This window comes from Sciurus carolinensis, chromosome 3 (assembly GCF_902686445.1).
Source record: "Sciurus carolinensis chromosome 3, mSciCar1.2, whole genome shotgun sequence".
NCBI lineage: Eukaryota > Metazoa > Chordata > Mammalia > Rodentia > Sciuridae > Sciurus > Sciurus carolinensis.
Window position 1 is genome coordinate 125484357 of NC_062215.1, and position 144179 is coordinate 125628535.

The 144179-nt window shown below is 38.4% G+C and overlaps 1 protein-coding gene, 2 long non-coding RNA genes and 1 other non-coding gene across 9 annotated transcripts in view; 1 reads left to right on the top strand and 3 right to left on the bottom strand.

The window, feature by feature from the left end:
* LOC124980935 (uncharacterized) overlaps window positions 1-2521 on the bottom strand; it is a 7144-nt gene extending 4623 nt beyond the window's left edge. Inside the window, exons 1-2 of the long non-coding RNA XR_007107893.1 lie at window positions 2144-2521; window positions 1713-1790 (exon numbers count right to left, since the gene is read on the bottom strand). This is a non-coding gene — a long non-coding RNA (uncharacterized LOC124980935). The remainder of the gene's footprint in view (window positions 1-1712; window positions 1791-2143) is intronic.
* A 42143-nt stretch (window positions 2522-44664) lies between these two features.
* LOC124980268 (uncharacterized) lies at window positions 44665-63677 on the bottom strand. Of its 6 annotated transcripts, none has more exons than XR_007107767.1 (2): window positions 48256-48462; window positions 44665-44807 (listed from the first exon to the last, which is right to left on the bottom strand). XR_007107767.1 is itself a non-coding variant. In XM_047545659.1 (2 exons), the coding sequence occupies exons 1-2, from the start codon at window positions 63509-63511 to the stop codon at window positions 44711-44713; spliced, it is 705 nt and encodes a 234-aa protein (XP_047401615.1). In that variant the 5' UTR covers window positions 63512-63677; the 3' UTR covers window positions 44665-44710. The 6 variants fall into 6 exon arrangements, 2 of the variants coding, with proteins under 2 accessions (XP_047401615.1, XP_047401616.1); XR_007107765.1 differs by having other exon boundaries at window positions 44665-44935; XR_007107766.1 differs by lacking the exon at window positions 48256-48462 and adding an exon at window positions 45860-45894 and having other exon boundaries at window positions 44665-44935.
* On the bottom strand, window positions 55644-55727 carry Trnav-cac (transfer RNA valine (anticodon CAC)). Its single transcript has one exon. It is a non-coding gene; the product is annotated as a tRNA-Val (tRNA).
* Window positions 63678-64451: 774 nt separating the features above from the next.
* Window positions 64452-119556, top strand: LOC124980269 (uncharacterized). The gene is made up of 3 exons (XR_007107769.1): window positions 64452-64744; window positions 64869-64936; window positions 119451-119556. It is a non-coding gene; the product is annotated as an uncharacterized LOC124980269 (long non-coding RNA).
* The last annotated feature ends 24623 nt before the right edge of the window (window positions 119557-144179 follow it).

Below are 144179 nucleotides of genomic sequence, written 5' to 3' on the forward strand. Positions count from 1 at the left end.
CACTACTCTACTCAAGGCCATAATTACTTCTACTCAGTTGCTCCCTAACTAGTTCCCTGTCGACATCCCCATGCCCCTTCCAATCTTGTATCCATCTCTTTATAATACACATTTGATTGTCCTACTTCCTGTTTATAAATTCAATGGCTCCCATTGCCCAAAGGATGGAATCTAATTCCTTGATGTGGTTTAAAATATTGACAGGCTTCCATGGCCTGGATCCTGGCAGCCTCTTCCTACACTGTCTTTTACTACCTTTCCTTTCCTCCCCATACTCCAGCTTATCCAGCTCCTGTAAGTTTCTCATACATACTCCACCCTCTCGATGTGGGGCCTTTGCCCCCCTTTGATGAGGATGGGAGCCTATCAGCAGTGTTTGCAGTTGTGTCCCTGGCCTGTGCTGGCATTCAGCAGGTGCTCCATGAGCATTTCTTGTTGGTGTGTCTTTGAATCCTGGCACTCCAAGTGATTATTTCTGATTGGGAGTCAGAAGTGAAAGACAAATATAAGAGTGGCATGGAGAAAGGAAGAGAGGGAGAACGTGAGGTGGAAGGGGACAGGGTGTATTGTTTGAGAAACTCATGGAGTGCACATGGACCCCCTGAAGGAAGAAAAAAGATCTTTGGACTTTGATTACAGAGAGAAATCTGCAGCCCCAGAGGGTGAACTGAGATCAAAGGACTTTGCTGAGGGATCCATCTCAAGGTCATCTAGCTATTAACAACAGCAGGATTTAGGCTCTGGATTAATTTCTTTAGCAGAGAGAGGTTAACTCTTTTCTAAAGCATATGGAATAGCTGTGGTACGTCTGATGGGATGTGAGCCCGGACACCTGTTTCTTGGGTTTCCTGGGACAGATTGCATTCCAAGGTGCAGCCTACAACTCCCTGTGTGTTTTCAGCATGCAGGGCTCTCCCCTGCTTCCTGATGGAGGTTCACAAAGACATGTGGAATAGTTTATTGCCCTTTAAGAAACTTGGCCGGTACTTTCCTCCTTGTGTCCTGCCCATACAACTCAGGGGAGAGAAAGGAGCTGGCAACCTTGCCACACCTCTGTGAGGGAGAGAGGCTCACCTCTACCTGACATTAGCCTCCTCTAGGAGGGTCCTGGAGGCAAGCAGCCATAATCATCATCTCTGCTCTACTGGGATTGGATAGAGAGCGAGTTTTCACAAAAGTTGCCTGAAGTATGCAAGTGACACCATTCCCCCGGTGTGTTAATGTGAGCAGAAATTTTTGAAGTGGTGAAATATGCTGGGATTCAAAAGGAGAACAGCCACCCTGGGGTGTTTAGCAAGTGGGAAACAGAGAAGGAAAGGGAGCTGGCAAAGGCAGTAAGTGGCATCCGAAACTCATTTCTTTAGGCCACAAGCTCTAATGGAACCTTTCCTACCAATGGCAGATGGTGACCACAGAACATAGTCTTGTGATATCCAGGGAGGAGATGGCTGCAAGAACTGGCATTCACCTTTTTTGATGGGGGTCACAGAAGGAAGGAATCTCCTGGAATCTCCTGGAATCTCTCATTGGTGCTTGTGGATCATACATACCCTACAATAGTGTCCTTCTTCACATACCTCCAAATGTCCTGCCATCCATGAGGCCTGGGGGAACCAGCCCTTGTACTCCCATCCAAAGGCAGTGTGCAGCCCATCAAAAAAGAAGTCATCTTAGTTATTAATTTTCTTGGTAGTTCAGTCTGGGATTCTCACCTCTGGCCATCCAATCTGAGACAGACACCAGTAACATTAGCTGCATTGTTCGAGTCTTCCTTTCTCCTTTTTTTCACTCTGCAACAAAATAAAATAAACAAATGCACACCAAGTAGATGGCCTATCTGAACCTACTTACTCATCTGCAAAATTAGGAGATTGGATTTGCTAAACATTCTCTGCTACTTCTACACATTCCTCGCAAAATATTTTCACACCCTATTTTCACCGATGGGCCAGCAAATAAAAAGAGTAATGGATGCAGGGCGCAGAACCAGCCTGACTTTTAGACTCAAAAGGCCTAATTAAATGGTGACCTCCCCAAGGTCACAGCCTCCTTCCTGTTGGTGGTGTTCCACCCCTCAGCGCCTGGTACACCGTAATGCCATGCAGACCCTGGGCTGCCCATCAGCTCTTGACGTAACTCTTACCAGACTTTGCTTATTCTTCTCCAAGGTGGCTCGTCAATTCACACCTCAGGCCCAGGCACGTGGAGGCACAACACTGGTTGAGATGGCTCTCATTCTTTCCTCCTCATCACTTTCTAAAATGCCCTGTCTGGTGAGGGCTGGATTTATGAAGAGCTGGTCTCCTTTGGGCTGCCTGGCTTCCCTGCACACAGTCAGGTTGCCTTGGGATGCTGATTTTTGTTCTTTTGCTATTGTTTCCCTGCTCCCTATTTCTAATTTCTTGTTTTCAGAGGCTGACACTGTTATTTCCACTCTGAGTGGTTGGCCCCACCATCAGGCTATGGGCTCTGTAACCCATGGCAACAAGAGAAGAGAAGCAGGTGATCATGCGCGCAAACACACACACACACACACACACACACACATACATGCACACACACAAATTCTCTCTCTCTCTCTTTCTCCTTCTTTCTCTCTCCTTCCCTGTGGCTCTGGCAGGGCTGCATCCAGAGCACAAAGGGAGGAGTCTGTCCTGGCTGCAGTGCCAATTAGAGACCAGGCCTCACAGTACAGAGCACTCAGGGCTTCCAGGTCACGATGCAGCAGCTGCTGAGAAGCAGGGCAGCTTCTTCTGCTTGCTCCAGCTCCTCATATTTCTCCAGGGCAGCAAAGTAAAATCTGACCTTGCACACACAGTTAGAAGCACCTTCCAGTAGTCCTTTCCCTGGGAGCTAGTAACCTTATTTAATGTCATCACAGGGATTGGCAGAATTACGCCTATTAGTAATAACTGAACTTACATGTATTTGTAGGAAGAAGAGGTTTCTTCCCACATGATTTTACAAATGGAAATCACAGTCAAGTCATTCAGAATTTCAACTCTCTCTCCTCTCCCCTCTTTGATACTTATAAGTTCTGGGAAGCTTCAACCAAGTTTGACAGTTGTTTTGTTCCTTGCCAGATTTTTTCTAGTTGGTTTGACCAGAGTGATTGACTTCTGCTCCAAGTGCTAAGAATCCCTTTTCTGTTCATGGACTAGAGATACATGGTAGGCACGTTCTGGTCTCTGTTGGTCAGGATTAGTGGCTATAGATTAACAAAGATGTCATTTACTGTGAAGCCATAAAAAGCAACACAGACAAATCCACATGACATTTTATTTTCACTTAAAACTTACAAGTAAATGTTCATCATAAATGTTACTCTCCCACTCTTTTGAGATAGGGCCGAGGTCTGATGCTTGGAGTCTTCATCAATGTTCTTGTATATACTGCATTCGTAATATTATATCGCCTACAACTTTTAGTTTGTTTCTTTGAATGGTAGGAATTTAAAGAAACTTGAAAAACAACTTGAGGCCCAAACTTGCCCAACTTTTATATTACCTTCTAATATGTTACCAAAGTTTCATTCCCACCTCATTGGAAAGCAAATGATTTGACTCTCCAAACAATTCAACTTATTTTTCATGGAAACAACCATTTTATTTCCTTTTGCATTCATATTACACTGGTTTACATATTATTCAATAAAATTATGAATTACAAAACCAAATGAAGCTGGCAACAACTGGCTTAGGAATAAACACGTGGTTTAATAGGGGACACACAACTGGTGGGTGCAGAGATGTGTGGACATCCAGCATCACAGTGCATTTAGGAACTTTCAATCATTTTATCACATGCCATTGAAATTTAATTATGGATGTTAGACATACGAGAATTAGGTTACTGAAACCAGAGAGCTAATACCAACAGGGAAGTAGGCATCCCCTTTCATTGATATCGTCCACATACATGCTGAACCTGTATCTTCACCCCAAGATCAGTTCCTCATATTTAGCATTTGGATACCTAAACTTGTCCTATTTATTCCCCAGATTCAGCATGTCTGAAGGCAGCCCCTTCTCAATTGAGGTAGAATAGAACTACTGATTTTGCTAGCAGGAGAACTCCTTCATTAAAGAAATTCTTAAGTCAGGTTGAAGCCAAGATGAGAGCCCAGGGATTTCCATCATGCACATTTAAATTACCCTCAGGCTTGTGAGGATCTCTAGAATTCTTCAGAATATGGCTGGTCTATACCTAGAATAGGTATAGGCCTTGGAGGCAGGTAATATTGTGTTCATAATTGTCAATATTTAAAGTGTTCTAAACATAGAACCTTTTCTTTCCCAGACTAATCTTCAACCACTTCCCCACTGACATTCTATGTCCAGCCAAAGTGACTTCTCTTGATTCTCTGAGCATATCAATCTCATTCTTTACCATATCTGTGCCCTTTTTGAGCCATATCCTCCATCTCAAAGGCTTCCCCTTCATACTTCTAAGCCCCACCAAATTTGAGGTTGAACTGGCACTCTTGAGGATGCTGTTTCATCTTTTCATGTTTTAAACACCCTCCCTAGTCCTCTTACCCAGTCTATGCCAATCTTCCTGTATAGTTTATATGAGATTATCTCCCTCATGAATCTGGCTCAGAAATTTGTCATAGTAAACTTCAGAAAATGTATCTTGGCTAAATACTTTGTGATACAAAAAAAATCCCAGGGTCACAGATAAGATTCAGATGAGGAAACAAATAGAAAGAGATGCCAAACCTTATGCCCTTATCTGGGCAGTGACCTCTCAACAGAGGGCATTGCTACCCTTAAAGTCTTGATTTTTCTCCCAGGAGGATCCATGTGTAGGGAAAGTGAGAGATCAGTCCAGAGGAAACTGTTTTCCTTGACTTTATGTTTTGTTATTCAATTCTTTTAGAGAAAGAGAGAGAAGAGAGAGAGCATTACTACAATGCTATAACAAAGGACAACTCGCATATTCTTTCTTGTTGCCATTCATTTTCTACCAAGTTTTTGGTGAGTTATATTGACCTGAAAAACATTCACACACACGCACGTGCATAAAATTTTGACTCCAATAACAATTTCTGATGTAATTTAGCAAAATTCTTTTCCCTTTCCACTATAACAAATCTAAACTGTCATATAATATTATTCTGATTATAATCATGAAAAACATGGAATGTTGCAATGAATGGTAGAAAAAGAATTCAATTGGCATCACCAACTGAACCAAACTAAATATCCCTTATCCTTTTTTATTAAGCTGGACATACCAGCTAATGGAGGGATGGAGCACTGGACTCTGACTACTCGAGAAAGCCACCATTAACAAACAAACATCTGCTTGCGTCCCTCTGCAGTCCCTGCCAGCTGCAGCTGAGGCACAGTAAATTACTCTGCTAATTCTATTGGCTCATTCCTGCATTTCTGTAATGCTGGATATTGATTTGTGCCGGGGAGCCTGGACTTGTCCAGGTTCTAAAGTTAAAAAAAATTTTTAACACCAAGAAACCCTGTGCTAGGGCGGACTGTTGCTGAAGTTGAAAGTTATTCAGACACAAGAGTTGGAAGGGAAAATGCTAAACTTGAAAACAATGCCATCAGTTCGTTCATTTCCTTTGAAAAGTAAAACAGTGGGACCCACATAAAAGAAAAGTCACCTGTTTAGGCATTAATGGTTGGCAGGTTGATTTTGGCCCATTTTGAAGGATGATGGAAATGAGCTGACAGATATCACGAGGAAATAGTCTCTCTTGGATTGATAATTCGATGTGGAAATTCTATTCAAAAGAAAATAAAAGCCCTCTATAATAGATACCTATTCTGCCATTTTTGATTTTCTGAAAGACAATAGTGTACTGGCACGAGCTCCAATTCTGTGAACTCAGATGCCCCTACTACTTACTATTTGACTGGTAAGGTTGAGCTTGTTTCCTTGTCTCTAAAAGGCAATAGTAACTCCCTTAGACTTGCAAGAATAGAATGAAATGTTACATGGAAACCACTTCCACAGCCCCCAGCATGTTGTTTGATCCACTTTCAGGTGTTCTTCATTCAGAAAGCTTATAGACAGTGAAGTGTATTGCTCTGCAGGCTTATTTGAGAAAAGCATTGTGGGATTTGAGATCAGCACTCCAATGAGAAGAAACCATCTGCCAGCACCCTCTAGAGTTTATTTAGCACCTACTTCTCTGATTGGTCTGGGTGTGAGAAAGTATACCATGAAGGAAATTAACCCACCTATGAAAAGCAAATGGGAATAATACCATGGGCTGTCAGAAGTGAGCAGGTTGCTTATGAAGTGGGAGGGACTTGATATAAGCTCCCCCCACACTCCAATTTAACAGTTATTGAATTTCCAAAGCATTATTTTCTGTGTCTTCCTTGGTATTTTAAATTCTAGGGTCCCTGCCAGACTGAGGTATAGAAACAAGATTCAGGATAGCTTTCAAAGATGAAGCTGATGTTAATTCAAAGGACAAGTTCTAGTATGCCCTCACCTATTCAGATAGCTGGCCTGTGTTAGGTGTGTTTTTCCTGGAAGGTGACAAGCCCAGAACACCTAAAAACATGCAGAATTTCAGAAGGTTTGGTAAAACTTCAGGGTCCTTCCTTTCTGAGTTCCAAAGTATTGACCTAAAATGAATGTTTGGGGAACTTCCCTTTTCTTCAGTGGGTACAAAGCCCTGTGTGCAGCACTTTACGTGGATTTCTCATCTGGTCCACACAACACTGTAATAGTAGATATTACAATATAGACATAATAGAGGACCCTAAAACTCAGAAAGATTAAAGCATGAAATTGCCTTAAGGTTTCAATGCCAGTAAGGTGGTTGAACTGAGATGGACTCCATATGTGTTCTTTGAACTTCAGAAGCCATTCTGAGTTGCCTACATTACAATACACATTTAAATAGATGAACCCCATGAAGTTGCTAAGTTTCAACCAACATTTCCTTACAAAATATTGGTTTTAAATACTTCATTTGACCCATAACATGTTTCAAAAATTCAGATCAAAAGTGAAGGTCAACCACAGTGTAAGTCAACTACACTGATGATCTAAACTTTTGTATAGATACTATAAATCTATCCAAAATAAATGTATTTGAAGACTTTAATTCAATTCCACTCATTTTTCTATAGCAAAATACCATGAAAACCAGATGGATCCTACCTCAATGATTTATGTATCATTTATGTTTTCTAATAATTTTTAAATCTTTGTACTCTTATCAGCTTTATTATGTTCTGACCTGCTGAGCTTATAAATGTGTTTTGCTCTCATTGGTTGCTGGACTTCGACACATTTTGCCACTGTAGCTTTATATTACTTCTTCGATCTTTCTACTCTCATCTCTGCAATATTGCTGGAGTAATTATTGCTTTTTATATTTTTAAAATATAATTTTGAAAAACATAAACTTTATGAATTTAATTATATTAAGTTCTCTGGGATCTATAAAATATTCTCATTGGGGATAAAAATCCACCAAAATTATATGTACCTAAGATGTACTTTAGTAGACATTTTATTAGAAAAACACAATTTGTTGGCATAAAATGGTAAAATTATCCCATGTAGCATATATACTATATAGATTAATGTTTGAATGTATGAAAATTTATATAGTAATATTTATTATCTATGTTTCAAATTTATAGATAATTAATGTGTGGGTTTTGTAAATTTTTCTCTCTAATTTCCCAATAACTGTCTTTTTCTATGTCTATGATCATATAGTCCCCTTGAAGGGAACTTCATCATTCCTCTGCCCCCAAGTCTTCACTTCCAGTTCTCTTATAGAACCCTTTTGCCATGTTTTTCTTTTGTTTGTTTTGTTTTGTTTTTCTTTCTGGAGATAGGGTCTTGCTCTGTTGCCCAGGCTGGCCTTGAACTCTTGAGTTCAAATGTCCTCCTGCCTCATACTCCTGAATAACTGGGACTACAAACACATGCCACCATACCCAGATGCCTTGTTTTTGCATCTTTTTCTGAAAGTCCTCTTTTCCCACTTCAGGTAGTGGGAATATTTATAAGATGAATCCAGTTATCTTTTGTCCAGCTCACCCAAAGAGAACATTAGTGAAATATCATTTTTCATTTGCTTGGCACTTTCTACTTTGGGAGAGAACTTTCACTTGACATGAATATTATATATGTGTAATACCCATATCTCTATAGTTATTTTTTGATTTTAAAAATTGCATAGGTGTTTTTGTTTGTATTTTGAGCAATGTCTAGACTGGACTGAATAGATTTCTAATTTTTCGGTAATTTTCCAGCATGGAGTTCTTACCTAGTTTTGTCTTTCAGCCTGCTCATAGGGACGGTCTCTGTCATGGTTTGTTTGTTACTAACAACACAATAAGATCCAGTATTCCTTTTAGCTGTGGTACTTTGGAACTAAGCTTCCTCTGACAAATGCAAATATTTTCCCATACTGACAAAGGCCTAAGCTGGTGGTGTGCAGCCTCGTTGTCAGGAAGGCTTGCATTAGGAGCCATAAATTTCTAAGAGGCCTTACAAAACCGAGCTGTTTTCAGGTGGTCTTCCCCATGTCATTTAGATTTAAATACCTGAAAAGAATCCTCTAGAGACAACCTTTTTTAAAAAAGCAAATTTCGCAAATGATGATGTAGCCAGAGAGCTCTCAAAGCCACCACCACTGCTGCAAAAATTCTAACATCCTGTTTTTGTCTTTCTCCTCCTCAGTCGTTCCAAGGCACGTTCCTGCACACTTATTGCAGGATGCCATGGCCATTTCCTCATTCTGTGCAGCTATTTTTATTAGGTGTGGACAACGTGGTGAGGAAAGGGTTAACACTCAGCTGTGCTGTTGATGTGCCCTTAGTCACAATATGTTTCCTTTGATGCAAGAGGACAGTGTTTCAAAAGACAATCACTATAATTCTATGCAGATTTTTCCTGATTAATGAATAGGAATTTTCAATTGAATCTTTAAATGCCTTAGAACAATGTGAGAGAGGGATATAATCCTTAAATTCTTTTATTAAGAGGCATTTCAAATTTGAGAAACTGAAGCATTGTATACATAACTGATTTATTACCATATGTGTTTTTTGAGTCATAAAGTTGTTGTAGAAGTTATATAATGCTTGCAAAAAAATGACATGGTCTCTTTGTGAAGCTAAATGAAATAAAATATAAAGTTTGTGATACATTAAATCACAAACATAAATATGTACTTTATGGCCAGCTGTGATTTTCTAAATGTGCACATTTTAAAATAGAAACATTTACCCAACATGCTGATTAGCAATTTCCCAGTTCCAAAGGCCCAATTGCATTTAAGATGCAAAAGATTAAAGTGCCTAAGTAGATAAAGTTAATAGTTCATCTTCCTAAATGCTTGTATATGCTTTAAGTCTTACAGTTCCTTTCAATCCTGTAGGCTCAAGAACTGGAGCTACTTTGATGTGGATTTGTGTTTTACACACACGCTTTCATTAGAACTAAATCTGACTGCCTCTCCCACACCCAGAGACATGTTCTGCACATGAAGGGAGGCCATGTGGCCCTGTGCTACTTCACACTGAGTGTGCAGGGTCTTGGAGAAAGTGGACTTTTTTTCTGTTATCATCACAAATAGACAACCTTCATTTTGGCTAAAAATCATCTCTGCTGTTAATATTCCATCTCCCAGTGATTTTACTCCTCCTCTGCATAAAAATTGGTCAAGGAGAACATGCAAGATTGCATTGACTGGAAAATACAATTCCCCAGGGATACCTTATTTGCTCGTCCATGCAGCATCTCTCTCTCCGTAGGTAGAGTTGAATTTGTAAATGCCTCTAGTCCTTTAGGATACATGGGCAATTGGCAGTTCAAAAGTTCATATGATGCCATATGTCCTAATAATTTTTATCTACATCTAAAACAATACAGGACTGTCAAATAAAATCCTGCATGCAAACAAATGATGGAATGCAGGGGAACCCTCTGCTCTAGCCTTTTCTTCTTTGTCCGACAAGCTAATGCAATAAGGCCAATAATAAAAGGTTGTGTACTAGGCCTAAAGCCTGTGACAGATAAAAAAGAAATGTTGGAAACCAATGAAGCTTTTGCACAATTAGATTTTTTGAGGCTGTGCTGTAAGGATTGCCCAGAGCCTGTTCAGTCCTGATTGATGGTAAAATCATAACTACATCATATTAGCTGTAGAGTTCACTGACAGGTTACTACAGATTAATATTGCCACTGCTGTTCACTTACCATCAAACCAGGGGAAATATGAATTGAGCTGTTCTTCTAACAAACCCCGCATATTAAAAGGTAAGGTGTTCTGTGGAACAATCTCCCCCTGTCACTGAGGAAAGACACAAACAATGTCTATTTGAGAGATATGCAGATACGGCACAGAATACTAATTAGTTCTCTGCTAGAGAGTCCCATCACATCCGGTTGGCTAACGACCCTTCATGTGAGCTTGTTCCTTCAGAGCTCTTGGCTACAGGATTGCAAACGACACCCTAAAACGTGGAGCTGCAATCTTGGTGATTTAAATGCCGGCTGCCAGGCAAATTGCAGTGACATAAATTTGGCCCATGTGTTTTGCATCGTGTGAATACGAAACAGGAGACGCCATGGAACTGAGTTTTGTTTGCTTTGGACTCTGGAGGTTTGACGTGGGCTATTTTCAGAGAAGGCTGTCCATGGTGGGAGGGTAAGGAGGGATTCATGCATCCTTTTCTTTGCTTTATGTTGAGAATGCAAGAAATAAACATGTTGTTCTCCTAATTCAACCACGTGGATAATAATGATATCCTAAAATGAAAGCATTTCATCTTTTCGTCATCCCAAGCCTTGGACAAAAAGTCAACTGTGAAATAAAACCAGGGCTCACTCCATTGCATATAAAATGGAAGGATCATTCCTGATTAGAAGCTGTCAATGAGTGAGAGAGGTCTTTTCCTGTCCTGCCTGGTGTGATAACAAGCATCTCCTGCTGGGAATTCAGCAGGAGTCCTGTGTCTTCCTACCCCGCCCCCGCCACGGGTCATGGTGCTTGTCCTCTTGTGACTTGAAATGTTATCTCTGTAGGTGTGGGAGTTGAATTAGGTGCTCCCCAGTATCCCTTATATCCTAGGCCCTGTTTCTGTACAGGTGGCACTTGGATTTCAGTATCAGCACTCATGAGGAGCTTGTTAAAGATGCTGAGTCTGAACCCCACACTGTGGTTCAAGAGCACACTGAAGTTTAAGAACCACCACCAGAAGGTATGGCAGTGGTTTGGCCAAAGTAACCATAGACTTTGTTTTGGGGAGAATATGCAAAGAGTTAGAGAGTCAGCTAGAGCCTGTGGAAGAAGATAATCATGTCTTTTGTTTGTTTGTTTAAGCAGAATTATTTACCTATTTTTAAAATTTGTCTTATTTATTTAAGGGAAAATGACAACCTTGACAACTTTAGAGTATAAACATCATAACATTAATTTACTGATGGAAGACTGGGAGGAGATATTTGCAGCTCTTAAAACTAAGTCTGGAAAAAGCAAAGAAACAAAACAAAAACCTGAGCCCAGATGAATATCTAGAATATATAAAGAATTCCTGAAAATGAACCAGAAAAACACAGGAAGCCCCGTTGGGGGTGGGGGAATACAAAGGATGTGAAGTCCAAATGATGAACTGGTATCTGAAGGGATGCTCAAACCCACTGGTAATCAGAGAAATGTAGACTACTTCAGCCACATCTGAATGCTGAAAATTTAGAAATATGGATTATGCCATGTGTTTGCAAGAATCATTTTTTTTCATCAATGGAAGTAGAGGAAATGAGTCTGATTGCTCTATATAGTAATCTGACAGTCTTAATAAAATTAAGTATGAGCATACCCTAAGACTAAGGTGACAGACCCTTCTTCCCAATGATAACAGGGGAGCCTAAAGTTCTGGTATAATTATGAATAGTGCTCCTTTCATGTCCCAAAAGGCCTTTGGGAGAATAAATTATTTAGTCACCCTACTTCTGCAATCCCACTTCTGAACACATACCAGGAGAAATTTTCACAAAGGAACTGTATATAAGAATGCCTTTTGAGCATTATTTATGATGATGGGGAATTGAAATCAATCCTTGATGACTTTCACTAGAGGAACTGATAAGTACATTGGGGGGGGGGTATTTTCTATGGCATACCACACAGTGGATGGAGGTAATACTTTAATATGTATATGTAGCAGTATGAATTAATTTCAAAGGCAAAGTTATGAGTTAAAAGTAAGAAAGAATGAGATTTAAAGCAAAATTTGTCCACATTTCAAACACAAATTCAAACTTGTTAAATACAAAATAACAGTGTATTTACAAGAATATATGCATGTTTAAAAAAATGTCAATATGTCTATGTAAGGGTGAGAAGAATGTGGGCCTGAAAGTGAGGAAGAAAAAAAAATGAAATTAGAAGTGTCATGTGTGGAGTTATGCGATGAAGTGCTAAAAAAAAGAGGTGTGGGATTATTATAGACTCTGACCCAGGGGTCAAAAATGAAGGAGTGACTATAATTTTAATTTCTGTCTCTGGGACAGTAATGAAAATTTTTTCTTCAAATCAAATATGACTGTTAGCAGGAAATGATAGTTCATAGATAGGAAGGCTTCCAGTCTATTTCTATTCACCAGGAAGAAAAATAGAAACTTTGGTTCAGATAATTTTACTGTCAATCATCTCCCGACTGACAGTAGAGCCTCTGGAATTATTATCAATGAGAGATTTGGATTTCACATCAAGGAGTATAACAAATGATATTTGTAAAGTAGATCTTTGTTAACTTTTGCCTACAACTTCCAATGACTCCCTTCTCCTTAGAAGATAAAGTCCAAACTCTAGATTGTGTCAGTGAGGATCCTCTGCCATTTGACTTCAAACACCTTCTCCCATCTACTTCCCTAATTTCTCTTCATAGATGCTATGCTCTCCAGGACTGATCCTTCTGTGTCCATCGCCATGTGTCCTGCCTGGCACGCCCATCCACTTCCTCTTCCCATCTAAGTCTTACTCACTTTCAGAAATAATTTGAGGTGTAGATCTTCTTTAGAGCCTTCATTTACCATAATGGACCCAGGTGACCTTGACTTTCTTCTTCATGCAGCTGTTACATTGCTGCTTGAAATTATAATTACTTTTTATGCATATGCTTTCTCTGCAGGGACTAGGTTTTGTACTCTGAATTTTCTCTTACAAATAGTCCTGCACCTTTTAAAAATATTGGTGAATAAACATTGATTGACTCTCTGCTTGGGAGAATACAATGATCTCTGGGAAACTGCCCTAGAGTTCACAGGACTTTATGGTCCAATGTTGATGCCCAGAGAGCATAAGTTAAAGATGTTGGAGGTATGCTAGGGCCTGGGCTAGGACTGAGAAAGTACTACATGGAGTGAAGCTAGGGGTGAATCTAAGGAGTCTCCACATTTCAGTTTGAACCTTGACCTTTTATGTATGTTACTTTAAATCCAGGTCTGGCATCTTACCTTGGGACTCAGAAGAGTCAGACATATAGACATCCTTTAGAAGTGTCTGCTGGTTGCTGTGATTACAGGGTTGTAAAACAATTTCTCTTTTCTGTCTGGTGTATTCCAGGGGCAAAATAATTGTTAAATAAATGTGAACTTTAGAGGAAAGTGTTAACTGACAATTGAAAACAGGGAGTGGTGTCCTTAACTGTTTGCGGACCACAGCCCTGATTCCCAGGGCAGACCGAGTGTGGACACTTGTCCCCAGGACTATCAGGAAGATTCAGGGCTCTCACCCCACTGTGTCACCAGGCTCCACAACGCTGTCCTATGGCTGATCCCTTGGTCCCTGGATTTTCCATTCAGGTGCTAGATCCATGCTTTAAATTTCCAGGGTTTCCTGGTCCCCTCTACCAACAACTCCCAGAGTTCACAAAAATATGGCTTGTGAGGTGCCTTGTACATGGACATATGTCTCTCTTTCAATGTTCATGGAATGAGATAAGAATGGATAAAGTGTCAAATGGGAACGGGAACCTGGATATTCCCTGAGAAGAGGAATTCGGTCTGTTAGGTGGTAGAGTTGAATGAGAGCTCAGAATGTGGTCAGGTGCACACTTTCTCCTCACTGAGGCCCATTTTGCAGTTGAAATGAGAGGGTTGACCTTGACTATGCCGACCATGGCCCGGATTAGGATTGTGGAAGTTAAGTTGCCTAACATCTTAACAGTTAGCATTTTTATCTCCTAAGATGGATGTTTTATACTGTATATCTTTGAAAGTTAACTATAAATTCTATGACTTTTGAATCATAACAGACTCCCTGTACATGAGTCTAATACTCACTAAAAATATTAAATGTACTTCTTACTTCTTTCTAAGAGAGATTGACATATAGCTGAAATTTTAAAATTGATCCATTTTTTTGTCATATGGACACTATTTTTTATGGTTACCCTGTGATTCATGAGCCAATTTGCTGCACAAATCTCAGATGATGGGAGTGAATTATTCACATTTCACAGTGGAAACATAGTAACTTTTCATTTCCCAAGTCAGTTAAAATATCTCCTAGATTCTATGTTCTGCATAAAAGATATTTTTAGTGAATATACACACATTTTATCCATTTTGGAGTACACTTGAGAACTTTGCATTGTTAATAATGTGTTTGTGAGAAAGTAACTGAACTGGGTAAAATTCCCATAACCTGGTGTTCTCTGTTCTAGGAGCTAAGAGATGTCATTCTGAGTGATAGGATAATCCTGATGCCAGTAACCTCCTGGTTTGGTTTAATCAGAGCCCCAGCTCATCAGTTAACTTCATTGTGTCTGATCTTTCATTCCTAAAATGAGAGATAACCTATTTGACAGATAAAGAGAATAAAGTTTGCAAAGCACTTAAGTCATGTACAGAATGATTTGAAGAGAAAAAGATAATAATCCCTTTGGATTATTCTTTGATGACATAGTGGATTGGCCTGGTGACATAATTTATAGGCCCCTTTCTTGGTCCACAATGGAATCACAGGATCCATGATTGTGTTTCCAGGGAACTGTACTAATTTTTGGCATGTATCAGGACCTGACCATGACCCAGATATTGAACACAAGATCAAGGGAAGCAGATCTCCTGCTTCATTTTTTCTTTTGATAAGTACCATAGCAAAGAAATGTTTAAGAAGAAAACAAAATATGAAAAGAGTGACTGCAAAGCATTACATTTTGAAATTTTTGTCCAAGAATCCTTGCAGATAGGCACTGAGAGTGAGGAAGCTGAGCGGTTCTTTTGCAGGACAGCTTAAAAAATATCAACAGGAAAAATGTATATGTTGTAATTACATGAGGAGAGATCTTATAGAGAAAGTTAGGCACGCAAGTACAGATTTCCAAAGTATGAGAGTCATTAAAAAAAAATGCAAAATTTCTAGAAGTTCCTAATTAGGTTTTTTTAAAAATTATTTTTATATATATTTTTGGTTGTTGATGGACCTTTATTTTATTCATTCATATGTGGTTCTGAGACTTGAACTCAGTGCCTCACATGTGCTAGGCAAGCACTCTACCATTAAACCACAACCCCAGCCCCCTAATTAGGTTTTTGACTGTGGAATTTTCTTAGAAACAAGAAGCTTCACTGTTTTACAATCAGGTCTTTTGCTTCCTAACAACACAGCAAACTATATGTGCCTTAAATAGTAAGTCTCTTTTCAAGGTCTACATTTCTTGATTGTCTGTAGTTTCAGTAAAATGTTTTTCTGGAGCTATAATTCACATTGCACAGCAATATTTCTTTTATTGTTTGTTTATTCAAAATTTTGACCTAGCATTAAATTCTTGTGCATTTTATTTTTTGATGCATTAAGTTTAATTGGAGCACAGGACTTCCACTTTGAGGCTTTGGTATTAAAAAATACCATTGGTCTTTAAACTGAAAGGTTTGATGGAATATTAAATTTGATGAATCATAGCAAGTGTCTGTGTTTGTTAGCTTTTATAGACCACATTAAAGCATTCATTAATAAAGTCACACTACATTGCCTTGAGTAGGTCCTAAAAGGTTAACGACTTGATGCAGGCTGGTGTTCTTTAAGCTTTACTATTTGAGGGTGGCTTGTGGCAAACCCAGTTCACTTTGGGATTGGAATACAAAAGAAATGATTTATTTTCTATCTCAAGGTCCAGGAATTTCTTGGCCTTTTTCCGTTTTTTTCTCTTCCTTTCTCTTCTCCAACTATCACCAAAAATCTTGCACACTGAGATGTACACAGTGTGACTCCAGTGGTTAATTAGCTGCAGGATAACCCTGGGGTGGGGACAGTGGTATCACCGGAGCATTCACCTCCCTGCTGGCAGCTCCAGCGATGACCATTCAGCAAGCAGAAGCTGACTCAACTATCAATTACCCATTTGGGGAACAAGAGTCAGTATTGGAGAAATATTGCTGTTTTTTTTTCCTCTTGCAGGCTGTTTTGGAAAACAAAATCTAAAAATATTTGCAATGATTAAATAAGAATAAATGATATATCTCTGATTACAATATCATTTATCCAGAGGACACTTGGGTTATGTATTTATTGACTAACTGGGTACCCACTGGGTGCATGACTCCAAGATACACATTGTTCCCTTCTGAGGCTAAGAGCATCTAGAGTAACTGTTACATTCAAATTGTTTCCCCCAGAGAATTTCGGTGTCAAACTTTTATTTTTATGAGTCAGAAACAGGATTTGATTAAACCAGACTGAAATTGGGTGGCTACTTTCTTAAAAATTGCTAACTCATGCAATTCTTCAATTTTACATAAAAGCTCTACAGACACTTTGCAAAAATTCGTGAGGTCTGAATCCTTCTTAGAAGACACTCTTTCTTGATGAAGTCAAGTTTGAGGGTCAGTTTTTCTGAAAAAGAGACTTGTCCAGTGCCTTGATTCTGTCAGGAATTATTAGTAAAATAAATGACTCATATTGGTTTATGTAGGAGACAAATCAAAGTATTTCCATGAGGTCATGGGGCTGACCTGCAGTACTTTAACCATTTCCTGAGCACCTAGAGAAGCTACTGGCTTGGATGGGTGTTAGTTCCTGGGTTAGTCATTGAAAAGTTCATATAAAAGAGGCCACTGAGGGTTATGTGGCTGCGATTGTTTCCAGGCTGAAACAACTTTGGATCTGTTTATTATTGTCAGTATCTTGTTATATTGGTCTTTCAGAATCAATAAAAGCTAACTTCCTTCCCTGGGTTTACTACTGAACCCTTCTGGAAGGATGTGTCAAACTGAAAACCAAGAATGACCAAACAGGGAGGAGACAGGCCCAACCATGACCAGTAAAAGTTCAACCCATTTAATTCAACAGCCTTCTCCTGAGAGGAAGTTGTTTGTTCATGTAAAACATACAGAAAAATCTTGGTGTCTGTTTTGTTTTTGTTTTCCTAATGTGTGAGGTAACTTTTTTCTTCTGAAGTTAAAAAAAGAACAAACCCATTTTGTGGGGATATTTTTCCTTCTATTAAGGAAGATTATTTTTAGAAGATTCCTTACTGTCAACTTTTTCAGTCTTAGGTGGTTCTAGGTATCTGTTGTCCTGTGACATTCAATTTATCCCATGTAATGATAATTTTTTTATGTTTAATGAAAAGGTCAATTATTAAAACTAGTTTAACAAGCACAATCATTTGCAATTTCCCCCTTCTCTGCATTGCATCATTCATTCATATCTATTTAAGGAATGAGCATGATAGTATTAAGTGCTTATGATTCTTGATGATTAGAATTCCAGAAATGGTCTTCACCAGCCTTGGGGTTCAGGGCTGGACCACAATTCTGCTATAGCTGTGGTGTGCTGGCAAATGTTCTACATCTATCTCCAGGGAGGTGGAGAGAGAGAGCACAAGCATTTGCCAATGTCTGAGGTGTAAATACTCTCCATTATGGCTAATTTAAAGTTTTCTATTGCTGAGAGATTGAGAGGGGATGTGTGCAATCGGCTTTTGTCAACCAGTTATGTGTTAGCTTTAGACCATCACCCAAAACCCCCTTTACCCCCAGTTGTGGATTATAATTCCATGATTATTTAACAAATTGGAAAAGGAGATCTCTTTTGGCTTGTGTGTTTATTTGTTTGCTTATTTTACTCCAAAGCTATGGAAACAATAGTATCTAAGTCTTACTAAAAATACTGTTCCTGGGTATCGATACATGTTCACCTTAGCCAAGCATTCCAAGAAACCAGTTCAGGTGCATTGGTTTTTCTAGAAACTCTTGGTTAAAAATCACCTTTTAAAAATAGAATATTTCAGGAAAAAAATTTCTCTGTATGCACACAAAAAGTAGAATAATAGATTATTCTCCCCTCAGCTTTTTTGAGATATAATTGACAAAAATTATACACATGATGCTCTGGTATTCACATAGTTATCCTTTGTGTGTGTGTGTGTGTGTGTGTGTGTGTGTGTGTGTGTAAAACACTTGAGATTCATTGTCTAGCAAATTTCAAGTATGTAATGGATTATACTCACCATGCTGTAGATCAGGCCTCCAGCTAAATGTTTCTTCCCTTTTACCAACATCTCCCCAACCTACTCCCCCACCCCACCCCTCAGCTCTTGGTAACCATCACTCTACTCCCTATTGTTATGAATTTGAGGATTCTTTTGATTCCACATATAAGTGAGATCCTGTGGTCTTTCCGTGTCTGGCTTATTTCATTTAGAAAAATATCCTCAAGTTTTATTCATGTTGTTACTAATGGCAGAATTGCCTCCTTTTTTTTTTTTTTTTTTTAAGCCTGAGAGTAAATGGTAAATAATAGTAGGCAGTCTAGTTTTATAATTCTACAATGTTTATATTTTAAGATATGGTCTTTATTGGAATCAGATCTTCTATAGAATAGGGCAGCTTGGAAAGACTCATTCACAGGGTCAATAAAAAATGATGGGCCCTGGAAATCTCTAGATCTTTTATAAAGAAATGAGAAAAGTAGAGTCCATCACATGTATGGTCACTGTCTGTGAGGTACTCTAGAGAAAGTTATGTGAAGTAAGGCTTATCATTTGCAGCTGTTTAGGAGGAATGCCTGCAATGTGAGCAGCCTGGTTTTGAAGATAATGGATTTATGAGTTGCAGGAAGCCAAATGTGCAATCACTTGGACCAGAATCTGTTAAGTATCATGTTGCTATTTCTTCCCTTTCTTCCCCATGTTAGCTCACATCTCAAATATGAACGTCACCTAGAGGTTACTCAGGTGATCCCGGGCCATCCCAAGTGTGCAGCTGTGCAGGACTTGACCTTGAAAGACAGATGGCATCAGGAGGAATTCTTTTATACCTTGTGTTAGCCAGGGCTCAGTTTCTGACATTTCTGTCTACAGAAAACAAAAGGCTTTCACTGTGAGCTGCTTTCTGATGCGTGCTTAAAACCAAGTTGGATGCATTAAAAGGGTGAAGAGGCAGAAATCTGTTCACTGTGCTCTGTGAAGAATTAAATAAAATTTGGAGTAGATACAAGGAGAAACAAATTTTAAAAAATCTTTATGCCTTCTTTCCTATTCAAAATTAGACATAATATTTATTTCAGATTAATTTTCCACGCATTTCAATACACATTTTTTTTTTTTTAACGGTGCTGGGGATTGAACCCAGGGCCTCGTGCTTGCAAGGCAAGCACTCTACCAACTGAGCTATCTCCCCAGCCCTCAATACACATTGTATGCTATATTTCCTTTTAAAAATAATTACTTTCAGTAAAAACTCTTACACAAGTTATATTTAGTTGATTTTCATCTCTCCTTCTGATTTGCATAATATGGTTCTTGAGAGTCCAGACCTTTCCTTGGTAAAACTTAGTATCACTAGGAAGAGGTATTCTTTCATGGAGTCTCTTCCAATTTTTTTTCCTTCAACTAGAATAGTTTTGCAGACCCCTTTCTAGAGTTACCAAGATTCTTTGAAGTATTATCTGATTACAGGACTAAGGCTTAACATGTCCTCTTCAGGAGATTTAAAATAACTTGTATAGCCTTCTAATTTAGTACTTCGCTCCACCATGTATCCACTTCAGTCCTCTTGACCCATCATACTTTGGAACAAAACAAGATTTCTGAGATTTAGCAGTTAATTGGATTACACAGGGGCTGTGTGCTTAGATTAAAAAAAAATTGTGATAGCTAACATTTCTTGAGTGTCAAGTCCTGTGTCCTATGAATTGTTCTAAATGCTTCCTGAGCATTCTTCATTTAATCTTCACAACAATCAGGAGGAGACAGGCCATTTTCTTGTTGATCATCCCTGTTTTGCAGATAAGGAAGCTGAGAAAGAGGGAGACTATGAAACTTTTGTAGGATCACAGAACAAGTCAATGAAGTCAGGCTTTGAACTCAGGCATTTTGAGTGGAAAGTCCATTTTTTTTTATTCACGATACCATGTTTTGCTGAGTAGTCTTGCCTTTCATTTTGAGCCTATATATTCAAGGCAGTGTGTGGAGGGGAAAGAACACTGGACTGGGCCAGACGATAGGCTCTTGACATGTTCTTTTCAGTAAATAATTCGAAGAACTTGGACAAGTTGATCTTTCTGGAGAAAGCTAAGCAAAAATTCATAATAGTAAGTCCTTTTATAAGCACCTTATTTATTTTACATAAATGCTATAGCTCTCAGGATGGGGCCATTGAGCAGAGCCATTGGGATCAGTATTGAGTCCTGGCACTGGATCAGACATGGTGGTGGACACAGGGCTCCATGCAGATCTCACTGGGTTGAGTAATTTTGCAGCTTCTTACCATAAGGCAGATGGGGCCAAGTTAGTCATTCTGCCAGAATCTCATTTCCTCATCTGTAAAAAGCAGACTACAAAAAGTCTCCCCCTCCGGGGGTTGTGGGGGTGGAGAAACAGTGCACTTAAAGTTATTTCATGCAGCATGTTTAAGTTTCTCTATGTGATCCTCTGAGGTCACTATCATTACCCTCATTCTACAAATGAATAAACTGAGGTCTAGTGAGGTTGAGTCATCTGCCCAAGGATAATCATCTTGTTTGTGGAGGAGTGTGCAGTCTAACCCAGGCAGATGCAATACACCATCTTTCTCCATGGACTAAGAGGACAGGCACTATATATTATCTATTACCTGAGCTTACAGTCCCTTTCTAGGATATCCTCCACCTTGGCACAGTTCAGCAGTCGTAGAATTAAACTGAATCTTCCCTTCCCTTGACCCATAATCCCTTGCAATTGGATAGGACCCACCTCTGTACACACACACACACACACACACACACACACACACACACATCACCAAATCTTGCTTTCCTTTATGGAAAACAAATGGGTATCCAGAAATGTCCTCCCAAGTCTCTAACTTCCAAGTTCCCCAGGCTTAGCAGGTATCCATTCTCCCAGCCCATATGCGCACGTACACAAACTTGCTTTATTAAAAGATCATTTCTGATTTAGCACAGAATATTGAGAATCAACGTCACACTACACAACTACTAGTAGAAATGGCCTCAGGACATATTGAAGTAGGTCATAAGTCAAGCAATTAAGAGAATAAAATGTTGCACCTAGGAAGTTGGAACAAAGACAGGAGTGATGTTGTGTGTCACTAGGATGTACATTGGAACACTAGAGTGGTGGCACCCATATTTTATCATATGTTGAATATGAATTTATTTCTATTAAAGTGTTTGGAAGTCTTTAGCCTTTTTGAATTATCATGTACTATGTAAAGAAGGATACAAAGCCGTATGTGACTTGTAGAGGTTGCATCAGATTCTCTGAAAATGCTTTTTCTTCCTAATCAATAGCTAGGATATTGAATTTTCAGAACAGCAGGATTTCTGTATTTTGATACTTCTCCATTTTCTCAAAGCTCCCAAAGTGCCTTATTACCTCCTAATCTATTTGGGTTCCTTTTGGCTAAGAATGCTGGCAATAAGCATTGCCAGTTGGCACCTCTGTGTAGTCACCTTCTACCCAAAGATTCTTTCTAGCTTTCAGGCTTCACAATGATGCTGATTTGAGTCAGAGTCCCTGAAAACACAGCTCTTTTGAAAAACGCTTCAAATTCCTAGTCATTTCCACTGTGGTCTTTTCAGCCCCGAACATTGCTGGGGTAAAGCCAGAGATCTGCACAATTTCTGTGTGAGGTGGACCTGCAAGCACAGAGGAGCGACACCCGGGCTCCCCTCTGGGACCTATGTAATTTATTTCTAACAGAAGCGCTATCCTTAACTCGCTGTTATCTTGTCATTCAGGCATCCTGCTCTTGCTTTTGTGCATTATGTGTTGGGTTGGTAGGGGGAGAGATTGGCCGGAAAGGGACACCTTTAGCATGGTAGGGTCTTTTGGATGAGCTAAAGATTCCCATCTTGACTGAAGTTTTCCAGCTTTAAACTTCATCTTTCATCTTGTGATGCCTGAGATAGCAAAATAATGTAAGTTGTTAAATAAAACTTAATACATGTGCTGAAATACAATGGGGTTTCTTTGGCCATTGATATAATGTAGGAAAATGTACAAATGCCACTTAATTTACACGAGTAGGTGTGAGCTCTGAAACCTTCATTACAATGCTAAATCTGATTTTTGTTTGTGACCAGCATGAATGCTGACCTCTGCCCTTCGAATGATCTTTCCGTCTCCCAGAAAGTTCATGAAAAGGTCATGGAGCTGCACTCACTTCCTGTGTGTGTGCATGGACGTGTCTTTGCTATTGATCTGGGAAAAGACCATTTGGTGGTTGTTCACTTTATTTTTAATGGAAACCTGATCAGTAATTATAGAATTTTTCTACAGGAATTCACACCTGAGTAAGTGCAAAAAAGCTAACCTTGTTTGACACTGGTTATTTAAACTTGGCCATAACTCCCAATTAGATACTTTTCTTGAACCCTTAACAAAGCAAAATACGGCACTTACTGGTCACAAGTTCAAAGCAGGAGAGCGGGGAAAAAATGGCCTAATAGCTGGAAATAAAAACATCAGTGAATTTTTCTTATGGATTCCTTCATGTCAAATTCATATCATGAGTGACTCTGAGTTTTCCCTTTAGATCATCTTGGCATGATCGAGGAGCAAAAATAAAAATGATTTCTAGTATATTCTTGAGGTGATTCCTTCTTTTGATGCCGCCTGTCACCGTAAAAGGGGTTATGAATCTCCAGAAACCTGCTTTCCTGTCAGCAGCGTAGGCACCGGTTTTCAAATCAGACTGCGGTAACTGGTACGGTTGGAGGGCTTTAAATCTCAACTAGAAAACTATTGCCATTTACAAACAACAAGGATTGTACGGAAATTGTGAAAAATGCACCAGCGTCATATTTAGAATGATTGTGTGGGGAGGATATAACAATACTTTTCAAGACTGTAAGCAATACGTATATTCATATCTCGTGCTATTTATCTTGTAGATATACAGCACTGGAAGTTCTCGGCTGCTGGCTGTTAGGCTCGTAGCACTGAGAAGGAAAGATCCTGAGGTTTGTCACTGCCGTATATCACTGCAGCTGTGCCCTTTGATTACACTGGGGCGCCACCAGTCATTAATAACAGCGAAAGCTTTTTGTCTGGCAAATGCATCGCAATACAATCCTCTCTTAACACCTAGGCATCTTGATTTGGTAGCAAAGGTAAATTAAAGAGGAAGCGTGTTTATTTTGCAGCCACACTTGTGAAAATAGAGGTGGCCTTTCCAGAGCTGTTCAAGAAAATGGATTTTTTTCCTTGCCTTATAAAACCTGAAACATTTTCATATTTTGCATTTGCTCAAGGGAATCCTGTCATTAAGTCTCACTTGAACAAACAATATGAGCACAATGTAATTAGGATCTCAGTTCCATCACTGTCACATTCATTTGGCTACCAGAGGGTTACGAAACAAGCTATCATCCAAGATGACAATTCCTATGTAGACTTAAAAATGCAGCAGGGCCATGGCTGAAGATTTCTTGAAGAGCATAATGTGACTGGAATTTGCACAGTAGAATGCTTTCCAGTGTGGAAAAAACATGGTAAAATGTGATGCTTCCTGAGTGCGTTGCTTTGAAAGGTTGATGCCAGCAAACTGTTTTTTCCAGGCAGTAGTGCTTTCCCATCAAAAGTCACCCCAAAGTTGACCAGTTGCTGGGAAGGTTGATTCACACTAAACATACTCATAGAAATGGATTCATGAATGCCACTTTTCTATGTCAAATGGCTTTCAGGATTTTAAATGTGAGGTGCAATGATCACACTGTCAATCTGACCTGTCTTTGATTTCTATTGCCAATAGAATCTGTTAGGAGTCTTCAGTTCTTGCCTACACTATTATAACAGCCTCTTCAGTTGTTTTCTTGCCCTCCCCCATTCCAACTTCCCTTAATTCAAAGTTGTTCAAAATATGACAATTTTGCAACCCATGAGTATATGGCAAAATTAATTTAGTGTTTCCCTATTAATGTTATAAAAAAGGAAAAAGATAATGGGGTGGAATAAGGCACATTGCAGCATATTGCACAGAGGAAGGGTAAGTATTGTTACCTGAAACTCTTTCCTTCTTTTGTGTGCATGTGTGTAAAATATGTAAAATGTGCTTCTTCTGCAGATTCTCATCCACCAAGTTCAAAACCTCTACTCTCGTCCATTGTTCTCCAAATATAAGATGTTTTGGGGCAATTCAGGCTCATAACATTAGTTAAGATGATGACAAAGTTATTGGCTTTTTTAGTTCTTTATCCAATTTATCTAATCAGATCAAGAAGAAAGCCCAAGATTGGTGCTAGTATATCTTTAACATGCATCTGACACTTGCTAAGTTCCTTTATTTTGGGGTTCACTATTAACATAATGGGAACAGGCTCAAAGTTTTTCTGACCAGAAAAGTATCTGGATCAAATTTTATTTTTCTGTTAATATTGTTCATTTTTAGGGAAGATACCAGATTTTCCACTGATGCTTTTATATAGTTTATTTTTCAATAACTTGAAGAAAAAGGCATTTGATTTAAAGAAAAATGTTAACATCAAGGAATTCAGAGTACAGAAGGTATATGGAGAGGTCAAAAAGCTGTGATTGGTCTATGAAAATAACATTCTTTACTAAATTTTTAGAACTACTGCCATATTAATCTTTGAAAAATACAAAATGAATTCCATTATTGCATCTACATGAAATCCCTCAACAGAGTTCCACTGTCCACAGGATCTGATGTCTGCCTCTTTTTCCAAACTTATCTCTTTCTACAACAACCCTCACCTTCAAATTACAGTCCCTTCTGCTGAAATGCCAGCCCTTCACCAGGAGCTCCTCCTCACCCCTCAAGGCCTCACTCAAGACTCCAGTCCCCTGGCACCAAACACCAGGCACTCTGTTCTCCTCTCTCCAGTAGCTCCTCATTCATACTGTGATACCAGGTGTTACAATGACCTCTAAGTCTTTTTTTCTTTTTCACACTATTATTTACTTTAAAGTACAAATTGCCTTATTCGTCCTTGTATCCTAAAGGCCTAAGATAGTTCTTGGTGCAAACACATGGTGGGCACATGAAACATTTGAAAATTAATAAATTCCTCATGATGGAAAATGTACTTGGCTCAAGAACAGGACCAGACATAACTTAGGAAGAAATTACAAATCCTGAATTTGCTTCATCAGCACTGAGAAGGCCAAAGGGGATATGAAATTATTAACAACAATAGTAGTAATAATATTAGCAAGCACTTAACAAGCATATGGCCTTATTCATGTAATTATCTCCTCTAGTCCTTATAACCACCCAGGAGGAAGGGGCAACTGTTGCCCTCCATGTGGACAAAGAGGCTCCGTGAGACTGAGTCATTTGGTAGTTGAATTAGGATGCAGAGCCAGGGCTGTCTGCTCCCAGAGCTTCCCCCAACCACTAGGCTGTGTATAAAGGATAATCCATTGCCCTTCTACTCTCTAGGAAGAGCTGGACTGGCATTGAGAATCTGTTCTCCCTCAACTCTGCCCCTCTCCGTCTCAGCATGCCTATGTCTGTTGTCCCACCCATAACTTTGTCTCACAAGCTTCCCTAACACTCTGTCCTCCTGGCTCCTGGCCCTTGCAGTTACTAGCTAAACTTGATTCTACCTCACTGGTCTGAGCACAAGCTGCTCTCATCTGCTTGGTTCATCAAAGCAGTCTGATGTTCTAGTAAAAAGCAGGACTCTAGCTGGACTGTTTGGCTACTCATCTCATTTGTTTGACTTTGGGCAAGTTACTTGACCTCTCTATGCTTCAGTCTTTTTAAGATTAAATGGGTTATTATTTCAAAAGTGTTTAGAACTATGGTTATGCTAATTATGAGTGCTAGATAAAGTGCAAATCATCTGGTTCATGTCATATCCTACCGTTCCAGGTAAACATTTGCTCAGTCAAGTCCCAACAATTCTTCACTCCTTTTAGATGCCCCATAGAGGTGACCACCCCCTTGAATACCTTCACCAGAGCATTGCCTATCTTCTGATGTGTGCCAATGACCTTCTTTCTTAAACAATACTTGCTTTGGGGCTAGTACTGTACTAAGTGCTATGGGACAAGAACAGATGGATAGTCTTTGTCCTTAGGGAGCTTTAATATTGACCCCAAAGTAAATCAAAACAAAAAGCATTGTCTCTGTCATGTGCCTTGCTGGGAGTTCCCAATGGGGAAGGGAGACAAATTTGAACATGCAGGCTAACACAGGCCTAAGTTCCACAGAAGACTAGACACTGGCCCCTCCCAAGAGAAATCAGTGCTTTAATCTACCCAATACTAGAGGTGTGGCAGACTTGGACAGGGCATGGGCAGGGCCACTATCCAAGGTGCAGGGTGGGGCAGGGCAGGGTATTGCAGTGGGGGCTACAGGGGATGGCAGTCGTTCTTAGGAGCTGTTAAGATGCTTTGACCTGGATCGCAGAGATCATGGAGACTAGTGTTTCCCCAGCATCCTTTATGCTTGTTGGTTGCCATTCTGCCTGCTTGGTGCCCATGCTGCACTGATTGTTAAACCAGTCCTGGGGGAAGTTATCGGCAGCAAGTAGGAAGGAGTTAAGGGATCCTGTTCAATTACTGATCAACCCTGGACTGTGATTTTTGCAAAGACCCAGGAGAAACCAAGTACAAGGACAGAAGGCCCATCAGAAAACTGACCACATGGACCAGTGAAGAGGAGGTACCTTTTCACCTAAGGCAGCACCTAAGTTTCAATTCACATGCGTACTGGAAAGTCTCCCCAGATATGGAGAGTTGGTACTTACTGGCCTCCACTGGAGTCAGACTGGGCCTAACAGAGATACTGCTACCAAGTGGAAGCAGTATGTTCCCCAATAGGATCCATGGTAGAATTCTAGATGAGAACAATATAAGCTTCCCAAACCCAGGAGCCTAGATGCTTTAGAGCAATTATTTTCTTTGGGAAGAAGACACAAGAGTGGCAACAGACTAGACCTGGTATGATGTTAGTACTGGTGTGATTTTACAGGCTGAATCAGGAGAGGAACATGATCCCTTTTGATGTAAAGGAGGGAGCAAAGATATTGTGGTGAGACAGCATAAGGAGAGGGTGGAATAAATTTAGAATTTAGTTTTAGAAACTGGGAAAATTGGGCATTGAAAGTGGCATTGTCTTTAGAATAATCACATAACTTTTCTCATTCTGGAGGTAATGTTAACCTGTTCCTAATCTCTGGAGGAATCCATTGCTTATGTATCCCTTTTTGATACTTTCTGTCAGTAACAGACTAAGTATGCCAATGTCCTCAGTGAGGAAGGAGGTGGGGTGGTAGTGGTGGGGACAGAGGTTTGAGCTGATGGGGTAGGGTCTACTTTGAAAAGGTCATTACCCAACACCACCCCTAGATAATACTTGGTTGATTCCTGCTCCCAAGAACAGTCACTAGATGGTAAAATTATTTTGCTCAAATATGGGGGTTGCCTTTGATAATATTTAAGGTTCTTTCTGGGCTCAGAATTTAGGACTCTCTTCTCCATGCTTGCTTCTGCTCTAAGAATGGAATATTTAAAGGAGTTAGAGGGGCTGGGGAGATAGCTCAGTCGGTAGAGTACTTGCCTTGCAAGCACAAGACCCTGGGTTTGATCCCCAGCACCGAAAAAAAAAAAAAAAAAAAAAAAAAAAAGGAGTTAGATATTTCAATTGAACTAAAACACTACTTTTTCCATTTTACAATAGAATATTAGTATTAGCTACCTTGGAAATTGTATAAATATAACTACATACTTTCATACTTATTCTATACAAAAAGGTATATCAAGACAACATAAACTATAAATGAATATGATGCCATCCCTTAGCTCAAGGAACTCATAATCTAGTGGGAATCACACTTGAACACACAATCAAACAAGCAGTGTTGTTTTTATAAATAAACAACACAACGGTTAAGAAAGTGGGCCCTAGAAAACGTGGCACTGGTAAATATTTAATAAATGGTGATCTGGAACAAATGGCAGGAGTGTTGGGTTATAGTTCATGCCTATTTCTATGGTGTAAATACTCTCATTACGGTTTATTTCAAGCTACCAACATGATGTCACTGAATGCAGAACTAAAAAGAAATACTAATAATGGACTCACTAAAGCTGATGTGAGCCGGCTCTGGAGATAATCTATATGGTATTATCAACTCTGGCATGTATGAGGATACGAAATGTACCAGCATCTTAATTCCTTTCATCTTCATCTGGAAAGAGGGATGATAGTGGTGCATACGCCATAGAGTCATTTGAGGCTTCACAAAACAAACAACAAAAACCATTTAGAACCATCTCTACTGTTTGTTTTCAAAAAGTATAAATTTCATGATAATAATTAAATACAAAGTGTATGGAGAGATGACTTCCAGGTGGGGAATTATAGAAATTAAGAAAGATGAAATTTTTCCACAGGTGGGGAGGTGGGAATTGTGGATGGAAGTGATCTCCCATCTCAAGAGTTTGGGGGACAAAGTAACAAAGCCAGGCAGGTGAGAAAGTACCAGTCATGTTCTGAAAATTCCATATAGCTCAGTTTGGCTGAAGTTCAGGTTGTTCAGGTTGCCTTTGTAGGTGCAGAGAGAATACATGCACAGGAATTAGGCTGATCCATGTTGAGGGGTCTTGAATGCCAGAAATTCAGACTTACTTTAGGGGGCAGTGAGGAGCCATTGACCTAGAGGGAGCAGAATGACACAAGGCCCAGTATTCCCAACAAAACTTCTTTAAACTAAGGGTGACATGGACATCAAAGTGATGCAGTGAGGTGACTGCTTCAAATCACTCATTGGGAATTCATTCTTATGTTATCATTAAAAACAAGTGTTTCCAGGCATGCTGGTGCATGCCTGTAATCCAGAGACTCCAGAGGCTGAGGCAGGAGGATAGCATGTTCAAGTCAGCCTCAGCAACTTAGCAAGGACATAAGCAACTTAGGAAGACCCCATCTCAAAATAAAAAATAAAAAGGGCTGAGGATGTAGCTCACTCCTGGGGTGGGAAAAAAAAGAAAAAACAAAAACCCCAGAACTGACTGGCTCCAGCCAGAAGAACATGCTCTGGGCTTCAACACGTTCATCAATACTCCAAATACCAACACAAAAGGGGCCAATGAAGGTGTTTAGATAGGCACGTCTTCCTTACTCCCATCAATAAAATTTCATATCAAGTCAATGTTATAGAGATATGTGATCTCACTGAGTGGGGTCTGCAGATCACAGAATCATTAATACAAAATAAATTGCTGCCCTTTAGAAGTGACTTGCAAATAGGACTTCTTCAAATATTACAGCATAGGAGGAGAATGTGGTTTTCTACGGAACTGATTGAGAGAAAAATTGCTCAGTTGATATTGTTTTCCAGAATGTTACCTCTTTAGAAAACACTTTATTTTATAATGGTTCATTTGCTCTGGATCTAATTTCTATTATTCCAGGCTTTGTTTTGTAAACAATGTGCAAAGAGCCAAGTTTTGTTTAACAGTTTACAAATTGCCCCAAATCACACTAATGGGAACATTTTTGTATACCAGTGGTCTACAGTGTCTACTGTTACCCTCCCAGCAGCCTGTGAGATGGGTATCACAGGATTTTAGAGTTGGGAAAAATTCTGTGAGATCAAGTTGAAGACCCTCAACCTTCATATGACTCACTCACTCATTTAATAAGCATTGTCATATGGGTACTTGAAAGAAATTTTGCCAAAATTACTCATGGGGAATGAGGGAGGAGGTTCCTGTTCTCATGAGGTTCCAATGAGAGGCAGACAATGAATAAATAAATTATCCAGATGATTGTGCTGCTCTAAGGGGTATTAACAGCATCCTGTGAAAATAAGAATTTGGGTAGAAAACTCATATTTTAGATATCATGGTTAGGAGGTGATATTTGAACAGAGGCTCCAACAATAAGAAGAAGCCAGACATTGGAGACCTTGGGGAAGAGGATTTTAGGCAGAAATCTCAAGTGCAAAGGTCAACAGTGATCTTGGCATGGTTAAGGAAACAAAGGTAGGCAGAGTGAAATAGGAATAGGAAAAGGAAACAGTGGTACAAGATGACTTTGAATTTCAGCTCGAGTCACTGAAGGGTTTTAATAGAGGAGAAATATGGATTCACCTCTTCCTTCCAGGTTAGTCACATGCAAGGCGATGAAGGGCCTCTGAAGATCACCTTATGCTCAATCTGGGGATCTCTGTGACTGACCAAAGTGGATGTAAGTGAGAACTTTCTGTGTCACTTCTTTTCATGACTACATGAAAATAATGTCTGGTCTTAGTCAAGTCTTTTGACAGCTATTCAAAGGCACTTTGTGGGTCAGGGAACAAAGAATATATTCATGTCACTTTTCCACATTAGAGTTGCTCTTAGAATTTACACTTTTTCTCTCATACATAGACACATGTAGACATTGGACTGTAACCTTGAAGGCAATGTCTGTCTGTAATTATTACTACCTAATTTCAAACCCCAGGATAGGATGAAATACCATGTGTTATTCTATAAAAATCCTTCGTATGTATGTGACTCATGGACCTCAGAAAGAGTTCTGATAGCTTCCGTAGAAAAGGTTGGATAGCAGGTCATTAAGCAGGTTTACAGGGACAAGAATAATCCCCAGGCTTGCTTTTCCTCTAAAAGTATCCCAAATGCATCCATGACCACTGAATAAGCTCCACGCATAGTCTAACCCTGGACTAGACTGAAAAAATCCAATGGACACTGTCCCTACAACAAGCTGTGACACTGACCAAGTATTTTCATTTTCTCGGCTTCTTATTCTTCTTGTGTCATCTGCCCAACAGTTTATCCATACAGCACACACTTACTACTTTCCGATTTCAGTAATTCTAAAATTCTTTTCACTTGCAGAGTATCTGAAAAAGTAAAGCATTTAGAAGGTTACAAAGAAAGGTCAGCCATGAATGAGCAGACTTATACAGCCCCAACCCTGCAAGCCAGGCTGCTCTTTGAAGAGACCAGTCATAGAGGTGGCACAGTTACCCCCAAGGGGCAACACTGAGTGACGGGAGCCCTTTCCACATTTCTGCAGTTACAATATCCTCTCTAACATGTTTTCCACTTTAGTATAAGAATAGAATCTGTATGAGACTGGAAATTAGTCATGGCTCACATAAAGAGAGACAGTTGTCAAGGTAACTTATTTTTCTTTAAAAAATACATCTTAACATATTTTTTGATATTCCTTGGTTTCTTGTCCCAATTGTGTCCCAAGAAACACTGGCTTTGTGGTCCTTGCTGGTGACTTGTAAGGATTTTCAGAATGGGTGGGGGAGAGGAAGAAGCCATCAGTAGGTTTGTTATCGGGCAGCAGGGAAATACTTTTCACAAATGCACAGCCTCTTGAAAGTTTGGTTTCCCATCACCATTTATATTCCTGAGGAATAGACGTGTCTCTCACTCTGCAGCAGTGTTTCATGACATTTGGATTTACAATGTTCAAGTTGAAGTCTCTAGCCCCTTGCAGTCTGTCAAAAACAGCTTCTTTGTCCATTTGTTTTTGTCTTCCACACCCAGTCTGAATATCTTTTGTAAATTTATACTTGACAACCCTCGTATTTCAGTAGCTGGCTTCGGTTTCACAATCTACCTTGCTTGCTCAGTTACATTAGCTGAAACAACAAATTTAATCCATGATGTCAATAGTAAATTATAGCAGAGAAGTAATATATGTCTGACATCATAAAGGTCAAGGCCATGGTAAAAACACTGCAAATTCTGGAGCCATTGTGTTTGATCAAGCAGTGGGCTTTTGCTAAACACTAACATGAAAATCAGATTAGCGCTAAAAGCTGCATTTGGCTAATCTTATTTTTTTAATATCTTTTTTTTAATGGAAAATTTCAAAAAGCAGAAAGCTCTTCTACTTTACACTGCACTGTGGATTTTGCTCCCATGGACTTTGGCTATGTAATTATATTTTATATTTGGTAGTGGATAAATAATTAAAACGAGAATTACTTTCCTGAAAAGATTCATTTAGAGCACACATTTTCTATTACCATAGCAGTTGGATGGGGGAGGGGACATCGCCTCCTACCTACCTAAACTACCTTGCCATTAAAGTATCTAAATTACCTCGGTGAATTCTGAGCACAGAAGTGGTTGATGAATTGCTTTTGCATAAATGCACTTTCCCTTTGCTAGAATCTAATTTTATGAAACACTCGTGTGCATGCGCCCGCGCGCGCACACACACACACACACACACACACACAAGCTCACCAAGAGACACACGTATACCAAAGCAACCACTAAACCCTCTCAAGAAGAAAAATTGAAGGCTGAAATTTTCCCTATATAATGAAGTTTTTTTAAAACGTTGCCAGTAATATAAGCATCTCGGAGGAAAGCCCAAATGGTTTCATCTCTTTCCTATAGGGAAGAGCAGTTCATGAATCATTGTTTCCATGCAAAAGTGTTTCATTCCTTTAACTGGGGCTATCAATTGTACTGGCTGATTTTTTTTTTTTTTAAGTATCAAAATTTGATTCAGCTTTTAACTCATTTATTACAAGTGGAGGAAAAACAAAACAAAACAATCTTCTTCAGAGCGAACCAAAAGCCTTTCCATGAATGTAAGGGTCTGAGAATCCCCATCTCTTGTCCTTATTTGTTTAAGAGATTTGATCTGTCATGGTCACAGCCCCAGCAGCCAAGGAGGGTTCTTAAGCAGCAGCATCTCTCACAGGACTCAGATGCATTTTCATTTGCTAATTAGAAGCATTTATTATAGTTTCCATAGTGTTCTTGCTGTGTGTATTAGATGCAGGAAAGAATGCAGTATCTGAACCCCAAGATACACTGTGGTGGAGTAATCTAGTGCTAGGTATCATCTTTTGGCAAAGTCATTTGCTTTTGGTGTGCTCGAGGAGGGAAAAAATGACTTTAGTCCCCTTTTGTCCAGGTATGTTCAGCCACTTATGGGACCGCTTTACAGGTGAGTTGAAGCAGTAGCTCTAAGGAGTCTGGAGACAAACCTGCCAACAGAAGGAAGTGGCATCAAATTCCAGAGGGAGCCTCTCTGGTTTGCCTGCCTCCATTAATGCATAGTGCATGCTGGGTTTGGTCCCAGGCCGAGGAATCCATGTACCTAAGTCAGTTTCTCTGCCTCACTTGAATTACCACAAACATGCTGAAGAAACCCATTGTTCAAATTGACCATGACTCAAGTTCATTAGCACTTCAAAAAAAGAGAAAATACTAAGGATACTGAAATTAATAACTCTACCTTTATAGTTCCAAGATTTTAGTATAGTAATTGATGCTCATGGATATCCCCCCCCAAAATATGAATGAGATACAATTCTTGCATTCAAGAACATTAGAGTTGAAAATCATGACAGAAATACATAGCCCTCTAAATAGTCCCTCAGCCTTCATTCCCTCTCTCTGACACTGCTGCCAGGCAGGGTGGGAAAGTAGAGAACAGGTGTGTCACTCATGATGGGCTCAGTCACAGTTCACCATGGTGCATGTTGACACATTGGCAGTATCACCAGCACTGGCATATTCATTTATATACCCATGTGAGATCGCTGGTGTCTGTATCATGTTTTATATCATCAACATGTAATTGTGACTTTTTTCATAGTGGAAGTAGAAGAAATATTTTCTCAAATTTTTATCACAAAGTAAAAGTAACATTTTATAAAGCAGATTTTGATAATTTTGATAGCAATTATTTTTTCTCTCCTTTAACAAAAGAGTGATTCTTATTTCCTGAATGAATGAACAAGTGATTATACTGGTATTAAAATCTGCCCATCTTCACTTAGTGGACTTCCCTTTGATTCTGTAGTAAATAGAAGTTCGTAAAAATTTAAAGACACAGAACCTCTCAGCTATGTGACTGCTTCTTTGTTTAAATGACAAGTGTGTCGGTCTTGGCACAATTGTTGAGAGTGCACCATGGTGCTTCATTTTGTTTTCTCATTCAGTACTTGGAAGAACCCTTTGAGTTAGGTATTGCTATTTTCCCATTTTACAAAAGAGAAAACTGGGACTGAACAAGCTTAGGTGACCTTTCAAGGCTACACACAATAGGTTGGTTGCTAGTCTATGGACTGGTTTTCTTTAGTTAGGAGCCCACTCCTGCTCTAGAAATCCATTCACAGATCTAAACCCGCCATGTCCCTAACCACAAACTAATCCTACCTGAATGCCCATTCACCTTACAAGTGTCCCTTGATGTGGATCATTCTCTGGGTCTATTCTCCTATTCCTCAAAAGGCAACTGTGTTTCCTTTAGAATATAGGAAGCAGGGAGCCAGGCACGGTGGTGCAGGCCTGTAATCCCTTGACTTTGAGGCCGAGGCAGGAGGATTGCAAGTTCAAAGGCAGCCTCAGCAATTAGCAAGGCTCTGACCAACTTAGCAAGACCATGTCTCAAAATAAAAAATTAAAAGGACTGGGGATGGGATGTGGCTCAGTAGTTAAGCGCCCCTGAGTTAAATTCCTTGTATAAAAAAAAAAATTAAGAAGCAGAAATATATATGAGGCTCAACACAACCTGGAGCAAGCCTGCTGGCTGCAGCTCTTGGCAGGGGAACTGGGAGCATGACGGATGATGGCCGTCTGCTCCAGGCATAAACAAACTTCATTATTCCATTAGCTACTTTCCATTTCCTGCTAAGCCTATCAATTTATTAGCACCATTTAGGTTAATGTATGTCTGCATTATTTTACATATTTACTTCATATTCTTTGTGTGACGATGTATTTAGGTGTTCAGATCCTCTGTGTGGTTTTCCAAAGACAGATTGCATGACTTTGAGGAGCTACATGTTCCAGCAAGGGTGAGACCACCACTAACTCCTCCTGTGGAGCATCTTTTCTCTAAGGGGACTGAAGGGAAGATTTCATGGCCCTGTGAATCAAGTGAGGCTTGAAATGTGGGGCAGCTTGAAAGGAAGCATTTATACATAATGATGAGATTCACTGTAGTATATATGAACATTGAAAAGTTAGGTCAGACTCATTCCATTGTTTTATCCTTATCCTGTCCCTCCTCCCTCCCCCTCAATTCCTTTCTTCTATTCCCTTGATCTTTCCTTTATGTTGATGGAATCCTCCCCATATCTTTTAGAGAGACCCTAATTTTAAAAAATAATGTAAATAAATAGGAATACCAGTAGAGTAGAGGAAAGGGAACACAGAGGGGGAGGTCAAGGGTAAGTACTGAGAACTTCATTGGAGCAAATTATACTCCATGCATTTATAGTTATGTCAAAATAGACACTAATGTTATGTATAACTATTATGAGCCAATAAAAAACATTTTTAAAGAGGAAGCATTTACTCTTGCTTCCATCTTCCTATGCTGAAGATAAATCTTGTGAGGTGCATTGAAAGCAGCAGGAGCCCCAAATTCCAGCCTCTATGATGGAGAGCTTTTTACAAATCAGTAAAGATAGGCGGTGACTGGAAGAAAGAGTCTCTCTCTCTCTCTCAGACCACTTAACAGGAAGGCATTTATTGGAAGACCACATGTGGATTGGAACTGAGAGTGGATAGCCAAGTCTCCAGGGATGGAGGGCACTGTAGGGTTTCTCCTGGCCATTTCTCTCTCTCTGACTCAGCTGACATGGCCTTGATCTCAGGGGGCCTGTTCTCAATAACAATGTCCACTGAGGTCCCCTCAGTGTGTCCACTGCTCTCTTCACACTCTTCCCCTCTCCCCCAGGGTTTAGAAAGTGGTCAGGGAACCAAATACAACTGAAAGATGGGCTTTATTTGACCAGTTCAAAGTTAGACCAAATTTTGAATTTGAATTTTTCTTTGGCAAGATGTTATGATTGCCATATAGTTGTACTCTATTTTCTACTTCCATCTGCTTATTCACACTTTTTGGTACCTTTTTTTTTTTGTACTAGGGATTGAACCAGGGACACTTAACCACTGAACCACATACCCAGTCCCTTTTATCTTTTTAATTTTGAGACAGAGTCTCATCAAGTTGCTTAGGGCCTCACTAAGTTGCTGAGGCTGGTTTTGAACTCACAATCCTCCTGACTTAGCCTCCCGAGCTGCTGGGATTGCAGATGTGTGCCACCATGCCCAGTGTACTTCCTTTTTTTTTTTTCCTTTTTAATTAGTGCATTAGAGTTATACATAATTGTGGGGTTCATTTTGACAAATCTATAATGCATCTAACATGATTTACTCTATTTCAGTTCCTAATACTGCTCCTTACCTCTCCTCTCCTCCACTCCCTTTCACTACTCTATTGGTTTTCCTTCTATTAATTTATTTTTTAACCATTAACTTCCTAACTTTCTATGACTACTTATATCCTCCACCCCATCCAATTATGTGCTCTGCCGTTTACATATTTTCTCACTGCTTACCCTCATTGAACTGTTTATCTCCACTTACGTTCTTGAGAAAGAACCTTGACATACCACACAGAATTTGTCACACTGCATAATAGGTCATCCCCAGGTATCTTCACATGTTTATTAAAAGTGGGAAAGCACTTTGTAATTCATACAATGTGATGAATTTGTAACGGTATACAATTGTAGGGTGTCCATTATTACTCTCATGATTATGTGGTAGTATATATTAGGGTCATATAGATTGATCTGACTTCCAAAAAAAGTGTTCTCTCTTGGCACATGTGATGATTTATTGCTTTGGAGTTTGTCCAAAGACCTTAGCTAAGAAACATAGCTGTTAAGCTATGGACCAATTTTTTTACTGATGTGAACATTCCCATGGGTCTTCTGTAAGCATCTACGAGGGAATAATTTTAGATTCAGATAAATGGCTTGAATTCTTGGTTGAGTGGGAGAGTCTGTAGGCACAGTCAAGGCACCCTGGGGATACCTGGGCAGGAATAGATCATTTAGGGATACTTCGAAAACAGTTACTTTTCTTTATTCTTTTTTTTTATACAACAAAGCCATCACTTGGGGGAAAAAAATGTGTGGTCTTTACTTAGGCTCACAAAATTGGCCCCTTCCTCATCTTTGATATACCTACCACTTCTGTTAACACTGGAATTCACCTTTTTCATTCTGTTCAAAACTCTTCCAACACAGGCTTAGGTTTAAAATAAAGCACAGAAGACAAATTAAAGAGAAATAGAAGCTTTTGCTTTCTGTAAACTCTGGTCACTAAGGCTGAATGTCTCTCTTGGTGTCCCATTTTATAATGGGACAACCACTATCAAAGAAGACAAAAAGGACCACAATAAATTGAAAGGTTTTATAAATATTTAGGCTTAGCTAATATATTGACATATGTTTACAAAGAATATAGTCTTGAATGTTTCATAACTAGAACCAATTAAATTTAGTAATTAACTTTGGAAAGAACCCAAAAACCAAGAAAACAATTAGACAAATGAACTTAATCAGGAGAAACAGGATTTTGAAAGTGCCTATGACTCTCTTGAATGTGTCAGATTTTCCAATAGACACACTGGAAACCCAACCAACCGGATCATAGGTCTTGTGCTATCTGCCCTGGCTCAACTCATAAGGATGTTGTGAAGATTAAAGAATCAGAGATGTGAAGACACATTAAGCACTTGAAAAGAAAGGTGCTATATGTAAATATACCCAAAATAATACTGGTATAATTTTTATCATTGCCTGTTCTAGGAGGCCTTTTTCTTCAAGATGAGGTATCACAGTAACCAGTTGTAAAAAGCTTAAGAAGTAAAAACAAACAACAAAAACAAGACCAACAAAGCAAACAATAAATCCCTTGACTCAACCCAGGAGTGCCTTGGCCCAGGATGCTTTCATCTGTGCTTTAGAGCAACAATGTGACGGGTCCAAATCACTGAGCTCACGCAGGGGTGGGCGTGTGGGTGTGTGCACTCGTGAGCGTATGTTGTTAATCCCTCCTGGCACCTACACAGTGATGTATGGGAAGAGCCCTAACATGGAGTGATGGAGCCTGTGTGAATGCTAAGAACTTTAAGTTGATGCTGCCAGCTGATCTATTGCAGGTCTCCAGTGGTAAAACCTTCACACCAAGACCAAAATGACAGGAATGAGAGCACTTAGCTGCCAGGCCAGTGCCTTCACCTGGTTGTTCCAGTAGCGGAGTCTAATGACAAGGACGTATGTGTAAGAGGTGACTTCCTAGGTGATCCCAGCTATGGAGAGTGGAAGCCAGAAAGGATTGCATAGGGAAAGAGGAAAAGCCAGTCACAGGTGCCTTACAAAGGTAGTTTCTGCTGCAATCAACTGGACCATTTTGCAGGACCATCTGAGGATACAGAATGCTTCCCAGAATTGCTCGCACTGAAAACCATTGATTACAAAGCACATTCATCCATCAGCTGTCATGACTTTTGGTTCCCTTGGTGTGGGTCCTTAGAATCCCACCCAGAATTTTGTCTCTTTCTCTTAGGTTATCTAGTTGATTGCCATATAATTGTTCAAAGTAGACTCCTATTATCTTTATTTTATTTCTGTGGTGTTATGTTGTCTTCTCTTCTTTAATATCTGATTTTATTTATTGAAGTTTTCTCTTAGTTAATCAAGCTGTCAATATTTAAAATCATTTCAAAAGATGTAACTGTTCAGGTGGGGATGTAGCTCAGTTTGAGAGCACTTGCTTAGCTTGCACGAAGCCCTGAGTTTGGTTCCCAGCACCACAAAAACAAAACAAAATACCCCATGTTAGCTTTGTTGATTTCCCCCCACTCCAGTTTTCACTCTTTATTCAATGTATTTATGCTCTAATAATTACTTCTTTTTTAGCATAAAACCCTCTTCTTCTAACCTTGGACTTAGCTTGTTCTTTTTCTAGGATGAGTTGTAAGGTTACATTGTTTATTTGTGATCTTTCTTCTCTTTAAATGTAGATATAGTATTACACAAACTCACAGAAGCAGAGATTAGGATGGTGGTCACCAGGGGCTGGGGAAAGGGAAATGGGGAATTAATTGTTCAATGGGCCTAAATTTCAGTTATATGAGATAAATAAGTTCTCGAGATCTGCTGTACAACTTTACACCTAGAGTGAACAATAATATATTGAGCACTTTAAAACTCATCAAGACAAACAAACATAGTTCTTACCATGAAGACAAACAAACAGCAAAAACCAAAGGTGTACAGGGAACTTTTGGAGGTTTCAATATGTTTATTACTTTGCTTATAGTAATGATTTCATTGGTATATGCATATATCTAAATTCATCAATTTGTACACATTAAATATGTGCAGATTTTTGTACATCAAATACACTTAATGAAGCTATTTAAAAAAACAAAGAAGAAGAAAAAGAATTCAATGGCAGGAAAGTGAGCTCTTTAAATGAGGTGCAGTTGGCAGAAACCTTTAAGGTATGTACTACTACAGTGTCTGGAGTCAGGGTGAGGCCTGTGGGGTCCAAGGTGAGGTCTAGGAGATTTACTCAACCTACTTTTGTGTAATTGACTTATGTTAATCTAATAGCAGAATTGACATTTATCTCTCTTAAATTTCATCTTGTTAATTGTTGCTCAGCAATTTGGTCTAGAGAATATGTCAAACACCCTGTGTCTTTCACTTGTAATTTTGCCAATCTTGGCCAGTTTTGCCATGGGTCAGACCTGTGGATGTGGGATCAGTTGCACTGGATTCAACATCAGGTCCATCACTAACTAGCCATGTAAATTTTTCTATCTGGAAATCGAGAACAATCTCTACCTATATCATAGGTAGGTAGTACATTTTCATTCTAAAGGCTAAAAAAAAGAATTCTGGTAAAACAATTAGCCCAGTATATGGATCATACAAAGTAAATACTTAATAAATTATGAACTATATTTTTAAGTCTGAAAAACATTATTTTGCATCTTCATCTAAACATTGAAAAGTATTGAACAGGAAAGGTTCAAATGAAGACCCCATCAGCAATTTTCTGAACCTTCCTTTTAGGTTAACATTAATCCATGGGATCACAGAATCTGTTTTGAGAGTCCAAGCACCAATTTCATGCTTGAATTCATCACAAGAGCTGACCCCAATTGCTGTGGTGAATTAAAGGAGTGTTGCACCTACATTGTAGTGCTGCTCAAAGTCTGGTCCATGGACGAGTGCTGGTCCATCAACTATTACTAGTCTGAAATGAGATATGTACAGAAATTGAGGACTAAATAGACACTAATTTATATAGCAGTTTGACATCCATATGCCTGATTAGTGGACTCACTTCACTGAACATTATATAGACCATTTCAGGGAATGCAGAACTCAGGAGGTGATTTACATCGGGTGAGCAGTATGACCGTGCTGAAATGTGCTAATTTTTAATGGTATTTGTCAATTTACTTTTGTATGTAAATACAGAATCCCTGTCCATACAGAAATTAATTTAAATTTAATATACTTTCCTAGAATACATCATTGGAACTCTTGGCTTATAAAAACTTGAAAAATTTTACAAATACAATACCACTTATTTTATGTTGGGAAAAAACTAAAAACAAATACCCAAACTATCTAGTTTTCCTCTTCTTGGAAACTGAAACTGGTTTCTCTATTTTAAGTATTATTAAAACATAGAGATAGTTTTGATATACATGATCTCCTATGGGTACTGTCATCAATCTAACCTTGATTAGATAAGTTAACAAGCAAGAAGCAAGCTCGTTCATCACATTAAAATTAAATATTAATATATAAATTGTTCATTGAAAGTGTTATAAAGGTGTTTAACATGGAATTTATTCTTCTTATAATTTTGTGCAAAGTTAGAAAAATTATGGTTGTAACAATTTTCTCTATTTGCCTCAACAAATGTTTTCAATGAACAATGTGTACAGTTTCTAAAAATTTATTTTTTTTCTGTTATTTGATAACATTTATTAAAATGCAATTTTATATCTATTGAATCTAATATTAAAGGAGGCATGTATTTTGTATGTCTTTTTTTAACTGGTCAATTATTTTTACTGGTCTCTTGAAAAGTTTTTAAAAATCTAATTTTTCATAATAGATAGTTTGGGAAGCATCATTCTCTGCTATTTGCTTGATTTACCAGCTCATCAAAAAAAGAAGATGAGCAACTCTTATAAAACTAACATAACCCTTATAAGATTTTATCACCTATAAAACAACTGCAATTATGTCACACAGGGCATTGTAAGGCTGAATTATTGCTTCTGAACTAGCTGTGAAGGTAGGTTAAAAAAATAACCACCAATTTTCACATTCACAGCAATGTCAACTGATCTCATCCATGATCACAGAATGTTTGAAGTGGAAGCAAAATGCAGTCTGTAAAAATAAAATAAAAATAAATTAAGAAATAAAAAAGGGGGGGGAGAGGAAGGTATCACAGAAAGCATCACCTTTCAAATTATGATGGTTGCTTGAGACTGCAAGAAGCATCAATCCCCAGAGAAAGCCATAAGGACTCTGGAGGGGAGGAGGGACTGCGGGGACACATGAAGGCCTTCATTCTGGGTCAGTTTCATTTTTTGGCATAATTTTTCTTGCTGATCTCGTAACACAGACAATTTGTCCTGGTCTTCTCTGGTGGCTGTAAAATGGGGATAAAGCTGTGATTCATTAGCAAACATTTATCAGTTCTAGATTATATCCTTATATCCAGGATTATCAAGACTTGAAAGAGGTAAAATAAAACTGTGGAAGGTAGGAAGTCAGTAACAACAAAACTCAGTGGATAATAATTTTTAGGAAAAAGTTAGATAAATACATAACAGTTTAAAAAACATCTTTATTGAGATACAACTCAAAATATAAAATTTACTTAAAGGCTACAATTTAATAATTTTTGTCATACTCATGGAATTGTGCGTCCATCACCACAATCTAAGTTTAATTTTAAGACATTCACTTTTATATAAATATTAATCATATACACACACATATTCTGGCTTATTGAATGAAAAAAATAAATTTATGGTCACTTTAGAGGTATTAATGCAAGGAACTGAGCCTCCTGAACTTCTCTGTCTATTGCTCCAGAAGGGAGTCAAAGAAGCAGCTCAGGGGTGGAGCCCTCACCTACCACTCAGGTGCCTGGAGCAAGATTGCTTTCTTCTCCCGCCAAGACTCTATCCTGACTGTAGGTGACACAGGGCCCTTCCAGACAGGTCTCAGCCAGCAGCTATGCCACCCCAACTCAGGTCAGAGATGCTGATGGTTTCTCAGTGCCCACTCTTGTCTGGTTACAACTCTTAACACATTTTTGAGGCAACCACAGATCATTGGATAATGGCTTTACTTTCCACTAACCTGGGTTAAGTTCAAACTGGATGTACACAGAGAACCTTGTCCCCACGCCTTTTTCTGTGTGTCAGATCTCAAATTCCTTGAACCACTTCCTGCTTCCAAACATGGTTTCTGTCCTCTGCTCTCCACCTCCCACAATTCTCAAACTTTTCTTCGACTCTAGGAAATCTGATTGTCACTCTTGGAAAGGCATCTGGGATAACTGGTTTTTGATGAACTGTTATTATTTTAGCGGCTAGACATTCCGCCAAAGAAGTATTTTCCTAAATGCAAATAACATTCTTTTCCAAGTGCTCCACTCTGGAGCGTCCCAGCTACCAACCACAGTCCATGTGGAACACTTCATGGATTAAAACAATAAATGTTTTCATCTGGGAAGAGGGAAGAAAATGAGAATGTTATTTTATTGGAAGACCCAAATGATTTAAAAATAAATACAGGGAAAATATAGCTCCCTTAGGTAAACTTTGCTGTGAAAAGGCAAACATCATAAAAAATGAGGTCTCTGTTTCAGGTACTCTGGAAACAAACTCACTTTCAGGGTTTGGGGAGCTAGTCCAAGCATCAACAGAGTTAAAGGAGGGATCCTGTGTTTGAAGGCTTCTATTGCACCTTCCTTTGCCTCTCAAATAATCTTTTCTATCTTGCAGAAGTTTTAAGGCTGGAATTTGGATGTTGATAAAACAGTTAAACACTGGTTTCCGTAACATGTATTAAATAGTTTAGAATTTACAAACATTTGATAAAAATCACACCAGTTTACCTTTTCATTGTCTGAAAGGAAACTGGGTGATCAAATTGTCAATGTAAAGAACTTTGATAACATAAAACTGTGAACTGATCAGGGCTCTTCCACGGTTTTCTAGCTCTCGTCATTCACCAGCACTAGTCAGGGACAGCAAGGGTCCTCCCTGCACTCACAGGATGAATGCTCTGGAGCAGAGATAATTAAGGAACAGCTCCAATAGAGCCTAAGAATGCTGTGCTGGATAAAGAGGATGGTTCCTGGGAATTCGAGCCAGGAAAGAGCAGCCTCATGGCATAAACTCACAGGTTCCTAGGGATACAACAATGTTAGCCTTACTGCTTAATGCAGAATATAAACCTACTCCTCTGTTCCCCCAAATCAGAGGCTCTTTTCCAAATCCAGGAAAGTGCCAAAATAGAGTGCTGCCTCAGTGCATTTGAAAGGAAATTTTCTACAATAAAGGAATTCAATTGCATATTTTGTGAATGGGAACAAACCAGCCATCTTCGTCATTTTTCTTTTTTCTCTAAGATGTTGGCCTCTGTGTCTGCTCTGATTGTTAAGGATTTCATTAGAAAAAGTAGAATATATCCAACTCTTCTTTATTATTAATATGTATTGTCTTTTGCGAGTGATGAATTTGGACAAGTAAAGTATCTCTTGTCTTTCTTTTCCATCCTAGTTGGCCATAAATCCTGCAACCTACAAGTGATAATGTGGTTTGGCTTTGTGTAATTGTGCTGGCTGGGGCTCTGGATGCTCATGTCTCCAGTTTTATTGTATTGGGAAGACAGACAACTCTTCCAAGTTGCTGATGGAGATGTTGGCGGTGGCCCAGCTCTCTTGGGTGATGATATGTGAGTTGCTTACTCTAAGGAATTGCTTTCCTCTGACCAGCAATTTCCCTCATGGCAGTGTGTCCATCCTTTGGAAGACTATGAAGAAAGTAAGACTTTTCTTCCTCTCTCCATCAGTTAATGGGAAAGTGAGGGAGGGGCAGGAATGAACATGTTGAGTTTGAAAGCCTAAGAGATAATAGGTGAATCACCTTAAAGGCATGTACAGCAATTTAACCCTCCCTCCCTCCCTTCCATATGCATTAATTAAATACCTTATAAGTTCTGCATGACCCTGAGTATCCTGAAACGATATGATCTGGCATGGAAAAGACAATTATAAGGAGAAATTTGGGGAAGAGGTTCAGCTTTGACGGTGTATCTGTTAGGGTAACATTAACTGCTATAAAAATAAACTTCAAATTTTTGGTGACATAACACAAAAGAAGTTTATTTCTCACTCAGAGAACAATCCAAAGCAGATGTGCCTTATCTGTGAGAGCCCTTTCTCCATGTGGTGATAAAGGCTTCAGGCTTCTCTCTCGAGGCTTGGCCTTTCTCTACGTCTTCAGAATCATTTCCAGCCCTAGGAGGTAGTGGAGAAGGCACAATCACTTCTCAGAAATCCTACTTCCGTTCACTTTCCATTGGTGAAACTTGTCACATGACCCCAGTCAAAGGCAAAGGAGGAAGAGAAGTAGTCTGGCCAGGCAGCTGCATACAAAGTATGGAATAAGAAACAAAAACTGAGTGGACAGTGAACCACAAGGAGGATATGAATGAATTTCTCTCTCTCTCCACAATCTTTAGATGATAATGAATCACTCAGTAGGAGAAAACTGGTGGCCCTTCAGAGATAAGCTAAGAAAAGGACAAAGAGGTTGGGAATCTCAAAGTTGGGATACTATCGGGTCCAAACTATTTTCCTAGTAAGAAAACGTGATATTGTTTATGCCACTTCTCATTTTCAAATCCCCCATCACAGTGTGATTTGGTTCATTTTCTTGTTCTTTTTTCTTGAGGGGATCATAAAAATTAAGTCTAAAACAAATGCAATTCTTCAGAGAGCAAGTTTGGTTGCCCTTTAAGAGACCTAATTTACAAAGCTCCCTCTAATGGGTGCCATCTTACAGTCAGGGAAATGAGCCACTACCTTAGCAGTCAGGTTTCTTAGCTTTTTTGCCTGACTCCCTTCCATTTTTCTTATAGCTTCAGTGAGCACAGTTTCTTTTCATCTTAATGTGGTGGGGGATAAAATGAAAGGAAAATTTCCTTAATTCAATAGTGAAACTTCCCAGTTGTGAAGCACTTTGAAATACAAACTAATTAATAAACACAACTCTGTTCTAAAGTAGTGAGGATTGCTGCTCTCATCGTTCACGGCTGAGGAGGCTGCAGTTAAAATAGGTTGCCCCAGGCTGCGCACCTCGTCTGTGGAAGAACTTTGAGGCACCAGCCCTGAATTCTCCCAGGATGGCATGCTGCCTCTGGAGAGTAATCGGCTTGTATACGGGTTGTAGCTAACAGTGACTTCCTCAACGACTCTGCAGTGCCCCTGGCACCGGCTAGGCAATTAGTAATGTTCTTGTCACAAACTCTGAGTAACCCACTAAGGAGAATAAAGAAAAAGTGACTCACCGGATGGCCCTCTCTCTTGAACAGTTCGGGAGATTGAAAAATTACTTCTGTAATCACAAGCACTATGCTAAACTGGGATTCAGAAAGATGAGAAGAGATTGCTCATGTCCTTGTGCTAAGACCTTAGTTTTAATTGTTATCACTGCCATTTCACAGATAGAGAGATTGAGACCCAGACATTGTTGCTCCTAATGGTAGTCACTGGCGGGTCTGTTACCCTAATGCCATCATTTTGTCTTGGCTCGACAATGATAATATGCTGTAGACAAATAAAACTCAGTTATTTCAGTAAGAAAAAAATTATCATAGGTGACATTATGTGTGAGGGTTCGCCTTGACCATATCCTTGGTGACAGAACAATTGGTTCTGATCATCTTGTAACTGCATTATCACAAGTTGACCCCGGGATAATGGAATCTGTAGCCAACCTGTAGAGCACAAAATGCTTTTACTGTATTCACAGGTAAAAATATTTATTTGTCCAACACTACATCATGGTATGGTTATGAGGGTTAGGGTGGGCCTGCCGTTATCAATGTGGTTGGCTTTCAAGTATATGAAAACTTCTTCAGATAGAACACAGATCTTTACAGAATCTTTGTTTCTATCTTCTTTAAGTTTGTGCTATTTGTGTTAGTGAGGGATTAAAAGCTATGAATAAATCCAGCCAGGACATTGGGTTTATTTTTATTTGTGGCCATGGTGAGATTTGATATTGATGTTATAAAACTGCCCTGCTCAATTGGACAGCCAGCAGCCACATGTGGCTATTGAGCACCATAACATGGTTTCTACAGATAGAAATATGCTCTACCTATGAAACACACACTGTATTTGAAGACTTTATGAAAACAAGTTTTCAAAGCATCTCATTATTTTTATACTGATTACAGGTTGAAATGATAATATTGTAGAAATGCTGGGTTACATACAATATATTATTAAAATTAATATCATTTGTTTCTCTGTCATTTTTTTCCTGTGGCTACTAGAACATTTAAAATTCTATATATTAGATGGCATATTTCTGCTGAAAAATGCTATCATCTGATGCTAACCTTTTAAGGGCTTCCTAAATATGAGACCATTATAAAGTAAAAATAATAAGTAAATAATAGGTAAATCCTTTGTTGTATAGGACAAGACAACAACAGTTATGGTAGTAAGGTGGTATACATGAAGTGTTCCTTGGCAGTAGGTAGGTGCCTACAGAAAAATTAATGTTGTGTTTGGGGCATTATATAGTTTATTGTCCAAACCCAGACACCCTGAGGGTTAATGGAAGTGCAATAATACTGGCACAAAATGCATAAAATGGAATGTCAGGAACCAAACAGGACATATGTTCACCCTAGTTATATTTAATGAGAACCATTTCTCAGGCATGAGATCTATGGAACAGAAAGGATGGATGGCTGATCTCCATAGGTTGATGGGAACGGAGGGACCCTCACTCGTAATGGAAGTCCTAAGAGTTAGGACCAGCAGTCCTAGAGGTTATCTTTTCTGATGGTGACCTTCTATTGAATAAATGAGATGCAGCAGGCACTTGGGCCCTGTGAGTGGAAGGTCTCTCACATGCCCATCAGGTCACATACCTAGAAAATGGCTTTGATGGATCTGTCTCATGGGTTGTGGAGAGATTTCTCTCTTGACTGGTGTCTAATGAACCCTCAACTTTCTCTTTCCTTCTGTGTTCCTCATTTAAGAGGGTGGAAAGAGAGAGGACCCATGAGCTACATCTTCTTAATGCCACAAGCCCATCATTCTTCTCAGGTGTTCCTACTAGACTTGGAGAAAAACTAATGGTTATGCTATCTTGAGCAGTGCTTTCAACTCAAACTAATGCATATGTTATTGTATATGTATGTTATTGTATCTCATATTAATGTATATGAGAGATGAAGAGACTGAGGCTCAGAGACCATAAGAGATTTTCCCAGAGAGAGAATCACGGTGGAGATTTCTGAGGTGCAGGCTGGAACATTTCCCACTGCAACACACTGCTTCATGAAAGCACTTTATGAAAACTGCACTGCTTTGATTTCATTTAAGATAGAAGCTTGAATGTTTCCAGAGAAATCAAGTGTGACCATCTCTTTTTGTTTCCTATGCATGCAGTTACCTTGTGCAATTCCTTAGGCTTGTTCTTAGGTCTAAGTGACTGTGCACCTAATAACCACAGCAGGTCCAGCGAATGCCCAGTGCTGCTAGAGTTCCATGATGCCGACCCACATTATTTAAGTTTTCATTCACAATCTCCTTTAGGGTGACTTTGTGTACCTGAAGTGCCCGTTCAAGAAGATCAACAAACGGCTCAAGACAGATTTTTCAGCCAGAGGAAAGAATTATTACCTTACCATCAGTCTAATGAAAACAGAGGTGAAATACCAACCTGCACTAGATAAACAGCACACCAAGCCATCCATCACCCTGGGCTGGCCGCACTGAGCACAGAGCCAAACCCATTCCTCCAGACTCTGCTGTGCCTCACGCAGACAGGCCTTCACAGCATCAGAGAGCTGGGACCTTTCCTGGCAAGTTTCTGTCAGCATAAAGACCTGGACAGGAATCCTTGAACTCTTCATGCTGCCAATCTTGATTCCATTCTTTCTTTCGCCACAGAAAGCAATAGCTGCTTAGGGGTGTGCTTCTCACTCGAATGCTCTGTTAATCGGGGATTCCCCAACCGAACCTGATTTCTCCCATTGGAGCTACTCAGAACCTCCAGGGGCATTGCTCTTTCTCAGAACCACCTAGTGAAGAATTAACCTATCTATTCACTTAAGAGAAATGCCGGCCTGGGCACTCTGGTGTATATGTACCACAATTTCTTTATCCTCAGAATAGTCTTTATGTGTGTAGTTAGATTTTAATCTGCTGAACGTAGCTTAATGATTTTCTTTTTGACAGACGTCTTTGATTCTGTTTTCAGATTTTCCCTTTTATTCTAGAATCTTAAAACCAAATCTTTATAGCATCTACCTACTCAGGTCCACAGAAAATCCCTACCCAACTGTGAGTCCTTCATCATTTTCTTCTAAAAGTTAGTCCTAGTAGTCTATCTCTTGATAGATTATAACATGTGTACTTAAATCTAGTAGCAATTTGCATGTGACTACTCTCAAACTCAGAGTCTAAGGCAAATACAAGGTTATGGGTCCTGGTTTAAGACTAGTATATTTTTTCAATCCACGGGGTCCTGAGTCTTCACTTGTGCCCAAAGATCTGGGTCTCCTAGCAGTAGTGATTCCGGTAGGAAAAGCAACATTTCTGCTGTTGACTATGAACACTTTATGCCAACCAAATGGAAGGAAATCAATGAGATCAGGATTAGTATTGTAATCAGTCATTATTTCCTCACTCAGGGTGGTAAACCACCAAGTTTATGGGTGGGTTCAGAGTATAGCAGTTCCCCACTTATCCACAGATTTGCTTCCCACTGTTTCAGTTACCTGTAGTCAATTACAGTGCAAAAATATTACATAGAAATTTCCAGAAATACACAATTTATCATTTTTAAATTGCGTGCCATTTTGAGTACTGTGATAAAATGTTGCTGAAGACCTGAATCATCCCTTTTTCTGATGTTTCCCCTCTATATATGCCACCCTCCTGTTAGTTACATAGTAGCTAATTTCAGAGTGCTTATGATTAAGTAATCCTTATTTTACTCAATAATGAAATCGTAAAAGAATCATAATGGAAACACAATTGAATAGTAAATAGATCTGTGGAATGCTTATGATGTGATATGCATGAAGCACATATTATCTTTTTTAATACTTACAGCATTCCCATGATGTATTAGTATCCCCGATATATGAATGAAGAAATTGAGCCCAGCCTAAGATTACAATCTTGTGAAAAGCAAAGCTATTATCAGGACCCAGGCATTTTTCAGGATATTCAGAGATGGTCCTACTCTATCTAGTCAATTCACAAGAAACCAATGGCCAATGCAAGATGCTGACTATCTGTGGTGGTGGATATCCTGTTCCAGAGTGTAGAATACCTTTCCTACCATCCATGGTCACAACTTCTTGTTATCATATTATCCAAGAAACTGCATCAATATTCAGAAACCTGCAAAGGGAGAGTGAATATAGTATTGGAGGGTGTTCTCTGCAATCTATGGGACAGATGAGAGGACATTCCAGGTCTCTTTCTCTCTCTTTCACACACACACACACACACACACGCACACCTTCTCAGTCTCTGGTGACTGGAGTACCCCCAACTCTTGGGCAATTCCAGATCAGTTACAAAATCCTCCCTCTCTGATTACTTACTTTGTGTTCCAGTGCAAGGTCACATACTTTCATTAGCTTGAGCCAAGCTGTATTCCCAGAGCTGGTATGTTTTGCAAATCAGTTCTTTAGTCTGCTAGTAAGATGGCTTAAAGAGGGAGAAAAAAATGGGTGGCTATGGAGCTCCATAGTTTTAAAAAAATGTTTTAAATAATGCAAATGTAGGCATAGCTAAATGGCATCGTGACTATCAAAGATTGTCCCAAACTGATTTGAGAAGCATTGCAGAACTTGTGTTCCTTGTAGTCTTGGGCTATACCCAGACTTCTTCTGAATCACTTTTTCCAAAAGGTACGGAAACTCTTCATCTCCTTCAATTATGCATTTATTTAAGTAACTTAATGTTCAGAGGTCAACCACTTGCCCTATTTCCAAGCTTTTGAGAGACACCTTTCTGTTACCCCAACTACCATCTGCTATTTATTTCCAGTGCTTCTAACCTTCCCATTAATAGAGGAATGAACTTTTAAGAAACCACTATTTTACCGGAACTGTGACTAACCATATTAACATCTCACCCACTGTGGCTGTGCCATAAAATGGTAGTGATAAGAAGAGCTGAGATTTTGGACTTTTCTTCTGTGGTTGTGAAACTTGGAAGTAATCCAGCTGTTGGGTCAAAGACAATCTTCACCTGCACTGTTTTAGATCCATCATGCGTGGGAAATGGAAAGATAAAGTTACACCCAGTGAGGTGCTGAAACATGGGAAATGGAACTGACCCGAGGGCCACGTTCATTAAAGCAGAGCTCTGCCAAGCAGGGCTTATCAACTGAAGGGAGCAGAGACTCCCCAAACGTGCACAGTTCAAGATCAAACCCAGTGAGCCCTTGCCCATGCCTAAAGGGCACATAGAGGACCCATTTGAAGCACAATCTGAACTTGGCTGGCATCAACCCAAATTCCTACAATGGACTTTGATCATGTAGCTCTAGATGTCATAGGATTTCAGACCAAACTGAGGCTTTTCTCCTCCACTAACAATGACAAAATAATGCTGGAGATTAGAGGAAAGCAGGGAAGGCCCGAAACTTCAATCGCCTGCCAAGAAGATAGCACTATCTTTTTTTTTTTTTGAGGGGGGGAGTGCTGGGGTTGAACCCAGGGCCTTGTGCTTGCGAGGCAGGCACTCTACCAACTGAGCTATACCCCCAGCCCCGATAGCACTATCTTGATAGGCAATCAGTGCCTCACACTCTGTCTTTGAGCCACAGGTCAGAAGTGAGACACTAACACACTGTCTTCCAAGATAGTGTGTCTTTTCATATTTCTTGCTTGCTATTATGTTCATGTGCACCAATAGTTTTATGTATGTTAACATGCATTTCTCAAGTGAATTTATACTTTCTGGGTAATGTCATATGCTATGCCTAGATTCTAGACAAACTTAATGAAGATTTGATTTTCTTTGGTATCATGGAGCTCAAACCAAGTCCTAGTCTGGAAAGCTGTTCTCGCAATCAGTTTGAAGGTAGTGTAGTTGTTGGTCTAGCCCTTCTTCTTTTTTTTTTTTTTTTTTTTTGTGTGTGTGTGCACCTTTTTCTCAGGAGGCTCCACTCATGCAGTCTGCAACTGGCTAGGAGCCAAGTGTTGAGAGAAGGGAAGCTGGTGTGTGGTGTGTGCTGATGGAGCATGCGTGGCCCAGGGCGCCCTTGGCCGTGCTGAGTGATGTTCCACACCGTTAGCCTGGGCCAGATGTCCTGCACAGAAGGGATTTGTGGAGCCCACACCAGTTATGAACTCTGGAGTCTGTAGCTATGAGGAGGTATTTCAAGAAAGGAATTCCTTCCACTTGAGTCCCCTTTCTGGCATGTCTAATACTCTTTCCCTGTGCATGAGGTAACTATGAACGGTGCCAAATGTCACCTAATGAATTGGTTACTTTCATTGCTAATTATACTAATACAGATGCTCTTTGACTTATGATAGGGTTTCATCTCAATAAACCCATCATGAGTGAAAATATCAAGTCAAAGAGGCACGTAATACACCTAATCTACTGAATGTCATAGTTCAGCCTCACTTGCCTTAAATGTGCTTATTTTGGCCTATGGTTGAGCAAAATCATCTAACACAAAGTCTATTTTATAGACAGTGTAATTTATTGAGTACTGTACTGAAAGAGAGAAACAGAATGGTGTTGTGGGTGCACCTTGTAAGGTGAAATATCTTAAGTCTGACCATCTTGCGACTGTCTATGGCAGCCAAAGAACAAGGTTCCCTGAATAACTGGATTAAAAACAACAAACACCCACGAAACCACAACTATCTTCTATGTTGTTGCTATTAATCATTCATCCCCTAACTTCCTCTACAAAGGAATATTCTAAAAAAAATTCTTTGGCAATCAAAGTTACCTACTTTAATGTTCTTCCACCTCCATGTTTAAGTCTCCTGCAAGGACACCACATAAGGTCATGTGCTCCCTGAGTCACAGGTTGAATTACTATCATTGTTTTAAATCACTAATATTGTCATTTAAAATTATTATTTAACATAGTCTTTAAAGCAGAAAAGAACACAGCCTGGTCTGTCTGTTGGGGTCTTCCAGTCTAAAGTGCACACACTAAATAATAAGAGAGGCAGTCCTGCTACCATCAATTCCTTATGTGCAGGATCAGGATTCTTCTCCCCTGCCCCTGCTCTCTGTGCTCCAGCCCTGCTGACCTTCTTCATGTCCCTGAAGCACACCAGTTGGGCCTTTGCACTTGCAGTTTCCTGGACCTGACTGCTTTTCTCCAGCTCTTTGAACGACTTGCCCTTCTCTTCCTCAATTCTTTGTTAAAAATGTCACCATCTTATTGAGGCCTCTCTGCCTATCTAAAGTTCTCCCTGCACCTGATGCTTTCTGTTCTCTTTCCTTATTTTAGTTTTCTTCTATGCATTTATAGCTATACTATAAAATACCACATCTTTTATTTTAGTTCATTTTAGTGTTAATCTCCACAACCAGGGCACAGTTTTTGTTTGCTTTTGCTGCCTGTTGTAGGGCACATTAGGAGTGCTTTGAATGAATGAATGAAGAATGATTGAATGAATGCAGGGTCGGGCTCTCTGCTTGTCACTTGTAATCAAGAGAAACATAGTTTCTAGTTGCAAAGAGTTTATACTCTTAAGGAAAAGAGAGATATCAAGTAAGTGATTAAGATAAAATGTGTCCAAATAAAAAGTCACACATGGTGTGTATAGCAGCTTTATTCATAATTCCCAAAACTTGGGAGCAATGAAGCTGTCTTTCAGTAGGTGAATGGATAAAATAAACTGTGATACCTCCAGACAGTGGGATATTATTCATCAATTAATAAGTGAGTTATGAAGCCATGAAGAGACATGGAGGAAATTTAAGTGCATATTACTAAGTTAGTGGAAAAAGTCAATCTGAAAGGCTTCCTACTGTATGATATTAACTGTATGAGATTCTGGAGAAGGTAAAACTATGAAGATATAGAAGAGATGAGTGATTTCCAGAGAGGTTGAGTGGGGAAGGAGGGATGAGTAGGCAGAGCACAGAGAATTTTTAAAAGGGCAGTTGAACTACTCTACATGATACTATGAGGGATATAAGTCATGGTTCATGTAAAGGGTGGACTTAGGGATGATGACAATGTATCAATGTAGGTTCATCAGTTGTAGCAAATGTACCATGCTGGCTTGGCCGGTTGATCATGGAGCAGGCTGTATGTGTGCAGGAGAAGGGAGCATAAGGGAAATCTCAGTACCTTCTGTTCAATCTTGCTGTGTATCTAAAATCGCTCTACAAAATAAAGTAAAAAATAAAGGTGTAATTAATTTGTGGGCAAATCTAAGTATCTTAAGATATTTATTTGAATCCGAGATGGATAATCATAGTTCATACCATGGGGAAAAATATTTCTTGAAGGGAACTGTGAAAGGGAATGTCTGTGGAGCCTCACCTGGTCTCCCTGTGGATGTGTTTAAACTAAGACCTAGGCTTTACGTGAAGGGCCACAAGCAAGAGAGAAAGTGGCTGCTGGGCTTATAGGAACTAAAATAGCCACAGTAGGTTCCAGGTGGTTGAAGCTGGTCTAGAGAAGCGAGAAGGACTCACAGAAAGGGTATTAGATCTTGAAATTCTGGCAAGCAATCTTCAGGATTGCTTGAGGAGCCACTGTAGGGTTTTAAGCAAATGGCAGGATCAAAATACCATTTTAACCAGATTTAAGAAAAGACAAAAAGTTAAAAAGAAGTAGATCTCAGTGTGTGCAGACCATCCAATCTGTCCCTGTGAGAACTAGCCAACCAAGGGACAAACCCTGAAACAAACAAATTGGAAGCATATAGGGGAGAAATGAAGTCATCTCTTGGGAACCTTACAATTCTAGGAACACTGAGCCCATCCCTGCCTTGGCATTTCCCCCACCATGTAGCCCGTAATGACAAGGTTCTTTCATCCAATCAAAGCTACTCACCCTTCACAAATCCAGGCGCAGGCCACCTACTCTGGCGAACCCTTCTGCAATGAATGTTCTGTCTTCACACACATTCTTTCCTTTGATCTAAAGCACTAAGGTATACACCACACACTTTAGCTCTTTATGGTCTACCTTCTTGAATAACCTGAGATTTTATTACCCCAAGTAGAATGTCCTCTCCTTGTTAAGGAGGAACCCCACATCCCACCCCTCCACCCACCTGGAGGAGGGGTGAGAACATACAAGGTGATCTCAAAATGTACCAATTAATTTGGGTTCAGATCACTGAGTGGACACTCACACTCTAGCCCTCGAGTGGTTCTATAAAGAATCTTACTTTATGCATGAGAACTTCTGGGCCCATGTGGGTCAGCAGGGAAAGCCGGGGAAAAACTAAGGTTGAGAGGTACTATCTGGCTAAAGTAGTTGATTGACCAAGTTAAGAAAAGAAAAGAAAGAAACAAACAGAAAATGTGGAAGATTGTTGGACATTTGTAAAGAACAAAAGCGGAATATTCAAAATTTAAGAGCAAATTTCAAATCTAGTCTGAAATTAGGTATCTGCTATAAGAATACTCATTAGTAACAGATAAACAAAATTCAGTGAAATTTGGTCAACTGTATTAGTGACACAAATATCACTATTAACGGTTTGAATTCAGAATAATGGAGAAAATATACGAGAAAAGTTCTATCTCTAGAGTAAGCTATCATAGTTTGCCACCCCCATCCCTCCCTTCTCTGTCCCCGCTCCCCTTTCTTTCTGATATTGATAATATTATGAGCAGATTCAATCAAGAGGACTTCACTCACATCTTTCTCCAGTGTCTCTTCACTAGCTGACAGGGCCAAAGAAATGGATCAACAAAGCCAGTGTGTCATCTCTTGCCTCCAGTTCAAAATCTCAGGTATGAAAGTACAGCGTGTTTTCAGTGAAAATTTGATGATGTTTCACTAAGGCCTTATTGAAAGAGACAACAGTGAATGGGCTACACATTGCTGATTTATTTATTTATTTATTTATTTATTTATTTATGTTTTGCAGTGCTGGGGATTGAACCCAGGGCCTTGTGCTTGTGAGGCAAACACTCTACCAACTGAGCTATATCCCCAGCCCACATTGCTGATTTAGATGGAGTAGCTCATCAGATGTTACAGTGTGCTCGACATAGAAGTTATAGCAGGTCCCCTCTGCCAAAACGTTGCAAAAATCATCCCACGTTTATTTTGTGCATGAGCCATAGCATGAGGGGGATGCCAATCACACAGTTCTAGATGCAAGGGTGTGAGCATTTCTACTCCAGGTCCTATATTCAAGAGGTTATAACTTGGCCATAAAAACTAATCATGGAATGAATCTTGGCATATAAAAGTCATTTCCCAGAAGAATTTTTTGAAAATACAAATTAGGAAAAACTCCACGTTTTGCCATTCTTACATTCCCCACAGGTCCCAAAATGAATTAGCAAGTCTTTCCCCTTATCTCATGGAAATTGCCTACCTCAGGGCCTTGGGTCAGTTTTTAACCTAACTTGTCTGGTAAAGGTTATCACTCCAAGTGAAAGGAATTAAGTTCTATTTTGCTACAGGCAAATATTTTCCTTCAGGTGATGACAGCAGGAGGGAAGGTCAGCTAGCACTAAAAGCTCATGTTTGAGTTCAAGCCTATTTCTGAATGTGAACAAGATTCAAATATTGCAGCTGTGCATTTAGATGCTCTCTCTTTTTGACCACTCTCTAAAATTCTAGGAGACGCAAAACTGTGAGAACAAAGATTCAGTCTTGTTTATCTCCTGCAACTCCAGTATCAGAAATTTACTGACTGCAAAGTGTGTTCTAGATATTTTGTAGAAATTGTATAAGACGCATTCATTACTGTCTTCAGTCCACAAACAAGGAAACTGAGGTACAGACCTATTAAGTAACTTGTCAGAGGTCATAAAGTGAAGCTAGAACTAACCCTAGACCTGGGGACAGAGGTTATAAATCTGGGTATGCTCTCTTTTGTCTTAACAGAGGTAGGCCCTGCTAACAAGTACTAAGACTTAACTGGAACAAATTACTCACAGTTAAATACATACTTTAAGGGGCTTGATTTTGCTAACATGCAATTAAGTGTTTGGGTAGTGCTAGGACTTTGCTGATATGAGCCTGAGTAAAATGCCAACTCAGGCTGCCCCTCCACTTAGTGTGTCCATTTTTACCCACCCTATCTTTGCGGATTTCCCATTTTCCAATGGGACAATTTGCCAATTGTCATTTTCAATTGAGTCAAAAAGTGTTACCAGAGTTAACTGATCATTGATGAACATGACCAGAAGCTAGAAATAACTCTTGTGCTCCAAGCTGTATTCCACACAGGTACCTGGTCTCAGCTAGGCTAAGCTCCCTGGGTTACCCCCAACTGATGATTCACATCCATGTAAGTGGAACTGGTCCTCAAACAGCAGCTAGTTATTAAAGTTTTTGATCAGATCCTCCCACAATATTTAGTAGAAAAAGTCCAATTTGCCTGGCTTCCACCATTTTCAAAATCACTTTTTCTTCTCAATGTTAGTAATTTTAATTGAAAAAGAAAGGGGAAAAAATTCTACAATACCAAATCTTTTACCATTTTCCACATTTTTTATTTTTATTATAAGCCCCACAGGCAAAGATTAAGTCAGTTTCTATACTTGGCGTAGAGCCTGCTGCAATATTGATGATATAATATCAATCATGATTATAAGTTATCCTGTTAGTATCATGAGAATATTATTTTCAAAGCTTTAATAAGATGCTTGAGCTTTAAGATGAATGGTTTAAAAGTCTAAATTCATATTCCTGCCAAATACATAGGACATATTTTTCAAATTGTTCTTGTCCCTTGGGTCAGTAATACAGTTTATAATCATCATAAAATTTCATTCTTAATTCCTTTTAATTTATCAGAAGAAAAATATGGATGGTTATTACCCAATTAAAATACTCCTGATGCTTTTAAGGTAGGTATTATGGGGTTTTTGGAGTTTCACTGAAGACAATTAAAAAAAAAAAAAAGAGCAGCTGGAAACTTCAAAGTGATTCTAAGAGCTTGGAGTCTGTGGAGATGTCAGCTGTTTCTCGGTGCCCTGCTCCCACCTGTCCTGTGCTCATATCATTTGTGATGCAGTGAAGGAATAACAAGAACATTTAACCCGTATGGAAGGTGTGGGAGCATGTAACTGAAGTTAGGATTTTCATTTGGTAGCTAGAGAATCCATTCTGATACTTAAAGTTGGCTTACAGTTGCTAAAAGCAGAGACTAGAAACAGGGTCCCTCAGAAACCTGAGACAAATGTGTAAGTGTGGAGTCTATCCTCTAGGCTGGACATAGTGTGCTCACTTCTGGAACACAGCTGGTGTGCCCTTGGGATGGATGCTTTGTGAAGATGTGTGCTAAAGGCATTTTCTCCAGAAGATTGACTGCCACTGGCCAGAAAGCAGCCTGCAAGGTGTCCACACACAACTCAGGAGGGCTGTCTGTTACCAAGGTTACAATTTCTTCCAGAGAAATTAAGTGGGACAAAGTGATTAATATCCCACAAAAAGGAAATGCACAGGCATCAAAGTTGCCTTCCAAGTTATTGTGAAAGAATTACAAACAGTATTTAGGCCAATATGCCTTCATTTGACACATTTCTGCCTAGTTTCTTATTTGCTCATGATCTTAAACCAGAATTGGATTGAAATCTATTTTTTCACTCAGTTTTCAGAATATTCTTCTTTTCTTCCTTTTTTTATTTTAACCCATTGTTGGAGATTGAATAATCCAGGGCCTTCAGCATACAAAACAAGCATTTACCACTGAGCTATATCCCCAGCACAACTTATCAGAATGTCTTAATTTCACGTACACATGTCCAGTTCTCTGAAAAGAAAGCCCTTAAAGTTAATAAACTTCTAAATGTTTACTTTCAAATTAGATGGAGACACTCTTGATCGTATTACAAAAATGGCTGACTTGTGCTCAGACTTTCAAACAATTGGAAAGTTTCTCCAAGAAGGCAAGTTAGATCTTTGCAGTAGAAACACAAGGATTAGTTGGTGGGTGTGGTAGAGTCAGAGTTTTTAAAATACCTGCAATGGGTTTCATCTGTAGGGTGTGCTATGGTTTACAAAGAACTCTGCATGCAATTATATCATTTGATAAAGTAAGCATACCTATCATTCTTAGAAACAATTCACAGTTGTCTCCTAATACACTTTATGACAGATATTTTCTTTCAAATATATTTTACTAGAAACATTTAATTGTAGGGTTCATATCACAAAAGATGATGAAGTAGTGTGAATTCTTAAGTAGAAATCATACCATGTCTTTACAAGGACACCGGTTACTTTACTACTTAGATGGGTTTCACCCACTGTGGCACATTTGGCACCAGTTACTGTGCTATGCTCTGGCATGAGAGCCTAATGCCTGAGCACTAGTTACTCCGGTTCTAGAAAGCTATGAATTTTGATATATGACCTCTCATTATGAAAGCTTACTTCTTTATGGCTTCACCAGGTGAGTGGATGGCTCCAGGCTTTTCTTTTAGGCTCTCTGACCTAGAGGAATGAAGCTTGGAACAGGGGCTCTGCAGGCACTAACTTGTTAAGAAAATCCCACAGCTGCAGTCTGCATCCAGCGGGCCGGGAAACTCAGCCAGGGAACATGGAGTCGCTGAGTTTTTCAAAGTAGGAACAGAGCCCTAACTTGTAAGGAGGTTAGCCACACAGGTGACAAACTGCTATACTTCAAAGACAGGAAATCCCTTCAAACGTTAAATTGTAAGGACACAAAATGACCTACATTCAGGAAAACAGGGAGCCAGTCATTCGGTGTCACGTTTGTTCCAGTTTAATGAAGCGTGTTTGGTGGATATTACCTGGTCCTGACGACAGCTACTCCAAGTAGATGGTAACCTTTTCCACCAGAAACCCACAGTTTCAAGATCTATATAAAAGTCACTTGAGTTCCCAGCAGATTGAAGTTACAATGTAAAGACTCTCTCTGGGCCAGTTTTCACCCTTAAAATTAGTCTGGTTTAAAATTACGATTCCTCACAACGTTTAAGAAACTCCATGAAAATGTTTTAAAGTCTTCCTGAAGATCAAAACTAAGGGAATGCATGAGCCTCCAGAGCAGCTTTGGAAAATGAGCAGATGAATTGCTTAAGATCTGGAAGCTAGCCTGTAAGTGTCCCTGGTATTGAGGCATGGGATTCCCCAGTTGCTTTTCCCAGCTCAGAATCCAAAGTCTACATGGGTTTCTTGCTAACTCTCAAAAGTCCTTAGGACTGTGGATGTAGCAGTTTGAACCATGTGTCAGTATTAAATTTCTCAAAATAAAGGGCAGTGAGTATGATGAAGGAGGCAGAGAAATAGCACATGTTCTTTTTTCTCATTGTTGGGCCTCTGTTCCCCCAGCACTCTGAAGGATGATGGGACCAATACATAGGGGGAAGGCAATGGTTGGGAGAAAGCCAATCCCACCTCAGAACAAAAAGTTGTCTTTGTGTGTTTACATTTTGAAAAAGTGAAAATCCATAAAGGATTGAGATTGGAAAATTCCTAGGAAACCAAAAAGCTTAACCCACATTCCATAGTTTTATCAAGTTAAGCTTCTCTGAGCAAGGAGGTCAAAGTGAACTGTTTCCCGCTTACAAAGCAAGCAAACTTATTTTGTATGTATAGCTATAAACTGTTTGCAAGTTTCCTAAATCAGGCACTCGGGATGAATTATGAATGGAATTAGCCAGCTTGACTTGGAATTTCCTCACTTTTACTGGTCTTTAAACAAGATTTTTATACATTCATATGTAATCGATGGAACCAACACATGAAATGGTCCTTCACATAAAACACTCTGTTTTAGAGTGATTTTGCAGTCAAGGAAACTTAAATATGAACTTCTAATGTGGAAAAGGTAGTTTTTACAAGTTGCTTTAAAACCAATCTGGAAAACTGATGAGGGGCCACAAGATTTCTGTCATAAACTAAAATTAAGTTTATATTTTAAAATACAATATTGAATATTTGCTTGCTTCCATAAAGCCAATCTGCTTCTCATATTCTTAACTTTAGTCACCTTAAAAATACATAAATTGGGCATTTGGTTGTTGGATTTTCAAGTTGCAGGGTAGAAAAATTTAGATATTCATAAATAAAGAGAAAATCCTTTCTGAGTGCAAAACTAACTTTAAAATTATAATCCAAAGGTGAAATCCCCTGATAGAACTTAAGCTATTAGGTACTTTGTACCTTGTATATTTTCTTTTGGGTAAAATTTGCACTGTCTTTTAAAATTTTTCCTACAAATTGTCATAACCAAATTGATTTCAGTAGTAATTTGTGTAATATAAAAAGTAAGACCAGGATCGATGCCAAGTTTTAGAAAGAGAAATGGACTTGGATTGTGTTTTAGTCCAACAAGGCACATGTTCAAATTTATTCCATGTATATCAAAAGACAATCAATATAAAATATTTTTCAGCTTTTTAATGCAGAAGGTCAATGGAACAAACTTCAATAATTTTTTGGCATATAGATGATTAAACAATTACAAGATTTAAAAGAAAGCCACTAATTAAAACATAAAATTTTCAAAGTTTAAAAAACAGTTGGAAAAAATATTTCTGCTACTTAGATATAATTATAGAATTACTTGGTCATTTTAATATTCACAGATTTCAGTAGCACAATGTGTCTACAAACTTCTCACTTTTTCAAGTCCCTCAAACATATATATTGAGAACATTCTTCTATTTTCTTCGTAATGTCTTAAAAGTTGGTCACTATCTTAACAGAACCATTTATTATGATTTTTTAAAAAACCTGATGATTGCACTAGTATAGGATGGAAAACAGTCTCTGAATTTCTTATTTTTTGGAAAGAAAAGGAATGATGTAAGAAAAGTACTTTACAACATGGTCTCATATTCATTTAAAATGTATAAATTTCCAGGTTGCTTTACAAAAATGTTTGCTCTCACTATTTTACATAGACTGCATTTACAGGCTTAGAAATCTTCTTCCCTCCATTAAATTTGAATGGGGTTATATTAATCTTATTTAAATTTTTTTAAAAGACTACAGCAATCATGTGTAGCTGAAGGGGTACAAATATTGATTGTGATGTTTTAATATTTATGAAAATACTTTTTCGAAGGACAGATGACCTTCAATCTGAAATGTGAACAAGGAACAAAATAATACAAGTACAAAGTTTCCTTCTGAACTTCATAAATCAGTGAAGAAATGTTTATCATAAATTTTAAAATGCAAAACTTTTAGTCTGAACTACTGAGGAAATCCTAGGTAGTAAAAATTTTTGTTTCTGCACTACCATAAACATACTTGCCCTGCTTTTTCAAAGGCAATGCTGACCTACCACATTCACAATTGCTGTCTGCAGGGACTGGCTCAAAGGCAAGTCCTGAGTGTCATCTGTCCCTTCCCTGGGGGGCAGGAACATTGGGTCAAAAAAGAATTTTATTATTTATATCCATTCTTTTTAATTCTGTTTTGATGATCTTTCAAAGCCTTTCATAGCAAATACCAAACCACTTTTAAGTTGACTTGTTTGCTTTTTTAACCCTGCTATTCCAGTTTACTTCAAATTAAATGTACTTTACAAATGAAAATAAACATTGTCATTTAAGAATTGTTAATAATCTTTCTCATATAACTTATAACTAAAGAAGTCTAAAACATGGGGTATAATTTGTACCGTAAATCATATTTATTTCATGCTTGAAGTATTTAACATTATTCATCAAGAGACCCTCGGAGGCTCCATTTGCCCTTGAACATTAACCTTGCTACCTTAAAATCAAATGCCCTTGCCATTTGGAAAATTAAGAATGCAAGACGTCCTCGCCTTAGTAACCTATGCAGGCTTCTACAGGAATCTGGAGGATTGCACAGTACATGGTAACTTTAACTTACCTCTTCTAGGCTTTAGTAACAGACTGACTTTAAAAGTTTACTTAATGGCAAAATATGGCTAATTAAAACCTTGCTTAACACAAACTTAAAATCTTAGACACTCCTAAGGAGAAATGATGCCACGAAACACGTCACTGCCCACTGATTTCGCATTTCACTAACTTGCAATTAACACAGCGATACGGACTCCTCAGGGCAGCGAGAGCATCATTTTGAAACGGCAAAACAAGACGTGGCACGTTGATTCTTTCTAGCTAAAAAGCACCCATCTTTCTTGCGCGCCGTCACCAACATTTTACTCCCTGGAAGACGAATATTTATCAGACCTCGCTCCCCTCTTTACAAACCTGCGCGGGGCTTTCGGGGGAAGGGGGAGACAAGACTTGGGTGGAAGCTGCATTTCTTGAGTAAAGCAAGGGCGGTCGGCAAAGGCGCAGCTCGAGCCACTTCCTGCCGATTCCCGAGTCCACTTGGAGCAGCGTGGAGAGGAAGCCAGACTTCTTTTCCCGGCGGAACTTCTACGCTGGGCTCGGAGGAGACCCTCAGGCGTGGGCCCCGGCGGAGGAAGAGTTGGGTCTAGATTGTGGCAGCGCGGCGCGCGTTGGCGCCGGGATTCGAGACCCGAGCGGGCGGCCCAGCGCGGCGGGGAGGCGGGGGAGAGGTCCCCAGGGTAGTGGGGCACTCTGAACCCGGGAACGGGGCTGGGCAGGGAAGAACTCACTCGCAGAGCGGTGGTGTCTAGGGCGGGAACGCACTTGAACCCGCGACGGGGCGGATGACCCGCCGCAATCCGAGCGCACCCGCGCCCAGCGCAGAACTGGACGTAGGCCTCGCTAGTTCTTCGTCCTTTCGGGGCGGGGCGGCTAGTCCCCGGGCGCTTGCCTGGGAGGGGGCAGTGCGTTCCCTGGGGATTTAGCATCGCCGCGGACAGCGCATCCCTCTCCAGGGCTCCCATTCTGAAAGCGGGAGTCGAGGGCTGCCTGCGGCAAAGCTAGACTTACACTTCATTTTCTTCCGATTTGCAGAAAATGTCACAGGAGGGGGGGTACCTCTCACTGTAAATATGATTTCGAGGGGGCGAGGGCTAGGCGTGCGCGCCTCCGGGCGGCGTGGGCACCCTGGCGGGGATTCCCGGTCTCGCAGCGCGCCCTAGTGGACACGCTTTCCTTCGTCGCCTCCCCCCAGACGCTAGCGCGTCTCCCTGCGCTCATTACAATCTGCAATATATTATTTCTTCCAAAGTATTGACAATGTGTGAGACTCCGGTAACCCCCGAGCTCTTGTCTGTAATCAGCACATTTATTCACATTTAGTGGGAAAAATCCGAATTAAATCCCCGTGACTCTGATTGGGTTACAGTGTCATTTTCCCTGGATCCTCTTTTAAATCCACTCCACACTGCTTCTCTGTCTATTACATGCTAATTTAATTTTACTGTGGACGATATTTTCAGCATTTGCTGAGGACAGTAAATTTTGTAGTTTATGTTATTTCACTTTTTATGACTTTTTAACACTTAATAAAATTTTATTAGAGCACTTTTGTGTTTACAAGGCCACAAAACTCTTGGCAGGTTGTCAGAAGTCCTTTTTATTATGATCCTACTGATATACTGCGAGTAATGAAATAATCATGTCCAGAAATGTATCAAAGGCCAGAGGGATTATCCCACTTAATAGCTCCACAGATGCGCCCAGAAGAATGCGGACACGCGGCTGAGAGGCTGCGGGAGGAAGGAGGCAGCCCCACTCCTTTCTTTACCATTTTGGTTGCTTTCCTAAAAAGCTACATTCAGGGTCATGTGACTTTCAGCGGTCTCAATAAAAAAAAAAAAAATTTATTCTATTGCAAAATGTGCTTTTCTTTTATTCTCCTTGTGTGGGCATTTAAGGCTCTTCTCGTGGCAGTGGGGCTGGCTCAGCATATCCGTGTCAGTCACTTTCCTCTCATTTCTAAGTGTACTTTTGTGCCATTTAAACAGCCGATGGTGACATTGGTGTTGAGCAGGGCCAGCTTCTACAGCCCACAACTGAAGGCTTTGGGAGGGACCCAGGAGGGCATAAGGTGTTTCGAGGTCCTTTCCTCTTGCCAGAACAACTCCTCTTGCAGTTGTTTTTTGTTTTCCTTTAGATTTGCAAAACAGGAGGACTGGAGGACTCTGCTTTCTGCCTTGTACGAGGGAGCCAGAGTATGATGTTTTTATTTATTTTTAATTTTTAATTAATTTATTTATTTTGGTTAAGACTTGCATTAAGAAGGACTGAGATGTTGTTTTTATTTATTTACAGAATTTTCCTCTTTCTTTTAAATAGGTGCATGATCTCTTAACAAACTGGTGCTGCAAAAGAAGGCCATTGTACTTCTTGACCCTCAAAGTAAGGTGGGTGGCTTTGTTTTATAATTAATTTTTCTGTCTCTAGCTTCATGTTTCTCTTTCTCTGTTATTTCCTAAATATGTGCCAAAGTGATAAAAGAGATGAGGAATGGATTCATAAACGGAGTGATTTTGAAATGAGTGTTACTGTGTCCATAATTCGTGTTCTTTTAAACTTTGGCTTTGAAGGACTTTGGCAGTGTTTTTCACAAGTGCGAGCGTGTGCGCACGCGTGCATGAGTGTGTGTGTGTGTGTGTGTGTGTGAGAGAGAGAGAGAGAGATGTGCCAATACATCACACTAAGATTTTGTAATCCGTCATTGTTCAACACAGCTCTCGGGAAAGCATGTGCCTCTCGCAGGATTGCCTCCAGCATACACATGTGTGGACTCCCCTGTGCGGGAGACTGCTGATGAGGACTCTTGATTTCAACTTCAAGGGACCAATTTTGTTTTTTGCATATCATTTGCTAACCATGAACAAAACTTAGCTCCTGTTCTAGTAGTGTGCTTTGTGCTCTGTGTGCTGGTGGTGGTCTAGGTTCTGTAAGGAGCATAAGGAAGAACTGCATCCATCCTTTAAAAAAATTTATGTCCTGCAACTATTTTGGCAGCCATTTTTCTCTTTTTATGATGTTTTCCCTTTGCAAATAGGAGGCAGTTTTTCTTTCTTTCTTTCTTTTTTTCTCTCTTTCAAATTATCTCTCTGACAGTGGAAGAACTAGAAAAGGAAGAGATGTTAGGCTCTGAGTCAGCATTTTTCCTCCATTTGGTTATTACTGACAGTTTGTGTTCTTTGCCTTGTACTACAAGAGGCACAGAGAGTGTAGCCCTCCAAATTTCACAGTGTTTTATGTAAGAGGATTTATGCTCAAGTGTGGAAATCAAGAGAGCATATTAATTTGCATTCTGCTAGAAAGTGACAGTTCAATTTTACAAGTAATCTGTGTCTAGGACAATTTAAATAATACTTCAAAGCCCACAATAGCTTTTAGGTTAAAAATCTGTTTTATTAGATTATGAAGTAAACTTCCCTTACAGCAGATATTTTTAATGCATGGAAGTGTTAGTAATTTTTATTTTTTAAAAAGTGTAATTGGCTTAAATATAGTAAACGATGACGGGCTTTGCTCAGTGAAGGGCCTAACTCACACCCACAGGGACTCTTCAGTTCCTCCTCAAGTCTTAAGTGCTGAGAGGAAAGGAAAGAGTAAGCCCCAATCATACCACCCAGGGTAAAGAGAAGTAAGGAGCCAAACTAGAGGTATGAAAGGGTCCCTTTTAATACCAGCTGCTGCAACAGAGTGGAAAGTGTGAGGTCACTAGGCCCTGAAATCACTTTGGTACATTCTGATCCAGTTCTCCTACATATTACTTATATGGCCTTGGACAAGTTATTTAACCTTGTTGTGCTTAGTTTCTTCATTTGTCAAATGGGACTAATGCCTTTTGCTGAATGGTAAGGGTTAATTCCTATGGAATACTTCAAACAGATCCTGAATGCTTCTTAAACCTCAGGAAGATAGACATACCTGTCACCCAGCACAGTGCCTGGCACAGGGTGAATCAATATCTATTTGTCAGGTATGTGCTGAATGCTATTTCATAAACTATCTACTTGGTTCAAGTGTGGCCCACAGGTCATTACCTTCGGCAGCAGCATCAGCCTCAGGCTTGGACTTGACTTCACTGGGGACACACAGCTACCACATTGCTTTTTTAAATGAGTTTCTGTGTTGTTTTCTCAATTTGCAATTAAGTTACAAAATTTTTTAGGAAAGGTCCTGAAACTTTTTTGAGTCTCCCTATCACTCAGCACAGTGCTTTGCACAGAAGTAACAGAAAATTGATAAGATAATCTATTACAGTACACATTTCAAAGCACCGTGAATTATAATCTGTAGTTCAATACACAGTAGTTTCAGGCACTATGCTAAATTCTTGGCATACATTGTTTTACTTCATCCTCACACAGATCATACAGGTGGTTACCACAATTCCTATTTTACAGGTAAAGGATATGATGCTCTGAGATGTCAAATGACTTTTTCAAGGTCACTCAGCTAGTATATAACAGCCTGGGAGTTTAACCAGGTCTGTGGAAATATAAACTCTATGCAGTTAACACTACTCCCACTGTGTTTGGTTTTCTAGAACCCCTAATCAATTTGACCATTTACAATTATTCTATAAACCATGATGAAAATGGAAAGGATGAAGGCTGGGGCCCAGGCCTGTTATTCCTGAATCATCTTGAATCTTGAGCAGTGATTAGAATCCTGGACTCAAGAGGATGGGACACAGGCCTGCCTCACAGGGCCTTGCCTGTCCTCAGTTCATTCCACTGCAAGCAGATGTTTGGAAAAAGCCAGAGGAGAAGTCAAAGGGTACCCCCCCACACTTTGGAAAAACACAATTTAGCTGAATTTCCTTTGAGTAGTTTTAAGCTGTCCAATGAACAGACCTACATGGCTATTAAAGACTGGGAAATCAGAACTCAGTGGGTGGCAGAGAGTTTTCAAAATTTTAACCAAAAGTTCCTTAGGAACTTTAAAGACAGTCATTCCCCTAAGATATTCGGTGGGTGTTCTGACCATTTCAGGGTGTGGAAAGCAGTGTGAGACAATAAGGAAAGTCTCAATGCTCACGAGAGGCTGTGTAGTGAGCACACTGAGTACAGCAGAGTGCTCTGCTCAAACCACACGGCTAATTCTGCACCTGGGAGTTAAATACGCACAGATCTGCCAAAGAGGAAACCAAGGAGCCAACAAGCTTTTCTGCAGAATGTTCAACACCCGCTTACTAAAAAATACATCCAGAGGTAAATTAAATGGATGATGAAAGGATGAAAGGCAAAGGTGGCTTTCTGGCAAATTCTATGTTCTTCCAGAGAAGAAGGGGCTCTGTCTAGGTGGGTGAGACTCTGCCACTGCCAAACAGAATTAAGCTTTGACTCATGGCTTTGTGATTGTTAGCTGGGAGAGAAGGAGGAAATGAGGGCTCCTTCTCAAGAATTCTTGATTCCATAGAGCCCTGTCTCTCTGCATTAATCTGGAAGCAGCAGACTCTAAGCCAGGAACCCAGGACAATATCAGGCTTACTGGGAAAGAGGGCAGGTTTACCAGTTCTCTGAGACATGTGCCTGTGGGTACTAAATTCAACCTGTCTCATCTGCGTTTTTTTTTTTTTTTTTTTTTTTTTTTTTTTTAAGAGAGAGAGAAAAGTAATCAGATTTTTAACTCACACTTTTAGGGTTGGGAAATTAAGGATATATTTAGTGTTAGTTTTGAGTTTGTCACTATGAAGTCTGAATAATTTTTTTAAACAATGACGAACTTATGGTCTTGATGAATAATTGATTAGAATAAGAGAAAACTAAAAATGCAACATCAGCTGCTAAATTCAGTCCCACCAAAGTAAAGCTGTAGTGCTATATACACTAAAACCAAGGTTAGAAATCTCCACAAAGAATGTTGAGGCAATGAATGCTGAACCAATCTTGCAGCAGATATAATTTTAAACCACTGAAAACTTTTAAGATCTTGAGCCACTTTCTTCAAATTTGACTTGCCTTTCTTTCTGCATCTGTGAATTTGCCAAGTTAAAGTTTATTGCCATAACAGATTTTGAATGATAGTGTATCTCTTTGGAAAAGGTCTGAGTACTTTTTGATTATTTGATGGAAATAATGCATGCTTTTTCCTTTTTACACATCTTTCAAACCAACTGCTCTGATATAAATAAGATCTTTAAAAAATATATTCACCCTTTTTAGGCTAAGACCAGACATTCTTTTCCATGAAAGTCATGAATGATTGCTGAAAGGACGTTATGAATGAAATGGTATCTCAACTCCAATCTAGGCCGCCAGACTGCAGATCAGACCTTATTTCTAAAAGTTTCAGAATCTAGAATAAATTCAATGATGAGCAAGGCTAAAATGGGAAACCGGGCCAACAAAGCAGTGAGCCCAGGTCGGCTCCCAGGACAGGAAGCCACTGGAATCTGGTTGCTAGGAGACACTTGTCTTTCCCTGGCAGCAGGAAGATGTCCTTGAGCGTGGCTTCCCCTATGGTTGGCTTTGGACAAGCCATGAATCAGACTGTCCTCGTTAGTGCCGTCCTCTGAGCAGGGCCCAGTGGCCCATAGTACAGTGTCATCGAGGGGCAATGATGGGTCCAGTTCCTTCCGAAACATTTCTTTGAATGTACTCCTTGGAAATCAATTAGCATTTGATGTATCTACTCTGAGTTATGAGAATATGGAAAAAAAACTTCCTGTATTTTATTTTACAAAATAAAATCACATGCTAAGTTATATGAAAGAGCCTACAAAAACTGTAGGAGATTAAAAAAAGGGGGGGAGGTAAGATAATTAATTAATGGCAATTAAAAGGGATTTCCTAGGGGAGAGGATGCTAGAGTAGTTTGGATTCACTGGCAGGGGATCACCACCTCTGCTGAGGGAAATTTCTCAGAGGGCCACGGGTAGTGAACTTGACTTTCTTGCTTGCAAAGGCATCCCAGCACCTAGGACAGTGCCTGGCCAAGAGCACAAGCTCTGTGTCCAAGGGCTGAAGGAGTGAAGGATTTGGAAAGAGCTGAGAGATGACTGGCAGGAGTATGGGTTACCACTGGAACCAGTTGAAGAAAATGAAGTGAAGTTGGCCTTATCATATCAGAGTGTCTGTATCAGAAATTGGTGAGAAGTGAGGTAGACTAGGCAGGATAAGCCCAGTTATGAAGACTCTCAAAAAACCCAACAGAAAATGGCTTTAAAAATGAGGGAGTTATTATGGGATTTCTGCCTGGGACAGATTAAAGTTTTATGGTTGACAAATGCTCTTTCAAATGCGTCATCTCTCAAATATGTGCAGTTTATTACATGTCAATTATAACTCCATAAAGCTGTTGAAAGTACACGATTCCATTAGATGTTCAATATTTGGTGAAATGGACCTTGTCATTATTTCATTTTTACAGAAAAGGAAACTGAGACCCAAAGAGGTTCATGGCTTGCCTGAGTTCACGTATTTCAGATGACATGCCAAGACTTGCAGGTTGTCTGCTTCCACACACCTCATTTGCTCCTTCCTGAGAAAAATCCTCTACAGAGGGACTTGGGACACTTCCAGCCTGTGATTGGGGAGGCCAGCTGGGAGGCAGGAGCTCATGGTTTTGAGGTGACCTCAGTGCTGACTGTGGGAACGGATAAGGAAGATGAGAAAGTTTTCCCTTCTTCTTCCTTGCTTCCTCGTGCTCTTCATTCTTTCTTTTCCCCTGCCAGTGTCTCAGACTTCTGAGTGTCATTCCTGCTAAGCATGTGTGTACAGGCTCCTTGGCTTCCCCCAGCTGCTGTAGGGCCAGCTTTGGGGCACTACTTCCTACTGGGAGAGGAAAGGCAACATCTTTTGGATCTGAAACATCTGTGGCCCTTCTTTGGAAAAATCTAGTATGGAAGGAGAACACAAATAATGAGATTGGTAGCCCATAAAATATTACAAAGATTTGGACAATATATGGAAATGTTGCATTTAAATCTGTATTTAAAAGACTGCCCTAATGGTCTTCCAGACCTGGTTTCAAACATACTCACCCAACTCTCGTGTGTGAATGAAAAAAATCACGTAGATTTTGACTTAAATATTAAATGGCCTTAGAACCAGTATAATGCTATGGGCTTTAGAGGCAGATGGCTCTGAAAGTGGAATCCATATTCCACCACTTACTAGATGTGACTAGTATTAGGAATTACTTAACTTCTTTGAGTCTCAGTTTCCTCATCTGTCAAATGGGGATGATTCCTACTTAACAGGTTCGTTGTAAGCATTAAATAACCAAGTGAATGTAAGGTGTTGAGACAGTGCCAGGCATCCTTGAGCCCCCATGTGTGAATGGTGGCCACCAGAATCTTCATCAGCAGCATTACCTGAACTACTCTTCCCTATTTCATGATAGTAAGAACAGCTTGCTTTCTTTTGTTATTGGACTTCCCCAAGGCTGAAGTTTATAGTAATAATGCTACAACTTTAAAAATAGTTACTTTCCCTGCCCTTAACAATTCCATCAACAGGCCCCCTGCCCCGCCCCAATGGCCAACATTTTTCTCTACCAACTAGTACATATAGAACTCTTCAGGGAATGACACAGAAGAGTTTCTGGAAATGTTTATGAGTGAATTTCTACCACATCCAGAACAAGATGTCTCACTCCACTGATTCCAGGGAAGAGTCTTTGTTCCATGTGGGTTGGAATGTGTTGCTGGTAAGCAGGAGGGACATGGCATGGGTGTTCTGTGGGATTAACGACTACTATCCCATCAACCTAAGCATTTGAAAAATTTTTTCATTATACTGCAAAATCATGTGCTAGAAAAGGAAAATTTAGTTAACCAATTCTTTTATGGAAAGCATCTAGGTTGGCAGTTTTTTCACTGAATCCCTCTCGGCACCTTCACTTATCTAGATTTGACTCATTGTTCCCAACTGACCAGCTCTGCATGGCAGAGGTTTGGCAACAGAGTCCCTGCTCAAATACCTCTTTTGTCCCCAAAGGCTTTGACAACTGCTCTGGAGAGAGCAGATTGACAGTCTCTCATCCTTATTCCATTCGGTCTTACTGGTTCTAACAGTTGTTTCACTGTTTTGCATCATGGGTACAGAGAAGCCATAGAACATTGATATTAAGCATTTGAATTCATGCCAAATGGGACTAGAATTAAAGCAAACAAGCAGCAAGGAGGTTAAGAAGCCTGCCAGAGGGAAAGACAGTTTTGGCCAGCAAGACATCTTCCCAAGAGGCTTTCTACAAATAGCTAGAAATAAGAAGTCTCTTCATTAAACAAAACAAAACAAATATATATATATATATATAATCACACATTTCCTTTAGTCTTTTAGTATAGTTTGAAGGTAAAAAAAAATTCTTTTTTTTAAATACTCCTGTTTTCCTTTATTACCAGAGACGACTCTTACAGATTCTGCCAAAACACTGGTACTAACAGTAATTTTGAACAGGCCTACATCCTGGGAAATGTCACTTAACATCAACGCTTCTTTATCTGAGGCTCAGATTACCACGTCAGCACCTATTTTCAGGTCCATGTTGAAACTGGTCGCCACCACCAAGTTTGTCTTGAACATCTCTTCTCAGAATCAGGCTCTATTTTTCTCAGACCAGAGGTCTCATCCCATGTGAATATCAGACTAGACCTCCAGACCTGTGTCTGAGAAACACCTTTTGTCCCCAGTACACATTTCCCAGCCCTCCATCCTGCCATCCATTCACCCCTCACTTCAACAGATAACCTCACCCAGTTTGCACTCTCTAAAAGGTGGATATCCTACCTGTCTTCCTAACTACTTGATCTGGAAAACTTTACCCAGGCTTGGCATAGAGTAACCATTGAAAGAATTCATTCAGTAATTGAAAGAGCAGTTCTAAAATGCCTACTGTGCTTGGGAACAGGGAACTTTGAAATGACAAAGTATGGTTCCAGCAGCCTTGGTGTTCACAGCTGTTTTCCAGGATGGTTCTGTACCTATTAGAAAAAAATAGATTTCAAGGCTGCTAATGCCCTTTTTATATTCAATTTACAGGCTGTTTCAGTAATTGACAGTATCATACACTAAAACAGATGCCCACTTCTGAGAGAAACAAGGAAAAAAAAAAAAAACAACCATAAACAAAAAACTCCCCAGCTTCTTCTCATCTGATAATTTCTTCCTGAAGTGCACACCACCTCCAGCCGCTAATGGTTGTAAGAGACTTTGGGGACACCGATCTTAATGTGCTGTTTCCTACAGGTCTTGTTAGTTCTTAAAACCATCTGTAAGAAGTTATTGTATTTGGCTTTCTTAAGCCATATTTTTCAAGCACAACATTCAATTAGTGCTTGTTAAGATGTTTTGAGCACGCTGGCCGCTTTTCTCACCCCTGCTGTTTCTTCCTGGTCAGCATATTTTCTGGAATTGTGTCTGGGAAAGGGCATTAGATGCTTCTGTTTGGAGATTTGCTATGTGTGTCCACAGAAGTAAAGTCTTGGTGGCAACTGAAGAGACCAGACTGTCAGACCAGCTGTGCAGAAAGGGATCAGTGTTCACAGTAGTTTCTTTGAGAGGCTTCCAGTTTGGACATTGTTTGGAAAAAGCTGAGAACTCAAAGTGTATTTGAAATCGATGTCTACACTAGAGCCCTAGAGAAGAATGTCACCAGAAGAAATGAATTTGAAATATTAAGTCTAAGCATCTTTGTGAAAACTCCATAAAAAGGAGTTTACCTGAAAGGGCATAATTTTCAGTTACTCTCAGAGACGTTATGACAATTGCAAAATAGTTCACGGTACTGAAAAATTCACCAATACTCACCGAAAGAACAAATACGTTGAATGTAGTGCTAGTATTTTTGTAAGTATTTAATACCATAAAATTAAAATTTCAAATGTTTTACAAAAGAAGACATTTTTACAGTGTTTTCCTGAAATTCTTCATTAATATTTGGATTAGATATTTGGATTAGAATGACGATATTTGTTTTAGCTTATTAATCACAAATGCACGTCACATCTGTTTATGCAAGAGAAAAGTACTTCAAGACAATATGGAATCTTTGAAAATGAGGAAATGAAGATATCTAGATAGAATAAGAAATGTCATATAACCTACTAAAAGGACTTACCGACACATTGTTTTCAGATCACACATTTAAGGAACAAAAAGTTTCAAGCTGGTTATTGCTTTAATGATAATTAAAACAAATTTCCTTTATCTCTGAATTTTAAGATACTCCTGTAAGGTAATCTTTAATTAAGAAGGAAGTATAATAAGGTAAATAGAGTTAGCCAAATTATTATGTCTCTCTACTCCACAGTAAGGTAGTTTCTATTGGAGTCCCGTTTGCCTCCATAATCTAAACACTTAAATATATTAAAGGCTTCAATGACAGATTAGCAGATCAGCGTTTGGCACTGGGTGTCAAAACATTTCCTGCTGGGTCTTTAACCACTAACAAGGTTTTTGTTTGGGAGGAAAGGGGAAGAGGTAGGAGGGAAGGGGGAGAAGGGATTGAGTTGACCAACTCTTGACATCTGAAATCTTTATCAGTCACAGCAACTTAGCAACTTTTTCAGTTCACGTTAATGATTTGTGGTATTGTTGTTTATCTGTTTATCATTCACTTGGACTCACTGTTTAGATGCAGAGGTCTCAGGACCATCTGCAATCTTACTGGGTAGTTGCAGCAGCTGGGCTGGACATCTGGCTGTCAGTAACAATTGCATGCCTGCTCCCGAAGTTGTTCTCCGGTACCCCTGGTTCCCTTTGAAGGTGCTACTGTGATGCAGCATGGTCTCAGTTCATTGCTGTGAGGGACTGAGTCAATTCCTGGTTTTGGTCTAGCTGGACACAAGATTTATGAAATGGAGAAGGGTATCCATTTTGCTGGAATGTCGGCTGTTTTCGTCTGCATTAGGTTAATGATACAGCACTTTCCTCTGCAGCCTGCACAACTCACTCTTTGAACACGGAGAGAAATAGTGCATCCGAAAATTATTTTCATGGCGTTGCCATGTTTACTGTTTCCTGTTGTCTTTGCCTGAAAGTGTTTTAACAAAAATTAGGGTTGAGCATAAAAACATTTGAGCCAGGGGATGAAAGGAGTTGTTATTATGTCCCCTTCCAGGTTATTGTGGCTGCCTTTGATTTAAGCAGTATTGACTTGGGGCAGGATATCACACCAATTAAAAACATGAAACTTAATTTTTGGACTAAACAATCACTAATCCTTCTTCTGGTATCTGGTTGAGGGCTTCTAACATGACATTTATTTCTCAGCCACAATCCTAAATTTATTGGGTTGGCTTTATTTAAGGTATACAGGTCAACTAATATTAGTGCACGTAAAAACCTAGCAATGTCTCAAAATTGTAAAGCAGCTATTATAAAGGAACATATTTTTACAGGATGACTGTCAGCACCAGGCCAAGAACACATGCACATTCACTCATGAGTCACAGGCCCACTCATCTTGACTGGAGACACAAATTTTGATTTAAGAATGAAATTTCAAAACAAATCAATTAATTTTATCTCAAAAGGGCAATAGGAAAAATTTTTACAAATAACCTCTTAGCCTTCAATTTTAATTGCATTTTTCTCAGGACAGTTTTAATATTCGTGGAAAATAAAGTTTTGTTAGTAGTCACAAAATAGTACATCAGTCATTTAAAAAATGAAAGGTAATGTATTGGGGTAAAATTTAAGTTATGAAGTTAAATATTAGCATTTAATTTTAATGTAAAGAATAATTAAAATGAAGGCATGAGAATATAATGAGCCAGGTCAACCTCCCCATCTTTTCACTTTGACACCTTGTTTAACTCTAGCTAATGATCCTATGAAAAAAGTATTAGCGGTTTCAGTTCAGCCCCTGGTGGTCTATGTCACATATTACATAGCCTGCTGGTGGGTCCTTCAGGGCTATTTCTCATTTACAGACAGTAGCCTTTTACAATTCTGTCTGGAAGTGGAGGAAAGGAGTCCCATTTTAACCTATTTATTATGCATTCAAAAATAGTGAAAATGTTTATAGAAAGAAGTCAATGTAAATTTTTAAGACACTTCAGCCTATTTACATGTTTCGATGTGAGCCTACCACTCTATACCACACTCAAGTCATCATGTTTGAAACAAAAAAGTCGCTCATGACTTCTACTCCAAGTGGAAAATTACTGAAGACTGCAGTTTTTCTAGCCACGAACATTCTCATTTCCCATGTGCAGTTGGTTAGCCTCTCAGTATATCCCCAAGGAATGTGTGAGTCTGAAATACTGCAGAAAAATGAGAATTTCCACACTTAAAAAGAGCCAAGGCAGCATTTGTAATGATTGAAAATAAGAGAAGTGGAAGAGGAGGGAAAGAGTGGTCCTATTTTCTTCCCCCTGTAAAAAATGACAGTGTGGGGTACCCACATTGTGGAGTGAGAGTCAAATGTGGGTTTGCTTTTAATTTTCATAGGACATTAGGGAAAAAGAAAAAAAAATACAGACTTCTTAAATTTTCCAACTCAAAGTTGCAAGCAGTGAATGCTAAAATGAAAGGAACCATCAAGGCCAAATTCATTGTACAGCTTTGTGGACTTTTAGAAGCAGTTTCGGGAATGGGCTTTTTACTTAGGTTTGCTTTCACTCTGAGCTGGAATGTTAATTTTTGACTAGTCCTTTCTAGCCTTTCCCCTAGTGTGCACAGCAGATTCTTTTAGCATTTCATACATACGCACATGTACACACACAAACACACACACACACTGTATATATATATATATATATATATATATATACTTATTTTTATATATATATATATTTATTTATTTAAAGAAAAAAAATACCTCTAGCCTCTCGGCAACATTATTTTAAAAGCTCGATGTTTGGATCAGAGCACAGAATGCTCTCGAGGACAACTCCCATGGGCATGACGTGCTAACTGTGTTCTGTGCCACCATTTCATTGTGTGCGCACGGCCAGCAAGATGGTGGTGGCAGCGTTTTTGTTGTATGAGGGGCTTCTTCACGTTCGGCTTCCCGTCACAAAACCGGTTTCTAAACCAATAGAAAAGCCAGATTTCTCAGGCCCAAGGACTGATTAAATAAAACACACACACAAATCTTCTTCCACTCACTGCTTTCCAGATGCTTAAGCAAAATTTTAGATTGTATAAGCACAAAGAGGGCAAATCCTGGTTAAAATTAAAAATGCAACAGAGATGATATTTCAGTTAAATATGTAACTCCACAGGATTGGTAAATGCATGTGTTATTAATAGACCTTCCACCGTCACAGTTAGTAATCTACCTTAAGAAAAGATCCAAGACAGAGTTAGCATAGAGAATGTGAATATTTTACTTGTGAATAAACGATCTTTCCAGATCAAGATTGAGGTCATTGGCAAGCTAGTTTAGGTGAGCTCATTCCACAGTTATTTGCACATGCAAATCAGGGTTTTAATTTTTAAAAAATTATTGCCTTTTATTTATGAGAAGAGCTTTGATTAATTTCTTAAAATAAGAATATTAAAATAATTGAACAAGGTACCTTTGCTAATAGAGTTCAGTTTTGATTAGCTCTTATCAGAGCCAAAGCTAGACACATTTTGACTTACCTCTAACTAGATCTCAAAGTGAAGAGAGATGAATTGGAAAAAGAGAAGAATTTTGCATTGTCTTCTCCTTCTATAGATGAATTATCACTCTCTTTTGTCTAAAGAAAAACATTTTCTTCTCAACGAGGTACATATTTTTAAGATGGAAAAAAAAAGAGGCTCATAGCATATAGTATTTGGTGTGTTTTTTTTTTTTTTCCTTTTTGACTGCAGTTGCCAAACATTTGAGATTATAAAAACGAAAGTGCTACATAAAATAGACCTACAGCAACACTGTTTATGGCACACACGACAATATTATTTTCTGCTGTTTGGTGTGCACAAGTTGTAAATAGGGAAATGTGTAAGCTATTAAATCTAGTAGCAATAGGACTCTTAAAGCAAAGTTTATTATACCAATGCCTGAAAAGCTTTACCTTTTTTTTTATCTGTGTGTGTTAAATTTTCGTGTTTGCAACAGTATTTTAGCTCCAGAGCTATTTATCCCTGTAGCATCTTTGAAAAAAAGGAATGGACAGATGTCCATAAACAAAGGGCTCCACCTGGTGGTCAAAAGAAGGTATGAAGTGTGAATAAGAAGTAGGGCTGCAAAGGCAAACAGATGGAAGGGCAGCATTGTGTGTGTGTGTGTGTGTGTGTGTGTGTGTGTGTGTGTGTCTGTCTTATAATGACTATGTTTGAAGGAGAATGACACCATTCCCCAAATTTGGATTCCAATGTTACAGATTTTCAGCTAGTGTCATTTAATTATTTCTTTCAAATTCAATCCTTTCATTGCATTTATACATTATTTTATTCCAGATACATGTATCTGAACAGGAATTAACATGTGACCCTGACAGATATTAAGAACAATAGAAGGCAAATTCCACATATCATCTGGTCATCGTAAGAGTGTCATCTAGAAGGCAAATTTAAACAAAGAAAGTGTTTGCTCCAACACAAGGGTGTTTTCAGGATGGCTTTGTGTTCACCTAGTCAGGAAGATGTGGAAGGGATGTGGGGCAGGGCTCAATCAGGGAAGGGGAAAATGGCTTTGAATTCGTGACTAAGAAACAAAAATCTGTTCATTTTTTAAATGTCATCTGTGACTGAAACGTTGAAGAATTTGAATCTATGTATTGTCTCTTCCACCTTTTCAAACTCTAAAATTAGGGCAGGAATTACATATATCAAATGCTATGCAAAATGTAAAATAGGCCTGCCGTTTATGGCTCTCTACGTAAGGTGGAAATTAAATCTTCAGCCTCCAATAAAATTGTATTTCTGTAATAAAACTGCTGCACCTTGACTCTAGACTACATTGAATCCCAAATTAAACACCCCATTTACTGTACTGTAACAAGCAAAAGGGTTTGCTACACTGAACAATATTACAGATAGGAAAAACGGATTATATTTCACTGTACCATCTACACAGAATTCACCAAAACAGGTTCATTCCCCACCTCGTCTTTCTTAAGAGCACAACATATAAGAAAGAAGGAATTTGTAAGGTTTGTTTTTCATTGTTAAAATTTATATTTCCTCCTAAATTATTATAAATCAGCATAAGTGGTTAGACCTAAAAAAAAAAGTCAATCAAGTGGGATGATATTTACTACAAAATGTCCTACTGCATTGCCTGGATAACTCAGGCTTATAAGCAGAAACAGCTGGTATGCTAAGGGCTAGGTACATTTCTTTATGCATTATATACAATGCAAGCACTTTCCTTGGCACATATACATACCATTCATTCTGTATCCACAGCTGCAGCGTGCACACATTGCTACAGAAACCAGGGAAGTTTTAAACTCAGGATCACATTATGTGATTATCTCACACAGTGTTGATTTGGAAGAATTAAACTGGATGTTATTTTAGGCAATCTAATAGGTTGATTTCCCCCTCCCCGCATACCCCACCATCACCATACTGAGGGCCAACCAATACCGAGTTCTGGCATTTGCAAAGTGACTTTACTGGAAATGAAAACCTAAAGAGAGCCATGGGTATCGAGCGAGTGGAGGAGCTGTGCCTCCCGGCCTAGCGTCCTCCCTGGCTCAGGCAAGCCACCCTCTAGTGGACCGAGGGGGAAGTGTCCTCTCCAGGATGCCAGATGCACTCAGCTCTGCATTTCATAAATATGCTCCCCTCCCCCTCCCTGAGGAGCTGCCGGATATTATTAACCTTCAAGCACGATACAGAGAGATGAATGTTAATCACGAAGGGATTTCTAATCAAGTTTAATGGTGTAGGACATAGAGAAGTTGTGTTAGCAGTTTCAATCCTGCTAAAAATGCTAATCGTTAAGGTGCGTGAGGTAGGTAAGGGTACTACAACAATGGTAGCAACTTCAGTGTTTCTGTTTGGAAGTTGCTGCCTATGATTGTGAGGTAAATATGGGGAAAAGGGTTAGGAATATTATCCTCTTTTAAAGGGTTTGGATGACTGATTTACCAAGAGTGTACTTAGGATCGTTTCTAAAGAGACCTTGGAAATTTGAGGCTTGATGTCCCTTGAGCTCAAGAAAAGAATTCTTGCTGAGTGGAATTCTCTTAGTATCATAAGCAAGCAGAAGTTTTCCACCTGGGAACAACAGATTCTACACCAAGGGATGCTGGGCTTATGATGTAGAGCACAGATCTTTCGAGTGTCTTCTTTTACATTTCCCTTTGTGGCTCATGGTTATTTTTGCCAACATGTGAAGGGAGTTTTGTTTTTTGTTTTTTAAAGCAGGTGTTGCATCCTGACCTAGGAATCATAGTAACAACACCTGGGAATCTAAGATGAAAACCAAGACAAATGCCATTTATTTCTTCCTCAATTTGCCTTTTTCACTGATTTGTGAGTCATGATCTATGCTATGGTGTAAGGACACCCTGTAGTCCCCAGCTTTGAACCCTCTTGTTTTTGCAACATTGACATTTCATGTGCCTTGGTCGTCTATGCTGGTCTTTGCCTATTTGAGCTGGTGTTCTTGTGGGACAAATGTACCCACAGAGGTAGAGGGTGATGGATGTTATCTGAGCAATGTCTTCAGTGTATACTTTGATTTGACTTTGATTACTCTAAATTCAGTGACTCAAGCCTAAACTTTTACTAGTATATCATGATGTCACCTACTAATGAATGGGAAAGCATTTTGCTGCAGTGCAATTTACCAGTTCATTGTGGGCCTTGAAATTTTTTCCCTGTGTTTTTGTAGTTTACATATTTAGTCTAAGTTTAGGGAAAAAAATCTAAATGATATATGCAAATGATTTTTAAAAAATCCACTAAGGATATGAACCTACGTGGATCTGGACCACCTATAGATATTGTCCCAACCTCTGTACGTGGCTTTTGTCATTTTTCTTTTCACAGATTACTATAAAACTGATTCAATGTAGAAGAGATATAAATGATTCCCAGTGCTAACATGAGATATGATATCAGTGACCAACATTATTTTCCCATCAATAATGATAATTATACTAATTAATCCAGGCATCGCACCTGTGCAAAACCCTTATCCCTATTTTACAGATGAAGTAACTGAGACACTAAAGGTTAATTGCTTGCCCAAAGCCATGTAGCAACTCGGTGAGTACCACCATTTAAATCTCATATACTTGCTTCCTTGGCAATGGAACAATTATGCCTCTTTTCAAAGAAGGAAAGTTATTTATTGCTTGTATCACAGGAGATTGGTGTTGATGAACAATAGAGCAGAGAGGTCACATATTATTGGTTTTAAAATTACAGAATCTACTTTGTGTTAGTAGAATCTTTTGCTCTATTTTCTAGGTTGTAATTACTTTAGAATCATAAAGCTCCACATATATACTCTTAACAAACTCAGTAGTCACCCATGCAGATGAAGAGAGAGTAATCAGAGATGGGACAGATCCTAGTGTATCTTTTGCTTGAAAAAAGAGTAAATTCCATGAGATACCTAATTCTTTTCCTCTTTTCATAGAATAGGTAGTTTTTTCCTCCCTGTCTAAAGGTTTTAGTGAAAACTGCAAATGTGCATATAGAGGCAGTTTTTTTGAATGCAATGTGGAGAATTTATCCCTTGGGATTAAAAAAAAAAAAACCCAGCAACAACAAACTTGAAAACAGATGGTTCTGATACAGTCTGATAAGAATGTAAACAGGAAAATATCTTTGTTGACTTATATTTTAGTAATCAGTAATAATTAGTTATTGTCTAGAGAGGAATTACAAATTTATAAACACAGCCACAAACAGCTTTCACAAAATGAAACTAAATTTCTGACATGGGTGAGGAATTGGTGACTGAACTGTCCCCATTAACACTCTTCTTGATTGATATAGAGGAAGAGCTCTTTGAGAGGTTAATTTTCACATTCTTTATTGTTTCTGTTGTCATAATTTGACTTAGAAATATTGTGCCCCACTGACTAGCTCGTGAGAGTGTTCATTTGAAAAATAACCTAATATTTCTCTACAACTTAGAGAACTAAACTCTATTTCCTTCCTTCTTTCCTTCCTTTGTTTTCCTTTTTGAGAGTGTTGTTATTCTAGATGAAAAACCATTCTCTGGAATAGTTTGAAGTCTGGACTAGTGTTCTATAAACTTGTTATATTTGTTTATATTTGTCAAAGACCGTCTTTCCTGATGGTTACTTAAGTCCAATAAACATTCATGAATCTTTCCCCTTTTCCTAGCCCCATGCCAGGCACCAGGGATACAAAGATGAATCAGACACACTTTCTTCTGTCATAGGGGCCATAGTTTAGTTGGAGAGGCAGGCATATCAACCAATAACTCCACCTTAGTTTGTTAAGAACGGGGCACAGTGGTCAGCAAGGATGGATTCCTTAGGGAAGATGTTAGCTTCAGTATTAAATATTAGCATGAGCACATAAATGCAGCTGCAGAGGTCCCCAGGCTTTTAGCTGTGACATCTTGAGTGGAAAATGAAAATTCAAACTACTGGCCATACTTTGGGTTAGATAATTATTTGGGAAGCCTGTAGATAAGATCATGGGATCCTTTTATGATCCAGAAATCTGGAGAGGTGCCCTTCTTTTAAACACAACATTTGCACTAGAAATCTTGGGCTGTATTTCCCCACGGTGACATGCCTTTGAAAAGAGCAGTCCTCCTTTGGCATGTAATTCAGCAATCTGAAAACACTTATTATAATTAAAGAAACTGATATAAATAGTATATGTAGTATATCCCAGAAGCCCTTAGTATTTTGTTTATTCAACAATATTTGGTAAGTGCTTACTGTGAGCCAGATACTGTGCTAGGCATTTGGATTAAAAAAACAAATACGATATGTAATCTCTCCTCGTAGAACATAAAATCTTGTGGGAAAGGAATATAGCAATTAGTAATTACCCCAATTATTCATTAAAATGTGACAAGTACTATTGTAAGTGATAAAAGCTGTTGTTTTGTCTACCATGCTTCTATTCTTCCTTCTAGTGACAGCATTTTGATTTTGTCTTTGAGAAACACCTTTGACCATTGCGTGCAACTTTGAAGGGGTGTCAGTCAAGGTGTTCTGCCCATAACTAGTGATCAAGGCCAATAAGGCACTCCTTTCCAGGAATCAATGTGACTTTTCTCCTTGTGGTTGCATAAACTAAATATTTTGAAATTTTGTCATTGATTCATTCCTTCCTTTTTATTTCAATTACCTAGATCCTGTATAATAACATAGGATATATATAATAATCCTGGATGCGTTAAGACAATTACCATTTGTGTTTGGGAAATAATCCTTTTATAAAATATATCACAGGTTGTGCTCTTATTTGAATATTGCTTACATTGCCTAATATTACCAATGGTCTGTATTACCTTTCCCTATATCCTTGAAAATTTTTCTTAATCAGTTTCAACTGCTTAAAACCAGTTATAGTATTTATGGCATTACCTAAAAAGTCAGGATTCAAATAAGAAGTAAATTACATTGTGGCATGATTTTGAGGGTCTGGTGGAGTTTAAGAATAGATAATTTATTTGATGGTGATGCTCAGAATATTCTATCTTCAATAACATGAGTTTGGTAGCAAAGAATTTCATCTTGTATTTGCAATATATAATATCTCTATAATAATCAGAAGTCATAATATTTGTAAAACAGAAAGCAAATATTATAAACTTTGACGTAAAAGCTATCTCATGACAGAAGTCCAGAGGTGGTGAGTTGTGTTAACTTTCTTCTTAAGAGTATTAAGACCAATAACAATTTTGAAAACTGCTAGATCCCAAAATGGAGGTGTAATTAAACTCTTAAATTTATACAGTTACCCAACTGAAAAACTAGAAATCTATGAGTTAACTCATAGATTTGAGGGGAGGTGGGGCAAGAAGGAAAGGCGTATAAATGAGTAAACTTCGTCATCTTTCTTGGAGCAAAGTCAATAGCCACCAACTGCAAAGGTTGAAATATCAAGAGAGCAGTGCAGGCCTTTTATTTATTTTGAGTGAAAGTAGAAACCACTGGAAGAACTAAAATATAAATCTGTTAGCAGAGACATCCTGTGGAGGGTCATGGGTGGTAGGGTAAGGGGCTAGATAGAGGTTACAATTTTACATAGACTTGGCTGGGGAAGATCTGGTATTTAAAGGTCTACAAGTCTTCAACCTCGTGTTGGCATTAGGAAAGCAGGATGATCCTGGCTGTGTTAAGGCAATTATCATTTTCACCTGGGAAATTATCCTTATGCAAAATTTATCATAGGTTAGGTTCTCATTTGAATATTATACTTTGAGTCTGCAACTGAAAACATATGTGTGAAAATTGCCCAGAATTCATGATAGGCAGAGAAAAATGATGACAGGGGTTGGAGTCTATCTAAACAAGGAAAGGGGGTGAGTTGCTTATCCTGGAGAAGAGAAGGCTGAAGGGAGGCAAAGTAAACCTCCGGGAAGTACGGTGGAAACTTGGAGAACACTAGCCAGTTTTCTCCATCTCACTGGACCAAGCAGAGGAAAATGGGTTTAGATTACACAGGAGTCAATTTTTAAGACCCACGAAGACTTTATGATCTGTAAGTGTGACTTAATTTAGGAACATTTGGTCCCCAAAACTTTTGCAGTACTTTAGAAACAGGTAGAATGATTTTATTTTCAAAATAAGAATTTGTTCCAGACTTGAGGCATTTTCAGAGATTCAGCAAGCATGTTCTATAATTAGAAGTCTGTGACTTCACTGTGGAGAAAGGTTAATGATAGAATAAACTAAATAGTCCCACCTTGGCTGTGGTTCTCAGGTATATCTCATGGAGGGGGCGGGAAATCAATATTAACATTTTTTTTCTCTCTCAAGTACTGTGCTAATGCCTGGCACCTTTAAAATATATATGCACACATATACATATCCCTTCATACATCTTTGGGAGTATAGTTATCAAATTCTTAGTTGGATCATTATTAAAATATTTGTGGTTTATATTCCTAACAAAATATAATAAGTTTTGAATGCTGAGAAACATCAGAAGTACAGAAAGCATAAGACATACAATCCTTTTTTCTCATTAAAAAGTAAGCAAGCAAACAAAACACATAAAAAAACGTTGGCGCTGCCTCGTCCTGACTTCGTGATCCAGCTGGGTTTCCCTTTGGCAGGAATCTGCTCTTGGCGGCTCATTCTCTCAAGAATGGGGGAGGAGCACATAATCAGCTGCATCTCCATCTTCTCTCCTGACTGCAGTGGGCTCTCACGTTCCCATTCTCTGACACTTATGTATTGAAAGAAACATGGTGATGGAGTCTTAGCAACCTGGCACCTAAATCAGGGTGACTGTGGCCCAGGCACATTTAATTAAGACACTAGCTTGAATATTTGGGCATTGGTTTAGGCAATTTGTATTAACACCAGATCAGATTTTCAACTGTGGACTTCTGGGTGTGAAGGAGAACCCTATCTATCTCGTGCTCATGGTTGCTTGAGTTTTAGTGCAGGAAAGCCAGATGGATGGGGGAAGGAGGAGGATCACTATTGGTTCTTTAATGAATAGTGCCCACTGCAGGAGGGTTCCAGAGCTAAATGAAAATTGGAAAATGGTAAAGCTTGCTGGTCACAGGTGACAGAGGCACATTATGAGCCAGCTCTTCTCTTCACACATAGACTTGAGTGTGTGTTTGGTCTCATATCAGTGCCACTCTCACTCTGTCCATCACTTCTGTCCACTCCTGAAGTCTTAAGGATGATACTTCAGTTTCTCTTGATTTTTCCTGGAAAAAGACACTCCTTTCTCTATATCCCTCCATTGACAAAGTGGTTGTATGGGATACACAGCAGCCGAGGTCCTCATTTGTTCAGTAGCTACTCCAACATGCTTAAAATCGTAACACTTTTTTTCCCTCTACTCTTTGCTGGTTGCAATGGTTGGACCCACATCTGCCCTGAGAGCACACATGAGGATCATGCAATCACCCCCTGGCTGTGCATTCTGAACATAAAGAACTTCAGAGCTAGACGGAAGCGTTAGGAATTTTTAAACTTTTCAGCTTTTAATTTACAAATGAAAAAAAAATCAAGCCCCAGAGAGACTACTAAGATTCTTTCAAAACCCCAAAAATCTTGGGAGCTCTGCAATTTGGATTTTCTGAAGATCTGAGATTTACCACATTCTTTCCCTCATCTGCTACTGTGATCAGTGTAGGTGGAAGGCACTGGATCTCTCCTTGGCAGATTAGGTGCAGGAAAGCAGTGTGGGCCCGAGTCATCAGCAGTGACTGCCTCAGGGCCTAGCAGAGCATGCAGACCATTGGCTTTTTTATTTCTTTTATCAGAAGTGATATAATTTCTGAAAAAGTAGAAAATCAACAGGAAGGGAAGCAAATAAGGCTGAAAGGCCACTAATGAATCAGGAAATTGGCCAATGGAAAATGCCAAGTACATTTTTACAACAAAAATGTCTTCACTATATTTTTCTGCCTCTGACATCTACCCTTTCATCCTGAGCAACTTTCTCTCATGCTGGTCTTGGCTTAATGCTTGACCAATTTAAACACCAGAAATCCAAGACTTTGGGAATGGGGGACAAGGGATTTGGGAGTCACTGTCAGGATTAAGAAGAGATTAACTACCGATGTCATATGTGTGTGGAAATGACTTTAATAAGCCCTTTTTTTTAGCAGTCAAGGCAACGATGAGATAAGGTAGACACTGAGGACCAGAAACACCAAAAGATTACTCTCTTTTTGTGTCCCAAATCTGTCTATGACATAGCCAACTCATTCATTCTAGTTATTTTTACAGTTGACATCAGCTCCAGTTATAGAAGTTTGAAAACAGGTATTACAGATGCTGCTCACACTCTGAATTGGTAGCAGGGATATCTACACCTATATCTACACATGTGCACATATATTATACACATATATTCTATGTGATGCATTCATATTGTATGTTATAAATAGGACACACACACACACACACACACACACACACACAATAAAAGCAGAGATTCAAATTTGAGAAGTCCAGGTTGGAACTATTTATTTTATATAAGAAATGATTGGGGAGGATTAAGGAGAAGAATCTACTTGCGAGTGTAGATAAACATTCAACCTGAGTTTTAGAGGGAGAAGAGAGAATTTTGGGAGACTGTGCCGGGTGAGCCTGGTGCAATGCCAAGCGAGAGGAGTTGGAGGGATTTGGTTTTACACTTAGACCTCTTTGCTGCTGCTCTTGAGTCATGTTCTACATTTGCATGACCTTTCCTTGTTTTTGGAGTCAGAATTGTCCTTTTAGAGACCCTCATTAGAAAGAGACTTACTTTAAGTTGAGCAGTTATTACATTAACAGGAACATAAAGGCACCCAGCCGAGGACACTGCAGACCACAGTTGGATACCCTTGCTCCGTACTCAGCCCCTGCTGGCTTGTTCACGTTGCCTGCAAACACCACTTGCGGTCTAGTTTACTTAATAGCTTAAAACCCAGTAAAGGTTGTCCTGAGTGCTGTCTCATGGAAAAAAAAAAAAAAAAAAAAAATTCCGTGAAGAAAAGCGGGAGTGTTCCAGCCAGCTGTCTGGTTTTTGGGAAATCATATAGCCTCTCTGGGTCTTGTTTTCTGTGTCTGTAAAAGGAGCTTAATATTTCTAAGATTCTAAGCAGCTGGACATTAAGCTTGTTGACCACCACACCTGTGGCACAAATGCATTTTTGGAACAGTAGTGGTTACTGAGTTTGTCAAAAATTGGGAAATTGGTAGACAAGGGCAACTTCTGCCTGTCAGTTCTGCTTCTGTGTTGACCTTTGTCACTTCCAGGCACCAGGCATCAGAGACTGAACATGCCCTCCCAGCTTTGCCAGGAAATCCATCCTACTCTGGACTGAGTCCAGAACAGACCACAGAAACTGAAAGGCAGTGGGACTGCATTTTTGCCAAAGGGAACCCAGAGAGATTTTATGCTTCCCTCCTTGGGAGGTGGAAAATTCCAGCCTAGTGAGCAAGATCATCCCAATGCTTAGGACCCACTTTGTGTGTCAAATGTGAGATTTCCAATTACCTTCCTTTGTTTGACTCAGAGCACGTGGAGGAGCCCCCTCCTTATGATTTGGCTTACCGGTTAGATCCGTCTACAGGGAGAGAAAAAAATGAAGTATTTTGGTTTCTGTGACAATTATAGCTCATTGTAAATTTTTAAAAAAGAAGAATTAGACAGTATTAATGTGGAGAGGAAATTTAAAGCGATAGCATGTATGAGAAAAGCAGTAAAGGGTAGAAAAGGGGCAGAGAACTGGGCATCATCTGTGACCCTTAGAGAATTTGTAGAACCTGTAATATAGGTTGGAGGAAATCAATATGTCTGCATTGCTGACATGTCAATATACACTTGGAGCAAATGTCAGCAGTGGATTTGCTTTATAATCAAGGTGGCATTTTGCAATTCATTTTAAATAAAGTATGTGAATTTTAAATAAAGAATGTGGTTTGTATTGTAAATAATATTTATCGCAAATAAATAGCATAGTGGTCACAAGCCATATGAGTAAGGACCCATTTAAAACTGGAGCTAGCATGAAATGATGGAAGAGATTCCTTGATTGGGCACTAAAAGGTCTCTTCTATGTGGAAATATCTCTGTATTTATAAGTGGACATATTTTCATATACTTTGTGTTGAAATAGTTTTAATGATGGAAAAACCTTGAACATTTCAAAAGTCAAGTAATTTCACAGAAACCTCTGTCAAGATACAAAGCACTGTAGTTAACAGGGTGGGGGAATGTATATTTCTTAAAGGTCATTTAAAGTGTATTACAACAATTAAATATGCAGATTTACATCCGTTTCTTAGACCTCAAACTAAAAATCTTCAAGAAGCATAAACACAAATACCTTCAATCAGAAAAAGGCCTGCTTAGCAATCTAAGAAGAATATAATTAAAGAAGTCCATTTTAGGCATACATGCAATTATTTTAAGATATGTTTAGAATTTGCATTTAGTAGAAAGATTGGGTTATTAAGCATACAACTTAGCACCCTTAGTAATACTATTAACATAAATAACATGGCCAGAAACTTCAGGAAGTTGATTAGTAATCTACATTTTGTACTAATTGTGGGAGGGCACATTACAGATTATAAATACGCAAGATAAAAATCCCAGGTTACTGAGTGCAAAAAAATAAACTTTCACGTATTTTGAGAAGCCTTGCCTGGTCTGAACTATTTATAATACTTTAGAGTGTACTAGCACTTTTTTTTGGTAATATAAAAAGTAATAGAATCTTAGTAATATGAGGTCCCACTAGAGATATTTGCTATTAAATTGTTGCTGAGTGTGCTGAGGTTTGGGGGAGAATTATCGAGTTTGCAGATTAGCAGAGCGGGTTCTGGCAATGTTTTAAAATTGAATCAGTGATGCTTTAAAATGAAGTATATTTTAAGGATTCACAATAAGAATTTAAAAATAGATGAAAAGATTGGTTTGTTATCCTCAAGTGGTGTATGTTAATTAGTGTTTTTATGTAAACTGATTTCATGTTTGTCTACAGGTTTAAGTATATACAAGCAAGGGGCTGAGACTGAGGCAGAGTTCAGAAGAGACTAATTGAAAATGATGTGTGACATTAATTTTAAATAAGTATTTTCCCAGTTTACTTCTTGCTTTTTAATTGTGTGTATTTCTTAACATCTTTCCCCTTTCAACTATTATCAGAGCTGCAAACACAGGATGACCTTATTGTGACATAAGCCTTTTGCTTGTGTTTCTGAATTTGATCTAAGTTTCACCCTGAATGTTACCAGTTCAAGTTCTCTTCTTTCATAGGTACTTCAATCCTTGTGGGTACACAAAAAGAGTCCAATGCATCTCTTTTGTTTGTCTTCTTACTGAACCTTGTTCAGTTATAAGTGAAATTGTCTAACACAGTAAAGCTACTCTACTTCCTAATGGCAGAATTGATAAATCTGCGGTCTTAACTGTCCATCAGTTCAAAACTAAAAAGATTCAGTGCCAGGCAAGAGCAGAATTCTTCATAATTGCCACAGAGCTGTTTGAAGTATTTCTATTATCCTGTGTTCTTCCCTGGGTCCAGTGGTGAGATGCTTGTTGGAAGCTCAGGGAAGGAATCCTAGTGGTTTGTCAGCAGTACTTCTCAGTAGTCATCTTCAATTTATTTTGAAACTATTATTTAAACCAGAATTAGTTATTGTGTCACATGAAAAGTTGTTGGCTCGTATGATATGATTACTCAAAGGGAATTTGTAATTAATTATCATGGAAAAATCTGTACTGGAAAAACAGTCCTTTATAAATTGAACTAATTTTTGCAGTATTAATTATATTTATACCTATTAGTGATGCAGCCTTTATTAACTATTTACATTAATTAATTGTTACAGGAGAATCTTAGATTTAAAGTTCTCTGATTTAGCTTGCCTTCAGAGATGATTAGGTTAAAGTCCTACTTTCTCTATGAAAATGATTTCTTCTGCTCTAAACCTTGGAGCTTGCTATCTTTCAGTTCTGTGCTGCATGCTTGACACTTAGCTTTGGTTGCCCTGAACTCCAGTTTGATGCATGTATCCTGTATCCTCAAAAGAGTGTCAGAACTTTCTGAGTCAAAGACTGAATTTAGACATTTTTACCCACTTCCTCCACGTTCTAAGGCAGTGGTCTATTGTAGAAGATGCTCAATATGTGTTGAGGAGGAGGATAAAAATTTATCTTGAAAATTCTGCTAATTCTTAAAAATCTTCTCTTGCTATTTTGCCAGCAACTTAAGTTGGACGATATTATAGATGCTTGAGACCTTGGAGGTGAACTAATCTGATCCCTGTTTTACAGATAACGAAACTGAGCAAAATTCAGAGAGCAAAATCTCTTGCTAAAACACACTACTAGCTAGTTGACAAAATTTGAAGCAGAATTCCAGGTCAAGAACTCTATTTTCAGGATACTCTCAGATTTTAATACCAGTGTAAATGCCCCACTTTAGGATCTGGTCTTACAGGCAGACTCTACTCTTCTTAGGCTTATTAATCTGAATGAATGAATGAATGAATCCTTGTTAAAGTTCTGAATGAGGTGCCGGCCCAGTGTTCTTTCTTATGCGTTCATGAATTAGTAGCAGTTTATAATGCCATACTCTGGTATCAGCCAGTGACCCTAGAAACTAATTTACAATGTCTAGGAAGTACACAGTCTTTTGAACATCTGCTTTTTACCCCCTCTGAATTCCATGTGTTAAAAAACTGTTCATGGGGGAAGGTTTGGGAACTATATCTGCATCATTCACTACTGATTCAAACGGGGAAAACCAGGTCAGTGAATTGTACATCTGTATCAGCGGGTGAGGAAGAACCATTTTCAGCATTCTCAGACATGTAGCTAAGCAAGTCTGGGGCTCTCTGACATCACATAATTTCTCTGCTAAACCAACGATCTTATTGAATTTGCTGCTCCACCATGTCTTACGTTGGATTATTTGTTCAAAGCTCAGTCTCATCATTTGTCCAGACTCATGGTATTTCCCCAGGTAGGGAAGCTGCCTGCTGGGTTTGACTTGGTTTTAGACACTGCTGGGAGTTTTTAGTGAATGAGGACAATGTAATTTTCATTTGTGACAGATGCTAACTTGTTTCTAATTCTTGTTCAAATTATTTTAAGGAAAAGCACCACCCCACTTTCTCTGACCAACTTAAAAAAGAGGAAAAAAAAAGATGAAAGATCTTCTCAGTACAAATAATAGCAGAAAGCACATGACAACATAAGCTTTTGAACTCTCAGACAGCTGGTGTGCCCAGCATCAGAGCAATTTTTTTTAATGACATCGGCACACTTGTGTGATCAGAGTACTCTGTGTGATCTTAACCAGCCCTGTGTCACATGAGAAAGTTCCCATATTTGGACTAAGTAGATTTTCTGAGTGAAAATTAGCACCCCAACAGGAGTAGTAGGACCGTGTACAGGGAGGTTCGCTGGTACCTTTGCTGTCATCTAAAACATGCTTTTGCCTCCCCAACTCTAGTACCTTCGAATGCTGTCTGGGTTGGGAACCAAGTGATTCTGAAGTCTTTCCAAGAAAGGAGAATCCAATGAATCATTTAGTTTCAAAAACTTGGTTAATAGTTCAGTCGTAACAGTGGAGAAATGAATTAGAAACAGACTGTGAAATCTCACCTGTGGTCAGTCACATACTCAGAAAGTCACAGACATGAGGAGAGGAGGTCTGGGTCACTGCCTTTACTGCGGCAGTCATGAGAGAGATAGGAGCTCCCTGGGACTTGTATTCCCAGGTCCCACTTACAGTCACTAGAGCAGGCTGTGAGTCTAAGTTTTGTGGCTGATTGGTTACCTGACCTTGGCATTTCATAAACCAGCAACATTTCCAAGAATCATTTGAAAACTAACCCCCACTTAGTCCAGCAAAGTAGAGTGAACATGCCCGATCTTTTTTTGCCTTTGTTTGGAATTTTCATACTACAATATGAAAAGACTATAATCTAAGAATGAAATCCTTCAAATACAATACATTTAATTTTAGGGAAGAGTCCCTACATTGTCTTCTCCTAAAAAAAAAAAAAAAATACTCTCCTTTAGCACTGGACCTGTGGAAATTTTACCTTTAGGAAATCACTAGTAAGCAATACCACAAAGCTCCCTCTGCTCAGACCATTGCCTAAGTTAGCTCAGGTTGGCTCCTGTGTGCTTGATGCTCTTCTTAAAATTCTGGTTGAATGTCACTTAGTACTGGTTGGACCCTTGTTCTATAGTTTTGGTGGATGCTGCTACTATTATCACAATTCATTCATTATTCATTTAATTATTTAACCAACATAACCAGACCCAGGTCATATGCTGGAGAGAGAAATTTGCTACCCTCATAGAGCGTCAAACTCTTATTTGAGAGTTTTCTATTAAAAAAAGAAAAATTAAAACAAACATACAAACATTTTCTGTGCTATCAGAGTTTATATACAATACAAGCAGAAATTACAAAATGAATAGTTGTCTATAAATTCTGAATAAAAGCTTATTGGAGAACAATTTTGTCTCTCTCTTTACTTTGTACTGTTCAACTAAATCCCATAAAATAAAGATAATGTAGAAATTATTGAACTGGATAAAATTCTGACAATAAAATTTAAATAGCAGAATCAAATGTGATTTGGTGCATCAAAATCCCCAAAAAACAAAACAACAACAACAACAAAAACAAACATACAAAAAATATTTAGAGCATGTCCTGTCCAATTCACCAAAACAATTGTTCAGTCCTTCCCTTCTTCTTTTAAAATACCCCATATATTAACATCAACACAAATAAGTAAAAACAAAAGGAATGAAGAAAAATCTTCTTAGGGACATAGATTGTTCTAATTTATTTGGCAATAGAGAAACTAAGCAGGGCTGGGGCTGAGCTCAGTGGCAGAGCGCTTGCCTAGCATATGTGTGGCACTGGGTTTGATCCTTAGCACTGCATAAATATAAATAAATAAAATAATTTTTAAAAAATCCCACCACCCCCTTTATAAATATATTTAAATAAAAGGAACTAAGAAAACGTTTACCAAATAACTATTTTATTTTGCATTGTATAGACCCAGCCTTTGATTACTGGGTAAGAATTCTTGAGCTGATGAAGCTGAGAAATTACAATGTTTGCTTTAAACAGAATGGTTTGTATTCAAAGTCCTACTCAGTTAAGTTCAGTTGTTTGTGAATTTAAAATTGAAAGGCTTTTTATGTTATCCTTTTGATTTAGGGCCCATTTCAAAGGCCTGTTGCACACGGGATAAGATAAATTACTGTTCACAATTCCAAGCCCAAACCAAAGGGGTCTTCAGGCACCTTTGACACTGTCAAATTCTTGACATCGTGCTACTAGATGATGAACATTAAATAAATATTTGGTTAATGAATTAATATAAGTACAATTAATGAATTAAATTAGTGACCATATCCTGAGTTTTATATTGCTTTATAATTTATAAAGGAATTTCACATTTTTCCTCACAGTAACAAACGGTTAATTTTAGCATGTTGACTTCTACTTTAAAACTTTGAAGCCACCGTTTATGTCCTTGTACTGGAGTGAACACTCTAATAGAAATATGCTAGGAGGTGTGAATAACTAGAAAAACAGAAATGATAAAATGCATATGTAAAATTTAATGAGTAAGGTAAAAATAAATTACAGCCAGACATGGTGGTACACAATTGTAATCCCAGTTGCTCAAGAGGCTGAGGCAGGAGGATTGCAAGTTCAAAGCCAGCTTCAGCAATTTAGCAAGGCCCTAAGCAACTCAGCAAGACCCTGTCTCCAAATACAATATTAAAAAGGGCTGGAGATGTGGCTCAGTGGTTAAGGACCCCTCGGTTCAATCCCTGGTAGCTAAATGAATAAATAAATAAACGAAGAATCAAAACAGTGGTTTAAAACATTATGCTACAATTATTTTTATACAATCTGGGGCAGAGTTGACCCTTAAAGCAGATTTCCACCTATGATTAATGTTCAATGTCGTGTGTGTGTGTGTGTGTGTGTGAGAGAGAGAGAGAGAGAGAGAGAGAGATGTGCACACAGGCACATGTATTGTAGTGTTTCTATTCTTCTCAGAAATGTAGCCAAAACATCTAGAGCATTACCCCAGAGCTTTGGGACAAGTAACAAAGATGGCAGCCAACCATCCAGATGGACAGTAGTCTTTTGTCTTTTCCCTAATGGAAGCCATGGCTTTGACTCAGCTGAATGTCAGTGAAAGTAGTGGTGGCAATCCTCCCAGATAATCTATCTAAAGACCGCCAAACTGGCCTGCCATGCAATTCTCCCTTGCTAAGACTGTGGATGACATAAAGGCGTCCTTGAAGAAATGAGAGGTAAGAAACACACAAAGTAATTCACACCAAGCTCCCAGATAACCCAGCTCTCAGTTTTGTTCCAAGAGCTCAGACATCAGCCCTGATCATCACTTACAGTGGGTTCTAAGATGTCATATGGAAAAGGACATTTCTGCTACCCTAGGCCGATTGGCATTATATGAAGCTTGGTGAATGTTATGTTGGTGGTAAATTACTGAAGTCCTTGATTTTGTTGTTGCTGGTGTTGTTCTTATTTATTTGTCTTCTTGGATGGATTTTTTTTTAACTTTTTAAAATTTGTTCTAATTAGTTGTACATGACAGTGGAATGCATTTATACATTTTGATAGATCATACATAAATGGAGTGTAATCTCTCATTTTTCTGATTATACATATTGTAGGTTAGATGGATTTTTTAAATTAAATGCACTCACACTAAAGTGGAATTATAATGCAGTCATGGGGAGATTAAAAAAAATGTGTACATACAATGCATAAGTCCCTGAAAGATGTGTTCCTGTAGTGCACATGTACCTTTTAAGTTCTGCCCTGAAATCCTGAGTGCAGGAGTTCACAGTCCTGAATTATCTCCAGGTCACAATCAGGCTCTTTAGGATCTTATTCTTTCAAAATTAAGGGTTCAAAAATTTAAAAGGAATCTACAATTTGGAGGGAAGAAAGCCATTTGGGCTTGCCAGAAAACTTTATCAAGGTGATCTTGAAAATGGTAGAGAGCCATTTTAAATATCACATCATGGAGGACTCTGATTCCATAGAAGAAACATTCAGATTCAGTGGACTCCGGGTTTGGGTTCTTGCTTTGTTACTTAGAAAATAAATATCTTTAGGCAAATTACTTAATCCCTCTGAGCTTCAGTTTCCTCATGTGCAAATGTGGATACTAATACTGCATCACAATTTTATAAGGATATGATGAAATGACTACAGACAAAGTCTTTATAAGCTATGAAGGGATGTCAAAGTAGGCATTATTACCAGTGGTAATATTTTTATAATACTTAGTATTTTTATTATAAAAGTAATACTCATTGCAGAAATTTTACAATTATTTGAGTTGTAATGTGCTGACAACACAACTGCCGATCCTATTAAGTCTAAAGCATCTGCCTTACATTTATGGGGTTTGCAGCCATGCCTGCTCAGGCACTGCTTGGGAGCTCTGGATGACCACAGACTGCCCATAATGCCTAAGCTCTTAAGACCACTAAAATACTTTCCACCCAAAGACCCCTCAGAAATAACCAACCAGCAAAACTGCAGATATTGTAAAAATTGTGGAGCAGCCTGCCTACCAGAAAGAGACCTTTGGGAAAGAAATCAGGGGATGGAGCTCCAGTGCCAATCACCTGTTAACTCTTAACACTCCTGGGCCTCAGTTTTCTTATTACTAAAAGACCAGGTTGAACTGGATATTCTTTGAAGTAGATTCTGGGTATAGCTATGTTCAATCTAGTGTTGGTGGGTTCTTTGGGCACCAGTGGGGGCAAATCAAGAAGATGAGACCCATGTGCTGCCATATCAGGGTCCTTCCTACAATATTTCCAGGTGTCTTCAAGAAGCCTGAACAACACAGTCACTCCACATCACCACAAGATTGGGGAGGCTAGCTTGGTCAATAAATATTATGAGGACAGTGTGTTGCCCATTTCCTGAGTGGGTGTAAAAAACACACACACATGGCCAGAAATTTGAATTTAGTTATAGATTTTCTTCCAGGAGCTTAAGAAGTAGATAGATTAGGTGATAACATTAGGACTAAATGACAGGGAGAAAGAGAAGCAGTAAACATTGCTCCAGACAGCAGGTTCCAACCCTTGTCATGTTCTGGAATGGAAAGTCCTTAAATGGAGTGGAGGGTCTGAATGCTAACACACAGAGTTAATGTTGGAAGTCTTCAGCTCTAGTTCTACACTGATTAAAACAAGCTTTCCTAGGGGATTGACCTTGCCAGAATTTGCACACTCAAGGTCAAGGCAATTTACTGAAAATTTGGGTCAACTCTCATAATAATGCAAGAAAGAATATATTTTTTTATTCTTTTAAACTTGTTACCCAGATATTTGGTATCAGTAACTTGTATCAAATGGCTTTACTTTCGCTTTAGTGTGAGAAGAGCATATATCAGACTTTGAAAGACGTTGGAGCTAAAAAAAACAAGTGGTGATTAAACATGAATTCTTAAAAGCATAAGTAATCTAAAAAGTGGATTTCTTTAGAACATAATGAAATATAAGTTGAAAGGTAACTCACCAAAGTGACACTGTTCTTATAATATTACTGGAATCATCTTACTGACTGAATCAGTAATACACTATTTTTTTTTTTAATTAAAGGTAGGCTGATGTACTGACATTAAATCCCACACAAATATTCTGGTTATTTAAGTTTAATTTATTGTCATTTTACTGGAAATTTTCTCGTCTTAGTTCTTAAAAGGTTTTACAGGCTCAATTAGCACCTTTACTCCTAATAATCAATATTGATTTTGCTGTATTCATTTTAGATTAAAAACTTTTTACCTAGAACTCAAATCTTAACTGTTTTGAAGGCAACCTATCTCATTAAAAATATCAGGCTAATAGGGTAGACCTTCATTGCCATCTAGAAAATGATTAATTTTCATTTATTTAATTTGGGTTCTTTATTCAGAAAAGAAATTATAGTTCTGGGTCATATGGGCTCTTTGGGTTTGGAATTGGCAAAATGTTAAACAAGAATATGTGTATCATTTTACAGTAACTTCTTAAAATGGGGTAGCGGTGATTATTTTTAATCACATTGCAGATTCTGGTTTTAGCCTATTTATCTCTGTACTTTAATACACTTAATATATGTAGAAGCTTATTCTTCTCGTTAGAACTTCTGTTTATTTCCCAGGGCACATTGCCTGACTGGGGACCTCAGAGGTGGCTCCAATATGTTATGAGATGTCTTCCTAGAGAGAACAAGTGAATAGGAGAGAACAGTCATGGGTGATTCCTGATCATCCATTGGACTGTGACAGTGAGCTGGAATTATCCATTTTATTTGTTACATTATTATTATTATTATTATTTTTTTTTTTTGCCTTCATATGCCTGGTTTTCTCTGACATAGGACACACTGCATCTGGAACACAAACAATTCACCCAAACTCTGCAATTAACTCCTGCAAATTTTGTTAACATAGTTCCTGTGATTCTTTTTGTGGCATTCAATTTCATCTTCTTTTGAAATGTAAAAGATCAGTTTTTGGTTGTTTTTAGCATGCAGTGACACTAGGAGAAAATTAACAAGGTTTCTAAGGACTGCCTTTTCCAGTCACACATCTCACAAATATTTGAGCTACCTTGGGTTGGCCAGGAAATGTCTGCCGCCACATTAGTGATGTGATAATGGGCTTCACATATCACCTGGACGTTAATAGAATGAAATCACTTACTGCTTCTGAAAGCAGCTTTGTTCTGTACGCTGTCCTGAAGGTACTGTATGAGCACAGTGGACTTGCAAAGTCAGAAATAACCTAAACTCCTCTTTATCACTGGCGCCTGTGTGAGCATGTGTTTATGTGTGTGTGTGTGTGTGTGTGTGTGTGTGTGTGTGTGTGTTCCATCTTTATTTAATGGTTCTACTAACATTTAATGGAAATGTCAAAAATTCAGCTAGTTGCATAAAGTATTTCTGGGTCTCCAATCTGCTCCACTCAGTGACATGCAAAACTTCTAATGACCGGGGACCTCTAACTCAGCTGCAATAGCCCATCAAAGGTGCAACTTTATTCTCTCATAACAGCCTTGTAATGTGATCAGCAGACATACCTGCAAACGTTTCCCTGAGCTGTGCAGATGTGGCCATAAAAAAGGCATGAATGCCATTGTGTATTTCCTACTTTCCTCTGAAAATGAATTTGCTTTCTGATTATGGCAGAGCGGCTGCCATATAAAATTTCCTACAGGTGCACACCCACTTAAAGGAAAGCTGATCTATGAAAATTGGGAACTACAAAATGAGAACGATTCCAGGCTATTATTAATTTTATAGAAGCCCTTTGTTTTGTAAAGGTATTTGCCATAGAATTTTATAAATAAAAGGCTTCTCCAGTGTATTTGTGATATTCATTGATTAATTGAAATTAGATTAGATGCATAGGTGTTTTTCAGATAGACACCTGTCACATAAATTAAACATGGACACTCTTAAATAATTAGCTTTGTGACCTTTCTTTAGTTGGAAAAAATGTAACCTCAAATTGATTTGCTGTACAAAGTGTTTATTTAAAAATTGAATGTATATCTTTTACCTGAAAAAAAAAAAAAAAAAAAAAAAGGCCTAGAATTATGGTCCTCACAAAATAAAATGGATGGTTTCTAAAACTTCATTTTGAGTTTTTAACCTATTTCTCCTCCAAGGCACATGGGCTTGTGAATAGCATACATTCTTCATATCACATTCAAAGTCTAATCTGGTTTTTCTAAGCAATCACATGGATAGGTGTAAACAGATAAATAGTCGCCATACACCATTGACTGCCATGGCTCATTTTTCATTTTTTGAAATAAAAGCCCAAGAGAATTTTTGTCAGGATAAATTGGAGATAAAAAAAAAAAAGGTTCTCTTTTGAAGTGGATACTTTGATACTTTGAACGTGGCAGATTTGTGGGGAATTTTCTTTTGCCTGTGACTCCTTTTAAGATCTAGAAGGCTCTACAAAATTGGAATTTGGTATATTACTATAAACAGTGTTTATCTGACCCTGAATTAAAGAAGTGCTTTTGAAGCAGAGCTAGAGTTGGTTTAGGTTTTGTAATTTCAGATATATTATCAGGTTTAACACTAAATTTAAATGTTATAAGTTAGCTGACATTTCCCTTAATTAGCCCAGCTACATTCCTATAGAAAAGCTAAAAATATGAATACTTACATTTCTTTCTACAGTCGTCTAATTACATTATTATCTGAAATAATACCTCCCTAATGATTCTTTGAACAATACTGCCTGTGTTTTCTTCCTCCGTGCAGACTTTTCATAAATAACACAGTCTACATCAAAGCAAACAGTACGTTCAGCAAGTGTTGCAATACAGAGAAAGGCAAGTTGCAGAAAACAAATGAACCAAACCTGTATTCTTAACAAGCTTCTAGACCCCTTTAATGCAGAACTCACAATAGGTGGGTATATTGTTCATTGGAGTATTTTAATATTTCTTTCATACAATGTCATCCATCAACTATCCAAAGAAGGCAAATTACTCACAGGGAAGAATCTGAAGAAGCACAGAAATATTGAACTACATACCATGGCATCACAAGGGTAAAATATGCAGTGCATAATATCAATACAACTACTAATGACTAATAAAGGAAACACGGTTGCTAGATTAATGGTCATATTAAAAACAGACCTTTTTATTTAAGGCCAAAGGGAAAAAGGCCTATCAATTCTGAGCTATCTTCTTATTTAAAACAAAATAAAACAATACTTCTAGCAAATCCCTCTAGACAATTTAAATCCCATATAAGATATACCAGAATTAAAGAGCATTACATGGACTTTTGGATGGCACAGCTGCAGAATTATTATCCATTGTAGTATAGGAAATAATTTTTCCTCTTGTCTAGAGTTGGCCCCCTGTGCTCACCAGAGCCAATGTTTAACTCATTCCAACGGTTTAGTGAGGCTTGATGTGTTGTCTTTATTTTACCAAAGGATTCTGTTCAGAGAATTACATGGCAGCAAGGTGACATGCATGGTTCTTTAATACGATCTTCTTTATTTTTCAAAATTCCATTTCTTCTTCATTCATTTACTCATTTCTTTAAGAATCCCTTGAATTCACTTCAAGAAAAAAAAAAGAAAGAAAAAAAAAATCCTTATACGTGCTGCATGCCATGCACCCATGGGCATAAATAACAAGATGTGAATTCAAATACACATCCTTTTCCCATTTGTTTCCATTCTCAGTGCCAACTTTGGCTCAATAAACAATAACCTTCAGCTTACTGTGAAGGAAGCATTTAGTACGTAATGCACGCGGAGTGGTACCCGTCCAAGAATGAGACTCTTCAGAATGGCCGAGAGTGAGAATGGAAGGGAAACTCCTGAGATTGGGGCACAAAAAGAGGGTGGTTTCGGACTCTGCTGAAGCAATAGCAGCAATGATGAGTCAGGAAAAACTTCAAGCACAGTTTTGCTGATCACTTTTAAAGCCATGCCCCAAGAATAAGCGAGAAGATATTCATGAAATAAAGAGTTGAAATGGATGTAGAATTGAACAAGAACTGAGATGGCCCGATTCATTCCTTTTTGCACGTGATCCTCAACTTGTGTAACAATAGAGAAGCATTAATCCTTTCCACATTGTTCAAAAGCATGTTTCAAGGATTAAAGAATTCAAGGTGGCAAAGGATCAAATTGCTATTTGTCTAAGACTCTTTGTAACTATCAAGGTATCATACAGCACACTGGAAGAGCTTATTTATTGAATCCCCAATTGAATTGGCCTCAGAGAGTTAATACAACATCCATGGTGACAAATTTACTCACCACAAATGAATTGCATTAGTTCCATTATTTGTAAAGCACTTTCCCATCTGGGAGGAAAGTTGTAGTATAAATCCCATTCTTTTCAGGATCTTGGCTAGGGAAGTTCTGAAGAAATTGGATTAACCTTTTATGAGCTGAGAAAGTCAGTTTTTTTCCCCTTCTATTAATTTGCTAAGTATACACAATGAATATATGGCAGGTGGCAGAGGACAAACACAGGGGAAAAGAGGAGGGCCCTTTGTTTCACTCAGTCCTCTGGAGGCTGTGGTTTCACAAGATTTGAGGTTGACTTTGGCTTAAAAGAGTGGCCCAGAGTTAACAACTTAGAAGAATCATTTTAATTGAGACTTACTTTCAGATCCAAAAGCATCTCAAAATTTTAATAGATTTAGCATGTTCTCAGAGTTCCAAAATCTTAGCTTCCTTACTCCTAAGCATTTTGACAAAACCAGTATTATATAATCTCAGGTGTAGCTTCAAGCCATAAGGTGGCCATTGTTCACTGTTTGACTCTGGCCACACTAATTTATTTCACCTTCTGAGCCTCAGTGGCATGCTCTATAAAATGGGAATAAGAAGAGTAGCACATCAGAGGGTTTTGGTAAGATCAAAAGGATGCTGCGTGTCCTATCTCCTAGCACTCTGGTTGGCACATTGTAAACCCTCACCAAGTGTTTGCTTTTATGGTTGGATGGGACTTTTCACATGTGTGACACAAAGTTTCTGTTTGGCTAGAAATGGTGCCTGAGTGGTCTGTGAGAGTTTAATAAACATTAGTTCAACTCCCTGACATTTAAACAGTGAACTTCAGACAGTTTTGCTGAATTCTTTTGACACATTAAGCCCATTAATTTTAAATATTGTTCTGGATACTAACCTGGATCCATTCATCCATTCATTCAGAGAGTACCAAGTTAGGGTACTCACTTTGTGGGCAGGTCCTGTGCCAGGCCCTTGAAGAATAGAAAAGAGAGTCCTCATCTTTTAGAAAAGGGAAAACACGTGGAATTCCTCTTAAAACAATATAAAGCACATCAGCTCATACAGATGAGCTGTTAATGAATTGCATATAATTTGATTGTTAGATTAATATCTTCCACTTATTGGAGGCTCTGCATAGGCTGAGTACTATGCTAAGAGCATTACAAAAATTCTCTTATTTAATCTGCACGGAGATCCTAAAAGGCAGATGTTATTATTCTAAATTTTCACCCAAGGAATCTGACTCCACAGTCTATACCCTAGACTACTATCCTAAAGTATCATACTAAGATAATATTGATTGCTAACTCATGTTTTAAAAATACTAACTGCTCAGCTTCTCCAGTACAGTCTGTTCTCTTTGAAGACTTGATCCTTATAATTTAAAAAATGTTGCATATTAATTATACAGAATAGTGGGTTTTATCGTGGCATTTTCAGGCATGCATATAGCATAATATGATCAATTTCACTTTCTAAAACTTCCCCTTCCTCTACATTAGTGGTTTCCCTTTGACTTTCATGACAACATTCTTGTTTTGTTGTCTCTCTAGCTTCCACATATGAGAGAAAATATCTGATACTTTTTTTTTTCTCCAAGTCTGGCTTATTTTGCTTGATATGATGCTCTTTAGTTTTATCTATTTTCCTAAAAATGACATAATTTCATTCTTCTCTATAGCAGAATAATATTCCATTCTGTACATACACCACATTTTCTTTGCCCACTCCTTCACTGACAAACACCTAAGCTAATTCTGGAACTTGGTTATTGTGAATTGTGCTGTGATAAGTGTGGGCACCTGTGTATGTCTATAGTACACTGACCACAGTTCTTTCAGATAAATATCAAGGAGTGGTATAGCTGGATCATATGGGATTTCTATTTTTAGTTTTTTGAGAAACCTACATACTGTTAATCCTTATACTTTGTCACCATACTGTGTTGATCACTCTTGCAACTGTATTTATTAGGTGTCATAATTCCTTAAACTTTCATCACCAATTTCCAATTTATAGACCGGTGTTATATGTTATATGTTTTGTGCCTCGATTTACTGAAAGAATTACAGAGTTCTCACTATGTAATCCAGGCAGGGAAGTCACTTCTATCCTCAATTTGCTGCTAAGGAAGTTGGGTCTCTTATTGTGTCACTCCACTTATGGGAAGGACCATGTATAACTCAAACTGAGGTCTTTTGATCCCAATAAATAATGAAATTATCTTTAGTCTTTTAAAAATGAGAAAATGCATTTTATGCAATTTAGACAACCAAAGAATCTTTAACCCTACTGAGTAAACTGACATCATCCCTTGGTAGGCAGCTCACTTCTAGTTCATTCGGTCAGCATCACTGATGGTCTCCCTGGGGCTAAGCATTGTCAGGGAGTCAAAAACAAAACACAGAATCTGACCTCCAGGAACTTATTTGAAAGGGGAGATTGGCATTTTTAATCAAAGGCTTAATAAATAAATATGATAATAATATTAATAATAATTGGGGAATTGAGGGAATCTGTGTAGCTGGCTTTCAGTCCCTATCAAAAAAAGGTGACTATCTTAGCAGGGGAGGAAGCTCATGTCGAACAAATGCAAAGTTGGTTTACTCCTCTGGTTATTGGGGGAGGCATTAAAATAGAATTAAAACAAACGTTTTTGCCTACTTCATCTTTTCTACCAGTTGTTTTGTTTTCACAGAGACATTATGAAATACTTCATGAATTCAAATGAAAAATTTCATACCCTAAATTAGAACATTTGAAGTTCATATTTTCAATATTTTCATATTAGCATTACACACATTTTAAAGCTATTCTACGTTGTTCAACTACTGCACTGAAAACAGCTCCAAGTAGTGCCCTTAGCAGTTTCCCTTTAAGAAAAGATTTCAGGCCTGTTTCTCAGATGGTCATTCAGTGATACAAACCTGTAGGACTGAGATAAATTGCTCCTGGAAACATTTTCCTCTTGGAAAATCACAGATGAGACTAAATGAGACATTTTATATATATAGTAGCAAACAGTCATAGGTACATTTCATTTTGAAAGTCCCATCTGTCTTACAACCCAAACAGGTTTTGACACTGCAGAGTGATTGCAGCACTTCAGGACCCAGGAGGAACTAGAGATACAGGATAGGATGCCAAAGAACTTGCTACATTTTTACCATGTGGGTATTTTTAAAAAGCAGACCTATAATTAAATATGTAATTATGTCCTTTGATCTACATGACCACTGTATTTTGCAGAGTATAACTTGAATACCCCAACCCTGCATTTAAGTATAACTGCAGCTTTTAACAACAAAAGAGAACCAGCAAAGCTTTTTGCTAGGATTAGAATTTTAATTGATATCATTATAGCTAAAAGTTTGAACATGATGGGAATAATGACTCTGGTGTTTCTCAGCACCTTATTATTCATTTTACATCTTTATGTCAGCTATGTGCTCAAGTCCACAGAGTCTGTAATATTTAAATTAATAATGTAAATTTAACTATTGCCATTAAAGCAAAGAGCTAATTAGGTCCCTGCTTGCTGACTAGCAGTGTGATGCAATGACTAAAATGGTTTGCACTGATAGCTAACGCTGCCAGGAAAATGTGAATTGAGTTCACTTGAGATTAAAACCCTCCAAGATTCCAAAAGAGGGGAAAATAAAAAGTGTCTCATCCCATTTTTCTTATGAAAAAAAAAATTTCATGAAGAGATGCAAATAGCTTATCAAGCAGCTGATAGCAAGGTATCTGAGATGTTATGCAATTATTTTGTGCCTCTCAGTGACTTTTCTTGCAAACACTGTGAAGAGGCAGCTTTTCTCAGTTAGACTGTGTGCCTTCTTCCATATTTTCACATTCTAAGCTAGTGAGGCCAGGAGCTGAACTTTACCTGCTTATAAACACTTCTTTTAAATAAACCTTAGCATTAAAAAAAATTAAAGGTTAAATGGCATTCTTATTAATCATTATTCTCAACTTTAGTAAAACAAACCAAAAATAGCAGAAATGGAGAGGAGAGGCAAAATAAAGCGTACTTCAATTTGGGAAAGTAGAGTCTGTTTTGGAACTTCTAGAAACAGAAAAAAATAGTGCAGAAAGACATACAAGGAATAAGTGAGCACCTTCATTTAATAGAGGAAAGTCTAATGATTGTCAGAAACAAAGCAAGGACTTTCTTATACTTAGCTTCCTCCTGAAGTGAGTGTTGGCTTGCTGGCTGCTACAGACTGCCTGAGTGGAGCTGCTTCTAGAATGTGGGGCAGGCAGCCCAGCTTCTCTCTCCTCTCCCTAGTCTCTGACACAAGAGGTAGGCTGTTTGAACATCTAATGGAGAATCCAGGCTGATCAGGTGGTTCTGTCTGAAAGGTACACGGGACAATAATTGGATGTGAAACAGAAAAAGGGAAATTGGCTCAACATGCTGTTTAAAAATAAGCTTTGAATTTTAAAAAAATAGTGAACATTGTGTTCATCCGAGAGTTTCATACGTCATGTGAGATGACTCCATTTTTAAAAGCAATGCTCTTACTCTAAGGAAACAGATTATTTAATTGAATTGCTACGACCTAACACCATTAAATATTTGCCTCATTGAATTTCATCAAATGACAGTCCATACATCTGTGCTAACGAGTCCATTTGTTAAGAGTATTTTCTCATAGCAAGTTTTCTCATGTTCTTCTGTTTTCTCAAAGCTTCTCTTTCTCAGGCTTCCCTTTTCCACAATGTTATAACATGAGTCTTCAAGGATAAACTGTTCTCATTGCCCGTCATTGTAGAAGGCTTTCCTGTGAGGAATGGCGGAAGAACTGTACCAGAAGAATTTTTTGCCTTTATCTCCAGTTCAGCAAGGAACTGCACCCAAGTGACACAATAGGGATCTTAATTACTAAAAGGCTATGTTTGCTAAAGGTGTTGGTCATATTATTCTTCTGGAACTTATCTACATGGCAGCAATAGTTTATGTTTCAGGCCAAAAATTACTTTTTTAAAAAATGGATTATTTAGATTGCTAGAGGCAATGTTGTGTTATGGTTTGTAAAAATAACAACTGCTGAGATTGTTATATTGAGGTTATGATGGTTTCACACATGATATCATCTAATCCTTAGAACAATCTTCTGATGACTTTGAAGTCAGACATATCAGTTGCATTGCTTTGGAAGTTAGTTTCCTTATCTGTAAAACAGGGTGATAATCCCTCTTGGGCTTCTTGTAAGGATAAAATAAAATTATATATGTAAATAGACTAACAGCATAACCCACAGCCTTCAGTAAACTGAGCTTATTATACTCATTTATCAGGAAGTGTGAGGTTGTCTTTTCTGTGCTACCTGGTAGCTATAGTCAAAGTGTCATCTACTTATTTTGCACATGGTTAAGTAAAATTGACTGGTTATTTTGCATGTATCCCCTTTTGCAAAGAGGTCATATTATAAAGGCCATTGCATTTGTTTGTTCTTTCAAATCTTCCTTCTTTTTAAAATTACTGTAGAATGCTTCAGAAAGTTCCCACTAGACCCTCAGTACTGAGATTAATATTCCATTGATTGGCTGTATCTGTATGAATGAACCACAACTCTATGGGTAGATGTTTATATTGTTGTCAGTTTTGGAGTATCTTAAATAGTATTGTGGTTAATATATTTATATTCACTTTTTCCTACATTCTGGATGTTTTCCTTAGGACAATTTCCAGAAACGAGATAGATAACTGAGTTGAAAAAATGTATTTTTGTGTCTTGATTGTTTTTCAGTTTACAATGCATTATATGAATATAGTTTCATCAAACTCTAGCCTAAGAATGAATTATTTTTTTCTTATGGAAAATCTGTAACTCAAAAATGTTTGCTAAAAGATAGCACAACATCAAATGATATAAATATCTGTTGGAAAATAAAACAATAAACTCTGTCCCCAAATTCCCAAATATCCTTGGATGTTGACAGACAAGGAAATATTACCATGTTGGACACAGGACCTATAGATTGGAGTGAAGAAATTTATATCAAATCACAGGAACCACAAGAAAACAAGAACTTTTTACCAGAGTCCTCCTGAAGTAGCTTATTCTGTACTTAGATTGTTTTATCAAGGTTTCCTGAGCTTCCATTTTACAGCTGAGAAAACTTACTAGCATCTGGAAGTGTGCATATGAAAACAAATTTTCCAAGGGGAAGGATGGTTATGATAAGAGGATTTACCTTTGAGACTCTGGTGTCACAAAAGCAGTTGGGAGTATTAAATGTGTCTGGTACCAACAAGTGTCTTGGAAGTTTTCCCACTGATTTTCCTTTGGGGATATTGGGAAGAGCCCAGGGGCTTACTTTGACTCATTGGTGAGATGTTATCTTGGGACTGTCTAAGGGAGGGAAATTAAGGGGAGAAAGAATGAAAGCCAGTTTAAGAAGGATGACTATGAGGTAGAGTAAGCAGAGCTCTCAGCCTCTGTATTTCAAAGTGGAACCTTAGTACTATCCCATTAAAAGACTCTATTGGAAAGTCCCTGGTGCTCTCAAGATAAAGCCCAAGCTTCATCTTTGTGCTCAGGTCTTTAGAATTCTTCTCTTTCTTGGGTGGCCACTACCTGACCCTCTTTAAATACACTGGGTCTCATTGACCCATTTTCATTCTAGGATTATCTAATTCTTGCTTTGAGAACTCCTTTGCTTTCAGAGACTTTCTCCTTTTTCATCCTGGGGTTGGCTCCCTACATGCCACCTCTTCCAGGACACATTTTCTACCACAAACGACCCAGTCATGCTTCTCTTTTATGGTCCGCTTTTAATGCTTATGTATGCTTTCCCGTGGGTTGAATGCTTCTCCTGTGGATTGAAATTCCCTTTCACTTACCAGTTTCCTCTCTAGGCTGCAAGCTGGCTGGAGAGTAGGGGCTGCGTCCTATTCCATTTTCCATCTCCAGTTCTTAGAAAAGTGTTTGACTGAGAGAAGGCCCTTCATAAATGTTTGTTATTGTGGAAGTCCTGACCCTGACTGCTTCCTTAGAAGTAATGCACTAATACTGAATGCACTAAAAGTACAGGGATTAGTAGCCCATATATTTGTTTTACTGAGTTGCAGGCTGCATGAATACCAATGTCACCCTGCTACTTGTGCTGTCTGTCTCGTCTCTCTTTTTAAGCGTGTGTATGACACCCCCACACACATAACCACATGGTTATTCAGCTACATTTTTTAACTAAAATCTTGTCTGTAACACCACTTATGCTCAGAAGTATTCTTTACACATCCACTGTGCATTTATTCAGAAAGCATGACTATTAACTTTGCTAACTGATCACATTAAACTCAAAAGTAGCTGATAATGTTCCATCCTCCTTCCATCCTAAGAAGCTGAGTTTGAGCACATAAACCCACTGAGAGGCTCCTCAGAACCACCTCATTGATTGGTGAGTGAGCAAAAGGATGTGATTTTATTGTGGTTGGTTCCCAAACCCAGGCAAGACCTGAAGAGATAAACCCCAAATGGATCATAGACACAGCCTATTATTTTTGGGATGGCTGCGGCTGTCCCCAGAGTCTTGGAAATCATCAATGAAAAATGCAATGTACTTTTGCAAAATTAGGCAAATGGTTCAAGTTCAGAGAGTGGCTTTGTTTACAGCCACCTGGTGACATTTTCTCAGTCCCTGGATAGAAAGAGGGAGCCACAGCTTACCATCTACCTCCTGCCCTCTTAACCCATGGCTTGTTACATTAAGGTAGGGAAGTTTTATGTGTATAATTTGTGAAGTTCTCTTGAGCAGACAGTGCTATATAAATGTGCAATGCTGTTATTAATAATAAAGGTTGGCTAACCTAAGAATACTGTAGAATTAAAGTAATGAGATTCTATTTTTAGGCAGACTTGCCAATAACATGCAAGTATGATAAGGCTGTGATTTAAAGCTCCCGTTAGCCTTCCACAGCTCTAAAGAGCACATTTTCTGGGCCGCCCGCACATAGTAGTCAGTGCACAGAGCTCTATTAAGGCTAATGGCAGCTCGGCTTGGAATCCGAGCATGCCCAGCTAAAAATAGGCCTAGGTCTTTCAGACATGGGAGTGTGTCTCACAGACAACCTGCTTTCACAGAATATAGATCGGCCTCTCAGGCACCTTGCAAATCCCGATCACTGTCTTTGAAACAATCAAAAAAAGCCTCTAGAATGTGCTGTGAAATTTTTATACATTTGCAATTATGTGAAGATATAGGATGTGTTTGGGAGACTCTGTTATGTTGGTTTTCAGAGAAGAGAAGATATTTCACAGAGGCCTGGGTTCAAAGTGATTCATAACTAGAAAAGGAGTCCCACTCCTCAGGAAAAAAAAAAAAATAATTAGCTCTTTCTCCACTAATGTTCAGGTCAATGCTTTGTCAATAACAGTAACTCTTCTTCACCAATTTAGTGCAGCCTATAAAGATCATTATGACTCATAATTACAGATGCAGATTTATGTCAAAATGCATATATAAATCTCCAGTTCTAGCGATGGGTCACCTCTTATCAGAAAGAAAGATTTGTGTAAGGAGACACTCTCCTTGATCCCTCTGGGTATTTTTCTCTTTCCATTTTGGGGGCAGAATTATAAAGGTTTGCTTTCAATGACACAAATATGACCCAGGGCACGTTACAGATTCACAGCCGAAGGGAGTAAGGAACTGACGGTGGTGGTGGGCGATGGGGGAAGGGTGATGGAGCAGTGGAAATATGCTTTCTGGGGTTATTGTTATCTGGCTAAATGAAGAGCACCTTATTAACACCTGCAGGCCAGACACTGCCAATCAGGGGAAAGAGGGGTATCTGAACAGAGGGAGATGGGTTTAAAATGACTGAGGCTTGTCAAGGCTGAAGTGTACTGCTTGATTTTGGACACAGGTCAGTTACTACTGATGAATTATCAAATTCTGTACCACCCCGACTGAGCAAATGAGATGTCAGTTTGGCCTTGCCAAGTATTTTGAGTTCTGATGTATTTCCTTCTAAGAAATCTGAATTTTTGAAACATTAGTGGGTCTCTAGAGAACAACCCCCCTGACAATAGAGGGGCAGGATTTTCCAGCACCTCTATGTGTGCTCATGAAACAACCAAAAAAATTGCTGGCCCTTCTATTTAGTAACTGCCTTAATGCTGGATTTGCAAGATTACTATGAGAATTTCCCTAAATTCCACCTTTTTTTTCTGCCTGTATCTCTCAACCATATATATCTAAAAAGACAATAGATGTTTATTATAGCAGTTATAGGACAGTGTTAATAAAGATGAATAGAAAGATAAATACTCATCCTATGACCCAACAATTCCACTTTTGGAAATATACCCAAAAGGAGCGAGTGCATACATCTACAAGTGGACCTGTACAAGGACATTCATCACAACTTTATTCATGACAGCTCAATCCTGGAGACAACCCAAGTGTCCATCAACAGGCAAATTGATAAACTGTCATATATGTGTGCATTCAGCAAGAAAAAGCAAGTACTGATGCCCACACAACATAGATGAATCTAAAAAGTGTTGCATTAAGTGAAAGAAGTCAGACACAAAAGAATTCATGCTGTGGAATCCATTTATATGAATTTCAAGGACAGGTAAAACTAATCCATGAAAACAAATCAGAATACTAGCTACTTGCATGGAGCAGAGGGTTATTGACTAGAAAGGTACACAAGGGAACTGTGGACGATGAAAATGTTTTATATCCTAATCTGGGCAGTGGTTAACATGGTCTATACATATGTAAAAAATTCATTGGGCTGTACTCTTAAGATTTGTGCATTTTACTGTTTGTAAATTATAGCTCAATAAATATAAGTTTAAAAAGCTATGTGAAAAAAATACATGGAGAAAAGTTCATTTTATATGAGCAATCATGAGCAAAGAAAAAAATCATGTAGACATTCTAAAGAGTAAATGAAAATGGATAAATGAAAAAATGTGAATCTTTCACGTTTTCTCATTTTTATCACAGGACATGAAAATGCTGGGACTCAGGTAACTGAAATCATTACTGGATATGCTTAGGAATTCGCTAAGAGTTTTTCATGGGCTTATTTTCAGAATATTCCTCTTAAATTAGGAAATGCTTCATTTGCAGTTTCTCCTTAGAAAAGGGTGTTGTTTAAATATAAATAATCAGGAAATAGAAATTCTCAGTTGATTCATCACTTGTCTGAACAAGAGATCAATTAGTTAATGAAACTGTTGTCCTTCACCATACATACTTCAAAAATGTATTTCATCCTCTTGAATATTTAGATTAATTAAGGTAGGAAGCTATGGTGTTTTTAATGACAAAAAATGATACTAATTTTGCATTTCCTTTTTTTTTGTATAAAGCACGTCGGTCTTTTTGCATTTGTCTCATGCTGAAGACTTTCAAGTACATTTTTAAAAGAAATCTTCATGGGGTACTTGCCTTCCTGTGTCAATAATGAAACAAGGAATCTTAATTTTTACGAATGGTCATAACAGAACTTCCACATGGCATCTGCTACTCGTTATTCAGTTGACATTTCCATCTCTGGAATTCTAAGGTTTGTCTGAAATGGTTAGTGACATTTATAAAATGCTTGCTAAATTTCAAAATGGGCCCTAGAGATCATCAAGTCCTTCCTCCTCATTTAAGATGAGGAAATGGAGATCAAGGAAGGTTAAGTGGCTTGCCCAGGCTTGGCTTCTCTGCAGACTTCTTGTGTAGAGTGTGGATGCCTTCCTTGAACTTCATGACATTGGTAGATTTTATGATCATAGTTTGTGAGCACATGCACATTGCGCAGAATGGAGAGTTCAGATAACAAATGTCTATGGGACCAAGAATAGGACCCAGTCATGGATTCTATTTCCAGTCTCTGGTTTCCCACAGTGCAGCCCCTATCATGCACTTTAGGGTAAGCCTGTGTATCTCCCTTATTAGTAATAAGGTGCCTAGAACTCCAGGAACCAGGATAAGGGACAAAATGTGGCTTGGGACCTGCATTGACTATGTTCACATCTCCTTTCTCTACTTACTAGCTGTGTAATTTGCAGTTCAAATCTCAAGTTCTTCTTCTGTAAAGTGGGGATAATCTTACCTAGGGTTTTTTTTTTTTTAATTATATGACATAAATCAACTTTACATTTTGGAATTTTAAGAAAGACAATTATACTTTATCTTATTTTTTGTGGGTTTCCTATTTTCACTTCCTTGCACATGCAGTACACTGAACTGAGTGCCCTCCTCTTTCTGTCATATCCTCTGTCAAACCCACTCTAAACTCCAGCTCCCTCCTCATGAACTATATTGTCCTCCACTCAGCCCACATCTGTCTGATTTTCCATTGCATGCATAGCTCTGAGTACACATTTTAGCACCTAATTATTTTGGCCTTATGATGTCCTTCAATTATTTTATATGATGTAAGCTTTCAGAAGGCAAGGACCGCATAAAGTATTTCTTTTGCATCTTTAACGGAATCTAGTATAGTGATGGGACATGGAGAAAATGCTTGAAAGTCATTTTGAAAAAGGAATGAAAAGAGAGTAATTTCAAAATATTAAACATTGACCCAAATGATGGCTGGTGAACTGTTTGGTGATATTCTAAATTATCATATTTTAAAATATATTTTACACAGCAAGAGCACTATCATCCCCTACTCTCCTCACAAACAAAAAAAAAATCCAAACAAGAACCAAAAAATGAAACAAAACAAAAATTCTTGCCTGGAGTGGAGTTGTGATTTCACTATAATCCTAATTCTGAAAACCGGGTGTTTTCTTTCAGTTCTGTTGGAGTACATGCAATATAGCATCAAGACCAAAGCCCTGCTTTGAATTTATGTGTCAGATAAGGACCCAAGGCCAAGAAGAAAATATGAAAATTATCTCCAACTCATGTTCATAGTTGTATTCTTTTAAATAGTAGCACATAATAGAGCCATCAAGAAATACATTTCCATAATGAAATTCGTTATTTTTGTATAATTAAAATTCACTAATAAAAATACAATAGCAAAGTTAAGTTTATGGTATTGATTTTATATATACCTATATCAGAAATACACACACACACACACACACATACACACACATCAGAAAATAGAGATTGTTCTGTAAAATGCTTTTAAGAAAGAACCCCAAGTCTTGGACTTTTATGATAAAACTGTACCTTAGCTTCTCTTTTGGATCCTATGATTCCCTGGCATCCATTTTACAAAAGATCTTTCTCAAGAAGAGCTAAGAATGTAGAATTGTTTGCCAGACACGGAGGTGCACACCCATAGTCCCAATTATTTGGGGAGCTGAGGAAGGAGGAACACAAGTTTGAGGCCAGCCTGGGCAACTTAGCAAGAGCCTGCCACAAAATAAAATTTTAGAAAAAAGCTATGGATGTAGCTCAATGGTGAAGTGTCCCTGGCTTCATTCCCCAGTATCAAAAAAAAAAAAAAAAAAAAAAAATATGAATGTAGACTTGTTGGGACCATTACCATTTCCACTGCAACTCTAACCTTCTCAAGTCCTTGGTCCAATTTTATGATTTATTTAAACAATAAGTATTTTTCCCAGTTAATGTGAATTCATTGCTCACCTCAGGCATCTGAATTTTAATTTTTGTGTAATTTCTAGGTAGTGCCAAGATATCCTAACTGCCAGAAGAAACAAAGCACTTACTAGGACACCACTCTGTAGAAAACTTTGCTAACCTCATTTGTTCATTCAGGGTGCCAATATTTGGCTGCAATTTTGTTAGAAAAAGGTATGAAATCTACATAGCTATGTAACTATAATATAAAGGGTGCTTCTGGTGTTTTCTTTTTAATTTTTAATTGATAAATAAAAATGGTATATACTTATAGCTTACAACTCGATAAATATATATACATTGTGGAATGACTCAATTAAGATAATTAACATAAGCATTACTTCACATACACGTTATTTTTTGTGGTCATAATACTTAAGATCTACTCTGTTAGCAATTTTCAAGTATACCAGTCATTATTATCAACTATAATCACTGCATTGTAAATAGATCTCTTGAATTTATTCCTCCTTACTAAAATTTTGTATCCTTTGGCTAATATCTCCTCAACCCCCTTCTCTCACCCTCAGGCCCCAATAACCACTATTCTACATTCTACTTTCATGAGTTGGACTTTTTTTAGAATACACATATAAGTGAGATCATTTTATTTTTCTGTGCCTGGCTTATTTTGCTTAAAAAAAAAAAAATGTCTTCTGGGTTCTTCCATGTTGTCAAAATGACAGGATTTCCTTCTTTTAAATGCAATGTGTATATATAGCACATTTTTTTTGTCCATTGATAGACATCTAGATTGAATCCCTATCTTGGCTGTTATGAACAATGCTACAAAAAACATGGGAGGGCAGATGTTTCTTTGACACATCAATTTCATTTCTTTTGAATATCTTACCCAGAAATGGGATTGCAAGATCACATGGTAGTCCCATTTTGAATTTTCTGGTATTATCTTCAAATTTTTTATTTCTCCCAACTGTTCAATAACTATTGATGTCAGCTACGTACCACTATGGGACAGAGCGAAGACCACCAACACCCTGCCATCATGGAGGTCAACTGTAAGGTCTTCTTTTTCTTTGAGCTTCTTGGATCTTGGCCCTTTGCTCCTTTTCTTAGTTCCCACCATAAGATTTTTGCCAATAGGAGCAGATAGCTCTCTGCATGCCTGCGGCCTGTATGGGTTTTAGTTTTAGCATTATTTGTTTTAAGTTATGTTGACTATATATGTCTCACCCTCAAAGTGTAGCTAAAATATATATTGTTTTTTAGAATCTGATATCATTTCTCTTGTTAGTGCTGTTGTAGTGGATGAGTTCTTAATAAAATGTGTAACAGTAACTTTTTTGAATGAAGAAAGTTGGAATTATCTCAATTTACCTTATATGCCCTATTATCTGTGGAATTTGAACAATTGGTTAATGGATTTATTGGTTCATTAATGTTTTGCTGAGGCTAGTTTTGTTCTTGGTAAATTGTCTTTTACTTTTTTCGTGTTCAAAAATAAAATTTATTTGTTGTGTGACTTGACTTGGTTTTGTTTCTCTTTCTATTAATGCTAACAGTAGGGTCTAGCCTTTAGTACATATTAGAGTCTAATATGTCAAAGTAAGGACCTAACATGTTCAATACTTATGATGAATACAAAGCCCACAGCTAGGTTTTTGACTCTCAGTAAGGATGGTTAATAAGTATGTGGTTTAGTTTCAGACCCAAATTGATAGTGACCTATACTGTGCTAGGTGAAGCAGAAGTGAGTATATCCTTAAGTGTTAATTATTCTTTTAGGTAATGGTGCTTTGATGAAGAATTGGGAAGGAGGTATAGTGATCAAGATTAAGTGGAATTTCTCTGTTACATAGAAGCTATTCAGAATTGTTAATGGTATGTTCATCCCTGCAGCTGCAGTGAGATTAGCAGGAATGAAGAAATCTTCACTAATAGACCAGTTTGAAAAAATAAGGGAACACACAAGCCCATTCCTGTTTCAAAGGGCAGTTTTTCAAAGCACTACTTATGATTACCCCACACTACGGCACTCTAAAGAAGCAGCTGGTTGTTCTTATCATATATATGCATTCTAGGGTAGAGAGCTGTGTAGGAACTTGATCTGTAGCAAAGAACAGTTGAGAAGTCATGAATTGCAATTGTGAATTTAAGTTAAGGATTATAGCTAAAAATTAGTTGGGTTCATATTTATGAATCTGAAGTAGATTTTGGAATATATCTCTATATTCCATACAGAAGTTCCAAAGAATTTCATTTATTTCTTGGAATTCATAGCAATATGAGTTCCTTTATTGGTGATGAGATTCAACTAAATGAAAATAGTAAAATAAAATAATTTAAAATAATAAAACAGTAGCGTCATAAAATTCTTTTCATTTGTCAAACATATGCAAAGTACCAGCATTATTTTGTTAACTTTTAACCCTTTGAGACTGACACATTTTAATACTTTTTAACAGCTAAGGAAACTGAGGCAAGGAGAGATCAAAAACTTTTCTAAACTCTCCATGTTTGGACTGGGACTCCATAGCCCATACTTTTAGCAGTCTTTTTTACAATGCCTCTCAGGCTTTGGCAAAAGAAAAAGAAATTCTGTATCATTCTTTTTTATCTCATGCTGTTTATTCAAAGGTCAAATTCACATCTCTTCCAGATGGACATTTTGTGGTTCTTTCTGGAAGATGGTTCATGATTCTTTTCAAAGATCTCTTTGACTTAAGGCACTCATCCAACTTCAGAAGTTGCCCCATCTGAGTAGCTTGAAATTATCTGGTGCTTACTTACAACCTTTTTAGTAAATGCCCTTCTGGCTTGGGGTAGTTTGGTATTTCATATTTAGTAAAAGTGTCTGCTACCTGCCCTTAGAAAATATCTTGGTTTTATGTCTCCCCGACTGCTTGTTGCTAAAGGCAAAATGTGAAATGGAGAGTGCTGGAATTGCACTGTGCTGTAGAAATTAGGTGCAACTACTACATTAAAAGGGACGGCAGGTGCTGTAAATCTGAACTTTGTTTGGAGGGAGAAAAAGAATAAAAGTAAAACATGTGACAGGTTAGGCTGCAAATTGCCAGGGTGAAGACAGTTTTCCTAAAGAAACAATTAAACCTTTCTATAAAGAAATCTTGTTTTATTTTGAATGGCACTTTAGATGTGAAGGCATAACAGATTTCTAAGCAATCATTCAATTTCTACGAAGACATTTCATCTCTTTCAAGGCTCTTTCATTTCTTCATTACGTATATATATATACATATATATATGCATATATATGTATTTGTAAATTTCTAAATGTTCTAGAATGAACATCTAGAAATACATGAATAACCCCAAATATCATGATACAGAAATAACTACCATTAGTATATATCTTTCCAATATTTCTTTCATACCGTGCACACTTTTAAATTAATTATTGTGTTTTTATTAGTGCTTAAGAATTACACACAATGGTGAGGTTCATTGTGATATATTCATACATGCATATAGCATAATTTGCTCCATTTCAGTCCCTAGTAGTTCTCTTTTCCCTCTTTCCTCCCTCTCTCTTATCCCCTTCCTCTACCCTACTGGTCTTCTTTCTATTTAATTTTTAAATTGGTGTATTATAATTATACATAAATGTGGGATTTGTTATGATATATTCATACATGTACATAGCATAATTTAGTCAGTTTTTTTCCTCCTGTACCTCCCCTTTTCCTCCCTTCTACCTTGAACCCTTCCTCTAATCACCCCTCTATTTTTGCAAGAGCCTTTTTAATTTTAATTCCCTTTTTTTTTTCTACACATGAGACTTTGTCTTATTTCACTTAGCATGAGGTTCTCCAGTTCCATCCATTTAACAGCAGATGACACAATTTCATTCTGTTTTATGGCTGAGTAGTCTCCCTCAACACACTTTTTAATATAATCTGTTCTTTTCACTTATCAATATATCACAGAATCATTCCATGTTATTAGTCTTTGCCAGCCTTGTTTTTAATGATTGTTTCGTATTCTGTGTGTGATTTTATCATATCTTAAACCATGATGGTGGAAATTGAGGTTGTTTCCAGCTTTACACTGTTATAAGCAATGCTGCAATGAACACTTTTCTGTAGCTAAATCACAATATATATTCATGATTATTTTTCTAAGGATAAATTCCTAGAACTGGAACGTTGATGCCCATGGTTTGGAAAACACACTGCCCAATTGCTCCTCCAGAATTACACCAATTTACACTCACAAAACTTGGTATTTCTGATCTTTTTTTGAGGATTTTGGGTAAACTGTATTTCTATACCAGTAAAGCAGGGCCCCTCTTCATCTGATTCAATTGGACCATGAATAAACTAAAACAGTTGTCAGTCTCCTTTCCATCCATTTTTGTCTCTTGGGCTGCAAGCCTTGCTCTGTTGCCCTTTTGTAAAGTTGACCTAAAAGACAGAAAAGGATAGGGGAGCAGAGCGGAGAGTGAAAACAGTGTTCTAAACCAGACTTGTGGGATGGTGCTTTCCTTGGGACAGGGGAAAACAGCTGCTCCTTATTTCCTTTCATTTTCTGTAGTAGCCAGCATTTGGAACACTATATTGTGATGTGTGAAAGGAAACAAACAGATCCTGTTGGGTTGTTTTGGTGCTCAATGCATCCTTTGCATGGTGGCTGGAGATCCGCTCTGCTAGATTCTGTCCTCATCAGTTGTTAGGAGTGGCTTAGTGTAGGAAGGGAGTGACTCTGGTCTTTACAATGTATTTGGGAATGAACTTGATCTCTGAGAGGGAGGCTATCTGCCCTCACCTCTTAAAGGATGATTTGGAAAAAAAAAAATGAAGTCTTGATTTTTTCTTTTCTGTCAAAGACTAATAATATGAAATGATTCTGTGATATATTGAGAAGTAAAAAGAACAAATTATATTAAAAAGTGTGTTAAGGGAGTTCTACTCAGAAAACACTTGGAATGTTCGATCACACTCTGCCCCTTGTTTATCATGTCCTCAGAAAATAGGGAAAAGTGGACCCTTAAGGAGTAATCTCAATCGATCCCCAGCACCCCCCCAAAAAAAAAAAAAGGAGTAATCTCAAATATAGGAAAATAAAGAAATACTGTATTCATTCAAATCAGAGGAATCCATTTTGGATAAGCATAGTGTTATTTTATAGTACCAACACTTCATTATCCATTTGTGTCTACATCATGACACTACAAGCCAGACTGCTTTAATTCTTCATAATTTACTTGTGGAGTCACATGGAACAGAAATACTGTTTCCATTTCTTCTTGTGAACAAGTAAAATAAGTAATTTAGTATGAAATGTCCTGGGGATTAGACCAGTTGAGCTGACTTGCTTCATTGACCACAAGGAAGATAGTCGAGCTCTGATAATAAAACATTTTCACAAACAGTGTAGTTAAAGCAAAAGTACATTTCATGAACCCAAACATGAACCCAAGTATTGGCTGTATTCCTCTAAAGTAGCTAATAGAAGTGGGCTTAGTTCAAGGTGCATGTATACCAGAGTTGTCATGTGTTAATCTTGAGGGAAACTGGAGGCCAGTTAGCCTATGGATTGAGTGTAAATGTTCGAAAAGTGGATTGTTTCGGCATCATTCCAAACAATTATTCAAAGTAATGCTTTCTTCTATTATATCGTTTCCTTAAAAAATAAATTAGGATACTGAATTATACTGTGTTCTAAATGTAACCTTTTCCCAAATCCCTCAATTTAGAATAGTTTACTAGAGGTCATATACCACTTCTTAACCAGACCAATACAACGTTCAGATTCCACATCAAGCTTCAGTAATATGTATATTTAGTGTGTCATTATTTTGACTTGCTGACTCATCAGCCCAGTGTGTTCCCAACACAACAGCATGTATAGATGTCATAGTTCAGCAGTGACAGAGCTTTATCAAAACATCAAAGCCACCACCCACTCTTCTGGGAGAAAAGACTTGGGAGCTACAAAACACTCTAACATGAATTCGTTAACATCACTAGTATGTCACTTTCCAGACCATGACTAGACTAACAAACAACCTCTCTTAGCAGAACTGTGTTTTTGAGGATGGCAGCCAGCCAGCCAACACATGGCGATACAAAGGAAGCAGCTTTCCAATAAGGAAATGTGGAAGTCCTTCTTCTCCCAATCTCAGAGGTAAATCTGATAGATAGAAAAGCAGTTTAACAATTTTGTTGTGTCTGTGTGTATGTTTTTGGTTTGTTGCTTGCTTTTGGCTGAACAAAGTTTCTCTGACACCCTGAAATGATAGAAAACTTTTCTGTACTCTATCTAGAAATGTAAAAGCCCAATACAGAGAATCATGCAATGCAAAGATTCTCAAACTCTGATACCCTTAAAGGGTTTGGAGTTTGGCTGAGGTGCTACAGGAGGTACTGGAATTTGGTTAGTCCCCTCCTTCACCCAGAGCAGCCTTGCTTTTATCTGAGCCCTGCCTTGAACCTCTTACTAAGTGCTCACTTAAAGGAAGATCTTCTTAGCAATAACTGTAGTGACAGCAATAATAGAAAAGTCCCAGTATAACTATAAAAAAGTGATCTGATGATGATTAAAATTTGAACAGAATGTTAACTCAACCATAGATACTAGGCATTGAAAGATGCCTCAATTCTATTACAGATTATTTTTATTTCTTTATTTTTAAAAATGTGAATGCTATTTCATTGAATCATTTTTGTTTATAGTTGAAACTTTAGGAATTCAAAATGAGCTTTCTTGCCCATAAGTTTCTACATAGACACCAGAAAAAGTTTCAAACTTGAGTCCCATATTGCCCTGCTGTGCTTTGTCCATATGAACGTTTATGCCACAACTGTTATCCAGCTTCATGTGGCTTCTCATTCCCACAATTTCACTGGGAAGAACAAGGATCACATTGCGAATAGTTGTCAGAGTGCCACTGCTGGGACCCTTTTAATCATATGACTCTTTTGAGTTTGCTTAGGCAGGACTCTCTGAGCAATAAAAATCACATGCTTCCCACTGAACTTTTCCCCAAATAAAGTACTTGCTGGACTTGGGTATTTGGAAAAGATTTCAATTGAGAAACTTGGCACAATGATTAAAGTTTTCTGACCACCACCAACTTCAATCTACCTGGATTTTGTGTCGTTCACCTCCTGTGACTGAGCCCTGAGTTCCAAGTTCAACTCCAGAAGTGCCTGGGAGATGCCATATTTGAACTCATGCAGTTTCTCATCCTTGGGTTTCACAGTCTTGGTGCTCAAGATGAACATGGCCCTTTCTGCTGAGTTCTGGTTTAGGAAGAGACCCAGCTCTGGTAAGAACTTGTAGTCCCTATATTCTATTTTTACAAAGCAAGATTGGAGTAGTCCCAGGCCTAGCATCTTATTGGTGCTACAAAACATAAAATGAATGAATAACCTAGTGGGAGATAAAGAAGAGTGTTAGCCCAGTGGTTTAAAATGTAGATCCCAATCCTGATTTCTTGACAGAACTTGGGTCTTTTTTTTTTTTTTTTTTTTAATTTCTTCTTTTTTTCTGACCTTCTGTTTCTCAAACTGTGAGTAAAGAGTTTAAACTAGATCAGTTTTGAGATCCCATCCACCTCTCTAAGGGATTAGTTATGACCAGAAAAATATGCTGTGTTGGAAGGAATTTTAAAGGGAAGGAACAAGTTTTGAATACTGAAGGTCAGACAGGTCAGTAAAAAGTGAGGTACCAGTAGCATCTACAGTACTCAGCACAATTGCTCTGAAAGCTGTTTATCACTTTGCTCTTCACTAGCAAGTTCACGTACATGCTCAGAACACCTCATTCAGGCCATTTCAGAAATGACAAAACTAAGGTTCAGTAAAGTAAGTAATTTTCAGAATGCCACCCAAAGGCAGAGCTGATTGGAAATTGAGTCTATCACCCCGTGGACTCAAATATATGGGAAGGAGGGAGGAAAAGGCAAAGTGGAGGGATTCCACATAGTTGGTTTGGCCCAGTTCTCCTTCCCTAAGAAGGAGCCCCATAACCTAAGTCTCATAATTTCCGATCCAGAGTTTCATGCATGAAACTTTATGGCCTCTTGAAAGGTGAATGAGTAGGTTTGATTCACTGGAAGTCAGAAACAGCTTTTTAAACATTTGGGAATCAAGGTAGGTAGTTAGCCTGCCTTGTAAAATTTTCTTATGGATGTCACCATTAGAAAAATTTATCTTACCTTAGTAGACTGCAAAGCTTATTCAAACCCATCACATCTTCAGATTCAGACATTGTTAGTTGAGAGATTCCACATTAATCCTCACTGCATCTTAATTCAGGTGATCTTGGAAAGTAGTGATTTGCTTTGTTCTCACCATATTTCACCCATTTTAAACAGGTCACTGAGATGTCACATTTTATGAGGTTATTTATACCTCCTCTCTCTTTTGGACTGCAGTTTTGCAGATTATTTTTCTTCTCTCTATTAATGAGATTAGAGTACTGAATTTTGTTTATTGAAGAAATTGGCATTTGGGAATCCTGAGTACACAAAAATACAAAATATGAAATATTGAAATACTTTAGCCATGAAAAGGTAAATTCTAATTTCATAATATTAATCAGGAAAAGCTTAACATGAAAAATGCTTTTTATTTCTGAGTTTATTTATAAACAGATATAACCTATTCAGGTAACTTTCAGAATCACCCTATTATATTTTCATAATCTTATATGTGTGTATGTGTATATAAAAATATTCATATGCACACACATACTCCAGCAAAATGATCAACTTTGATTCTTTTTTTTTAAAAAGGATCTTAGCCAGTAAGTGCATTTTCTAGACATATGGACAAGATAACTTCCTACCGAATCAAAGAAAGTTAACAAATAGTAAGTGTATGTCCATTAACATACTAATAACCATAAGTTCTAGCTTGTCTTAATTATTTCTAATAATCTCTGTGGAGACTAATATCTTTTTAAAGTATGTATGTGTTGATGATAGAAAGCAGGTTGAAAAGTACTGATTTATTATAACCCTTCATTAAGGTTAAAAGCATTCCAGTGAGATGAAGACATCTGCCTTGTATTTTCACATTGCAGAAGAGAAGTTAAGGACAGGAAGAACAAAAAGAAAGAGAACAATGTTTCAAGTTGAATTCAAGCCAGGTTTGAAGAGAACATTTCTTGTTTCATGTCTGTAAAAGTTCTCAAGAAAATTCCCCATATCCATAACTATCACTTATTATTGTGCTACCAAGTATATTTAACACTGTGTATTAGCCATGAAAATTAGCTGTATGTCCTGAGGTTATTTTTTCCAAGTTTTACACACAGTTAATCAACACATGTATCTCTGTATCTCTCAGTGTTTTATTTCTTAAAAAAGAAAATTAACAAAGAAAACTACTACTATAAAGAATTAAGATGGGTTAATTAGGTAATGTATTGGAAAATATATATATTTTTTGAACTGGGCCATTTCTTTCCTCTTCTTTTAAAGGTAGGACTGGCTAACGTTGGCAATTATAGGGTGTATTGAGTAGTCACTTGATATCTTGGAAATCAAAGGAAAGGGCCACTGGAGAGAGGCTGAACTGAGCTGTTGCTGGATTTTTATCTCCCTAAATGAGTGCTACTGACAGGAACCATATGTGTTACTTAGTACAGCTGAGGAAGAGAACATGGGTGGTTTTCCAAGGAGCTGTGACCTGCCTGTGTATGCATGTCTACCTGTGAGCCCATGGACAAATCTGATGTATTTATGATGTTTAATAAACACTTAGAGCCACATGTGAGCTTGGGGACTGTGTTCCTCTCATTTAAGGGATTATATGTGAATATCCAGGTTGATTTTGCCTTGGAATTAAAATCAATCTTTGTACTTAGTGGTGTTTGTCACTGCACAAAAACATTCATGAAAGTGTAATGCCCCCTTTGGAATGACAGAAGAAAGATGAAGTAGTTCCCAATTAAGCTTGTATTTAGCCCAGTTGAAAACAGGAAGTACCTTGAGCAGAGCAAAGCTCTCAGAACACTAAGTTAAAGGTTTCACTTAAGTAATCAAATGTATTTAGTTTGTATTGTGGTATCAGTGTTCTTGAAGGACAGACATTTACCCAGGAAAAGCAAACAGAAGTGACATTTTAAATTGTGTTTTGTGGTTTATCTTTTTCTGTCCTTTTACTTATAACCTACTTATGTCATTTATGCCAGTTTCCTAACGAAAGCACATAGTGGAGGCATGGGTAGGGTCATGATAAAAAATCCTTCCTGCTAATCCCTGTTTTGAATGATATATATAGACAATTTATATCTAACATAATTATTGAAATGTTTAGATTTAGGTCTGTTTTTCTTTTCTGCTTGTTCCTTCTTTTTCTATTCATCTCTATTCTCTTTCTTGCCTTCTTTTCGATTATATGTACAGTTTTTAGAATTCTATTTTGGTTTAGACTATATCTCTTTACAGTCAAATGAGTTTTTATGGCTTCTCTAGAAATTGTATTATATGTATAAGTTTTTATAATTTACTTAAGAGTCAATGTTTTACCATTTTGAGTGAATGTAGAAAACATACCTCCATATTGATCCATTTCTACTCTCCTGTGATGTTAGAGTTGTTATATCTACACACATTAAAGCCCTACCAGACAATGTTATAATGCTTCCCTCTTCAACTTTTGGATGACTTTTTTAGAATAAGAGAGTACATAAGACCATGCATTGCCATTCACTTCATTCTTGATGTTAAACTTCTTCAGCGATGAATTGACTTAGTTTTCTTTCATCTAAGAATGTTTGTTTCACCGTCATTCCTGAGGTTATTTTCTCTAGATAGAGAATTCTAGGTTGATAGTTCTTTTCTTTCACACTTGAAAACTATTATGCCACTTCCCTTATTTCTTCTTTTCTTTCTTTTTTTTTTTTTAAGCAGCATACTCTTTCTTCTCTTCTAAATTTTGAGGTGTAGTGTCCATAATAAACCAGGTTTTAAAAAGAGACTTTCAGATATTTAAGTCCTAAATCCCTTAATGTTAAAAGGAATGTCATACTTAAGTAATGAGCCAGCATCATATAACAAGACAGGCATGACAGTATATTTACTCATATTACTGCAAGAGATACATATGCAACTCTAAAATTTGTTCATTCTTATTCTTATGGCTAATTTACATGGTGGTTCTACAACAGATTATAATATAATACTATGATGTGGAATTTTTAGTTCACAAGTAGTCCTTCTGTTTATGTACATAAATGTGCAAGAACCCCATACACCCAATGTATAGCCTTGTTCCCCAAACTGATCTGTTTGGAATTATATTTTCCTAAAACAGTGGTTCTTAAATTTTAATATACCTAACCTTCAGAGGTGTTGATTCAGTAATTCTGGGAGAGGGCCCCAAACTTTGCATTTCAAATAAGATGATACCAGATAATGTCACTGTTGCTGGTTTCAGGACTACAGGTTGAGAATGACTACCGTAAGGGAATGAACAGAGTACCCCAGAATTTTATGTGACCTGTCAAAAGGCATAAACTGAAAAGTAAATTGGAATTGATGACTTTCTACCAACTTTGTGAGAGTTTCAAAAGACAAATTCATTTGGCTTTGAATTGATTTCTTATTACAGTTACTTTAAAGTTCTTCTGAAAGCAAATATTTTGTCTTTCAATTGCTATTATATATATCACACACACATATGTACTTATACACACAAACACATATGCAATATATTTATACTAATATTCAAGTTGAAATGAGAATAATTGAGTCAATCAAATAAATCATGTAATCTCTCCAGTGTCAAAAACTTTTTAACTTGAATTCATCTTAATTGCTTCTCACACATTTAGATTTAACTTTCTTTTAGTCTAGAGTGAAGGTTCACAAATTATGGCTTATGGACCAAATGTGCCACATGATCCAATTTTGTACGGTCAGTATTATAAGAATAGTTTTCACATTTTTAAATGTAAAAAGGAGGATGAAGTAGAGGAGCAAGAGGAAGAAAAATACAACATAGAAATTGTTTGTGGTCCTCAAATATAGAGTAATTATGATTTGGTCATTTATGGATAAAGCTTACTAATCTGCATCTAGAGCATTGTGTGGTTATGGATAGGTAGTGCATCAAGAGATGGTATAAGAGCAGGGATTAAAATTTGCTTTTTTATTGTCAGTTTGCCCTTGTTTGAATCCTGACTCTACTCACCATTTTGTGTAGCTTTGAAATTAACGCAATCTTTCCATGCATCCATATCCTCATGTACAAAATGTAGATGATGAAAGTTCCTAACTTAGGACTATTGTGCAATTTAATTAGTTAATACACATGAAGTCCTTAGAATGGCACCTGGCACATCATCAACATAGATTAGACATGAGGCACTATTTCCCACTGGATAGAGTACTGTGCACACATTAGAAGTGAAATTATTCTATGCATTCATAAAAGCATAACATTAATGTTTGTTTGATATTAAGTGAAAAAAGCAGAGCACAAATGAACAGATGTTTTGTAGAAGAAGTAAAACAAAAAAAAACCTATGTGCTAGAAAAGAAATGAAGGAAACACTGCCATTTATTAGGAGTTGCCATGCTAGTTTGATGGGACTGTGGATGATTTTCCTTCTTTCACCTTTCTGCATTTTCCAAATTTTCTAACATCACTATGAATTTCAGCTTAACAGCGGTAACTCAGGAGGAGCTTATGCCTTTGCCAAGGTGCTTATCTCTTAGATAGGATAACAAAATGAGCTAAAGCTGCAACGGTCACCATAATTCTGCCAGTATTTATTTTGGTCTCTGAAAGTCGGGCCCTTCACATTCTTTGTACATAGTTGTATTTAATTAGGACTCGAGCTAGCCATAAAATGTGCATTAATTGTCTGTTATTTCATAAATGATGGCCAAAATAACAGCCCTTGATAGGAACAGTTTGGGGGTAAGCACCACTTGGTCTGTTCATCTTCCAAGGCTCCCTGCCCCAAGCAAGAGATTTCTATTTGTTATCTCCTTTTATCCTGGAGAATTACTAATCCTGCACTACCATATTAAGTACCAATTAAGCAGAGATTTGTCATTCCTGCTCGAGAACATTGAGCTGGGCTGTGGCTGCATATTTCACAGACTTCTGACAGAAATTATTTTAATTAGACTGCTGCTAGCAGCATTTAAAATAGTCTGTATGGCCAGAGAGAGGAAGAATGGTTCCTCAGTCAGATAATTTACTTATTTTTCTTTTTCACTCACCATAAATCTTAAGAGTTGAGGTTATTAAGCCTTTGGAGGGGGGAAGGGGATCGTCAGGGAAAGAAATCAGCTAAACTTTATCTTACTTTAAATACCAGAAAAGAAAAATCTCCCACAGCTTTACTGGAAAGAAAAAAGAAAAAAAAAAAAAAAAAAAAAAAAAAAAACTTTTAAAAGAAAAATATGTTCAAGCAAAAGCTGACAGGATGTTTTTACATTGTGAATGTCTAACATGTTTAAACAATAAGGAGGATACATACACCTTTTATATATAATTAAGGTGGGCTCTTTTCATTTTTGTTATGTCTCCCAAATTGAAGTCATTACTTGGCAATTATTAGGTTACTCTGACACTGCAAAGCAAACTAAATAAATTACTAAATTGAATGTCACATTTAGTAAACCTTGATTAAAAGCACAAGTTTTGTAATTTTTCAGGGATACATTTTATTTTATGAATTCATTTCCTAAGATGAGAAATTGGATTAATGCCAGCTTTTATCCTCTTTTAAAATTTTTAAATAAGGTTTTATCTTTTCGCTTCCCAGAATTTTTGATCAATACATAATTTGAATGTTATTTGGAGTTCCTTACATGCAAGCATTCTGATTTATTTAATAAAATCAAATTTATTTGAATATATATTATAAAAGCATACTATATAATATTGGACCATAAAATGCATATTTTTCCTTTGAGTTCCTCACTCAAACATATGGTCCAATCCTCCCTTTAGGAAGCAGCCACAACCCCATTATTTTATCTTTAATAGGAATTTTAATGCTTTGTGGCTTACTTGAATAGGTTTCCCCAGTAAAGCCACAAAACTTCTAAAATACAAGATGAATTCGAAGACTGTAGGGACCACAAATTCTTGAAGAACAAGTTAAAAAAAAACCCTTTCTATGCCCACCACTGGTCACTGAAAATAATAAAATAAGCATCACATGATTTAATGGGAAGATTGGTAGAATAGAGTTGCTTTGATGCAACCCTAGGAACACTACTCAAAGATACTTAGTAGATTTCGGTAAATCACAAAGGGGGTTAATAATCTTGGTTCACTCTCCATTCAGACTATTTTAACTATTCATTATTTTTTTTTTATTTAAAGAGGAGATAGAAGATATGGTTGCATTTCTTAACATAAAGTTTAGAAATGGTAATTATGTTGGAGAACTTATATTTTAAAAATATGAGGTCAGAAATGCTCTTGAACTATGAATGAATGAAATGGGTTAGGGGAGAAGAGATAGCAGACACACCTACCAGAGCTGGCGTGGTAGGGAGCGTAGGTCCTGCCATACCTGAGTGAGGGCTCCAGGTGCTGTCCATGCTTCACTAGCATTGAGAAGATGAGCTGGTGGTCAGGGAGAGATGACTGTGGAAGTGAGACCTGGCTTTGCTTGCAACAGGTACTGGTTAGGAATTAATAGTAATTGGTATGGCAGTGAAGTTGTGGTCTTCATCTGATTTTTTAACTCTTCAAATCTAAATTCTTAAAGACTCAAGTTCTCTCAGTCATTCTGAATGGATATCATTGTTTCTAGTTATAGCATCTATCACAATTTTGTATTACAAACAACAAATTTCCATTGCCTAATATAGAAATTCCAGATGGGTGTTAATAAGCTCAATTGTTGTAAAACCCAAGTGAAGGAAGGATATGAACGTGCAATGCCTTGCTTTATAACCAGCCATTTTCTTCTCCTTGCTGATGTATGTTCTATCTGGTATCTTCTAAAACAGATCAATTTTATCTATGTTGAAAATCTGTTGTGGCAGGTTGCATTCCTTGATGATCATCCAAATGTCTTAGGAAATGATTTAGCAGCTGCCCTATCTCCCATTCTGCTCTGTACTTACCCTCACCATGTGTAGCTTCATGTGCCCTTGAGACTAAAGAATGAGCCACAGGTGCTAAAACAACCTCCTATCAGGTGTGCTGCCACCATGAACTCAAGAACAAACCCTTGGATTTCTCCTGAATTATTGTCAGATTTATAGAAGCCAAACCTTGAGGCTGAGTTGTTGGTTCTCAAGTCCCCCCCCCCCAAAAAAAAAGCAGCAGTATCAACTGGAAACTTGTTAGAAATTAAAAACACACTGGTGCATTATAATTATACATAATAGTGGGATTCATTATGCCATGTTCATACATGCACATAATATGATTTGATCAATCTCATTCCCTCATACCTTTCCTTTCCCTCTCCACCTCTCTCCTCCTGTTCTGTTTGCTCTATTCTATTGCTCTCCCTTCTGTTACTGTTGTTTTAATTAGCACATTATAAGTAAATATATATGTGTGTATATATATATATATATATATATATGAGGCATTCATACCTGGACATAGCATAATTTGGTAGATTTCATTTTCCAATACTTCTCCATGCCCTCTCCTCTTCCTCCCCTCTAACCCCCTTCCTCTGGCCTGTTGGTCTCCCTTCTATTTAGAAATGCAAATTTTGGCCTTTGCCCCCACCTAGTGAATCAGAAACACTGGAAGTTGGGTCCCCTACACTGTAGTTTCAAAAGGCTTCCTGGTGATTCTCATGCTAAAATCTAAGAACCACTGCAATGGCCCAAACTTGACTGCACACTTGTAATCAGTTGGAAAGCTTTAAAAACTGTTGATGCCTGTGTTCCAAAACTAGAAATTCTAATTTAATTGGTTTGGGATTTGGTCCTAGAATCAGAATTTTTTAAAAGATCCTTGGTTGATTTGAATGTGTAAAAAGGATTGAAAACAACTGTAATAGCCCAGACAAAAAAATTAATTCTTATTTCATCAATTTCTTGGCAACAACTGTCGATTGTTTAGGTACCTTCCTTTCCACAAGTCATATAGCTACTCTTCATCCTTCTGAATTATTCTTACTGTCAAATGTTTTGCTGTATATTGATGAGTGAGCTTTGTTTTATCTCAGCACTTTCATTTTATAGCCCTTTTATATTAAAAATTATTTATTGTTTCCATCATAATCATACACTTAGTATCTTCAGGATTCTCTTGCTTTTGCAGTTATCAACTGTGATGGGACTAACAATATCTGTCAATGCTTGAAAATGAAGTGTAGACATAGAAAGCATAACTTTCATGCATCTATGATGGCAGGTATCTTCACACATTTCTGTTTCAGAGGGTTATTATGTTCTCACCTTAAAATTTTTCCATTAGATGAGCTACTTTACATGATTTATTTCAACATTTCTTTTGGGAATTAAACTGAGTCAGGACTAACATACATAGAGGTGGATCTAACATATAAACTGCTTCTTACCATAAGCCCGCCTCCCCTGCTACCTTTGGTACTTATGCCAATATTACATTTATGCACTGATCTATTCAACAGGTTTTCATTGAGAAGATGCTACACATTCAACTAAACATTGAAGTAATAGTACTGTATCACTGATGCCATTGCCAGTAGTTCAACAGATACTAGAAAATAGCTGCCCATTACAAACCAGTCTGGTAGAAATTTCATCAAGAGCAAGCAGCCCATAGAGCCATGTTCAAGGATTCTTACTATTTAATGCTGGTGGTATGTGACGTTGGTGCCAAGAGAATGGCAATATACAGGAGTACAGCATAGTGGCTTAGCCTTCTGCCCTCTGATATACAGGCCCATCAGAAGTTTATTGAACACCTGCCAAATATTTATCAAGCACCTTCTATGTAGATGCCATGGTAGTATTTCCAAGTTACCAACAGGTAAAAATGCACATTATTCCAGACAGGCTTTGGTGACCCTATTTGGTATGGGCTACAGCATTCCAATTTCCTGGTAGCCATACGTGCTTGACCATGCCTGGATTATTTGGTATAAGGGGTTGCTGAATACCATGTGAATAAATGCATTGTCTATTATATGCAGGTTTCACCCTGTGTGAAGGAAAGAAATGGAGACTTTTTTTTTTTTTTTTTTTTTTTTTTTATGAAAGGGGTTATTCACTGGCTAATGGTCCAATGAGATTTGGGGAATGTCTGCTATCTGACTCTCCTTTCTGGTGAAAAGTCAAGAAAATGCACATGGGAAGATTATAGTCTGAATGAATATTCTAACTTGCTTTGGCACACTCCCCCCTCCAACATCAACAAGACAGCCCCCTGTTTTCCCAGTGGGCAGCCCTCCTCAGCACCCCCAGGTGTCAGAATCCATTGGGTGGTTCTGAACCATCTCTCAGCATTAGAAGGTTAGAGGTTGATTGTGCTGGATGCCCCAGCATTTCCAGGGTTCCCACCCTTTAACTTTGGAAACATTGTGTTTTGAAGGTTATGATGGGGGGGTGTGGCCCGTGCTGAGGCAGGGGAGAGAGGGATGGGCGTCAGGGGGATGTGGCCAGGAGGAAATAAGAGCAAATTCCTCCAAAAACGATCTGACAGGAAATGACAGAGTATCAACCTCATACCACCCCACTTGGCCGCTTAACGGAGGGAAAAGTCCTTCCTAATCACGCAGCGGTGCCAGAGCGCAGTAGGTGAGGATGATGAAATAATAAAGCATTTCCCGTGTGTGTTTTTCATTAGGCCTGTTTTGTTTCTCTTCCAAGTGCTGGGGAAACAGAACAGAAGCCCCGCTCGGAGCGCGCCACGGCGGCCGCCTCCCCTGGGAACCGCAGCTGCGCTAACAGGAGGGGCGCCCTGGGTGGAATGGGCTCTAACACCTTCCTAATGGAAATAATGATTTGTAAAGCCCTCTTTATACCCTTCGCTACATAATTAGTGGCCCAAAGAGCTAAAGATTAAGACCACTGTTCTCACTCCTAGCATTTTTGAAAATTTGGCAAAACATTAAATGTTCCGTTCTAAGAGCCAAACAGGTAGAGGTCTTTGAGTAGACCCAGCCCTGGCTGGTCGGGTTGGACCTTGAATCACTCAACACTTATTACATAGAAATTAACTGGCTTGATGTCAATTAGTGAGAATTTGTTAGCAGCCATATCCAATGGACCTCCCCCTCACCCAGCTGGGTAGTTGTCATGGAAAATATCTAAATACTCTCCATCCAAGCTGACTTAGTGTTAGGTACCACAAATTGGGTTGGTCTCCTTTGTGTTTCCATGGGTGTGTTCAAGGCCAAGGCTGAACATCAATTTTTACCCATCTCTCCGAGAAGATAATTAAGAGAAGCTCAGAAGGAGGCTGACTGGAAAATTCTCTCTAGCCCTAAGAAATAACCAATCCAAAATGCCTGTTGTTAAATGGGTCATAAAAGCACTGGGAAATCAATATTTGACTTTCTGTTTCAGGAATGGTGGCTGCTCCATGCAGTATCAGATCAATCTGTTGTCGTCATGGTGCCTGAGACCCAAATAATTCCTGTGTTAACTCTGGACACTTGGAAGGTAGAAATCTCACTTATCTTTATATAAATAGATGCTCCCAATATTGGGTAGCCCTGGTTAAAAAGAAAAAAGTGTGATACATAAAGTAAGGACTCGTTTTATTAAATATCTAGGAGAAGTGTTCAGGTGACCTGAGAAGTAATTAAACCTGTAAATAAGCAGATTACTGGCTGAAACTCGAGATTGATAGATGAACCCCTTCAGCTAAAAGGGATTGCTTAATGGACTGAACAACAATCTTGGACTCTGTCCACTTCGAAATCACAGGTCCAGAATCAGACAGGCTCACTCCACCACTTCCCCTCCTAAGATAAATGAAGCTCCAGGAGGCCGCTGTGAGGAGAGCCCAGAGGTGAAACCCGAGGCGGTGTGCACACACAGACAAGCCATGCTCCCAGTATAAATAGCCAAAGAGATGTCCAGAGATGTTCCTAGGGTCCCCTCCCATCTTGCCACCCAGGAGGCCCAAAGAACTTGTTCATTTCAAAAGGTTTAAGCTATTTCTGGTTTTTTGAAAAGAAGACATTAATTGCATAGGAAAATGAAGAGCTGAAAATGAAGTTAAAGGCTCAGTGGGATACAATAAGCTAAAGTGCTGAAAAATCACAGGTTGTAATTGTAATCTACTCCTACCATGGAAAGAAAAAAGGAAGGAGACCAGATTCTACCTTCCCCATTTTCATATCTGACTAACTTTGTGAATTTGAGCTTTAGCCTTTTTTTTTTTTTTTTTTTTCTGAAGGTGGTTTTGGTGAGGTTTGAATACTGTAAAATTTAACCCCAATTCTATAAAACTGATAAATTTCAAGTTTAACTTTTTGGAGCATTTTGGATTTATCACCTTGGTCTTATGCTTTGTGTAATTCATAAACTTGAATTAAATGATCCATTACCTGTGGTGCTATGTGACACTTTCAGAAATTGACAATGTCAAAACATAATGTCTTTTCTTTGGTGCTGATAGGGGCTCAGTAACCTACATGATCAATGCAATTTATCATAAGGTAGAGGTGGTATCCCTGACTCTAGAGCAGAGTGTCCGGGTTGAGTTTTTTTCATTTACGGCCATTGAGCATCCAGGCCTCTTTGCTTCATGACAAAAGATCAGTTCTCAGGCCAGCATCTCACTGGTAAATTCACTCACAGTGTGATTGGTTCACAACATTGACTCTCATCCCTGAGAAGATAATGGAATGGATACCCTCAGTAAAACCCAATTTTGAAATCTAGTTTTGTCAAAGAAATGCTATCTCTCAAAAGTATAAAAGGTAAAATTTTTTTCTTTTTCTCACTTCTGGAAGACAGCAAGGGGATAGAGCTCACCCCTATCAAAACCCATGAAGGGACATCCCAAAGGCCATGACCACTTGTAGATGTATTTAGCTAACAAACTACAGTTTACTTCTTGGTGGCAGTAACAGAAAATGAAGAAAGTAGATTCAAGGCACACAAGTTGGTCTGTGCGCTTAACCTTGAATAGAACAGAGAACGACTCTGATGCTAAAGTTATTTTATCCTCCCAGAGTTAATCATCAGTAAGATTAGTATTTCCCAAAGTGCCCCAATCTATCTTTTGATTGGAGCAACTCATTTAGCTCCCCAAATCACCACCTTATGTGCTCCGTGTTCTTTATCTTATTTCACTGTGAATTATGGGAGGATGGTTTGGTTTTTAAGAACTAATCAGTTTCCAGATTGAGTATGAATCTGTGGTTTTAACTTCAGTAACTAACCCAGACTATCTATAGAAAGTATCCTTCTCCCTGATATTCATCCTCATGTGACATCTAGCAGGGATGGTAGGTCAAGATACTCTTTAAAAAAATGATGTGAAGGGACCAAGAACTGATTATTTCTGATTAATTCAAGATCTGTCAAAATAGAGACCTTAAAGAGAAGAGACAGTCTGAATGCTGCTGGAGTTTTCTTCAATATTATTCAGTTATTACCAAATGCCTATAGTGAATAGGCCAGAAGCTAATGGAATTTGCTAAAAGAATGAATTCTATCTGGATGTGGGGCCCACACCTGCAATCCAAAGGACTCAGGAGACTGAGGTAGGAGGATCGCAAGTTTGAGGTCAGCCTCAGCAACTTAGTGAGATCTGTCTCAAAAATGAAAGAGGGGCTGGGGAGATAGCTCAGTTGGTAGACTGCCTGTCTCTCAAGCACAAGGACCTGGGTTCAATCCCCAGCACCACAAAGTAAAAAAAAAAAAAAAAAAAAAAAAGAAAGAAAGAAAAAGGGCTGGGGATATAGCTCAGAGGTAGAGCGCCTTTGGGTTCAAAGTCCAATCCCTAGTAACACACACACACACTCACACACAACTCCTTAGATCTTAATTTCCTTAGTTTTATTAACTAACATTTATCAAATAAAGAACAAGTAATATGCCAGCGCAGTGGTACACACCTGTAATCCCAGAGGCTCGGGAGGCTGAGGCAGGAGGATAGTGAGTTCAAAACCAGCCTCAGCAAAAGCGAGGCACTAAGCAACTCAGGGAGACCCTGTCTCTAAATAAAAAATACAAAATAAGGCAGGGAATATGATTTAGTGGTAGAGTGCCCCTGAGTTCAATCCCTGGTACCACCCCAAAACAAAGAACAAGTAACATTGTGAGCCCATAAACAGCTCTTCATTTTGGCTTCTATCTACCTCCTAGTCTCCTAAAGGGGTGTTCGCCTGTAAAGTCCTGTGTGAAAAAGCACACGCCCATTCAAGGCATAGTCCAGACCTTCAATTTCCCTATGGCATAGGGAATGTATGTTGACTAGAGTGACTTTTCTACAGTCTGAGAGATGGGAACACATTAGGGGTCCAGGGCATAGAGCCGAAGCCAAACTGCCAGGCCTGGATCTCAGCTTATGTGGGCCTCAATTTTCTCATCTGTAAAAGAGAGTTCATTATAATACTACCTCGTGGAGTTGTGAGGGTTAAAAGATTTGATGAAGGTCACACGCTAGCTTGCTCTCTGAAGCATAGGAAGTGGGTTTATGTTGTCATCATTAGCTGTTTTAATTACTTTCTAGGTACTGTTCTCCACAGTAGAGGCCTGGTGTGGAGGCAGGTCAGGAGAGGTCCTCTCCCGCAGTGATCCTCACAATGGCTGACTGTCCAGGGCAAAGAGTGAGTACTGAATGCTCCTGGCCACCAGAACGCTCTCCCCACAGTCCTGCCCACATACTAACTGCTCAACTCCAAAATGTTCTCAGTCCTTCCCTCTCTGGCCAGGATCCTGTCACCTTCTTCCCAGATCTGTTGGTTTTCTCCAGGCAGCTCGATATGCATACATATGTAGATCAAGTGGGCCCTTTGGTTTCTCCAAGTCTGCTTCTTTCGCATTATCGCACCCTGTCCATTGCTTTCGGTTCTAAAGGACCCTCCTGGGGAGGCAGGAGAGGGGAAAGGCGGTGAATAATTACACATTTAATATTTCTATCTCTGTCTCAGTAAATAACTTTCTAAAACACATGAGTATGATCCTATGAATCTTTCTAATCTGGAGGCAATACCTAGTGTCTAGTCATTGGCATCTATTGCAGTGGCAAATTTATTTTTTTTAAATATACTATTTGCTGTCGAGTGCACTGGCAGTATGATATAATCATTACTTTATTATTATTTGTTGTTTTTAAATTACTATAGCAATCTATATTAAGAAACCTACTGAAGCCTATATTTCTCTTTTTACTGAACCATCAGAATGGATTGAAATTAATTTCAAATCATTTCTTAAAAAGAACATTCAGTGTTTCCTTGTTATTTGCTACTTGGTTGACAAAGACAAATTCTATTTTGAAATATTATGTGACATTACTTGATACAGTTTTCCTATAAAGAAAAAGAAGTACACCTATTTTTCTGTTTAATGAACTAAGATAACTGAAGGCTATGGCACACAATACATCTTGTGGCTTTTATGATATTGTCCAATTTTGCAAGATTCATAATTTACAACTGAAATGGATAAGGTAGGGATGGGCATGAATGGAAATTACTACCTGTTGGGTAGTACCGCTGAGTGTGGAGGCCTGATGGTAAGGAGGTGAGAGGTTCCAAGCTCTTCTCCAAGAGTGTACCACGTTGGCCCCAAAGACATGCTTACTGTACTTCCATTATTACTGAAGAGGGAAAACTCTACAAAACTCCTTGGGTTGCCAAAGCTGGCATTTGCTACCCTCTACTCACTACCTCTTTTTAATATCTGCTCTTCACTAAGTGGCAGGCCATATTTCTACCCCCCATTTCTTCCCTGACCCGTTGGGTTCTCATAATGGCTATGATGCTAGTTGCTTTTTAAAAATGTGTGTTCCCTTTCCAGTGCCCTGGGAAATGACTGCTCAGGGGACTTTATTTCCCAGTCCCACTTCCATCTGAATGAAGCCTAAATTAGTTCTAATCAATATTCTGTGAGCAGTGAGGTGTGTCCATTCTTGGCCAAGATGTTTAAGAAGTCGTCTTTGTGTTCTCTCTTGCCCCATCTGCCCTTGGGAACAGAGAACTCTTAAGGATGCTAGGGCCACAGTGTGTAAGAAGTGTGGGTCTCTAAATTTCCACATGGAGAAGAGTTATCTACTCCAAGATGCCTACTTTATACTGTTGCATGATTAAAAAATAAACACTATGTAGGTGAAACCATTGAAACTCTGTGGTTTGACAGAAAAGCAAGCCTTACCCTAGCTTACATACTGGTCCCTACTCATTCTCATTGGACTAAACACTAATGCCCAGGGCGAAGCCAGGGGATTGTGTTACATGGGAAGCTTTCCTCCCTTCTCCCTCCTGAGATAATACCGTCAAGGTTGTCCATGCTGAGCATATAGGAGCTGACCCTCTCATGACAAAGAGAAAATAGTGCTGGTTAGAATCTGAGTTCCTGAATCTGAGTTTTAATAATAAGTATTAAGTTACTTAACTTCCTGAGCCTAAGTTTTCTTTCCAGAAAAATATGTGTGGTGAGTATATTGTCATGTTTAAGACCTTTGGACCTGACAGCCCTAGTTTGTGCTCTATAAAATCTTAGCAAAATTTATGATTACACAAATGGTATTCCTTTACTCCATGTACAAACAGAGAAACAACATGTATCCCATTTGTTTACAATAATAAATAAATAAATAAATAAAATCTTAGCAAATACCTTATTCTTTTCAAATCTTGGTTTTCATCTATAAAGCACAAATAAGAGCACTTTTCTCATTGGCTTATTGGTTCACTTACTCTTTCATTTTTGTTTTGGCACTGGGGATTCATTCTTTATTAATTAATTCAAAAGTATTTAGTGAGTACCTACTCTGTGCCAGACATAATGGTGAAAACAGGGTATATAGCTGTGAACTATACTTCCCTTACAAAACTTATATTTTAGTGGGTATGGGAGGCAATAAACAATAGCTAAACCCTGTGCTCAGCTAGTGTGGTGGGATGAAATGAGCTGATGCCTTTAAATTGCTTATACAGTGCCTGGTAAATGGTAAACACCAAGAAGTGGAAGCTATTACTAATATTAACTAGAAACATGAAATATTCAATAATTACATCTAATTGCATCCAATAGGGCTATTGTGATGATTAGATTTTTTAAAAAAGATGTTCATAAGCTATTTATTGTTATTTACTTACTTGCTGATTGTTTTTGTCAGCTTTTTTACTACTGTGACCCAAAGACCTGACAAGAATAATTAGAGGAGAAAGAGTTTATTTTGGGGCTCATGGTTTCAGAGGTCTTACTCTATGGATGGCCGCCTCCATTGTTCTGGGCCAGAGGTGAGGCAGAATATCATGGTGGAAGTGTGGCAGAGGAGAGTAGCTCAGGACATTGCACCAGGAAGGAGAGAGAGAGAGAGAGAGAGAGACACAGAGAGAGAGAGAGAGAAACACTCCCCTAACCATGGACAAAATATATACCCCAAAGGCATACCTTTAGTGACCTATATCCTTCATTCATACCCTACCTGCCTATAATTACCACCCAGTTAATACTTATTAGGGGAATTAATGCACTGATTAAGTTAAGGATCTCATAACCCAATCATTTCACCTCTTAACTTTCTTGCATTGTCTCATACCTGAACTTTCAGGGGACACCTCAGATCTAAACCATAACAGTAATTGAATCAAATATAAAGAATATAAGTGCCTCCTCACCATCTCAGTGAGGTTGGGATACTTCTGGTTGGCATGAGCTGTCTGTATCTTGAAAACAGAGAAACAACAGTCAAAGTCATCCCACACCTTCCCAGCCCATGTCAACTGGGTCATTTTGCTGAAAATTCTTGGAAATTACTACCTGGAGTTGTGTCTGCCTTCAGGCAGTAATAATTTAACCTTGACTAAATTTAGTGAGAGACAGTAGGACCCCTTGAATGGCTTCTGCATCTGGCCATTGGCACAAAGGAAAGATGAGTCCCTGGACCCTGAACAGAGGATCTGACTTGTCTCTCATAGTGTCCACCTGCTGGAGAGTATCTTTCAAGCCCCTGATGTGGAATCATTCTGTGCACAGCTCTGGAGTACAACCTTCAATTTAAATGTGCATACAGGAAGGAGACAGGTAAGAACAGGAAGGTAAAAATATGTGCAAGGCACACCCTCTTCTGGAAATTCTTACCATGTGATTTTCCTATAAACACACAAGCAGAACACAATGTTAGCTAATAGTTTGGTTTGGATAAGTAGAGCAACCATAAAACTTATCATTCAATGTGGGACACTTGTGAGAGAGAGAACAGAATTAATAATTACACCAGAATAGCAGGAGTAAATTGGGACTGTCCTAAGTGGCAAAACAGGACACGTGTCCATCCCAGGCACACATTCTTAGGAATATAGCTTTTATTGACTTTCAATACTCATATTTTTTTGTAGAAGGATAGGTTCGTGTTTATAAACATGTCTCAGAAGTAACAGTATGCTAATATTTCTCTACCGTGGTGACAGTAATATACCAGTTATTTTGGATCCTCCCTCCTTCATGTGAAAGGACCTTGCTAGACCTTACTGGGGTTGCAAAGTTATGTAAAACATGACCCCAGGCCTCAAGGAGTTTGTAATTTAGCAAAATGTAAAGGTAACCTCAAGGCAGAATGTACTGATGTTATGAGAGAGAGGCTTTGAGCAGGACTTCAGAATGGGAGTCTGAGAAGACTGCACAGAAGAAATGCCCTTGAGCTTGAGCTGGTGTCTTAGGTTTAGGTGAGGTGGAGATGGTGCAAAATGGAGAGGAAGGCTCAGGTGGCAGGAGAATAGGAACAAAGGTCAAAGACAAAGCATGATGAGTAACTGAGTGTTCTTGGATGAAGGGTTTGAAGGTAAGAATACAGGTGGAGATGTGGGTTGAGGCCAAATGCTGGAAAGCTATGAATGTTGCCACCTTGGAGTGGGGTGTCTCTTGTACTCTGTGACCCTGGAGGAGCAGTGAGGATAGCGCTGCAACCCTGCCAGCAAAAATCCTATGCCCAAGCAGACCTCATGGCAAGGTTTGCAGGAATGTACCCTTCCTAGTGGGCTGAAGAACTAATTTTTAAATCTCAGATGTGACATTGAAAGCAGGTCCTTTTTCCTTTAAGTGAGTTGGTCTTTACATAGGGATGCAAACAAAGCAGGTGGGGAAAAATATAAGAAGGTCTTTTGATGTTTGGATTATCCAAAGACCTATGGGAAAGAAAGAGGAAATTCTAAGAGGGGAGTTAATGGTCATACTTACCACTTCTTACTACTCCAGGGCAGAGATTAGCTTACAGTGTTGGCAGGTGTGGACAGAGTATTCCCAAGAGGATCCTGTGGAAACTGAATTGTAACAGGTAGAGAACTTTCATCAAGGGTCTCAGAGGGGATGGAAACGGTAGGGAGGTGGTCATGTCCTGTTGCTTTGAGCCATTTTCCAGAGTGGTGTTCATGGAGACCTACCTCTTCCAGCCACGTCCAGCTGTGCATGGTCCTAATTCTTATCAAGAGGGGCCAGATGTCTTAGGTTAGTTCTCTTGGAAACAGGCTCAAAATGGTGATTTGCTTTAGAAAATTTATGGAGGCAGAACTTTGAATCGACAAAAGAGAAGGAACAATGGAATTGGGCAGAGAAAGGAGTTGCTGTGCAATTGTTGCAAAGACCTCAGTGGGTCCCATGGAGAACTCTGATTGGAATTGTCTGTCAGAGTTGCCCTACTTGAAAAAGGGGGCCAGCTTTTGGACCCCACATTCTTATATCCATAGACTAGTTATGCATACCGAATGCACTGGAGAGGCAGTATGGTCTAGATGAAGTGGCTCTGTTCAGTTGAGGGCAGCACCAGGAGAGGCACTCCACTGAGAGCTGGCAGCTGTCACCGTGCCTGGGGGAAGACTACGGCAATCCAAAGTGGGGAATCTGGGTCAGCTACTATTGCATATACTACACCAGTGATCCCCCAATTTAGCATGGTGCATCAAAATTAGGAGGAGTGCTTGTTAAAATGCAGACTTCTCAACTCTATTCCTAGAGTCTCTAATCCATTAGGTCTGGGGCGTAGCACAAGAATTCGTATTTCCAACAGTTAGCCGGACAAGTGTTTCTCTCACTCGCCTCATTGTAAGGTTTTAAGGTTTACCTGAGATTCTGATTAACCAGGTCTTGATTAGAATCTGGGAAGCTTTTTTTTTTCAATGAGCACCTAAGGGATTCCAACATAGGCAGACTCTGGACCACTCTTTGAGAAACACTGAATGAGATGATGCCTATGTTCTTTATTTCCCTTTGACACAGATCTGAATTAAACCCAAAGAATGTAGTGTAGTCGAAGTGTATATGTGCATCACTCACATGTGAACATATGTGTAGCTGACATGTATAATTAGAAGCTTATAGAAAAATTCATTAATGAAAAGGTAAAATTCATTTACAAAGAGAAGTTTTATGGTGGTTTTTCCTATCCTTGATCATTTCTTCCAAGATGAGATTTAATTTTCCATGACAATCATTTTATCAAATGACACACTCACAAAAACATAATTTTCCTTTGAAAAAATTCAATATACTGTTCACCTCCAGGGTCTTTTCTTTGCAGTGGAATGATTTGTATAATTTCACACCTTAGCAGCATTCTTTGAATTCTTATTGATAATTGTGCATGATTTGTTATGAGGACAAACTCACATCAATAGAAGCATTGAGCACTACAAATTATAAACACAAATAAAATGAAGCAATTGTGTGTTTTTGCTAGCTTGTCTGGCAAACACATTTTATGTACTTTGACCTTGAAACTAAAACTAGGTTTTAATCAATTATTCAGTCATTTTGAGACAGAATTCGAATAGGCTTTCATTCAATTTATTAATTTTGAAATTATAACTTTACAATTAAATGAAAATATTTTAAAAGACTGCTGCATCTTGTTCTCTAGTTTTTAAAGTATATGACTGTTGTGGTAGGAGGTTGTTAATGCCTATTTTTAATTCAGAAACTTGCTTGTTTTCCCCTGACAGTCAATAACCTCTTGGTTTGTAACAAAGGTTTAATGAACAAACTCAGTAGAACCGTGGTATACTAAGATGAAAGGTTTGCAAAATACATCACAAGACATTTACTAGTCGGCAATATGTATTATCATTAGTAATTAAAACTACATTACCCTTGTCAAGATGAATGAAAAAATGAGCCTTATGGTGTTCTATTCTTGTATTTTATCATATTTGTGTCTCATCTGCCCATCATGCAGTGTTTCCTGGGGTCTCCCATTGCTGGTTCTGCATAGTCTGGTAGCAATATTAGCAACATGAAAGAAGATGATGAATTCACTCCTTATTTCTGCACCAGGGACCCACCATGCAAAATCCTGAAATCTGAAGTGGGTCTCCCCATTGTCATTAACGAGTATGCAAAGTTCTGCTTTCTTTTTCACTTTAGAAAAGTGTTCTAATCCCTGTTTTTACTTTTTCCTTCAATTTATGATATATGAATACCTTCCTGGTTCAGAAAAATTTTTTCCTGAAAAAATATTTTCCCCTGAAATTTGTTCTTTGAAATGGAGGCAAAGAATATGGTAATCATTTGTTTTTCTATAACATGTTGCCTATTTATGCAATCAACACTTCAATACTCAAATACATGTGTACCGAACATGTACCAAATGCTGGGCAGCAACAGGGAGAGAAGATTAACATCAATAAGATAGCTCCTGCCTTTGGAACTGACTTTCTGATTAGAGAAACCAATGCCTAAATAAATTAATTGAAATGAAATGTGTCAAATGAAGTGATATCCAACTATGAGTCCTACAGAAGACACACATGTCACACACACACAGGACGTCACTGAAGGAGTGCATGGGATGACCATCCATGTGGTTCCAAGATGTCACAAGCAGAGGACAAAGAACCAGGAGTACATTCTGGGGGGAAGGAACTTAAAAGAGCATGACCTGTGGGTTGGGTGAAGTAGGCTGACTGGTCAAGTGTAAAGGGAACAGAGAAGACAGAGATTATGTTGATGAATGGGAAAAGCTCCATGTTAGGGACTGATTTATATCCCCTCACCAACCCCCAGTGTGACCATATTTGGAGACAGGGCCTTTATGGAGAAAGAGTAAATGAGGCCATTAAAATCAGTCAGGAGGACTAGTGTCCTTATAAGCAAAGGAAGGGACACCAGAGCACTGTGGCAAGAGAAAAGGTCATGGGAGCACACAGGAGATGGTAGCCACCTATAAGCCAAGAAAAGAGGTTTCGGAATGCAGCCCACCCATCTGGCACCTTTATCTTGGAATTTCAACCTCTGGAACTATGAGAAATAAATTTCTATTAAGTTACTCATTCTGTGATATTTTGTCATGACAACTCTCGCAGACTAATACAGTCGATAAGGCATGGCTTCAGGACCTGCAGTGCTACAGATAGATGGCCACTTCCCAGAGCAGTATCATGATCAGACTTGAGCTTTTGGAAGACTGCACTCTCAGCAGTAGGGAGGGCAGGTAGACAGAAACCCAGAAACATGCAAGGAATAGCAAGAGCACTGCCTCAGGAGCCACAAGGGACCTGTATTTGAGTTCAGCTCTTCCACTACCAGCTGTTTGACTTTGGGTCAACTTTACCCTTCTTGGCCCCCACTTCCACTCCTGTGAAATGGAGAGAGTTGACTTATAAGTGACTACCATGGCCTCTGTAATTGACATTAATCTCTGGAACCCTGCCATACTTTGCCCCACAATGCACACCCCATGATCCAGCCTCAAAGACTCAAACGGATCAAAGTGGTCAACTGTCTTAGTCTGGACCAAACTCCTTCTCTCAAAATATTGGCTGAAAATTAATCATAAAGACTGGGTTTTGGGAACTTCTATGATCTGTATGTTATCTCAACCCCCAACCCCACCAAAAAATTCACATGTTGGATGCAATAGTATTAAGAGGTAGGACCTTTATGAGGTAATAAGATCAATCACACAGTCTTTGTTCTCACAGGCTGAGTTAATGCCCTTATATAAGAGGCTTAATGGAGCCTACTTTCCCTTTCACCACATGAAAGCAGGAGGATGCCCACAATGAGGAAGAAGTCACTAAATCTGGTAGTGCCTTGATTTTGATCTTGGACTTCCCAGCATCCAGAACTGTAAGAAATACAGTTCCATTGCTTATTACTTACCCTGTCTAAGGCATTTTGTTATAGCGGCTTGAATGGACAAAGACAGAAACTGAATCACTTTAACAATGAGGAAGTTTTTGAAATCCTGTTTATATACCCCCAGAGTAGCCCTTGTTTGTTTTCTTCCTGAGATCTGATTATTTAAATTTTCCTTAGGGTCTTGAAGTCTCACCTCCATATGCTCAAATTTTTTTTCCTTTAAGTTAGTTTGAGTCAGTCTGTTATTTATAACCAAAAATGTATCATCCAAACTGTTTCTTAATCTGATATTTGATGACTCAAAGACAACAGCATGACAAACATTTGTAATTCATCCAGGTCCAGACATCCAATCCAGGTTGTCAGTGTGTTATAAAATTCCCAATCCTCCTATGAATTTTTTCCACTCATGTGCTGATTTGTCTGAAATTCCCAGTATGGCTGTCACATGGGGAATTCCTATGGGGCTACTGTTAAGACAGTCTTGGAGTATCAGGTTCATTCCTTATTCATCTACTAGAAAACAGGTCCCAAATGAGAAGGTTCTGAGGATGGAGAAAATTAGAAAATAAATGAATCAAAAAAGGCAGCAGGATGCTGGAATCTGCTG

Coding starts and splice junctions, on each gene's coding strand:
- LOC124980268 (XM_047545659.1), bottom strand. CDS start 63,511: ATGGGAGCCCTGGAGAGGGATGCGCTGTCCGCGGCGATGCTAAATCCC. Junction 44,808..62,903: donor CCCCCGAAAGCCCCGCGCAG/GTTTGTAAAGAG, acceptor ACTACCTCCTAG/GGCTGGAAATGATTCTGAAG.